Below are 144,179 nucleotides of genomic sequence, written 5' to 3'. Positions count from 1 at the left end.
TTCCTGGAGGAGGTGGGGGGAAAGGATGTCTTCTTCTCATGAACGGGCCCCTTGTATTCACTGGAAACAATGGACCTCTGATTGGAGCTAGAGGTGGAGGCACAAAGCTGGTGCCAGTTGCTTCATTTTCAGCAGGGAGAGATGAATCAGGCATATTTAAATCACCAAGATCATCTTGGGCATCATTTCTACTGGATTCCATTTCTGAAGGCATTGACCCATCCATTTTATCCAAAGAAGGCATATTAAAACTTCTGAGTTCTGCTGGCCGAGACAGTCTATCAGAATTAGAATAAAATCTGTCTTCCCTTTGTGGAGGAAGACCTGAATCAGGATATGATTGTCCTGGTGGAGGAAACATCATCCTTCGTTCCTGATCCCACGGAGATGACAGGGGCCCAGTATCAGAAGGAGCCCTGTGAGGATCAGTTAATGTATCACAGCTTGGTTCTCCTCTTTCATTGGTAATCTGATGGTCCAGAGGATTCCCTGGGCCTCTTGGGCCTCTTCTTCCTCTCCCCGGAAGCACAGGTGAGAGTCTGAGTGGACCCTCCAACAAAGTTTGAAGAGAGAGAAACGCTCTCGTTTCAGATGAAGGCTGACCCAATGGTGAGGGACCATATGGGGAATGCTCTCTGTCAAATGCTGTATTTGAAACATCAGGTGCAGAATGATCTTTTTCTAAAAGTGCACATTTAAACCCTGTTTCAGTTAATTTTTGTCTGTTGTTAGCATTTTCTTTCCTTAAATCATTGAGTTTTCTTTCAGCAGTCCAAGCTGCCAACCAATTATCATGTCCTTTTTTCTCGTAGGAAATAACCTGCCTTTGATAAAAATTAATAGTTCTCTCCAATTCTACTTCATGATCTTTGGCTAGCTTTCTATAGGTCTCCAGCTCTTCAGTGGTATGGCTGATCTTTTTTTCCACTTTAGAAAGTTTCTCTTCTTCCTGTATCTGGTAATTTTCCTCTACCGTCAATTTCCTGTGGAGTTTCATTTCATTTTCTTGATATAATTCAGTCATTATTTTAAGTTTCCGTTGAAGTTTCTGATTCTCACTCTCAAAATACATGTTTTCTGACTGCAAAGATGCTTGTTGAGTCTGAAGATTTTTAATATGCTCTGTAAGCTCGTCCTTTGTTTTGTCAACTTCAGATAACTGAATAATAATGTGGTTTCTTTCTCCTTCTAAGGTTTGTAAAGAAACATTTAACTTAGCAGCATGAATCAGTTTCTTCAAAGCTCCTTTTGGAGGATCATCTGAGTAAGCACCATTTTCCGGTTCACCGTTCACTTCTAATTCCAAGTTATCATCATCCGTTACGTCCTCTCCAAGTACAGCAGCCCAATCTTTCATCTTCAGCAAGCATCCAGTCAGAGTCTTGATGTGATTTTCTTTATCATTTAGAACTTGTTCTGCGTGTACTTTGGAGTCTTCAAATGTTACTTTCTGTTTATTAAGCTCACTCACTTGTTCCTTCCATACTTCAGCTTCTTGCAAAAGCTGCTTCTGGCTTTCCTGAAGTTGAGAATTTTCACTCAAAGCATCTTTTATTGCTATCTCCCATCGTTCTTCATTCATTTGAAAAATCTTGAAAATGATTTTGGCTTCAGCTATTTGTGATTTGAGAGATTTTGACTCATCTTGTACAGACTGTATCGTTTTTGAAATATCCGCCATCAATTCATCTTGTTGAGAATGTTTAGATTTCTCTTCTTTGAACTCTTTTTCTAGACAGAGGATTTCATCCTCAAGTTCAGAATTGAACCTGTTCAGCTTTTCACAGGTTGCCTCCAAACTTCGTGCTTCTGCTGCCGCCTTCTCAAAGCTGACATCCTCTAAAGATGACTCTACTTCATAGTCTTCGTATTCTTTTTGAATAAGGCTAAATTTTTCAAGTAGTTTACATTTTTCTTCAATTAGTCCAGAAAGCATTGCAGCAAGTATTTCTTCTCTTCCCACATAAAGCCGACTCCTAACCGATCTAAAACTTCTCCACAGAAAAAGGAGAACGGCAAAAAATCCAACAACAGCTGCACATACCACCAATTCCCACGGAAAATCATAAGGATCCGAATCTGGTCTCCTACTTTCAGGTAGTGCTGCCACAACCCTGCCTAGCTCCTCCAGGACCAATCCCAAATAGGGCTGAGGGGTAGCGCCGGGCTCCTCCATAGCGCCAAACTGCTCTGGGATCACCGCAGTAACACCGGCCACAACAAACGGTGGAGAACAGGCAGCCTTGGGTCTGGAATCCGAATCCGCAGGCGGCAACCAACTGGAGTGGACCACTGCGGAGCCGGCTGCGGGGGCCGCTGGGGAACGCGGGCACCCCATAGGCCTCACAGACCCATGCTGCGGCCCCCCATTCCTCCCCCCTCCCCCGCGGGCCACCTTGTTACGCTTTACATCCTGAGGCAGTGCAGGTCCGAGCCCGACCCGCCTTAGTTCTGGCAATTTTCACATCACATATTTTGAAGCTCTGTTGTTTGGTGAGTACACTTTTAAAATTGCTGTCTTCTTCACGGATTAAACCTTTGATCATTACATAATCTCTCTGTTTCTGGTAATTTTCTTTGCTTTATCTGATATACATACAAGCACTCTTGCTTTCCTTGCATTAATGTTTGTGTAATATATCTTTTTTCATCCTTTTAATTTGGCCTGCCCTGGATTGGTAAATTTCAAGTGAGTTTCTTGTACACAGCATACAAGAAACATATACGAAAGGGTCATACTTTTAAATACACTCTTCTATTATCTGTCTCTTGATAGACCATTCATAATTAAACTAATTATGGATAATTTAGTGCATAAGCCTGACTTTTTTTTCTGTATCAATTTTTGTTTCTCTGCTTGTTTTTTTCTTTTTCTTTTTTTAAAAAATATACTTTAAGTTCTAGGGTACATGTGCACAACATGCAGATTTGTTACATATGTATACATGTGCCATGTTGGTGTGCTGCACCCATTAACTCATCATTTACATTAGGTGTATCTCCTAATGCTATTCCTCCCCCTCCCCACTCCCCACAATAGGCCCCGATGTGTGATGTTCCCCTTCCTGTGTCCAAGTGATCTCATTGTTCAATTCCCACCTATGAGTGAGAACATGCAGTGTTTGGTTTTTTGTTCTTGTGATAGTTTGCTGAGAATGATGGTTTCCAGCTGCATCTGTGTCCCTACAAAGGACACAAACTCATCCTTTTTTATGGCTACATAGTATTCCATGGTGTGTATGTGCCACATTTTCTTAATCCAGTCTGTCCTTGATGGACACTTCGGTTGATTCCAAGTCTTTGCTATTGAGAATAGTGCCACAATAATTATACGTGTGCATGTGTCTTTATAGCAGTATGATTTATAATCCTTTGGGTATATACCCAGTAATGGGATGGCTGGGTCAAATGGTATTTCTAGTTCTAGATCCTTGAGGGATTGCCACACTGTTTTCTCCACATCATCTCCAGCACCTGTTGTTTCCTGACTTTTTAATAATCGCCATTTTAACTGGTGTGAGATGGTATCTCGTTGTGGTTTTGATTTGCATTTCTCTGATGGTGAGTGATGATGAGCATTTTTTCATGTGTCTGTTGGCTGTATAAATGTCTTCTTTTGAGAGGTGTCTGTTCATATCCTTTGCCCACTTTTTGATGGGGATGTTTGTTTTTTTCTTGTAAATTTGTTTGCATTCTTTGTGGGTTCTGGATATTAGCCCTTTGTCAGATGAGAAGATTGCAAAAATTTTCTCCCATTCTGTAGGTTGCCTGTTCATTCTGATGGTAGTTTCTTTTGCTGTGCAGAAGCTCTTTAGTTTAATTAGATCCCATTTGTCAATTTTGGCTTTTGTTGCCATTGCTTTTGGTGCTTTAGACATGAAGTTCTTGCCCATGCCTGTATCCTGAATGGTATTAGCTAAGTTTTCTTCTAGGGTTTTTCTGGTTTTAGGTCTAACATTTAAGTCTCTAATCCATCTTGAATTAATTTTCATATCAGGAGTAAGAAAAGGACCCAGTTTCAGCTTTCTACTTATGGCTAGTCAATTTTCCCAGCACGGTTTATTAAATAGGGAATCCTTTCCCTATTTCTTGTTTTTGTCAGGTTTGTCAAAGATCAGATGGCTGTAGATGTGTGGTATTATTTCTGAGGTCTCTGTTCTATTCCATTGGTCTACATCTCTGTTTTGGTACCAGTACCATGCTGTTTTGGTTACTGTATCCTTGTAGTATACTTTGAAGTCAGGTAGCATGATGCCTCCAGCTTTGTTGTTTTGGCTTAGGATTGTCTTGGCAATGCGGGGTCTTTTTTGATTCCATATGAACTTTAAAGCAGTGTTTTCCAATTCTGTGAAGAACGTCATTGGTAGCTTAATGGGGATGGCATTGAATCTATAAATTACCTTGTGCAGTATGGTCATTTTCATGATATTGATTCTGCCTATTCATGAGCATGGTATGTTCTTCTATTTGTTTGTGTCCTCTTTTATTTCACTGAGCAGTGGTTTGTAGTTCTCCTTGAAGAGGTCCTTCACATCCCTTGTAAGGTAGATTCCTAGGTATTTTATTCTCTTTGAAGTAATTGTGAATGGGAGTTCATTCATGATTTGGCTCTCTGTTTGTCTGTTATTGGTGTATAAGAATGCATGTGATTTTTGCACATTGATTTTGTATCCTGAGACTTTGCTGAAGTTGCTTATCAGCTTAAGGAGATTTTTGGCTGAGACGATGGGGTTTTCTAAATAGATGATCATAGCATCTGCAAACAGGGACAATTTGACTTCTTCTTTTCCTAATTGAGTACCCTTTCTTTCTTTCTCTTGCCTAATTGCTCTAACCAGAACTTCCAACACTATGTTGAATAGGAGTGGTGAGAGAGGGCATCCCTGTCATGTGCCTGTTTTCAAAGAGAATGCTTCCAGTTTTTGCCCATTCAGTATGATACTGGCTGTGGGTTTGTCATACGTAGCTCTTATTATTTTGAGATACGTTTCATCAATACAGAATTTACTGAGAGTTTTTAGCATGAAGGGCTGTTGAATTTTGTCAAAGGCCTTTGCTGCATCTATTGAGATAATCATGTGGTTTTTGTCTTTGTTTCTGTTTATATGCTGGATTATGTTTATTGATTTGCGTATGTTGAACCAGCCTTGCATCCCAGGGATGAAGCCCACTTGATCATGGTGGATAAGCTTTTTGAAGTACTGCTGGATTTAGTTTGCCAGTATTTTATTGTGGATTTTTGCATCGATGTTCATCAGGGATATTGGTCTGAAATTCTCTTTTTTTGTTGTGTCCCTGCCAGGCTTTGGTATCAGGATGATGTTGGCCTCATAAAATGAGTTAAGGAGGATTCCCTCTTTTTCTATTGATTGGAATAGTTTCAGAAGGAATGGTACCAGCTCCTCCTTGTACCTCTGGTAGAATTTGGCTGTGAATCCGTCTGGTCCTGGACTTTTTTTGGTTGGTAGACCCCTCATTATTGCCTCAATTTCAGAGCCTGCTATTGGTCTTTTCAGGGATTCAACTTCTTCCTGGTTTAGTCTTGGGAGAATATATGTGTCCAGGAATTTATCCATTTCTTCTAGGTTTTCTAGATTATTTGCATAGAGGTGTTTATAGTATTCTCTGATGGTAGTTTGTATTTCTGTGGGGTCAGTGGTGATATCCCTTTTATCATTTTTTATTTGATCTATTTGATTCTTCTTTCTTTCTTTCTTTATTAGTCTTGCTAACTGTCTATCAATTTTGTTGATCTTTTCAAAAAACGAGCTCCTGGATTCATTGATTTTTTGGAGGGTTTTTTGTGTCTCTATCTCCTTCAGTTCTGCTCTGATCGTAGTTATTTCTTGCCTTCTGCTAGCTTTTGAATGTGTTTGCTCTTGCTTCTCTAGTTCTTTTAATTGTGATGTTAGTGTGTCAGGCTTAGATCTTTCTTGCTTTCTCTTGTGGGCATTTAGTGCTATAAATTTCCCTCTACACACTGCTTTGAATGTGTCCCAGATTCTGTTATGTTGTATCTTTGTTCTGTTTGGTTTCAAAAAACATCTTTATTTCTGCCTTCATTTCATTATGTATGACATGAAAGAGATTTCATAAACATAATCCAGCATATAAACAGAACCAAAGACTGAAACCACATGATTATCTCAATAGATGCAGCAAAGGCCTTTGACAAAATTCAACAGCTCTTCATGCTAAAAACTCTCAATATTCTGTATTGATGGAACATCTCTCAAAATAATAATTTTAAGAAAATGAAATACATTGAATAATGTATTCATTCAGGAGCAGGTTGTTCAGTTTCCATGTAGTTGAGTGGTTTTGATTGAGTTTCTTAGTCTTGAGTTCTAGTTTGATTGCACTGTGGTCTGAGAGACAGTTTGTTAAAAGTTCTGTTTTACATTTGCTGAGGAGTGCTTTACTTCCAACTATGTGGTCAATTTTGGAATAAGTGCGATGTGGTGCTGAGAAGAATGTATATTCTGTTGATTTGGGGTTGAGAGTTCTGTAGATGTCTATTAGGTCCACTTGGTGCAGAGTTGAGTTCAATTCCTGGATATCCTTTTTAACTTTCTGTCTCGTTGATCTGTCTAATGTTGACAGTGGGGTGTTGAAGTCTCCCATTATTATTGTGTGGGAGTCTAAGTCTCTTTGTAAGTCTCTAAGGACTTGCTTTATGAATCTGGGTGTTCCTGTATTGGGAGCATATATATTTAAGATAGTTAGCTCTTATTGTTGAACTGATCCCTTTACCATTATGTAATGGCCTTCTTTGTCTCTTTTGTTCTTTGTTGGTTTAAAGTCTGTTTTATCAGAGACTAGGATTGCAACCTCTGCCTTTTTTTGTTTTCCATTTGCTTGGTAGATCTTCCTCCATCCCTTTCTTTTGAGCCTATGTGTGTTTCTGCATGTGAGATGGGTCTCCTGAATACAGCAAACTGATGAGTCTTGACTCTTTATCCGATTTGCCAGTCTGTGTCTTTTTAATTGGTCCATTTAGTCCATTTACATCTAAAGTTAAGATTGTTATGTGTGAACTTGATCCTGTCATTATGATATTAGCTGGTTTTTTTGCTCATCAGTTGATGCAGTTTCTTCCTAGCATCGATGGTCTTTACGTTTTGGAATGTTTTTACAATGGCTGGTACCTATTGTTTCTTTCCATGTTTAATGCTTCTTTCAGGAGCTCTTGTAGAGCAGGCCTGGTGGTCACAAAATCTCTCAGCATTTGCTTGTCTGTAAGGGATTTTATTTCTCCTTCACTTATGAAACTTAGTTTGGCTGGATATGAAATTCTGGGTTGAAAATTCTTTCCTTTAAGAATGTTGAATATTGGCCCCCACTCTCTTCTGGCTTGTAGAATTTCTGCCGAGAAATCTGCTGTTATTCTGATGGGCTTCCCTTTGTGGGTAACCTAAACTTTCTCTCTGGCTGCCCTTAACATTTTTTCCTTCATTTCAACTTTGGTGAATCTGACAATTATGTGTCTTGGAGTTGCTCTTCTCCAGGAGTATCTTTGCAGTGTTCTCTGTATTTCCTGAATTTCAATGTTGGCCTACCTTGCTAGGTTGGGGAAGTTCTCCTGGATGATATCCTGCAGAGTATTTTCCAACTTGGTTCCATTCTCCCCATCACTTTCAGGCAAACCAATCAGACGTAAATTTGGTCTTTTCACATAATCCAATATTTCTTGGAGGCTTTGTTCATTTCTTTTTACTCTTTTTTCCCCTAAACTTCCCTTCTCACTTCATTTCATTTATTTGGTCTTCACCCACTGATACTCTGTCTTCCAGTTGATCAAGTCAGTTACTGAAGCTTGTGCATTTCTCGTGTAGTTCTCGTGTCATGGTTTTTATCTCTATCAGTTCATTTATGGACTTCTCTGCATTGGTTATTCTAGTTATCCATTCTTCCATTCTTTTTTCAAGGTTTTTGTTTCTTTGCACTGAGTGCGTAGTTCCTCCTTTAGCTCTGAGAAGTTTGATCCACTGAAGTCTTCTTCTCTCAACTCATCAAAGGTCATTTTCATTCCAGCTTTGTTCCATTGCTGGTGATAAGCTGCATTCCTTTGGAGGGGGAGATGCGCTCAACTTTTTGAATTTCCAGCTTTTCCTCACTGCTTTTTCCCCATCTTTGTCGTTTTATCTGCCTTTGGTCTTTGATGATGGTTACGTACTGATGGGGTTTTGGTATGGGTGTCCTTTGTATTTGTTAGTTTTCCTTCTAACAGTCATGACCCTTAGCTGCAGGTCTGTTGGAGTTTGCTTGAGGTCCACTCCAGACCCTGTTTGCCTGGGTATCAGCAACGGAGGCTGCAGAAGATAGAATATTGCTGAACAGCAAGTGTTGCTGTCTGATTCTTGCTCTGGAAGCTTCATCTCAGAGGTGTACCCAGCTGTGTGAGGTGTGAGGTATCAGTCTGCACCTAGTCGGGGATGTCTCCCAGTGAGGTTACTCAGGGGTGAGGAACCCACTTGAGCAGGCAGTCTGTCTGTTCTCAGATCTCAACCTCTGTGCTGGGAGATCCACTGCTGTCTTCAAAGCTGTCAGACAGCTGTCAGACTCCACCCAGAGGTGGAGTCTACAGAGACAGACAGACCTCCTTGAGCTGCGGTGGGCTCCACCCAGTTCGAGCTTCCCAGAGGCTTTGTTTACCTACTTAAGCTTCAGCAATGGCGGACACCCCTCCCCCAGCCTCGCTGCAGCCTTGCAATTAGATCTCAGACTGCTATGCTAGCAATGAGGGAGGCTCCGTGGGCGTGGGACCCTCCGGGCCAGGTGTGGGATATAATCTCCTGGTGTGCCATTTGCTAAGACCCTTGGTAAAGCACAGTATTAGGGTGGGAGTTACCCGATTTTCCAGGTGTTGTGTGTCTCAGTTTCCCTTGGCTAGGAAAAGGGATTCCCTTCCCCCTTGGCTTCCCAGGTGAGGCAATGCCTTGCCCTGCTTCAGCTCTCGCTGGTCGGGCTGCACCAGCTGACCAGCACCAATTGTCCAGCACTCCCCAGTGAGATGAACCCAGTATCTCAGTTGAAAATGCAGAAATCACCTGTCTTCTGTGTCACTCGCGCTGGGAGCTGGAGGCTGGAGCTGTTCCTATTCGGCCATCTTGCTCCCACTCCAGAAAATAAGTTTAATATAAAGTCCCTGAGAGGAATAACCATGGAACTTGCTTCTTGTTCAAGATTCACTTTAACTGTTACCTGATCTGTAAAATTGTCTTGACCTCCCTTGCTTTTCACCGTAAGAGAAAAGTAAGTCATTAGCTCTGTTTCCTACAGTGCTTAGTGCCAACTCTGTCCTGGTACCTATTACAGTGGATCATAAATTGTTGACATGCCTGTCTCTCCCCCAAGTATGTGAGAGGTTATGAAGGCAAGCACTGCCACTCACTTGGCTTTCCCTTGTTCCATGAGTACTTACTGAATTAATGAAGCTGTAAATTGCAGATCACTGGGTATTCCTTGGAGGACATACTGAGTGAGAATACTGTGTATCTAAAGGTTAAGTGGGAAAAATTAGGGTTAGAGAACATGAAGGAGCACAGCATAGAAGTGACTGAATATTCAATCCTGTGCTAGAAGTCCCCCCTTTGCTCTCCAGGTCTAGGCTCCACACTTCTTCCTCCCTCCTCTGTGCTCTAGGAGCCTAAACCTAAGCAACTATAGCATAGGCTCCCTAGCCTTCTGGCTTCTAGTTATACTCTGCCAGTGGGGGACACCAGCAGAAGACCAGAGGCAGGAACACAGTGTAGCAAGGTATTCATTTCTCTGGATGGTTACCTGCCAGTTTTCCACACAGCTCCCTTCTGGCCTCTGCCTCTGTACAGCTTCCCTCTTTCTGGCTCCTGGTAACTCTACTCTGCCCCAGTCTCTTTAGGCCAGTGGCAGTCCCAGCACCCCCACTCTCACTGGCCCTTAGGGAAGACACTAGACTTTGCTGTGCTCCCTAAACCTTGCCCACATCTTTCAAAATAGTGCTTTTATTCATTTCTACTTAAAGTGTCCACGTTGAGGAGAGCCACCTGTTTCCTGACTGAACCCTGACTGACAGTTCCTATAGACAGCCAGCCTATTCTGGAATAATAATAGCAAAAATAATGGAGAGAGAAACTGATGTTGCTGCATTCTATGTATTTCAAAATAGTAAACAAAATAAAAATGGTCCCTGGCCTCACGGAGCTTGTGGCCTAATAATCATCTCTTCAATCACATCCAGAGGTTTGTATTTGTTTCTCTGTTTTCAGAATCGGGTTTTTTAATTGTATTTTTAACTGACAAACAGTAATTGTATATATTTATGGGGTACAATGTGATGTTTTGATACATGTGACATTATGAAATGAGCAAATCAGGCTAATTAGCATATTTATCACTTCAAATATGTACCATTTGTGGGGAGAACATTTAAACTTCCAGGCTCAAGGAGACAAATACCTTATGATCTGACTTACATGTGGAATAAAAAAAAATCAAACTCAGGAAGCAGAGGGTATGCCAGAGGCTTTGGAGCTGGGGTGAACAGGGAAGGAGAGATATTGGTCAACAGGCACAGAGTTTCAGTTAGATAGGAGGAATAAGTTCTGGTGCTCTACTGCACAGCAGTGACTATAGTTAATTACAACAATGATTGTCTATTTCAGCATAGCTAAAAGAACCAGTTTTTAAATGCTGTTAGTAAGATCAAATGTGAAAGAAAGATCTGTTTAAACTCCAGACAAATCATCTAAGACTTAGGAGAAGAAAAGGAGAGGGTTAATTATCACCTACAGCTTATGGGATTATATACTACAAGCGGTAATAGTCAACTCACTACTCAATAGGGAGAAAATTTTTTAAAAAAGACTAAAACCAACATAGAAAATTGTGTGTAGGTTCATAATAAGTCAGGCAGGTATAGTTGAACGTAAGAATAATAACTAAAAGTTATTGAGCTCTAAGTCCCAGGCTCTTACCTGTTTGATTATACTTGATCCTCGCAAAACACTCTTAAACCTCACAAAATATTACTTATGTTTTAAACATGGGGAAATTGAGGCACAGAGAAATGGAGACCCCTGCTCAAGCAGTCAGGGGGTGTGGAATCTGCATATAAGCTTGGGACCCATCCTCTTAAACATGACTCTAAATTACGTAAGGATAAAGGAAAACATTGTATTACCTAATTGGTAGCATCAGGCACTAACACATTCTAAAGTACTTGGTCATCTAATCCAAAAACAGTTTAGGGTGCTTAAAAGGGTTTTAACCAAACCAATCATACACCAAAGATCTTTATTCATTGGAGCCAAAGGCAGAAAGTAAGTTCCCATTTTTATTTATTCATCATTTCACTCTGCCCTTGGATTCAAAAAAGTCCATGCCACTTCCTGATGGAAAAGCCCAAGTTACATTTGGGAATTATAATTTCTCTTCTTCTGATTCTACTTACTGGCAGGGTAAAACACAAAGGAAAAAAAAATGTTCCTGCATTTGCCTTCTTAAATACTTTCTCTTGTTTATAAACCTAACAATCATCTATCAGCAATGCTGTTTCTACCCTGCCAGAACAAGGCCTCAGGAAACCATTTCCTCTGGAGCAATTCCAGAAGGACTCAGTGACCATTCAACACCTTTTACACTCATGGACTGTGTGGGTTTCTTACTCTCAGTCCCGGTAGGATTTGCACATTTTGTTTTCACTCCCATCACTGATGGACAGAAGCAAAATTATGCTATTTACCTATTTCTACTTGTGTAGACCTCACATTTTGTTTCACCTTAGTGGCAGTGAGGGGGAAGTTTTGTTAACATTTAGCAAGTCTGGGCTGACTATTGTGCACAACAGCTATTGCCCAATTGCAGTTTATGAAGAGTCTAGAACCTTTTTTTTTTTCTTTTTATGCTACCAAGGGATTAATGACAAAAAAAATTGGCAAAGAAATTGCAGTCTGCAAGTTATAACCAATATGAGTTGATGAAATCCAGATGTGAAAATCTCCCTCCACCATCCCATGCCCTCCACAGTATAGGTGTATGACCTCGGTGAAGGCAGGGCTGGTAATTGCATTTATTTAGAGACATATAGGCTCTGCTTCCCCCACAACCCCCACCTTCTTTTCCCACTTTGAAGGAAAGAGTGATTTGAAATGTATTTTTACACTTACTAAAACGGATGTGGAAATAAAACTTTAATTACTGGAAAAACTATTAAGAAGAAGTATATTTTATTCTTCCAGAGCCACGAGGTTTTCAGGACAAAATTGTCTTAGACCACTTCAGTTGCCACAACCCCAGGAATCAATGGAAACCTCATAGACTGGGCAGTCTCTGCCTTACCCTCACAGTGATCACTGAGATGGAAGGATGGAATGTTCTAAGACATGGCTCATCTGTCTTGCAATTTAAACCTAATTAGACTAACTTTTTTCCCCAATTGCCCTGCTTGTTTCCATGGCAGTGCAACAATCATTCTAAAACTTGGTGGCTTGAAACAATAATAATCATTTTCTGTTTCTCACAATTCTATGGGTCAGGAATCTAAGAGAAGCCAATATGGGCCTTCTGACTTGGGGTCTCTAATGAGGTTGCAAAGAGACAATGGCGAGGACCAGGATCATACTGAAGACTTCCTCCCTCACATGTTCTGATGTCTGATCTGAGAGGACTGTAGGCTGACTCATCTGGGACTCCTTGGGCATCTGTAACTCTATGGGGTGTCTTCACATGTTCTCCCCAGTATGGGGGCTTGCGGGTAGCTGAATTTTTACATGTTGACTTAAAGTTCTGAAGACACATGTCCCAGAAAGGTCAGAGCCAGGCTAGGAAGACATAGCATCACTTCTGGCATCCACTATTAGTTGAGGCAATTATGAAGGTCCATCCAGGTTTGAGGGGAGGAGTGGAGAGAGGGTAAAAATCCTGCCTCATGATGGAGGTCTATCAATATTACATTGTAAGAAGAATGTTTGAGATGGTTATCTTTGAAAAATGCCACAATATGCCACATCCCTTAAGAAACTATATCCCTGAAAAAACAACATGCTACTCATTATGTCAGATTGTTAATATCTAACAGTCCTAGTTATTTGACCACAGCTTGTTAAATCAGTTAAAAGTAGAATTTTAGATATTCAGTTTTTTTATTGCAGAGCCACTCTAATTGGAAGCCTATGCAGAGGCAAGCTCTCACCACTTAATTAGGAATCCATGAACTTGTGTAGCATGGAAGAAGCATGGTTATAATAAAAATGGGAAATAAATTAAGATCTTTGGGCATCTACTATGTGTCAGCCACTGTCACACATTAGTTACCTAAATTATAATCATTAATCAAACAAGCATTTATGAAATGTCTCCCATCTATCAGTACTAGTTGTGGGGAAGATCAATACGATAGACCTCATTCAATTCTCAGGAAGTGGAACAACAGAAGCTCAGATTCTCAATTTCATGTTCTTTCTTCTGATAAGCTTTATTTTTATGGATTTTACACAATAATAGGATGCCAACTTTCAAATTATTGGATGGGCTCTAAGTCTACCTGAGTATGGAAAAGGGATTGGTCAGAAAAGATTGGGTATTCAGAGATGGTCATCATCTTTATCCGTAGGTCTATGGGGTGAAACTTGAAGCAGTAACTAGGCTAAAGGGTGGATAAGTAGAAAGAGGTGACACAAGGAGAATAGTATAACTAAAAGTGCAAAGACCAGCATGTATACAGTCTTTGTTCCAAGAGCAAAGAGTAGATGCCAAGTAATAATTTGAGTGTGATGTCAACATTTCAGTATTTTATTTTCAATGGCATTCTTTTTTTAACTTGTTTGGTAGGAACAAGTACCTAAGTCATTATGAGAAAAGACAGATATAACCCTTCCATTAGAAAATAAAATAAAAAATAAAATAATGATGTTTTGGTACTAACCAACCATTGACAAGTACTTAGCTTTTAATTTTCTATATTCTGTATTTTTCACAGTGATGTCTGTTGCTCTTCATCTATCACTTGTTCAAAGCAAACATTAAAGACATTAATTAAACTAATAGAAGGAACAGGAAGTAGAGAAATAGCAGAGATTTGTTGTTATTCCTTATCTACATGTGAACATTGGGACCTCATTTCTATAAGGACAAGAAAATTCTGTGTAAACCAGTTTGAATGTAATGAATATTCATAATAATAATATCAGTTACTATTTATTTATTCCTTGCATAAAATGCACTTAATTTTATACTATAACTCTATAAAGTAGACATTATCATTTCCTTTCACAGATAAGGAAACTAAAGTACAGAGAAGTCAAACAGGCTACCCAAAGTACGAGTTAAGAAATGCCAAAGGCATTATTTTGAGCCCATGCCACTTGACTCATTCCAGGATGGTGTTTTAGTATGGAGATGTTGATGCTTTGAGTCATTGTCCCAATGGGAAGATAGTTTTCACTATTGCAGCCAACTACTATGATGGTTAACACCAATCCTCAATCCGGTGGTTCTGGCTTCTCCACTTACTAGCTGTTCAGACTTGGGCAAGTTAGTTAACCTCTGTGTAGCAAAGTTTATTAAGCTTAAATAATTCATATGAAACAATTGTAAAAATAGCTACCCTAAAGGAAGTGATCAATAAAGGTGTTATTCCTACTACCACAACGACTATTGCTACATTAACATTGCTTTATCACTATATATTTACAAGACAACTGGTTAGTATTAGAGGTACAGCCTGGTCTAAAAGCAAAACAGAACCTTCCTAAAAAAAAAATGGTTCGGAATCAATAAGTTTATCTAGTTGATGGGCTACATGAGTTGAAGAACCTCTATAGCTAGTCATCAGTATTAACTGTTAAAAGGGTAGATACCATGGAAAATAACTGACGATAAATGTGTAGTTTCTGCTTGCAGTCTCATCATATAATGGTCCCATCACAGAACCAACTGTGATTCTGCATAATGCATTTCTGTTTTTTACCTTTTGAAGCAACTCGAAAGAATGACTATTGTCAGATAATAATTTTTGGTGCAGAACTTGAAAGAAAAAAATGTGACAAGGAAGGGGAAAATTTCTATAATTTTACCAAAAGTACAGAGAATTGCAATTATTACTAAGAGGGCAATTATTTAGATCCTTCTCTTGCTCTTAAAAAAAAAAAACAGAGTTGCCCCAATAACATACAGGGCACCCAGTTGAATTTTAATTTTAGATAAACAACACATATTTAATATATATATGTCCCAAATATCTCATGGGGCTTATTCATACTATAAAAATGGTTTTTGCCCTAAATACAAACTTAACTGATGTCCTATATTTTTATTTGTCGAATCTGACAACTGTGCTTAAAATGATCACTATTAGTCATTATCTAATAAGCTCAGGTACTTTCACATTTGCTAATTTTACACTGAAGTGTGAGGCAGTATGTAAAGTCAAGCTCAGGAAGTATAGAGCCCTAGGCTGTGTATGATGTGAAGTGAACAATTATAATAAGGTGTGCAGACTGAGTTCAGCCTCCCACTCTTATCTCTTATCTTCCCCATCATGTACCCTGCATTTCCATTGAAATGTGAAATGTGTTGATTCTATAATCCTAAACTTCGCTTTGCCCATTATTCACCTTCTTTTCTTTTCCCAGGAGTAGCATTCCCTGTCATCTTCTTTCCATCAAATTCCTAACATTCTTCAAGGGCTATTAGAAACAGATGCTTGCCTACCTATTGCATGGCATAGAGTTGTGTGGCAAAGGTCATGGTTTTTACAGTGGAATGTCAACAGAAGTGAGGTATTTTCTTTCTGGGCCAGTGTGGTCAAGAATAAGTGTGCCTTTCCCACATTTTTTCCTCTGATTATCTACAGACAGACAAGTATGATGGTCTTGGAAACTATATGTTGAAAATGAGGAACCAACAGGATGAGAGGATTCTGAGTTTCTGTATCACATTTTTGAGGCGAGGTACATGATCATCAGAAACACGTGTTAGAAATGTTACAGAGACAAGTAATTAACGTGTATTTTTTTCTCGTTTTGTTACTGTTTGGTGTTAGCCTAACTAATATAGACCATAATTAATTGTTTCCTACTCTGCGAAGCTTTTGTACATTAAATAAATAAGAACATCATTAGGCACTAAATACAAATTTAAGTGCCACAGATTTTGCATTGGAAGAACTCACTGAGTAGTAGACGTGCAATTATAGTAAGGAATCATGTTTTTGAAGGCTGTTTCACATACTGTGATAGCCACTTTATCCATATTATTTCATTTGATTCTTATTTTAAAAATGCCCTTAGAAACATGTGATGATGATTATTATTCTCATTCTACTGACAAACTGAGACACAAAGATGTCAAAAAATTTGCTGAAAGTCAGAAAATGAAGTATAGAAGTCAGGCTTCAATCCGAGACCGTGAAGCCTACATGCTGAATCAATATTGAATTTTACTATGAATAGTGTTATTGAATAGAAGAGTAAGGTCACAAAGAAAGACTGGCTAGTTTTTTATTGGAGCAGGGTTATCCAGAAACTTTGCTTGGAAAAGGTAATTCTTGAGCTGATTATGAAAGTATAAACAGTTATGGGATTATAAAGGTCTCACATGTCATACTCAGGCATTTGTATCTACCCCCCAAAATGGTGAGGAATCCTCAAAGCGCTAAGGGAAAGAGTAACAGAGTCAGCTTCATGTTCGTCCTAGGATTCTCTCCTGATATTTTTGAGAAAATATCCTTACCTGTCCTATATATAGTGCAAACACTTGGTTTTTAAGGCACTCAAGGAAGTCAATTCCTTCATGTAGACTTTACTGGAAGGCACCTACTTGTTCTGAACTCTTTGTGCTTTTTTGTTGTTGTTGCTTCCTTTTTACTGTTGAATCCCTGAGGAAACATTCCAGCATGTCACCATGTCAGTAGCCAAATCAGACCGATGATGAGAACAGCATGCTATATTAGTAACAGAAAAACAAGGCTGTAAACCCTGTTTCAAAGACTTCATGTTGCTCTTGGCTATCACTGGGGAAAGGCTCGAGGCAGGCATATGAAGTACAAAAGCACGAAGGCTGCTTCGAATCTGTGATTGGGTAGCACAAAAGACTTAAAACAAACATTAAGATAAGTTCCCAGAAGAATTTCTGACATGTAGTAGGCATTCAATTAATATATGTGGAATGAATGAAAATGAAGAGAGACTCTTTCTTCTTCCCTGTACTGATACCAGTGGATATAAATTGCTCTGCAGGTTCTCCTTAGTCATGTGTTATAGGTTGGGGAGGGGTATCAGGCAGGTGGGCGGAAGCAAAGGAGAACTTTTACCGATAATCTGTTACCCTAAGATTAGACTTCCAATTGTCTCATCACCAAACATGAAATTGAAAATAAAAGTTGAAAGATCTTTGTTAGGCCAAAAGTTAACAATCTTGCCTTGTAGAAGAGATTGCACCATTCATATTTGGCAAAAGTGTTAAAGATTATATGAGTAAGTTGGATATTAAATATGGTGCTAATTAAGCGAGAGGTCAGGGTTTATTCACTCTATGGGCCATTTGATTTTTCTGTGCCTAGCACATTGTAGGCATTCAGTGAATGCTTATTTATTGAAACAGTAAAGGAAAGAGAACTGTGTGGTACGCAAACAAGACTACCTATTTAATATGCTTGACAGGCAGTTTCTCTACAGCAGACAACTAGGAGCAAGAGGAATGAATGAGGCAGTGTATTGGAGGTGACATTGATTCAAGCAGGTAAGGAATGTCCAAATATTGGTCTTGTGCCTTAGCTGTGGTATGACATTAGGCAAGATGCTTGGTCTTTCTAAGCCTTTTCACCTGTATCATAATGTCATTTGAGGATTAAATTGGTTAGATAAGTAGATATTTGATAAATGTCAGTGAGAAGGGAACATTAAGTTCGAGGGTCACTAATCCCCAAGGACAGAGCTGATCACCTCCAAGGGCTCACTAATTAGACCAAATGGGTTATTCATGGCCATCATCCAATTTGATTGGTTAGTTCTATTACTTGCCATTACTAAATAGTTTGCCTCTCATTTCTGTCTTAGGAAATCATTGTATCACACAGGATAATAAATCAATGTTTTAACTATGACCTCAGGTCATGAAGGAGAGCAATGAATTACATTCCAAATGTTCTAAGAAGAAAGTGGGTAATGCCTTTAAAGGAAGACCTCGGTCTTCTCTGAATGAATATTTTCCCCTACAGATCAAATGGTTAATCGTGATTTATGTGGGCAATTCACTTGCTAGAACGTTGAAATCCCCGATGAGGCTAAATCAACGAATGTTCTGGTGGTGGCTAAGCCTCATTTACTCTTAAAGGAGTATGCTCCAGGAAGGGCATAGGTTCAGATAAAAGCAGTCTTGTAAACAGGAGTGGTTTGTCAAAATGAAGTAAGCATTGAAGCATCAAGGCAATAGCTCCTGAGAGCAGGGCTGGGGTGTGGCCTGAGAGCAATGCCAGCAGGGTCTTATGTAACAGAGGGCCTGTTTAACTCCAGCAGGAAACACTACGTCCAGACGGCACCCTGCTTCCAGACGACTGCCAGGTAGCAGACTGACTGCCTCTTTTCTTCTCTCTTCCCCATGAAAGGGAGACCCAGAATTTTCCCTCACAGCCTGAATTCATTAGATTTTTTTTTCTCCCAACCACGTGGAGGTTGAATTGCCCTCATTCATAAGCTGACTCCAGACCAAAAGAAAGAGACAGCAGGGTCCAGCTATTGCACCTAATAAAATGTGTCCACTGGAAATCATGAGAGAAAATTGGATGAAAGATTCTAAATAATAAGGGTCCTCAGGAACCTGCACTGGAATGCCAACACGTTTTACAGGTTTGGGAGTATAAAGATGCTTTGAGCTCAGCATTAAAAATAAAATACCCCCTCACCCTTGATCACCAGTTCATCTCTGGTTTCCAAATTCTCAAGAGATTTCTTCTCTCCAGACAACTCTTTGCTTGCTTTTTTTTTTTTTTTTTTTTTTTTTGAGGGAGTCTCGCTCTGTCGCCCAGACTGGAGTGCAGTGTTGTGATCTTGGCTCACTATAAGCTCCACCTCCCGAGTTTACACCATTCCCCTGCCTCAGCCTTCTGAGTAACTGGGACCACAGGCGCCCACCACCACGCCTGGCTAATTTTTTTTTGTATGTTTAGTAGAGACGGGGTTTCACCATGTTAGCCAGGATGGTCTCGATCTCCTGACCTCGTGATCCGCCCGCCTCGGCCTCCCAAAGTGCTGGAATTACAGGCGTGAGCCACTGCGCCCCGCCCAAATTCTTGCTCTTTATAAAGAAAAAAGTGGATTGAGCTTCAAGGCAGATCAGTGGCAAGGATTTGAGAGTCTGATTGGTTTCAGCCAGAGCCTCTACTCTCACTCTCTCAGAGCCATCTCCTCCCAGCCCTGTTCACTAGCACTGTTCATAATTATCTGCTGTCATGATACTATTGCTTTTGGCAATAAACACGTAGCACGTTGCTACTGGTTTTTGCCAAGACAGCATGCCCCACTCAGATTTATGATCTTAAAAAAGCAAGACTAATTTTCACACCATAGTTCATTCCATAAAAGAAAGTGGTTGTATAAAAAAAATCCTCCTCTCTCACATGTCCACCTCCTCTCCACCCCATGCTCCGCATTTCCAGGACAAGCTGTAGAATGTATAAGTGGAAATGGGAAAGCTTAATTTGGGAAACGGGCAGAGCCTTAATGAGCTGAGTGTTTGAAATCTGCTTTGAGGTTTCTTTCTTTCTTTCAGAATATACTTTCTTTTGTTCTTCAATAAATAAATAAATAAATAAAACAAACAAAGGTAGAGTCATAAATGAAACAGAATTTCCCACTGACACCTGGTAGTCCTTTCCACCATCCTCTGTTTGTGCGTTTTGAGCACGTCTGCTCTTCCTCTGCCAGGCATCTGTTTTATCCAAGTCAACATGGCAGAGAACAAAGGCTGTAGAAGCAGATGTACCTGGGTTCATAGTCACTAAACCTCTTTGAGTTTCAATCTCTCTATTAATACATAAATATGTAGTTGGCATAAGAATACCTTTTCTTCACGGCAATGTGGGGGTCGAATACAAACCTAGGATAAAGTGTCTGATAAAAGATTGACACTTACAAAAAAAATTGCTAACTTCCTTCTGTCCTTCCCTCCCACACTTCTTTACATAATACTTCCCCTGTAGGCTTCTGTATCTCTTTTTAGGCCCTCTTTTCCTATCCTAAGCCATCCAAAAATGCCACTGACACAAAAACCTTTCCAGCTGTAATTTGCCTGTTTCGTCTTCCAGTCTCTCAGAACATTGTTCTGCCTTTTGTTGTTCTGACAACCTAACCACAGTTAGAGAAAATTGGTAGCACTTGGCGAATATATTGCTTCTTTCAGGTGACATCCTCGCTTTAATATAAACAGAGGCAATGGCTTAATCCAAATCCTAACATCCTGAAGTAAATTAACTTGGCAAATATTTATTGTACACTAATTAATGCAAAGCACTGAAGTGGATGTAGAGAATTACAAAGATAAAAAATAGACTCGGGTCTCAGGTCCTTACAGAATTTGTAGTCTGGTATGAAAGACAGACATATAGAAATAACTATTAAAAGTTTGGATCCCAGCGAATGTTAAAATAGGAGTTGAACTAAGAGTCATGCAAGTATGTGAAAGAAGGAGATGAATTCCAGCTGGAGAAATATAGGAGCTGTTATGCGGGAGGCATGTTTAGGCTAAATCCTTAAGGATGGGGTTTGGGAATGGCATGAGTAACTTGAGTAAAGATCCAACAGCTAAAGAATGCATAATGCTTTTGGAATAGCAAGTTCAATACGGTTTTTGTAATAAAAGTTACAGGTTGAGAATATATGCATAGTGAAAAATAAAATTATAAATAAAATCAATAAAATTAGTTGATGGCTCTGCTTGGCAGATTAAGAAATCTGCTTTTTACTTTCAGTAAAAATCTAGTACGAATTCTAAAGCAGGAAAGGTCATGATTATTTGTTGTTAAGTTAAAAAGACCACTCTGGCAGCAGGTTTGCATTGGAATCAGAAAAGCTGGTAGCAGGATGACTAGTTAGAAAATGGTTACTATAATTTAGAGCCACTGTAACAAGGCAATAGTAATCAGAGGGTAATGAAGTAACAGAAGGCAGGAACAGATGGCAGGGACACTTGGGAGGCATAGACAACAGGGCTTGGCTTCTTCACAAAGTGTAGAGAGTTCCAAAGAAGGAAAAGTTCAAGATTAATCTAAGGTTTTGTTTTTTGTTTTTTGTTTCTTTCCTGGAAGACCAAAAATGTAATAATGCCATCAGTAAAATAAGTAAGTTATGAGATTGGTTTGGGGCTTGCAATAGAACAAATTAAGTGCAGGCAGACCTTTCCTAATCTTGGACAGCTTTAAACTCACTGGGTCACAATTTTCTCATCTACAAAGTAGGAATCATAATTCATGTTGTAGTTTTCTCACAGGGTTGCTGCGAAAATGGGGAAAGGTCATGAGTGTGGTTATATTTTCTAAGCCATCAAATTCATTCACAAGTAAAAAGTCAATAAAACCATTCAAATCTCCTATTTTTTCCATAGAGACAACACTATGTAGGTCAGCGTGGAACTTCCCACACATGGAACAGCCCCTCACCTGTAAGGAGACTGGTTGTTTGGAAAGGAAATCTTTTCTAAATACCATTTTTCTTTACCTGTTCCAGCAGTCTCTGATTTTTCACTGCCAGAGTGTTCTGGATTGAATCAGCTCCATTTAGGATTTTGACCAAAAGATTTCAAAATGGAAAACAAAAGCCATTGTTTTGAAAGCCTGAAATGTCTCCACTTCCTGAAATTGGCTTACATATGAGTACTTTAGTCTTCATGGAATAGCTTAGAAAGGGCCTGAGACATGAAAGGGAATTATATTTAGCAAAACAAATGCCACAAAACCTTCTTTACTCTCAAACTGTGGAGAGGATTTGCTATGTCCACACATCTAAGCGTCACCTGTGTGTGCCTTCTTAGAGTTGGCAACAGTTGGCTGAAATGAGATACTTGATTGGGATGCCGGGAATCTTGGAGTTGCTAAGAGAGTCAGAGAGACAGCCTTCAGAGAAAATGTGATTATGGTACTTGATTCTCTGATGGAAATGTGAGCAGCTGATGGAGAAAGCAGTATGTGGGAAGATGCTACCCCCACAGACATGTGGTTAGGACACGGAGACGTATTCGTCTTGAGTCTGAATTACATGTGTGGCATTTCCTTCATCCAGTTATGTACATGTGTATGTATGTATGTATGTATTTGGTTTATTTATTTGTTTACTTATATCCAATTTTGTTCCAGAGGGAATTGAGGCAGCTCTAAACCAGTATTAAAGGGTAAAGTATTAGATAAAAAAAACTTAACAAAAAGAAAGAGAAAACAAGTTATGGTGATAGCACAAAGAAAAACAAACCATACATCCCTGTCAGACTTGTCACCTAATTCTGGCTTTAATTTCCTTGGTAGCCAAAATAAACATCAAAGCTTCTCAGTGTGCACGGATATTTCTACTGTGGATCCTCATAAAGGCAACACCCTGGAATACGGTGGGCACCATTTTCAACATCTTCATTGTAGACACTACAGAAACTTTCTTATTATCTTTATCATAATATTCCAAATGAATGAGGCTCAGCTTCCTAACAGTGAGATACCACAGTTCAGTGTGTATAAGGATCATCATTGAGCCAATCAACAAAATTTGAATTCAGGCTGTAGATGAAAAGTACTGGATAAAAGTTAAACTAACTAAAGTTAATAACTATTCTGTGGTTATGTAAGATAATATTTTTATCCTGATGAAATATACACTTAAGTATTTAGAAGTAAAGGACATAGTGTATACAGCCTAGTTTCATGTAGTTCAGGGGGAAAGGAGAGGAGGATAGAGAGAAACTTATAAAGCAAATAGGGCTATATGTTATCAACAGGTAAATCTGGGTAAAGGGTATTTTAGTATTCAATATACTATTCTTATTCTTGCGATGTTTCTACAAGTTTGAAATTATTTCCAATTAAAATACCTTTTTAAAAAAGGAATAACTTTTATTAGAATTTAAATGCAAAGTTTATTTGAAAAGAAGTACATGCAATAGTGCATGTTAGAAAGTTACAGGAGTAATAAACACTATTTCGATTTGTGAGTGAACATTTTTTTTCTTTTTTTAATGTGTTCGATTAATTTATTCAAGATTATACTATATGTATTGAAATATAAAATACCTGTAAAAATTCACAAACATTGTAATGATTTTAGTTTTAAGAAGATAATTTTTACTGTTCATTTTTATTACAACACGGATACACTTTTAATACAGAAACTTTAGAATGCAAAATTTTAGAATGGATATTTTGTGCATATATATGGGATGAAATTATTGGTAGTTTTATTTTATGTATTTATGCATATTTTGTATGCATATATATTTTGAAATATGAAATTATTGCATTATACAGTTTTGAAAGTTGCCTTTTATAAACTTGATACAAATAGCTTTCTATAAAATATAATCCTTCAAACACCTAGATACAATTCTTAACTGTTACAGTCTATTACTATTTATTTTCTTCTCTGTAAATTATTACTTGAGCTGTTGTATATGAAGATGAAAACTTAGAAGATAATACAACCACCTGTTAAAATTTATAAACTTCACAAGTCTTGCTGAATTATTTGAATCAACTATGAGGAAAGCCAATACAGTTTAATTGACAAAACTTAACCTCTATGCCTCTATTTAGACAGAATAGCTGATGGGTGATAGAATTTTACATTATTAGCATTTTTTCTCCCCCAATAAAAGTTAATAGTGCTGGAAACACTAAAGGCAATTCATATTTTCTTGCGCAGCCTTTCCTAGTGAATGGAAATTCCAGTTTCCAGTTGACTTTGCAGTTTGATTTTCAGTTGAACTTATTAAAAATTAGACAGAGATTATACATAGAAAATGAAAGCATGAATAGCGAGAATTAATTCCTAAAAGCTTAGTGAGTTTTTTGATTCCAGCATGCCCAGGTAATACTTTCATGTGAATCTGTTGGGAAAAGCAAGAAAAATTTCTAATAATATGTTATTTCTACCAGAGTTCTTAGGAACTTTACCAGTGGATCATCAGAAAAAGAACATAGTAAGACCCCTTTTCAACTGGGAAATAATTGCTACCTTCTCATATTAACAAGCTGTTCTTCATTGCCAACCAGGCATTTACTATTACAGTCATTTAAGGTAAAATGGGCTGTTTGCTTTACAAGGGAGCCAAGTTGGAAGAAAGCAAATTGTGGGAATGTTTCTACAACAAAATTTCATGCAATTTGGAAATAAAATGTATTCAGAAGGATTGAAAGAGATATATTATCTTGGGCTGGGGAAAACAAACAAACAAACAAACAAAGGACAATTACTCTGGCCCATAACAGAATAATGTGTGACTTTATTTTGGAGACAATTTACCTAATTAAGTATATCTTTCTTTCTTTGAAAGTCTGACATTGCTTTAACGTTTACAAAATTTATAATTCACTTCTGTTAATATGATCTGCTCAGAGGCTGTCCCTCAAAACCACTAGGATTCCTTGCTCACTTTTCTCTTAGACCGAAAAGGGCTGGTAGAATGCAATATTTTGAAATAATTGTGTTGTCTTGTTGTTTCTATTTCTTTCCAATCATATTTCCTATTAAATTCCATTTCCCCAAACATACACAGACTGCCATGAGCCTGCCAATGCTATATATTTTGAGACTCTGTTTACCAACCAAATCTATTGGGATCGAAGAGCCCCAGTTCCTACTGAGGAAAAAAGATGAGAGGTTAACCAGGAAACTCATATCTGCTAAAATTTAGCAAATGAATATTCTCAGAAAATAATATACCTTAATTCAGCTGACATCCTTAAGGAACTTTTAGTTTCTAAGACTATAAAGACAGATATTTTTTGGCCCAGAGTCCTTTCTGTGAACTAAGTAGGTCACCATCTACTCCATTTATGTGAAAGAGCAGGTCCAAATATGGCCTTTAGTTTTGAAGTCCTATTGGTGAATATTGTGATCTCAAATCCTAAAAGAGATTATAGCCTATCTCTTTGACTTCACAATTGAAGAACACAAGTTTCAGAGAGATGTAATAAGTTGTCCAAGGTCAATGACAGAGTGTGTGCCCGACTGGGTTTGGAACTCAGGACTTTGGCTGTCTTATCAAGCATCCCTTTTCTACCATCCCTGTCTCCAAATTGGAGATTTCTAATGATATTACAAAAAGTCATAGAGAATTAGAAGATTTTAACATAAGGCATGATACAGATGTTTGGAATCTAGCCTTCAACATATTTTTTTCACAGTTCTTGGATCAAAAACATCCTGCCTGACCTGGAAAATATGTATTGAAGTTAAATATGGTCTCTGAAACCAATTTTTGCTAATTGGATTTACTATATTATCCAGTTTAATTTGGTATTATGTAGTCTTTGAAACAGTTAATTTAGAAAATTTGATCAATTGTTTGTTCTGAATGTTTATACAGTTGCCTGTTTCCTTTATTTTAATCCAAAGATACTGGCATAAAAAATAAAGACAATTATATGAGTAATTAAAACAAAAATATTTGTGTGTTTATCTTAATATTCAATATTTCAGGTAAAAGATTGCCACTATCTGATATTATAAAGCAAATCTATTATGTATCCATATGTAGACAAAACAGAAATTTTTTTGGATAACATATCTTAAAGAGGGAAATATGATATTTCAATTTTCCTCTAATTTATGTATTTTACAAATAATATTTAATAATTCTAGAGATAAAAACAAGAGAAGGAAAGAAGGAAGGGATGGGGAGCAAGAGGGAAAGAGGGAGAAGAGGGACAAAAGAGATAAAAGCTACCTGTCATCCATCTGTAACAGTCTCCGATTTTCATATTCTCTTCCCTATACGAATAGTTTCATAGTTGTGAACAGGAATAAGTTCTGTTTTGATTCTGTATCAAACATTAAGCATTTTATCATAGATATAGGCATTGTATTATAATTTGCATGACTACCATTTTTAATGGCTCTTTAATGTCATCAAATTGAAAAAGCATGGGCCACCAAAACCACTCCACTGTAGGCAATTTTATTGTATACAAGTTTTGCTAGTTTAAATAATACTACAATAAATATGTTTCAGTAGGTATCATTTGCTCTCACATAGGGTATAAATTTCCAGCAGATCAAAAATCTGGCTCACAAAGATGCATAATTGTCTGGTGCCTAACAGATACATCAAATCACTTTTCAAAGAAGTTGTGATTAAGAATGATAATGAGAGACCATTCTTAAAATCCTTTAAAAGCGAGATAGATCATAGTTTTAGGCAAGTTTTATTATAGAGATGGTATTATATTTATGACTTCATGACTGCGCTGATTATTGTCTACTTTCCACAAATGGCATATAAAATCAGAAAAGAGTAGGTCTTATTTTTCAGATTTCATTATACCCTAAGTTTTCTTCATGGTGAATATTAACGTGGTAAAGTAGGGTGAGAAAGGAAATAGGGTAGAAAAGAAAGGAAACCTATACTAGACATCCAGGTTAGGCATTATAGTTTTCACAAAATATAAAGTAAATAATAAGACTAATGAATTTAACATGGCCTAAGTTGGTCTGACATGCCTATGATTGTCACATGAGCAATTTCAGCAAAATTCAGCATTGGATTGTAGTTCTAAGAACAGCAAGCTGGATGATTAAAGCAAATTATCTTTGTTTGCAATTATCTGAATATATTAGGTGAAGGCTCACTCTCAGTATATAATATCCAAGTAATTTTCTCTACTCTTGAAAATACTAGAATATTGAATGCCCACAAAATCATCCTATTTCTAAACTGCAATCTGAAAAAAAATGTTTTAGTGTCTATTCCACTAACTGTAGTCATTATGTAACTAGGGATTCAGAAACTGAGATTATGGGATCATATATCTACAGTGTAAGTTAACCGTGGAAAACTTGAAAATATTATGTTTATATTTATGAAATCTTAGATTTAGTCAAATAGTTGTGGGATTTGAAGAAAGAAACTATATATGAAAATCTCTAAGTTTTATGGAGTTTTTCATTTTCAGATGCAGTAAAGCACAAAAGTTTATAAAAAATGACATTTCTGACACATTAACGGGTATTTTCAATCTAGCAATTAGACTGAAATGTAACTTCAGAATCAGCGTATTTTGGAAGAAATCAACTATATAAAAGAAATAAGAGACTTTTCTGCTTATGTTAGCAAATTTTATAAACCTAAGAAGATAAAATAGTCACTTCATTTCACTTGCTAAAATTCACCAATGCAAAGAATAATTTTCTTAAAACCTTGAAAAATACCAAATAATTTGAAAAAAACACCTTGTACACAAATACAAGAAAAAGAGGTTCTAAGAACATTGCTGAAATCATTTTTAACCTAAAAATGCAAAAAAATGAAAATCTAAATTATCTTTGATATAATTGCTCATGAACTATATCAAGTAGCTGAGTTAGAGAACTATCCTTTGTTCCGAAGTGCTTTTTAATACATATATTAAATATATATACAAGGTTATTTTATATATATATATATTTCCTATAGGAAATATAAAGGAGAGCTAGAGAACTTTTGGGGGAAATATCAGACTTCTCATTATATATTTATTTGAATTTTCTGGAATTTTTTCATCTATTTTCAGAAACTAATTTTTTTTAACAGAAAAGCATTTTATTAAATCCAACACCTCCTCATGATAACACTCAACAACAAACAAAGAAAAGAAGGAACTTCCTCAACCTGGCAAAGGGCATCTTTGAAACAACCACAGTTAATATCATCATTAATGCCAAAAAACTGAAAGCTTTTCAACTAAGATCAGGAATAAGACAAGGATGTTCACTCTCACCACTTCTATTCAACATCTTGCTACAGGTCCTGGCCTGAAGTTTGTGGCTATAAATGCTTACATTATAAAGGAAGATAGATCTCAAATCAGCAACTTAACCTTGTACCTCAAGGAACTGAATTATAAAGGAGGAAGTAAACCATTTCTGTTGCAAACGACATAATTTTGCATATAGAAAAAACTAAGAAATCCACATATGAAAAATCAGAGCTGATAAACAACTTTATCAGGTAGCAGGATATCAGATTAATATACAAAAATTGGTTCTATATGTATTTGCAGTGAAAAATATGAAAAAAATTAAAATTCTATTTACAGTAACATCAAAAAGAATAAAATAGAAATATATTTATTTATTTATTTATTTATTTAGAGACCAAGTCTCTCTCTGTCACCCAGGCTGGAGTGCAGTGGTGCAATTTCGGCACACTGCAACCTCCGCCTCCCGGGTTCAAGTGATTCTCCCGCCTCAGCCTCCCAAGTAGTTGGGACCGCAGGCACCTGTCACCACTTCTAGCTAATTTTTTTATTTTTAGCAGAAATGGGGTTTTACCATGTTGGCCAGGCAGGTCTCAAACCCCCAACCCCAAATGATCCACCCACCTCTGCCTCCCAAAGTGCTGGAATTACAGACATGAGCCAATGTGTCTGGCCTAGGAATACATTCAACAAGAAAATACAAGGGCCAGGGGTAGTGGGTCATATCTGTAATCCCAGCACTTTGGGAGGCCAAGGCAGGTGGATTGCTTAAGCCCAGGAGTTCAAGACCAGCTTGGGCAACATGGTGAAACCCCTTCTCTACAAAAAATACAAGAATCAACTGGGCGTGGTGACACGCCCCTGCAGTACAAGCTACTCAGGAGGCTGAGGCCGGAGGATCACTTGAGCCCAGGAATTCAGGGCTATAGTGAGCTGTGATCACGCCAATGCACTCCAGCCTGGGAGACAGGGCGAGGTCCTGTCTCAAAAAAAAGAAAAAAGAAAGGCCAGGCTTACACATTGAAAGGTATAGAACATCATAAATGATGCCAGACATGGTGGCTCACATCTGTAATCCCAGCACCTTGGGAGGCTAAGAAGGGAGGAACCCCTGAGCCCTGGAGTTTGAGAATAGCGTAGGCAACATAGGAAGATGCTGTCTCTACCAAAAAAAAAAAAAAAAATTAATAATTTGCCGAGCATAACAAGCACTTGTAGTCCCAGCTACTGGGGATGCTGAGGTGGGAGGATCACTTGAGCCCAGGAGGTTGATACCGCAGTGAACTCTGATTGCACTATTGTACTTCAGCCTGGGCAACAGACCAAGACCCTGTCTCAAAAAAAAAAAAAAAAAAAAAGATGAAATTTTTCATGTATTCTGATAATGAAATTATGAAAGAAATTAAAACAGATCTAAATAAATTGAAATATCACAGATACATGTATCAGAAAAATGGATATTGTTACAATGGCAGTACCACCCAGAATCTCACTGTCTTGTTTACAAAAATTTATGTCCTGATCATGAAATCCATATGGAAATACAAGAGATACAGAATAGCTTTTAAAAAATCTTCAGGAAAGTAATACTTAAATACTCTAATTTTAACACTTATTACAAACCAAGACTTAATGGGATGCAGCAAAAGCAATGCTGAGGGAATTTTATAGCTATAAATGCTTACATTATAAAGGAAAATAGATCTCAAACCAACAACTTTGTACCTCAAGGAACTGAATTTAAGAGGGAAATAAATGTTCTTACTTTTCAGGTAGACATTTACCTTTTCTGATGTTTTATTTTCTTGAAGAGAATAACTACCTTCAGTATTTATTTCTGAACAGTTCTGCTGATAACAAATCATCTTACTTTTCCTTTTTCTGAAAATGACTTTATTTCACCTTCATTCCCAAATGACATTTTTGGTGAAGATGAAATTCAAGGTTGACTGTCTTTTTTTTTTTTCTTTTTAGCCCTCTAAATGTCTTGTTCACTTTCTTCTGGCCTCCACAGTTTCTGCTGAGCAATATGTAATCATTTGAATCACTGTTCTTCTGAATATAATATGTCATTTTTCTTTTTCATTTTTCTTTCTTTTAAATTATACTTGAAGTTCTAGGGTACATGTGCACAACGTACAGGTTTGTTACATATGTATACATGTGCCATATTGGTGTGCTGCAACCATTAACTCATCATTTACAATAGGTATATCTCTTAATGCTATCCCTCCCCCCACCCCCTACCCCACAACAAACCCCAGTGTGTGATGTTCCCCTTCCTGTGTCCAAGTGTTCTTCTTGTTCAATTCCCACCTATGAGTGAGAACATGAGGTGTTTGGTTTTCTGTTCTTGTGCCAGTTTGCTGAGAATGATGGTTTCCAGCTTCATACATGTCCCTACAAAGGAAATGAACTCATCCTTTTTTATGGCTGCATAATATTCCATGGTGTATATGTGACACATTTTCTTAATCCAGTCTATCATTGATGGATATTTGGGTTGGTTCCAAGTCTTTACTATTGTGAATAGTGCTGCAAGAAACATATGTGCACATGTGTCTTTATAGCAGCATGGTTTATAATCCTGTGGGTATATTCCCAATAATGTGATGGCTGGGTCAAATGATATTTCTAGTTCTAGATCCTTGAGGAATAGCCACACTGTCTTCCACAATGGTTCAACTAGTTTACAGTCCCACCAACAGTGTAAACATGTTCCTAGTTCTCCACATCCTCTCCAGCACCTGTTGTTTCCTGACTTTTTTATTATTATTATTAAACTTTATATTCTAGGGTACAATGATCGCCATTCAAACTGGTGTGAGATGGTATCTCACTGTGGTTTTGATTTGCATTTCTATGATGGCGAGTGATGAAGAGCATTTTTTCATGTGCCTGTTGGCTGCATAGATGTCTTCTTTTGAGAAGTGTCTGTTTGTATCCTTTGCCCACTTTTCAATGGGGTTGTTTGTTTTTTTCTTGTAAATTTGTTTGAGTTCTTTGTAGATTCTGGATATCAGCCCTTTGTCAGATGAGTAGATTGCAAAAATTTTCTCTCATTCTGTAGGTTGCCTGTTCACTTTGATGGTAGTTTCTTTTGCTGTGAAGAAGCTCTTTCATTTAATTAGATCCCATTTGTCAATTTTGGCTTTTGTTGCCATTGCTTTTGGTGTTTTAGACATGAAATCCTTGCCCACGCCTTTGTCCTGAATGGTATTGCCTAGGTTTTCTTCTAGGGTTTTGATGGTTTTAACTTTAACATTTAAGTCTTTAATCCATCTTGAATTAATTTTTGTATAAGGTGTAAAGAAGGGATCAGGTTTCAGCTTTCTACATATGGCTAGTCAGTTTTGCCAGCACCATTTATTAAATAGGGATTCCCCATTGCTTGTTTTCGTCAGGTTTGTCAAAGATCAGATCATTGTAGATGTGTGGTATTATTTCTGAGGTCTCTGTTCTGTTCCATTGGTCTCTGTTTTGGTACCAGTAGCATGCTGTTTTGGTTACTGTAGCCTTGTAGTATAGTTTGAAGTCAGGTAGCATGATGCCTCCAGCTTTATTCTTTTGGCTTAGGATTGTCTTGGCAATGCGGGCTCTTTTTTGGTTCCATATGAACTTTAAAGTAGTTTTTTCCAATTCTGTGAAGAAAGTCATTAGTAGCTTGATGGGGATGGCATGGAATCTATAAATTACCTTGGGCAGTGTGGCCATTTTCACGATATTGATTCTTCCTATCCATGAGCATGGAATGTTCTTCCATTTGTTTGTGTCCTCTTTTATTTCGCTGAGCAGTGGTTTCTAGTTCTCCTTGAAGAGGTCCTTCACCTCCCTTGTAAGTTGGATTCCTAGGTATTTTATTCTGTTTGAAACAATTGTGAATGGGAGTTCACTAGTGAATTGGCTCTCTGTTTGTCTGTTATTGGTGTATAAGAATGCTTGTGATTTTTGCACATTGATTTTGTTTCCTGAGACTTTGCTGAAGTTGCTTACCAGCTTGAGGAGATTTTGGGCTGAGATAATGGGGTTTTCTAAATGGATGATTATGTCATCTGCAAACAGGGACAATTTGACTTCCTCTTTTCCTAATTGAATACCCTTTATAAAAAACAATTCTTTCTCCTGCCTGATTGCCCTGGCCAGAACTTCCAACACTATGTTGTATAGGAATGGGGAGAGAAGGCATCCCTGTCTTGTGCCAGTTTTCAAAGGGAATGCATCCAGTTTTTGCCCATTCAGTATGATATTGGCTGTGGGTTTGTCATAAACAGCTCTTATTATTTTCAGATACGTCCCATCAATACCTTATTTATTGAGAGTTTTTAGCATGAAGGATGGTTGAATTTTGTCAAAGGCCTTTTCTGCATCTATGAGATAATCATGTGGTTTTTGTCTTTGGTTCTGTTTACATGCTGGATTACGTTTATTGATTTGCATATGTTGAACCAGCCTTGCATCCCAGGGATGAAGTCCACTGGATCATGGTGGATAAGCTTTCCGAAGTGCTGCTGGATTTGGTTTGCCAGTTTTTTATTGAGGATTTTTGCATCGATGTTCATCAAGGATATTGGTCTAAAAGTCTCTTTTTTTGTTGTATCTCTGCCAGGCTTTGGTATGAGGATGATGTTGACTTCATAAAATGAGTTAGGGAGGATTTTTCTCTTTTTTCTATTGATTGGAATAATTTCAGAAGGAATGGTACCAGCTCCTCCTTGTACCTCTGCTAGAATTTGGCTGTGAATCTGTCTGGTCCTGGACTTTTTTTGGTTGGTAGGCTATTAATTATTGCCTCAATTTCAGAGCTTGTTATTGGTCTATTTAGGGATTCAACTTCTTCCTGGTTTATTCTTTGGAGGGTGTATGTGTCCAGGAATTTATCCATTTCTTCTAGATTTTCTAGTTTGTGTAGAAGTGTTTATAGTATTCTCTGATGGTAGTTTGTAGAAACTAAAATTATTTCACTAATTTCTAATCATGCTTGCACCTTCTCCTTTCCCCAACTCAACTTATCCAAAAGCATTTTTATATTTGTCTCCCTATGCCTAATTTTGTTATTAACAAAAATATAATAAGAATTATTATCATAATCATCAGAATAGCTAACAGTAATTGAAGACAGTACAACCAAGGCATTTTGCTTTTCACTAGGAAAGTGACATTCAGAAAAGTAAAGTGTCTTCTTCAATGACATAGAAATAGTAACTAGTAGATCTGCAATTTGAGCTCAGCTCTGTAATACTCCAGAGTACTTGGTTAAGTGTATGACATTGCCTTCTGATTGTTACCTGTGAGGTGCTATTGCCTTCAGTAAACCAGTGGGATAGCATTCCACAAAATATGACCTATACCCAATGGTAGAGTCCTTAATATGTTAGATAACAAAGATTTGGAGGATTTTTTTTTAAATCATGAAAACATATATTAATTAACTTCTGGAGTGGTCCATTTAATGAAAAATATTTAAGCAGACATTGCTTATAGGCAAAATTTAAGAAAGTGGTTCTTATAGATTTGAGAGGGTCAGGAGTCCCTGATCTCGAATAATGAAGAGAAACTTCACGAAGACAGACAATCTTCAAATCATGTGGCTCAGACTTTGGGTCTACTTCTTGAAACTACACTATACAGAAAGACTAGGTACTCAGGACAGACAACAGAGCAGATGTGTAATAGGTTCATCTTGGCTCCCAATCCAGGGAAATGAGCCAGTCTCCTGTTCCAGCTCAATCTCCTGGGTGGTCTCAAAAGGTAGAACAAAACAGTACAGTTTCCTGGTCCAATCTAGAAGTCCCTAACGTGCAAGAGAAGGGAGTGTTTGGCATATTCACAGTAAACACTGCACTCTTATGTTATTTTATTGTTACTCTCAAAGATTTCAAAGGGCTTAATTTCTCATTAAAATTGTGCATGTAAAATGAGTGGTACAATTAATGAGAGTATTGCTACTCTTAGTGAAAGAGCAAGAGTTTCTCTTCCAAACACATCTTCTGAAATGAACATATGGCCTACTATATGCCAGCCACTATTATTGATTTGTTTTCTCATTTAGTGACTCTTTCAACCTCTGAAGTAGATAATATTTTCCCCATATTATAGGATAGAAAACTAGGGTTCAGATACCATGTGGCTTTCCCCAAAGACCATATAGCTTGAAAGTGAGAAAGCTAAAATTCTTATCTAACTCATCCTGAATCTCTTAATGCAGCCTTCTATCCGCCTCTCATAGGCAAGCATTGCCTTTTGTGCCTATTCTCATCTTATTCATTTTAGTCATTGAGCATTTGCAGCCCTTCCACTGCTTTCCTTATGTGCCTTACTTCTCGCTTTCTGGGGATCAGTATATCATCCCTGTAATCGTTTGCCTTGCTGGCTATGATTGTATGTTAAGAAAACCACAGAGACAATTAAAAATCCAAGTCAAGACACCGGTAATGTTTTAGGGAATCTTTCCACCCATCATAACAGTAAAGATTTTTCTGTGATGTGCTGTAAGAAAAATTTCTGTTCTCCTGAAACTGTTCATCTAAAACATGTTTCCACATGTATCTCACAGAACTGAGAAATAATTATTTTGGTCTTATTCAATGATTCTATAAGAACTTCAAAACTATTACATATTGTCTTTTGATAGTAAAAAAAAAAAAAACTCTATAATTGAATATGCATTGGGAGTTAAGTGAAACATGTTATTGTTTTATGAAGACTAGCCAAGAATTACATCATGCTGCCTGTTTCTACATATGAGTCCAATTTTATGTGAAACTATTTAGAGACTATGGCCCATCTGCTTCTGAAGGTTTTCTACCAAGTTGCCAGATTAATAGTGTAGAAACCAGAATCATTTTTATGCAGATACTGATGAATTTACAATCATTATAACCCTTGCCTGACAATTTGTAGCTGTTCTTGTATGTTTTATGAAAAGCAATGTTTTAAAGACTTTTCGTGACCATCACAGGAAATGGTTCAGCAGAAACCACACAATAAACTAGTTTCTAGTATGATTCTGGAAATCATCTATTATTTTCTTTCAGTTCACTAATAAAAGACATACAATTATATACCATTTTGTTTTTCAAAATTACTTTCACATTCGTCTTCCTACTTTCTCTTCTATATTGTATCACTTTGCAATCCCTGTTTAAAGGTTGAGGAATGAGAGTCACAGAAAAGTTAAGCAACTTACCTAATGTCATGTAATTGTGTGGTGGCAGAGAAACGATGAGTGCCCAGGTGTTTTTTATTTCCAGCTCTTACATCATTTCACAAAGTGACTTCTGTGGAATACTAGCATCCTGATAAATGTGAATAGGCATCCTGGTAAAATGTATGTTTCAAAGTCACTGCATAATTACCTCTAGACTTTCACAAGTCATAAGATATTGAAAGGTCACTAAAGTCCTATAATTTAAAAATGTTTTACATAGAGTTTTATCAGTGTATTTGTCCATGAATATCTTGCAAACTCACTAGTATTGCAAAGTAAATAGTTTAGAATATGCTGCACTAAGGTATACATATAAATTTTACTTGGTCTCAGGACTGAATGTAATTCAAGAACATTGACTATGCCCTATAAATTTTATTTCTCACAAGGTCTGGAAAATGCTAGAGCTAAGAGTAGGAACTTAATAAGGATTTATTGTCTGAGTGAAAAATCTATGATATGGGTATTCATAAGTAGAGGTTTAGATGTATAGATGTCAGTCTATTGTAACCACAAACCAGTTTTTTGAATCCAAGAGTGAGGGAAAGAAAGAGACTATCAAAGATCTCTATAAGCTAGAAAAATATATGTTTAATGCATTGCAAATATATATAAATATTAAGAAAGAATGCAGTAACATGGAGAAATCAAATAAATTAATAAATATACATTGAGCATGTATTGAGTACTTACTATCTTCCAGGTACTAAAATGTCCTCTCATTTAATCTACCTTCCCCTTATAATACAGATAACATTGTCATTCAAAATTCAAATCACTCAACAAATATATATCTTAAGTATCTGAAATGTGCTTATTGACTTATCCTTCAAGGTTTAGTTTAAAAGCCAGGTATATGTTGGTGATTAATAAATATGTAGTGAATGAATTAATATATACACAATCACTGTTCTCATTGGCTCATATGTTAGTATTATACTAAGTGGTAGACCTCAGATGCAAACCCTGATCAAACCAAGGCTCTTTCCACTGGACCTCAGCCTTAGTGAGTTATAAGTCTATGCTTCCTATCCTCATTTTCTAACAGCTGGCAATGTGAACTTGGTTATGTATGTAAGTTTTTCTGACTGTAAATGGTTGTAATGATTTTAGATAGAACAGTGGACCAATTTGTTCAGGCACTAAAGTTTCTAAGGTTCTGCTTTGTGGCCACCCTGCCCCTACCTTTGTGCTGCTTTTATTGGTCAATGTACAGTCATCCTAGTTGTTAAATATTTTAACTATCACCCTAGGTGAGGGAAAACGGCACTGGAAAAAAAAAATAGACCTAAAATGTTTTCTCTTAAAATTCTAAATTCAAGAGCCAAGGATCCATATCTCCTTAATTACTAAACAAATTTATTTAGGAAGATGCCTTGAAGACAGACACATATAATAACAATTTGAATCAATCTCTAGAGAGCCCAGTAAAGTAGTTTAAAAGCAAATCACATACCCCTAGTGCCACTCTACTACACAAATTACTCCTCCTCCAGGCCCAAGTCATCCCAAGAAGGTAACAGCACTTGGCAAGATAGTAGAGTTAATATGAACTCAGATAATTTAAGCTTTTACATTTAAAGATCAATGTCAGGCTAAATATCATACTGAGATCATTTGGAGCTCAAAATGAAGTGATGATTTTGGCTCTGAGATTTGAAAAAAAAGTCCCAAAATTTCAACAATGTTTTGAAATGTCACAGTCGTCTTGTTTCAGTTATCCAGTCAATAAATTTAACTAGATGTTCAGGCACCAAAGAATCAGAAACATTTGTTGCTATTCCCAAAATACAGCGCTGTACTCACAGGTGTGCTATGTCAGTTAGGACCTTTTCAACTAAATCAAAGCCCCATGTTCCCTTTGGCCATTCATCATTGACCATTCACAGAGGTAACCCGTGAAGACTGCACAGCTGTTGTGAAGTAACACTTGATTTCTGCCAAGATCTCAGGAGGACTGAATTACTGTGAGTTATGATTTCCCCAGAACTGGTAGAACTATTTCTTCTACAACCAGGCTCATATATCTCAATAACAGCTTTTCTGCCAGGGAAAGTACAGGTAAACTTTGATATCGGAACATTCCTTGTAGTTTGATTTGGCAAAAAGTGACTCATATTCTTCCATCACTTTATTGTATAATTTTAAAATAATTTCCCATTGAAGGAGAGTCATTTGTCCTTTAAATATGCACACACAATAACCTATTGCTATTACTCTTGAAAGTCTAGCCAGTAAAACTTATGACTTCAATCATGACGTTCCATTTCTTTTAAGAGAGAAGCTTGAATAGCATGTTCATGCCTACTTCTAACTTAGGTCAAAATATTTGCTAGGGCAAGGCTTTGTTTCTTTTCATTTCTGAGGTCTGGTCCCACAAGCGATAACAGTGAATTGTGCATGTCTTTCCACTCACATCACATGATTTGCTTGTTTTAATTGCTTATCTAAATTCTGGTTTATCCTGCAGGTTTCAGTTTGAATCATTTCTTTCATGAAGCCTTCTCTGATTTAGGCCAGCCTTGATTGGTCTTTTCTACCTTTGCAGCAATTAAGAGTTATTAGTACCCAAGTGCACTAGGAAAGTTGATATCATGATATGACATCTGGCCCTGCACCATTTAGTCACACTGCTGTGTAACATGGCACAGTGGGAACTATGATTATTTCTGCAAGTTTCTACTGCACTGAGATGGCTAGTAATAACTTAATTATGCATGGAAGTGAACCATATAAATATATTCTGATAAACCATATAAATATATCCTGATAAAAATAAAACAAATGCATCCCCAATCAATTTCCCACTAATTGAATCCCCAAAATACCCATAGCCACTCCAGCATCACCAGACAAAAATGTGAGTGAGAATGGAAAAGACAATAATCTTAAGCAGTGATGCTTAAAAATATTTTACTATGTCAACTTTATTAAGCAAGAAGCCCTGAGGCTTAGGGCCATTAGATTCACAGCCACATCATCTCTGGTCCTACCTATACTCTGTTCTCCCTGCCACATAGATGCTTCATTCTACTCACAAAAGCTTTCATCCCTACGCCTCTTTCCAAGCCCACTTTCCAATCCAACCTTGTCCTCCTCTAAATTTCCTGAACCTTCTCCCTGCATATGACTCTTCTCAACAGATTTTTTTTTTTAATTCAGAATCTCAAGTTGCCACATCAAGTCCACTGAGTTAGTATTTTTTAAACAAGATCTTTAGAAGCATTTCATAAACCTTTGAGTTTAGGAAGCGTGTCCTAGAAGACATCCCTTTCCTACCTGCTTTCCATGGAACTGGAGGGATCACTCCTTTTACTCTAAATGAATTTTTTACCTTTTTCTAACTCAATACTCAACCAAACCTAGGTTCTTCCCTTGCCCCATGACAACATGCAAATTACCACCCTTTCACATAGCCAAGTCTCTAGGACCAAGGAATGAAGGACTGACCTTCTTTCCCATCCCTGTTCCCTCTTTGGGACATCAAATCAGTTATACTATCAGAGACTAAGCAAGCAGTTTGGTTCAGCCTTGGAAGACTGCCATAACTATCAAGTGTTTCCACAGATAAATTTGAACATTTAAGGGTCCAGCACAGATATCATATTTCTTCTCTTACACTGTATCTCACTATTGTCCACACTTTGATGATCTGTAAAATTATCAACCTCCTGTTCTTACTCAACCTATGCCACGTAAGTATTCCTTAATTATTTCAAGCAATGTTCTTGTCTCCCCAATTAATTTTATGTGTCCTGAAGGCAAGGATCACACCAGTGACGTTTCTGTTTCAAGCAACGTTCTTGTCTCCCCAATTAATTTTATGTGTTCTGAAGGCAGGGATCACACCAGTGATGTTTCTGGGTCTCATAGAGGCTAGAACAGTACTTGACACATTGTGGCTTCCACTTAAGTCTTCTGCCTTAATTAGGATATGTTTAAATATTTCTTTGATCACTGAAGAACTTTCAGAGCCTCAGAATGCAGGTATTTTTTGTTTACTCATTTTTGTTTTTGTTTTTGTTTTGAGACAGAGGCATTCTTTGTCACCCAGGCTGGAGTGCAGTGGTGCCATATTGGCTCACTGCAACCTTGACCTCCTGAGCCCAAATGATCCTTCCACCTCAGCCACCGGGCCCATCTAATTAAAAAAAAAAAATTAAGAGACAGGGTCTCGCCATGTTACCCAGGCTGGTCTTGATCTCCTGGGATCCAGGCAATCCTCCCACCTCGGTGTCACAAAGTGCTAGGATTACAGGCATGAGCCACAACACCTAGCCACCACTTTGAACAATTATATTCTTACTGAATATAATAGAGAACCAAATGATTTATTATCATCAGCATCATCAAATATGCATTTCTCGCGATGATGTGTCTCATACATTTTTAGTGGAAAGAAGGGATCTTCCTGTCATTGTAATAACAGTTTTACATTGCATTTTAATACAGAACATTTAGGTAATAAAAACAGCATGGAATCTGATGTACTGTTTTCAAGTCCCTGTACAGTCCTTCCTAGCTCTGTAATTTGAATATAGCTTCCAACTCTCAATCATCCTGTTTCCTTGTGTGAAATAACCTCATGGGGTTATTACAGATTTAATGAGACAAAGCAAAATCTTAATATTATTTTTTTCTCATTCCGTTATTCTACATTATAATCTCTGTTATGAAAATTTAAATTATTCTTATAAATACTAGTTTCAGAATTGACACAAAAAAAGTCTCAAGTTTGAAATTAGGCCATGATTATATAGCGACTTGTACTTTCAATCCTACAAGAAAATCATGGAAATGGGCAAGTTGTGCAATGATTCTGACTCTGAAAAATTAAAATTCTTTTAAAAAATAATCATTGTATGTAAGCCTTTATTCATTCCTTGAAAAAAAGAGGTCTGTTGCTTGAGGTTCAGAATGATGATGAGGCAATGTTTATTTTCAATTAACCTTAGGCTTCTGGACTTAATGAAGAAAGTTTATCGAAAACTGCATGTAAGAGTTTTAGAAGCTGGACAGTGGAAACAAAAACAGAAAAAGGAAGGAAGGGAGGGAAGACAGAAGGAAGAACCAAAGAGACGCAGGTATGAGTGATGAGGCTTGATTTATGTAACTTTTGTTTTATAGTATAAATGAAAATAACCTAGATGGCAAACTATTTAATTATTTGAGCGGAACTTATGAATGAAAGATATGTTTTAGAGCTATGTGACGGAGGGACATTTTAACTTGAACTTTTTAGTGGCAAAAGTAGTGTATAAACTAATGTTAGTATATATGCTACAAACGTGCTTAGTATGGAATATTTTTTAATGTAATTTTAAAAATGAAAGTCTTTTTTTTTATAGTGAAGGCAAATAACATTAATTATTTTTATGGGTACAAGTGAATGATTTATTTATTACATTGACATACTTAACTATTAGCATTTTGGGGAAGCTGGATTTTCTATAAGCTTATTTTGAAAAACATGGTTTATTAAATTTTATAATAAAGTTATTAATAAAGACATAGTTGAGTTTTTATAAACACTAAATGTGTATATTTGTTATGGTTTTAAATGTTAAAGAAAAAACTTTGAAAATTAATATTGTGATAACATACATGCTTTGTGGTTGCTATTAAATTTAAGACCAAGAACAATGCCTAGAATTGTTAAATTCAAGAAAATTGAAATTTCAAGTACCCTCTCAGACTACAGTGGAATAAAACTGGAAATTAACTCCAAAGGAGTCCTCAAAACTACAGAAATAAATGAAAATTAAATAATCTATTCTTAAGTGATCAGTGAGTCTATAATAAAATCAAGATAGAAATTTAAAAATTATTTGTGCTGAACAATAATAGTGGCAAAACTTATCAAAACCTCTGGGATATAGCAAAGGTGGTGCTAAGAGGGAAGTTCACAGTGTTAAATGCCTACAACAAAAAGTCTGAAAGAGTGCAAAGAGACAATCTAAGGTCACGCCTCAAGGAACTGGAGAAACAAGAACAAAACAAACTGAAACACAGCAGAAGACAAAACATAACAAAGATTAAAGTACAACTAAATGAAATTGAAACAAAAAACATAAAAGATAAATGAAACAAAAAGCTGGCTCTTGAAAAGATCAACAAAATTGGTAGACCGTTAGTGTGATGAACCAAGAAAAGAAACAGTTCCAAAAGCAAACAGTTCCAGCTTAATTTTTTATACTTAAAATATTGCACATTTTCTGTATATAAGTCATTCAAATTAGTATCTACATAAATTCAGTCAAATCCAACCATAAATTCAAGTTGTTATAGTATATAATCCTATAAAATAAATAAAAATATTACTTTGCTTTTATAACAAAACCCAAAACTCTGTTTCAATTTGCAAATTCAGCAGTTAAGCAAAAATTCTTAATTCCCAAAGTTAAAAAAAGACAAAATAATTACAAATGCCTTAATGTCACATATTTTTCTCTTAAAGTTATAAAATAAAGTCTCCTTCTTTCCTAAATACTTTATTATATTTCACTTGTAAACCTAATTTTCTGTGTCAAAGTATAATTCTCATGCTAAAGCTCTAGCTGAAAAAGTAAAAAAATAAAAGCTGTCTTTATTTTTCAGACATTCAAAGTGACAAACATTTGTCACTTTAACAAAATAATTAGAAAACAAAATTTAAAATTCAGGCTAAGTAAAATACTGTTTCAATAAGCATGTACCTAAAATAACCCAAAATTAGTAGTCAATGTAGGCATCTAAAAAATCTCAGTTCCCAACAGTGAAAGTATCCGAAGTGGCTAGTGCACCTTAAAAAATATCTAGCATACTAAATAAATAATGTATGTAAAAACCAAAAGCTAAGTAAGCCTTGCCTTTACACTACTCTGTACCTACAAAAATAAGGCCAGCACTTTTAAAACTAATAAGCCTTCATTTATCAGTATCATACAAAGTATTCCCCAACTAAACTTTACTTCCACTGGTTCAGTAGTTACTTATTTCTACCTAAGCACTCACCTTCCAATTTTACCCAAGTATTTATATCATCGATCATAGAGAATGTGCCATGTGCTCCTGAATAGAATGTATACTCTGCAGTTGTTGGGTAGAATGTTCTGTAAATATTTGTTAAGTCCATTTGTTCTAGGATATACTTTAAGTTCATTGTTTCTTTTTTGACTTTCTGTCTTCATGACCTGTCATGTGCTCCCAGTGGAGTATTGACACCCCCACTATTATTGTGTTGCCATCAATCTCATTTCTTAGGTCTAGTAGTAATTATTTTATAAATTTGGGAGTTCCAGTGTTAGGTGCATATATATTTAGAATTGTCATATTTTCCTGTTGGACTAATTTTTTAAATCATTATATTATGCCCCTCTTTGTCTTTTTTAACTGTTGTTGCTTTAAAGTGTTTTGCCTAATATAAGAATAGCTACTTCTGGTTGCTTTTGGTTTCTATTTGTGTGGAATATCTTTTTCCACCCCTTTACCTTAAGTTTGTATGAGTTCTTACGTGTTAGGTGAGTCTCTTGAAGACAGCAGATACTTGGTTGGTGGATTTTTATGCATTCTGCCATTCTGTATCTTTTAAGTGGAGCATTTAGGCTGTAAAATCCCATCTCTACTGAAAATGCAAAAATTAGCTGGGTGAGGTGGCAGGTGCCTGTAATCTCAGCTATTTGGGAGGCTGAGGCAGGAGATTAATTTGAACCCAGGAGGCAGGGGTTGCAGTGAGCCAAGATTGTGCCATTGCACTCCAGCCTGGGTAACAAGAGCAAAACTCTGTCTAAAAAAAAATACATTCAATGTTAGTATTGAGATGCGAGGTACTGTTCTATTCATCATGCTAGATGTAGTGGCAAATTCTCTCAGCATTTGTTTTTTTTCTGAAGAAGGGTTTTTTCTGAAAAAGTGTTATTAGTTTTGCTGGCTACAAAATTCTCAGCTGACAATTTTTGTTGTTGTTTAAGGAGGCCAAAGATGGGACCCCAATCCCTTCTGGCTTGTAGGGTTTTGGCTGAGAAATCTGCTATTAATCTGACAGGTTTTTCACATATAGGTTACCTGATGCTTTTATCTCACAGCTTGTGTGACTCTTTCCTTCATCTTGAATTTAGATGGTCTGATGACTATGGGTCTTCTTAACAATCTTTTTGTGATGAATTTTGTTAGGAGTCATTTGAGCTTCAGAGAGACATAAGCTCAATTAGAAATGAGATGGGAGCTGTTACAATTGATATTACAGAAATACAAAAGGTTATTCCAGGCTACTATGAACATCTACATGCACACAAACTAGAACATCTAGAAGAGATGGATAAATTCCTAGAAATATACAACCCTCTTAGATTAAACCAGGAAGAAATAGAAACTCTGAACATATCAGTAACAAGTAGTAAGATTGAAACAGTAATTTTGAAAATTGCCAACAAAATAAAGTCCAGGACAAGACAGATTCACAGCTGAATTCTCAGACATGCAAAGAAGAGTTGGTACCAATTTCACTGAAACTAGTCCAAAATAAAGAGTGAACCCTTCCCAAATCATTCCATGTCACCAGTCATTAGGGTGGTATAAGTCACCCCAATACCAAAAACAGGAAAGGACATAACAACAACAACAACAACAAAAAACTACAGACCAGTATCTCTCATGAACATAGATGTGGAAATCCTCAACAAAATACTAGCTAACTGAATCCAACAGCATATCAGAAAGATAATCCACCATGATCAAGTGAATTTTATACCAGGGATGCAGGGATGGTATGACATATGCAAGTCAATAAATGTGATACATCGCATAAGCAGAATTTTTTAAAAAATTTACAATCATCTCAATAGAAGTAGAGAAAGCATTTGGCAAAATCCAGTATCCCTTTATGATTAAAACCCTCAGCAAAATTGGCACACAAGGGACTTACCTTAGGATAATAAAAGCTAGCTATTAGAAACCCACAGCCAGCCAGGTGTGGTGGCTCATGCCTGTAATCCCAACACTTTGGGAGGCCGAGGCAGGCAGATCACCTGAGTTCGGAAGTTCCAGACCAGCCTGACCAACATGGAGCAACCCCACCTCTACTAAAAATAAAAATTAGCAGGGCATGGTGGTGCATGCCTGTAATCTCAGCTGCTTGGGAGGCTGAGGGGGCAGAATCACTTAAATCCAAGAGGCAGATGTTGTGGTGAGCCGAGATCGTGCCATTGCACTCCAGCCTAGGCCACAAGAGCAACACTCCATCTGGAAAAAATAAATAAACAAAAAGAAAGAAAGAAACCCACAGCCAACATTATACTAAACAGGGAAAAGTTGAAAACATTCTCCCTGAAAACTGAAACAAGACAAGAATGTCCACTTTCACCATTTCTATTCACCATAGTACTGAGTCCTAGCCACAGCAGTCAGACAATAGAAAGAAATAAGGGGCGTCCACATCAGTAAAGAGGAAGTAAAACTGTCACTGTTTGCCAATGATATAATTATATATCTAGGAAACCCTAAAGACTCATTCAAAAAGCTCCTAGATCTGATAAAAGAATTCAGTAAAGTTTCAGGATACAAAATCAGTGTATACAAATTAGTAGCACTGCTATACACCAATAGCTGAGAAATTAAGCTGAAAAAAAAATACATCAAGCTGAGATACAAATCAATAACTCAATCCCTTTTACAACAGTGGCAAAAAAAATTAAGTAAAATACATACACACATACATACCAAGAATATACCTAACCAAGGAAGTGAAAGATCTCTACAAGAAAAACTAAAAAACACTGCTGAAAGAAATAATTTATGGCCAGGCATGGTGGCTCACACCTGTAATCCCAGCACTTTGGGACACCAAGGTGGGCAGATCATGAGGTAAAGCGATTAAGACCACCCTGGCTAACACAGTGAAACCCTGTCTCTGCTAAAAATACAAAAATTAGCCGGGCGTGATCACACACGCCTGTAGTCCCAATCACTCAGGAGGCTGAAGCAAGAGAATCACTTGAACCAGGAGGCAGAGGATGCAGAGAGCCGAGATCACGCCACTGCACTCCAGCCTGGGCGACAGAGCAAGACTCCATCTCAAAAAAAAGAAAAAGAAAAAGAAAAGAAAAAAGAAATAATTTACAACACAAATAGAAACACATCTCATGCTCATGCATGGGCAGAATCAATACTGTCAAAATGACCTTACTGCCAAAAGCATCTACAGGTTTAATGTAATTCCCATCAAAGTACCATCATCATCTTCAGAGAAGTAGAAAAAAATTCTAAAATTCATATGGAACCAAAAAAAAAAGCACACGTAGCCAAGGCAAGACTAAGCAAAAACAAATCTGGAGGCATCACATTACCCAATTTCAAACGGCACTACAAGGCTATAGTTACCAAAGCAGCATGATATTGGTATAAAAATAGGCACATAGACCAATGGAATAGAGAACCTAGAAATAAAGCCAAATACCTACAGCCAACTGATCTTCAACAAAGCAAACAAAAACATAAATTGGGAAAAGGACACCCTATTCAACAAAAGGTGCTGAGACAATTGGCAAGTCACATGTAGAAGAATGAAATGGAATCCTCATCTCCCACTTTATACAAAAATTAACTCGAAAAGGACCAAAGACTTAAATCTAAGACCTGAAACCATAAAAATTGTAGAACATAGTATTGGAAAAAGTTTTCTAGACATTAGCTTAGGGAAAGAGTTCGTGACCGAGAACCCAAAAGCAAATGTAACAAAAACAAAAATAGATAGGACCTAATTAAACTACAAAGGTCTACACAGCAAAAGAAATAATCAGCAGAGCAAATAGACAACCAACAGAGCAGGAGAAAATATTTGCAAACTCTGCATCAAACAAAGGACTAATATTGAGAAATAATAAGTAACTCAAATCAGCAAGAAAATAAATTCCATCAAAATGTGGGAAAGGTCATAAATAAACAATTCTCAAAGCAGATATACAAATGGTCAATAAGCGTATGAAAAAAAATGCTCAACATCACTAATCAAGAAAATGCAAATTAAAACCACAATGAGATACGACCTTACTCCTGCAAAAATGGCCACAATTTAAAAATCAAGGCCAGGCATAGTGGCTCATGACTGTAATCCGTACACTTTGGGAGACTAAGGTGGGTGGATTACTTGAGCTCAGGAGTTCAAGACAAGCCTGGGAGCATGGAAATACCCCATCTCTACAAAACAATTACCTGGTGTGTTGCCATACACCTATGGTCCCAGGAACTTGGGAGGTTGAGATAGAGGGATCACTTCAGCCCAAAAGGTGGAGGTTGCAGTGATGAAATCAAGACACTGCCCACCAGCCTGGGTAACAGAGTGAGACTGTCTCAAAAAGAAAAAAAGAATAAAACAATATTAAATGTTGGTATGGGTGTGGTGAAAAAGTAAACTTTTACACTGCTGGTGGGAATGTAAATTAGTACAACTTCTATAGAAAATAGTATGAAGACTCCTTAAAGAACTAAAAGTAGAACTACCATTTGATCCAGCAATCCCACTACTGGGTACCTACCCAGAGGAAAACTAAAAATTATTATATGAAAAAGACATTTGCACACACATGTTTATTGCAGCACAATTTGCAATTGCAAATATATGGAACCAGCCTAAATGTCCATCAACCAACAAGTGGATGGAGAAATATATTATATATACACCATGGAATACAACTCAGCCATAAAAAGGAACAAAATAATGGCATTCACAACAACCTGGATGAAGTTAGAGACCATTATTCTAAGTGAAGTAACAGGAAGAGAAAACCAAATTTCGTATGTTCTTACTTATAAGTGGAAGCTAAGCTATGAGGATTCAAAGGCATAAGAATGATACAATTGACTTTGGGACTCAGGGGAAAGGGTGAGTGGGGGGTGAGAAATTAAAGACTACATCTTAGGTACAGTGTACACTGCTCAGATGACAGGTGCACCAAAATCTCAGAAATTATGACTAAATAACTTATTCATGTAACCAAAACCACCTGTTCTCTCAAAACTATTGAAATTTAATAAAAAGAAGTCTGGGCACTGTGGCTCACACCTGTAATCCTGGCACTTTGGGAGGTCAAGGTGGGTGGATCACCTGAGGTCAGGAGTTCAAGACCAGCCTGGCCAACATGGTGAAACCCTGTCTCTACCAAAAATACAAAAATTAGCCAGGCATGGTCCTGGGCACCTGTAATCACAGCTACTCAGGAGGCTGAAGTAGGGGAATTGCTTGAACCTGGGAGGCAGAGGTTTCAGTGAGTGGACATCGTGACATTGCACTCTAGCCTGGGCAACAGAGCAAGAATCCAAGAAGGAGGGAAGGAAGGAAGCAAGGAAGGAAGGAAGGAAGGAAGGAAGGAAGGAAGGAAGGGAGGGAGGGAGGGAAGGAGGGAAGGAAGGAGGGAAGGAAGGAGGGAAGGAAGGAAGGAAGGAAGGGAAAGAAAGGGAAATTTAATAAAAATAATGAAGAAAGAAATTTAAAAAGAAAACAAAACCTCTGAGAAATATGAAATTATATAGGGAAACCAAATCTATGCCTCAATGGCATTCCTGAAAGAGAAGGCAAGAGAGCAAGCAACTTGGAAAACATATTTGACGATATAGTTCATAAAAATTTTCCCAATCTCACTAGTCAGGTTGGCATGCAAATTTAAGAAATTCAAAAAACCCTGTGAGATTATTATAAAAGATAACAGTACATAATCATAATGGGCTCAAACCAACAAGGAGACTTAACTATCCAAAATATATATGCACCCAACATTAGAGCACTCAGTTTTTAGAGATCTTCAAAGAGATTTAGAGAACCACATAATCTCCAAGACACGTAGTCATCAGATTTTGTAAGGTTAATGTGAAAGGAAAAATCTTAAAGGCAGTTACAGAGAAGGGGCAGATCACTTAAAAATAAAACCCAATTAGGCTAAAAGAAGGCCTTTCAGTGAAAACCTGACAAGAAAGAAATTGGAGGCCTATTTTTAATGTCTTTTTTAAAAAAGAAATTCCAGCCAAGAATTTCATATATCACTAAATTGAGCTTCATAAACATAGCAGAAATGAAATCCTTTTCAGACAAGTAAATGCTAAGGAAATTCATTACCACTAGACCTTACTTGCCAGAGGTCTGAAAGGAAGTGCTAAACATGGAAATTAAAGAATACCTGCCACTACAAAAATGCACTTAAGTGCATACCTAACTGACACTATAAAGGCAACTATACCAATCAAGTTTACATAACAACCAGCTAACAGCATGTTGACAAGATTAAATTCTCACAAATCAATATTGACTCTGAATATAAGTGGGCTAAAAAATGTCTCACTTAAAAGGCAGAGATAGAGTGGCAAGATGCATAAAGAAACAAGACCCAACTGTCTGCTGTCTTCAAGAGACCCATTTCACAAGTAATGATACTCATAGGCTCAAAGTAAAAGATAGAGGAAGGCAAATGGAAAACAAAAAAGAGCAGGTGTTGCTATTCTTGTATCAGATAAAACAGGCTGTAAACCAACCTTGATTTAAAAAGGCAAAGAAGGGTATTATGTAATGATAAAGGTCTCCATCCAACAAGAAAACTTCACTATCCTAAATAAATGCCCACTCAACACTGGAGCACCAAGATTCATGAAGCAAATTCTTAGAAATCCATGAAGAGATTTAGACAACCACAATATAATACTGGGGGACTTCAACACCCCACTGACAGCATTACACAGATCATCAAGGCAGAAGACTAACAAGTGTATTCTAAACTTAAACTTTACACTTGACCAATTGGACCTAATAGACATCTAAGGGATATTCAACCAACAATAACATAATAAATACTTTTCTCATGTGGAAGCAGCACATACTCCAAGATCAACCACATGCTCAGCCATGAAGAATGTATCAAAAATTTTTAAAAATCAAAATCATGCCAACCACAGTCTTAGACTGTATTAGTCCATTTTCATCACTATAAAGTATATCTGAGATTGAGTATTTTATTTAAATAAAAGTTTAATTGTCTCATGATTCTGCAGACTGTACTGGAAGCATAGTGGCAGCAATTGCTTCTGGTGAGAGTCCCAGGAAGATTGCAGTCATGGCAGAAAGCAAAGGGGAGCCGTGAATCAAATGGTGAAAGAGAGAGCAAGAGAGGGAAAATGGGGAGGTCACTTTGAAACAACCAGATCTCATGTTAACTAACTGAGAGAAAACTCACTTATCACCAAAAGGCCGGTGCTAAACTATTCATGTGGAATTCAATCCCATGATCCAATTACCTCCCACAAAGTCCCTCCTCCTACACTGAGAATCACATTTCACCATGACATTTGGAGGGTACAAACATCCAAACTATATCATTCCACCTCTGGCCTTCTCATGCCCTTCTCAAATTTCAAAATAGAATTATGTCTTTGCAATAGTTTCTCAAAGTCAATAGCTCCTCAGCATTAACTCAAAAGTCTGAAGTCTCAAGTATCATCTGGAAATGAGTTTCTTTCTTTATTATTATTATTATTATTATACTTTAAGTTCTAGGGTACATGTGCATAATGTGCAGGTTTATTACATATGTATACTTGTGCCATGTTGGCGTGCTGCACCCATGAACTCGTCAGCACCCATCAACTCATCATTTACATCAGATGTAACTCCCAATGCAATCCTTCCCCCCTCCCCACTCCCCATCATAGGCCCCGGTGTGTGATGTTCCCCTTCCCGAGTCCAAGTGATGTCATTGTTCACTTCCCACCTATGAGTGAGAACATGCGGTGTTTGGAGTTTCTTTCTTCCACCCATGAGCCTGTGTAACCCAAAAAAGGTATTTACTTTCAAGCTGAAATGGTGGTACAGGCATTGAGTAAACATTCCCATTCCAAAAAGGAGAAATTGACCTAAAGGAAGGGCCAATAGGCCCCACACAAGTTTGAAATCCAAAAGGGTCATCATTAAATCTTAGATCTCCAAACTAATCTGTCTTGACACAATTTTCCACATCCCAGTATGAGGAGTAGGCTCCAAAAGCCTCGTGGCTTTGCAGTGTGGTACAGGCTACTGTCACTGGTTGGAGTTAAATGCTTATGGCTTTTCTAGGGAGAGAATACAAGCTGCCAGTGAATCTACCCTTTTATATTCTGAAGGATGGTGGCCTCCTTCCCACAGCTTCCCTAGGCAGTGTCCTGACAGGGAATCTGTATGGGGGTTCCAATCCCACATTACCCTGAGCCTTTGCCCTGGTAGAGCTTCTCTGTTGGGACTCTACCCCTGTGGCAGGCTTCTACCTAGGCTTTTCCATTCCACTTCTGAAATCCAGATGGAAGCTGCTAAGCCTTCTTCACACTCATATTGTGAGCATCTACAGACTCAACACTACATGGAAACCACCAAGGCTTATGGGCTGCACCCTCCAGAGTTGTGGCCCAAGTTGGACCTGGGACTATTTGAGCTGAGGCTGAAGCCCGAGTGGCTGGAATACAGGGAGTACTGTCCTGGGCACGTGGCTTGGCCAACAAATCATTTTTCTCTTCCTCTTAGGCCTCTGGGCAAGAAATGGAAGGGGCTGCCATGAAGTCTCTGAAATGCCTTTGAGTACTTTTCCCTCATTGTCTTGGATTTTAGCACTTGACTCCCTTTTAGTCATGCTATACTCATTAGCAAGTGGTTGCTCCACAGCCCATTTGAATTTCTCTCTTGCTTTTTGTTATTGTGGCATGGAAAGGTTGCAAATTTTCCAAACTTTTACACTCTGCTTCCCTTTAAGTATAAGTTTTAAGTCATTCATTCGCTCCTGCATCTGAGCATAGACTGGTAGAAGCAGGCAGATCATATTTTGAATACTTTGGAAATTCCTTCCACAAGTCATTCTAAATAATTACTCTTAATTTCAAACTTCCACAGATCTCTAGGATATGGACACAATGCAGCCAAGCTCTTTGCAAAGGCATAACACACATGACCTTTTATCTAGCTTCTAATAAGTTTCTTATTTCCATCTAAGACCTCATCAGCCTAGACTTCACTGAACTTATCACTATCAACATTTTGGTCACAATTTTTTAACCAGTCTCTAAGAAATTCCAAACTTCCCTCATCTTCCTGTCTTCCTTTAAGCCCTTCAGACTCTTCCAATGTCTTCTTATTACTTGTATCAAAGCCACTTCCACATCTTCGAGTATCTTTATAGCAATGCCCCCTCCTCAGTACCAATTTTCTGTATTCATCTATTTTGTGTCACTGTAAAGAAATCGTTGAGAATAAGTAATTTATTTTTTAAAAAGTTTAATTGGCTTATGGTACTGTAGACTGTACAGAAAGCATAGTGCGGGCATCTGCTTCTGGTGAGTGTCTCAGGAAATTTACAATCATGATGGAAGGCAAATGAGAGCCAGCATATCACAAGGCAAGTGAAGGAGTAAGAGGGAGAAGAGGAAGGTCCCAGACTCTCTTAAACAACTAGATCTCACATAAACTAACTGAGCTAGAACTCACCTATCACCAAGGGGATAGTGCTAGACCTCTATGTGGGATCTGACCCCATGATCCAATTACTTCCCACCAGGCTCCTGTTCCAACATTGATAATCACATTTCAACAGGATATTTAGAAAGAACGAACATCCAACCATATCATGGACAACAGTGCAACAAAAATACAAACCAATATCAAGAAGATCAATTAAAACCATACAGTAACATGGAAGTTAAACAACCTGGTCCTGAATGCCTTTTCAGTAAAAAAGAAAAAAATAAATTAAGACAGAAATTTAAAGGGTTCTGGAAAACTAATGAAAACAGAGATACAACCTAGTAAAATTTTGTGACACAGCTAAATCAGTGTTAAGAATAATTTTAGCACTAAATGCCTACATCAAAAAATTAGAAAGATCATGCATTAACAACCTATGTTGCTCCTCAAGGAACTAGAAAAAAAGCAAACCAACCCCAAAGCTAACAGAAGAAAAGGAATATCTAAAATCAAACCTGACATAAACAAAATTGAGACACTAAAATCCATATAATAATTAATGCAACCAAAAGACAATTTTGATTATTCAAAAGATTAAACAAGATTGACAGACTGCTAGCTAGATTAATAAAGAAAAAAAGAAAGAAGATCCAAATAATTACAATCAGAAATGACAAAAGCAGCCTTAAAACTAACCCAACAGAAATACAAAAAATCATCAGACACTATTACAAACACCTATTGCACACAAACTAGAAAACTAGAAGAAATGGGTAAACTCCTGGAAATACAAAGCCTCTGAAGAATGAACTAGGAAGAAATTAAAAGCCCAAACAGACTAATAATGAGTTCCAATAATAAAAGGCCTACAACACAAATAAGATCTTAGGCCAGATGGATTCACAGCTGAATTCTACCAGATGAACAAAGAAGAGCTAATACCAATCCTACTGAAATTATTCTAAGAAATCCAGGAGTAGGGACTTCTCCCTAACTCGATCTATGAAGCTAGCACCATTGTGATGCCAAATCCTGGCAGAGACACCATGACAAAAGAAAACTTTAGGCCACTATTCCTGATCAACATAGACACAAACATCCTAGTGGGACTCTGTGTGGCATTTGGCCCCTGCCCTGAGATCTGTGGAGCTTTGAACTTGAGAGAGGTGATTTAGCATATCTGGTGGAAGAAATTTCCAAGCAGCAAAGCATTCAAGAGGTGACTTGGGTGCTCCTAAAACCATTCAGTTTTATACATTCACAAAGGTATGGTTTGGAATTGGAACTTATATTTAAAAGAGAAACAGAGCATAAATTTTCTGAGGTTCAATTCAAGCTTGTGCAGAAATTTGCATAAGTAATGAGGAGCCAAATGTTAATCACCAAGACAATGGGGAAAATGTCTCTGGGGCATTTCTGAGGTCTTCATGGTAGCCCCTCCCATCATAGCCCTGAAGGCCTGGAAGGAAGGAATGGTTTCGTGGGCCAGACCCAGGTCCTTGCTGCTTTGCACAGTCTCAGGACTTGGTGCCCTGCATCCCAGCCATGGTTGAAATGGGCCATCATGCAGCTCAGGCCATTGTTTCAGAAGGCACCTCATCAAGCTGTGATAAGAGGACCACCATCCTCCAGACCCTAGAATGGCAGATCCACCAAGAGCTTGCATCGTGCACCTGGAAATGCTGTAGGCACTCAACACTAGCCCATTAAAATATCTGAGAGTCGGGGTCATACCCAGCAAAGCCACAGGGGTGGAGCTACCCAAGGCCATGGGAACCCACCTTTTGCATCAGTGTGACCCAGATGTGAGACATGGAGTCGAAGGAGATCATTTCAGAGCTTTAAGATATGACTGCTCTGCTGGATTTTTGATTTGCATAGGGCCTATAGACCCTTTGTTTGGCCAAGTTTGCCCATTTGAAATGAATGTATTTGGGGGGTGTTCCAAGATGGCAAAATTGGAACAGCTCTAGTCTGCAGCTCCCAGTGTGATCGATGCAGAAGATGGGTGATTTCTGCATTTCCAACTAGGGTACCTGGTTCATCTTGTTGGGACTGGTTGGACATTGGGTGCAGCCCATGGAGGGCAAGCTGAAGCAGGGCAGGATGCCGCCTCACCCAGGAAGTGCAAGGGGTTGGGGGATTTCCCTTTCCTAGCCAAGGGAAGCCATGACAGAGTACCTGGAAAAACAGGTGCTCCCACACAAATATTGCACTTTTCCCAAGGTCTTAGCAACTGGCAGACAAGATGATTCTCCCATGCCCACAGAGCCTTGCTCACTGCTAGCACAGCAGTCTAAGATCGATCCACAAGGTGGCAGACTGACTGGGGAAGGGTCATCCGCCATTGCTGAGGCTTGAGTAGGTAAACAAAGCAGCCAGCACGCTCAAAGTGGATGGTGCTCACTGCAACTCAACAAAGCCTACTGCCTCTAGACTGTGGGCAGGGCATAGCTATACAAAAGGCAGCAGACAACTTCTGCAGACCTAAACGTCCCTGTCTGACAGCTCTGAAGAGAGCAGTGGTTCTCCCAGCATGGCGTTTGAGCTCTGAGAATGGACAGACTGACTCCTCAAGTAGGTCCCTGACCCCTGTGTAGCCTAACTGGGAGACACTTCTCAGTAGGGGCTGACAGACACCACATATGGGCAGCTGCCCCTCTGGGATGAAGCTTCCAGAGGAAGGATCAGGCAGCAATATTTACTGTTCAGCAATAGTTGCTGTTCTGCAGCCTCCACTGGTGATACCCAGCCAAACAGGGTCTGGAGTGGAACTCCAGCAAACTCCAACAGACCTGCAGCTGAGGGACCTGACTGTTAGAAGGAAAACTAACAAACAGAAAGGAATAGCATGAACATCAACAAAAAAAAACATCTACACCAAACCCCATCTGCAGGTCACCAACATCAAAGACCAAAGGTAGATAAAACCACAAAGATGGGGAGAAACCAGAGGAGAAAAGCTGAAAAATCTAAAAATCAAAGCACCTCTTCTCCTCCAAAGGATTGCAGCTCCTTGCCAGCAATGGAACAAAGCTGGACAGAGAATGACTTTGATGAGTTGACAGAAGTAGGCTTCAGAAGGACGATAATAACAAACTTCTCCAAGCTAAAGGAGGATGTTTGAACCCATCACAAGGAAGCTAAACACCTTGAAAAAAGATAAGATGAATGGCTAACTAGAGTAAACAGTGTAGAGAAGACCTTATGACCTGATGGAGCTGAAAACTATGGCATGACAACTTGGTGATGCATGTACTAGCTTCAATAGCCAATTCCATCAAGTGGAAGAAAGGGTATCAGAGATTGAATATCAAATTAATGAAATAAAGGGAGAAGACAAAGTTACAAAAAAAAAAAAAGAGTAAAAGAAATGAACAAAGCCTCCAAGAAATATGTGACTACGTGAAAAGACCAATTCTACATTTGATTGGAGTATCTGAAAGTGATGGGGAGAATGGAACCAAGTCGGAAAACACTCTTCAGGATATTATCCAGGAGAACTTCTCCAACCTAGCAAGGAAGGCCAACATTCAAATTCAGGAAATACAGAGAACACCACAAAGATACTCCTTGAGAAGAGCAACCCCAAGACACATAATTGTCAGATCCACCAAGGTTGAAACAAAGGAAAAAGTGTTAACAGCAGCCAGAGAGAAAGATCGAGTTACCCACAAAGGGAAGCCCATCAGACTAACAGCAGACCTCTCAGCAGAAACCTTGCAAGCCAGAAGAGAGAGAGGACCGATATTCAACACCCTTAAAGAAAAGAATTTTCAACCCAGAATTTCATATCCAGCCAAACTAGGCTTCATAAGTGAAGGAGAAATAAAATCCTTTACAGACAAGCAAATGCTGGGAGATTTTCTCATCACCAGGCCTGCCTTACAAGAGCTCCTGAAGGAAGCACTAAACATGGAAAGAAACAACTGATACCAGCCCCTGCAAAAGCATGCCAAATTGTAAATACCATCGATACTATGAAGCAGCTACATCAATTAATGGGCAAAATAACCAGTGAACATCATAATGACAGGATTAGATTCACACATAAAAATATTAACATTAAATGTAATTGGGCTTAATGCCCCAATTAAAAGACAAAGACTGGCAAATTGGATGAAGAGTCAAGAACCACCAGTGTGCTGTATTCAGATCAATCTCATGTGCAAAGACGCACATAGGCTCAAAATAAAGGGAGGGAGGAAGATCTACAAAGAAAATGGAAAGCAAAAAAAAAAGCAGGGGTTGCAATCCTAGTCTCTGATTAAACAAACTTTAAAACAACAAAGATCAAAAGAGACAAAGAAAGCCACTACATAATGGTAAAGGAATCAATTCAACAAGAAGAGCTAACTATCCTAAATATATATACACCCAATACAGGAGCACCCAGATTCATAAAGCAAGTCCTTAGAGACCTACAAAGTGACTTAGACTCCCACACAATAATAATGGGAGACTTTAACACCCCACTGTCAATATTAAACAGATCAACAAGACAGACGGTTAACTAGGATATCCAGGACCTGAACTTGGCTCTGCAACAAGCAGACCTAATATACATCCACAGAACTCTACACCCCAAATCCACAGAATATACATTCTTCTCAGCACCACATTGCACTTATTCTAAAATTGACCACATAATTGGAAGTAAAGCACTCCTTAGCAAGTATAAAAGAACAGAAATCACAACTAACTGTCTCTCAGACCACAGTGCAATCAAATTAGAACTCAAGATTTAGAAACTCAAAACCACACAACTACATGGAAACTGAACAACTTGCTCCTGAATGACAACTGGGTAAATAACGAAATGAAGGCAGAAATAAAGATGTTCTTTGAAACCAATGAGAACAAAGACACTATATATCAGAATCTCTGGGACGCATTTAAAGCAGTGTGTACAGGGAAATTTATAGCACTAAATATCCACAAGAGAAAGGAGGAAAGATCTAAAATTGACACCCTAATGTCACAATTAAAAGAACCAGAGAGGCAAGAGCAAAGAAATTCAAAATCTAGCAGAAGGTAAGAACTAACTAAGATCAGAGGAGAACTGAAAGACATAGAGAGACAAAAAACCTTTCAAAAAATCAATGGATCCAGGAGCTGGTTTTTAAAAAGATTAACAAAGTTGATAGAATGCTAGCAAGGCTAATAAAGAAGAAAAGGGCGAAGAATCTAATAGATGCAATAAAAAATGATAAAGGGGATAACACCACCAATCCCACAGAAATACAAACTACCGTCAGAGAATACTATACACACCTCTACGTAAATAAACTAGAAAATCTAGAAGAATGGATAAGTTCCTGGACACACACACCCTCCCAAGACTAAACCAGGAAGAAGTTGAATCTCTGAATAGACCAATAATGGGCTCTGAAATTGAGGCAATAATTAATAGCCTACCAACCAAAGAAAGTCCAGGACCAGACAGAGTCACAGCCAAATTCTACCAGACGTACAAGGAGGAGCTGGTACCATTCTTTCTGAAAATATTCCAATCACTAGAAAAAGAGGGAATCCTCCCTAACTCATTTTATGAGGCCAACATCATCCTGATACCAAAGCCTGGCAGAGACACACACAAAAAAATAGAGAATTTTAGACCAATATCCCTGATGAACATTGATGTAAAAATCCTCAAGAAAATAGTGGCAAACTGAATCCAGCAGCACATCGAAAAGCTTATCCACCAATATCAAGTCAGCTTCATCCCTGGGATGCAAGGCTGGTTCAGCATGCACAAATCCATCACATAATAAATGTAATCCATCACATAAACAGAACCAATGACCAAAACCACATGATTATCTCAATAAATGCAGAAAAGGCCTTCCGCAAAATTCAACAGCCCTTCATGCTAAAAACTCTCAATAAAATAGATATTGATGGAAAGTATCTCAAAATAATAAGAGCTATTTATGACACACCCACAGTCAATATCATACTGAATGGGCAAAAACTGGAAACATTCCCTTTGAAAACTGGCACAAGACAAGGATGCCCTCTATCACCACTCCTATTCAACATAGTTTTGGAAGTACTGGCCAGGGCAATCAGTCAAGAGAAAGAAATAAAGGGTATTCAATTAGGAAATGAAGAAGTCAAATTTCCCTGTTTGCAGATGACATGATTGTATATTTAGAAAATCCCGTTGTCTCTGCCCCAAAATCTCCTTAAACTGAAAAGCAACTTCAGCAAAGTCTCAGGATATAAAATCAATGTGCAAAAATCACAAGCATTCCTATCAATCATTAACAGACAAACAGCCAAATCATCAGTGAACTCCCATTCACAACTGCTACAAAGAGAATAAAATACCTAGGAATCCAACTTACAAGGGATGTGAAGGACCTCTTCAAGGAGAATGACAAACCACTACTCAACAAAATAAAACAGGACACAAATAAATGGAAGAATATTCCATGCTGATGGATAGGAAGAATCAATATTGTGAAAATGGACATATTGCCCAAAGTAATTTATAGATTCAATGCTGTCCCCATCAAGCTACCAACGACTTTCTTCACAGAATTGGAAAAAAACTACTTTAAAGTTCATATGGAACCAAAAAAGAGCCCACACAGCCAAGACAATCCTAAGCCAAAAGAGCAAAGCTGGAGGCATCACGCTACCTGACTTCAAACTATACTACAAGGCTACAGTAACCAAAACAGCATGGTACTGGTACCAAAACAGAGATCTAGACCAACGGAACAGAACAGAGGTCTCAGAAATAGCACCAAACATCTATAACCATCTGATCTTTGACAAACCTGACAACAACAAGAAATGGGGAAAGGATCCCCTATTTAATAAATGGTGCTGGCAAAACTGACTAGCCATATGTAGAAAGCTTAAACTGGATCCCTTTCTTACACCTTATACAAAAATTAATTCAAGATGGATTAAAGACTTAAATGTTACAACTAAAACCATAAAAACCCTAGAAGAAAACCTAGGCAATACCATTCAGGACATAGCCATGAGCAAGGACTTCATGACTACAACACAAAAAGCAATGGCAACAGAAGCCAAAATAGACAAAAGGGATCTAATTAACCTAAAGAGCTTCTGCATGGAGAAAGAAACTATCATCAGAGTGAATAGGCAACCTACAGAATGAGAGAAAATTTTTGCAATATACCCGTCTGACAAAGAACTAATATCCAGAATCTACAAAGGACTCAAACAAATTTACAAGGAAAAAACAAACAACCCCATCAAAAAGTGGTCAAAGGATATGAACAGACACCCCTGAAAAGAAGACATCTATGCGGCCAACAGACACAGGAAAAAATGTTCATCATCACTGGTCATCAGAGAAATGCAAATCAAAACCACAATGAGATACCATCTCACACCAGTTAGAATGGCAGTCATTAAAAAGTCAGGAAACAACAGTTGCTGGAGAGGATGTGGAGAAATAGGAACGCTTTTGCGCTGTTGGTGGGAGTGTAAATTAGTTCAACCATTGTGGAACGTAGTGTAGTGATTCCTCAAGGATCTAGAACTAGAATTACCATTTGACCCAGCAATCCCATTACTGGGTATATACCCAAAGGATTATAAATCATGCTACTATAAAGACACATGCACACGTATGTTTATTGCAACATTATTCACAATAGCAAAGACTTGGAACCAACCCAAATGTCCATCAATGACAGACTGGATTAAGAAAATGTGGCACATATACACTAGGCAGCCATAAAAAAAGATGAGTTCATGTCCTTTGCAGGGACATGGATGAAGCTGGAAACCATCATTCTCAGCAAACTATCACAAGGATAGAAAACCAAACACCGCATATTCTCACTCGTAAGTGGGAACTGAACAATGAGATCACTTGGACACAGGGCGGGGAACATCACACACCAGGGCCTGTTGTGGGGTAGGGGGCTGGGGGAGGGTTAACACTAGGAGAAATATCTAATGTTAATGACAAGTTGATGGGTGCAGCAAACCAACATGACATATGAATACCTATGTGTCAAACCTGCACATTGTGCACATGTACCCTAGAGCTTAAAATATAATAATAATTAACAAAACAAATTGGTACATTTATCCAATATCTGTACTCTCATTGTATCTAGGAAGTAACTAACTTGTTTTTTATTTTACAGGCTCATAGGTGGAAGGGACTTCCCTTGTCTCAGATGAGACTTTGGACTGTGGAATTTTGAGTTAATGGTGAAATGAGTTAAGATATTGGGGGACTATTGGAAAGGGATGATTGGTTTTGAAATGTGAGGATGTGAGTTTGGGAGGATCCAGGGGTAGAATAATATGGTTTGGCTGTGTCCCCACCCAAATCTCACCTTGAATCATAGTTCTCATAATGCCCACATGTCGTGGGAGGGACCCAGTGGGAAGTAATTGAATCATATGGGCAAGTTTTTCCCATACTGTTCTTATGGTAGTGAATAAGCGTCACGAGATCTGATGGTTTTATAAAGGACAGTTCTCCTGCACATGCTGTCTTGCCTGCTGCCCTGTGAGATGTGCCTTTGCTCCTCATTCACCTTCTACCATGATTGTGAGGCCTCCCCAGCCACGTGGAAATGTGAGTTCATTAAACCTAATTTTCTTTATAAATTATCCAGTCTCAGGTATGTCTTTTTTTTTCTTTTAAGTTCTAGGGTACATGTGCACAATGTGCAGGTTTGACACATAGGTATACATATGTCATGTTGGTTTGCTGCACCCATTAACTCGTCATTTACATTAGGTATATCTCCTAATGCTATACCTCCTCCCTCCTCCCACCCCACGACAGGCCCTGGTGTGTGATGTTCCCCTTCCTGTGTCCAAGTGTTCTCATTGTTCAATTCCCAGCTATGAGTGAGAAGATGTGGTGTTTGGTTTTTTGTCCTTGCAATAGTTTGCAACTATGCAGTCAGGTGTGTCTTTATTAGCAGCATGAGAATGGACAAAAACACCCTGTTTGTGGATGACATGATACTATATCCAGAAAACCCCATAGTCTCTGCCCCAAAGCTTTTTGATTTTGCAAACAACTTCAGCAAAGTTTCAAGATACAAAATAAATGTACAAAATTCAGAAGCATTTCTATACACCGATAACATCCAAGCTCAGGGCCAAATCAAGAATGCAATCCTATTTATAATAGCCACAAAAACATTAAAATACCTGGGAATACAAGGAGGTAAAAAATCTCTACAACAAGAGTTACAAAACACTGCTCAAAGAAACAAGAGACAACACAAACAACAGGAAAAACATCCATGCTCATAGATAGGAGGAATCAATATTGTTAAAATGGCCATGTTGCCCAAAGTAATATACAGATTCAATGCTGTTTCTATCAAACTACCAATGATAGTCTTCACAGAGTTAGAAATAACTATTCTAAAATTTATTTGGAATCAAAAATGGATCTGAATCACCAAACCAATCCTAAGCAGAAAGAACAAAGCTGGAGTCGTCACACTACCAATAGGCAAATCACAAAATCACAAAAATGAATAATAAACATATTAAAATTTTCAATCTCATTAAACAAGCAAATGCAAAGTACATTATAAGATGTCACTTTCTTCCATAAAATTGGCAAAGATGTTTTTGTTTTTTAAGTTAAATTTATTGAGATATAATTTATATATTCATCTTTTCACCAAAGCATCTAGTCATATGATCACATCACAATTAAGATGTGTAGAATATTGTGATTACCATGAAAATTTCCCTTGTACCACTCTGTAGTCTACCCCCTCCTCCCATGACTTCCAGCCCCTTGCAATCACCAATCTTTATTCTCTCGATATGTAGTTTTGTGTTTTACAAAATGTTATATCAAAAGAATAATACAGTATGTAGCCTTTTCAGTCTGGCTTTTATCCTTAGCATAATGCTTTTTCTTTGTAATTTCAACCTCTATTTTAGATGTGGGTGGTACATGTTCATGTTTGTTACATGGGAATATTGCATGATGCTAAGGTTTGGGGTACAGATCTCTTTACCCTGAGCACAGTACCCAACATGTAGTTTTACAACCCTTGCTCCCTCCCTGCCTCCTCCTTCTAGTCATCTGCAGGGCCTGTTGTTCCCATGTCTATATCCATATGTGCTCCGTATTCAACTTCCACTTATAGTAAGTGAGAAACCACAATATTCAGTTTCCTGTTCCTACATTAATTAACTGAGTAATATGGCCTCCTACTGTATCCATGTTCCTGCAAAGGACATGATTTCATTCTTTCTTATGGTTGCATAGTATTCTCTGGTGTATATATGTACTACATTTTCTTTATTCAATATACCATTGATTCTATGTGACAAAGATTTTTTAAAATCTTACTATCTTTAAAGATTAGATACAGTGTAAATTTCTTGGGTGACAAGTCCACTAAAGTCTCAGAATTTGCCACTATATAATTCATTTATGTAACAAAGAAACACTTGTACCCAAAAAGCTATTGAAATAAAAATTTAAAAAACTAAACTAAAATAAAATCTCAATATCTGCTCTTATTAAGGAGTTAAGGGACTATAAATTCTTGTTCTTCTAGTGGAAGAAGAAATTAATATTTTTCTAAGATCAATTTTGAAATATGTATACAAGTTTTGATTATTTGAGAGATTTATCTGAAGGCAATAATTGTCAATGAACACAAAGTTTTGCCACAATAAAGCAACATTGATTTTTTAAAATGCAAAAATTGGATACAGCTTCAAAATTGCTTCTAACATGAGACTAATCAAATAAATCTGGGTTCTAAAATGGAAAACTAGGTGTATTAGCCCATTTTCACACTGCTGATAAAGACATACCCAAGACGAGGCAACTTACAAAAGAAAGAGGTTTATTGGACTTACAGTAGGTTGGGGAGGCCTCACAATCATGGTGGAAGGTGAAAGCCATGTCTCACATGGCAGCAGACAAGGGAAGGGAGCTTGTGCAGGGAAACTCCTGTTTTTAAAACCATCAGATCTTGTGAGACTTATTCACTATCACAAAAACAGCATGGGAAAGACCCACCCCCATGATTCAATTACCTCCCACCAGGTCCCTCTCACAACACGTGGGAATTCCAGATGAGATCTGGGTGAGGACACAGCCAACCCATGCTACTAGACAATCATTTAAAAATGACATTGTGTAAATAGGCATAGAATGGTATATTTTTTAGGGCAGTAAATCTACTCCATATGAAACTACATTGGTGGTACATGTCACAAAGATTTTTCCAAACCCAAAGAATATACAGTACAAAGAGTGAACCCTAATGTAAGCTATGGACTTTGAGTGTAGGTTCATCAATTTTAACAAATTACAACCTCTACCCTACTGGTGGGGGATGTTGATAATGGAGGAAGATACCTGATATAGTCTGGATATTTTTTCTTGCCCAAACCTCTTGTTGAAATGTAATCCCAGTGCTGAAGGTGGGGCCTGATGGGACATATTTGGATCATGGGGACAGATCCCTCATGGCTTGTTTCTGTCTTCACAGTAGTGAGTTCTCATGAGATCTGGTCATTTAAAAGTGTGTGGCATCTTCCCACTTTTCTCCTGCTCTAGCCATGTGACACTCCTCCTCCTTCACCTTCTTTTATAACTGTAAGCTTCCTGAGGCCTCCTCAGAAGCCAAGCAGCTGTCAGCACCATGTTTTCTGTATAAAATGCAGAGCTGTGAGCCTACTAAACCTCTCTTCTTTGTAAATTACCCAGTATGAGGTATTTCTTTATAGCAATGCAAGAACAGCCTAACACAGAAAATTGGTACCACAAGTGAGGTATTGCTATAAAGATACCTAAAAATGTGGAAGCAACTTTGGAACTGGGTAACAGGCAGAGATTGTAAGAGTTTGAAGGGTTCAGAAGAAGATAGGAAGATGAAAGAAAGTTTGGAACTTCTTAGAGACGGGTTAATGGTTGTTACCAAAACACCAATAGTAGTGATTTGGACAGTGAAGTCCAGGCTGATGAGGTCTCAGATGGAAATGAGGAACTTATGGGGGAGCAAAGGTCATGTGTGTTATACCTTAGCAAAGTGCTTGGCTGCATTTGTTCATTCCCTAGAGATCTGTAGAAGTTTTAACTTCCATGATGATTTAGGGCATCTGGCAGAATAAACTTCTAAACAGCAAAGTGTTGAAGATGTGGCCTGGCTGATTACAACAGCCAATGCTCAGATGCAGGAGCAAGAAACTGACTTAAAGTTGGAAGCTGTATTTAAAAGAAAAGCAGAATTTACACGTTTGGAAAATTTGTGGCCTGGCCATGTGAAAGAGAAAGAAAAAGCTTTTTTGGAAGAGGAATTTTTTGGAAGTGGGCTGTGGAGCAACCACTTGTAAGAGATATTTGCATAACTAAAAGGGAGCAAAGTGAAGACACTGGGTAAAAGACCTCAAAGGCATTTCAGAGTACTTTACAGCAACCCCTCCCATCATAGACCCAGAAGCCTGTGGGGAATGATTTCAGGTCCAGGCCCAATGCTCTGATGTCCTGCACAGCCTTGGGACACTGCTCCCCACATCCCAACCATTCTGGCTTCACCTTTGGCTCAAGGTGGCCAGATACAGCTTGCACCACTGCTCCAGAGGGTACAAGTTGTAAGCCTTAGTGGCTTCCCTGTGGTGTTAAGTCTGTGGCCATGCAGAGTGCAAGAGTGGAGATTGCTCTAGTCTCCAACTAGATTTCAGACACTGTATGAGAAAGCCTGAGTGCCACTGCAGAATCCTGCCACAGGGGCAGAGACCCCACAGAGAACCTCTACTAGGTCAGTGCCAAAAATGAAAGTGTGGGGTTGGAACCCTCACAGAGTCCCCACTCGGGCACTGCCTGGTTGAGCTGTGAAAAGGGTGTCACCTTCCTTTAGACCTGAGAATGATAGAGCTACTGGCAGGGTGTACCTTGTGTCTCAAAAAGTCATAGGCATTAAAAAACCTGACAGCATCCTAAGGACCTGAACCTTGCAAAGCCACAGAGGTAGAGCTACCCAAGGCCTTAGGAGCCCAGTCCTTACACCAGTGTGCCCTGGATGTGGGACATGCAATCAAAACAGATTTAGGGGCTTTAAGATTTAATGATGGTCCTACCAAGTTTCAAACTTGCATGGGGCCTGTAGCCACTTTCTACTAGCCAATTTCTCCCTTTTGGAATGGGAATGCTTACCCAGTGCCTACATCCCCATTGTATCTTGGAAGTTAATTACTTGTTTTTAATTTTAGAGGCTCATAGGTAGAAGGGATTTGGCTTGTATGAAATGAGACTTTGCACTTTTGAATTAATGCTAGAATGAGTTAAGACTTTGGGGGACTCTAAGGAAGGCATGATTGTAGTTTGCAATGTGAGAAGGACATCAGATTTTGGAGGGGTAAGTGGTAGAATATAGTTTGGAGATTTGTCTCACCCAAATATCATGTTGAAATGTAATCTCCAATGCTGGAGATAGGGGCTGGTGACAGGTGTTTGGATCATGGAGGCAGACTCCTTATGACTTGGTGCTGTCTTTGAGATAGTGAGTGAATTCTCATTAGATCTGGTCATTTAAAAGTGTGTGGCAGCTGGGCATGGTGGCACACACCTGTAGTTCCAGCTACTCAGGTTGCTGGTTGAGGTGGGAGGATCACTTGAGCTGGGAGGTCAAGGCCATAGTGAGTCATGATGATGCCACTGCACTCCAGCCTTGGTGACAGAGTGAGACACTGTCTCAAAAAAAAAAAAAAAAAAAAGTGGGATTTCACAACTTCTCTCTTTTTCCTGCTCTGGCCCTGTGACATGCGTGCTCCCCCGTCACTTTCTGTCATGATTGTAAGCATCCTGGGGACTCCCCAGAAGCCAAGTGGATACCAGCACCATGCTTCCTTTAAAGCCTAGAGGATCATGAGCTAATTAAACCTCTTTTATTTATAAGTTACCCAGTCTAAGATATTTCTTTGTAGCAATGCAAAAACAGCCTAACACATCATGCATGAGGAATTACAGGGGGGTGCATAGAGAAAATCTCTATACCCTCTGTTCAATTTTGCTTTGAAACTAAAGCTGCTCTAAACCTGCATGTTGTGCACATGTACCCTAGAACTTAAAGTATAATAAAATAAATAAATAAATAAATAAATAAATAAATAAATAAAATGACAAAAAACAGAATGAAGTCAACTTTTTAAATGACATTTCAAAACAAAAACTAATGATGTGGAAAATATTTATATTTTAAAAGGTGAAATGCTTAATGTTAAAATAGTTTTTTCCTTTATTTCTTACATTTTGTTTTTCTGTAAAAAATTAACGGTTATTTTTTTAATTTAAAAGTAATAGAATGTTGCAGGAAGAAAGAAAAGAGAACACAGAAATTTTAGGGCAAACCCGGTTGGAAAATGGAGAATAAAGAGCAAAATTTATGCCGGGTGATTTAAGAAAGGACATAATGAGGGCATGAGGTAGGTGGATTAGAGTCATTCAGAACTGGTCCATGACTGGAGAGTATCCAACAGGATATCCCCTTACTTGGTAACTGATGTGTATGATGAGAAAGCACAACTAATAGGAAGGATATACACAGAAGAAAGTAAGTGGGGCTTCTGTGTTAATTGCAGGTTTTCCCAAAAATTCTTAAGTCAATTGGCTGTAATCCCTTGGAAACCTTAGGATGACATTTACTATTTCAGAATGTACAGTGAGTCTTATAATATGATTATAATATTCACATTTACAGACTTATTAGAGAATTAAATGAGATGTCATATACAAAATACTTAGCACTGTGCTTGCCACAAAGTGACCAATAACTGATAGACATTTTTAAATTATCATCACCTTATCATCATTAATTATTATCATCAAATTGAAGCTCAAAGAGATTAAATGACTTGCTCAAGGCCACCCAACTAGAAAATAATTCTTGCTTATCTTTGGATTCCAATCTATTTAACTCCCAAGGCTTTTTCTCTTCTGCCTATTTAGAAAGTTTGGGGTGATGGAATGCCACCATCAGAATGCAAAAAATGAAGTGTTGCAACTCCACCCAGTTTGGGAATCTGGAATTGCTGTTCCAATACATTTTTATAGCAATTCCACAGATGTTGTTTAGTGCTGAGCATGAAAACTGAGGGACAGGGTGGCCAATGGAAATATCTTCTGCTGAATAATCATAATTTTCACTTAGGATTTTTTATTTAAAATGCTGTTAACCTGGAATGTAACTAATCTGGCCAAGAAGGTGAAACTCACATTTATGATTTTTTCACTCAACCAATCAATATTTCATGAAAGTATACCATGTAATGGACTCTAGTATTATGAAAATAAATTAGACTGTGATCCCTGCTTCCACGTAAATTAATCTATTACTATTTATTTTTCACCTTTTTCGTCTTGTTCCTCTTTCCTATTTCCGCTAGTTTGGTGAAGCAGCTATTCATTTCCCCTTGTAATTTGAGATTTCCACTGTACTTTTACACCCTATTTAGAGTTACCTTTTCTTTCTAAACACAGTAACAAGACACATTTTAAATTATTTTTTAAATGCTGGAGGCTTGTCCAAGAACGCCCCTTGTCCAAGGCGTTCTATTGATTTGCCTTTCTCCAGTGCAGCTAGCCCACTAAAGAGGTTGCCTTTCCCAAATTCCCTCACTCTGGGACGTCTGCAAAAGGCATTTATTTTATCCCTCTTTCTCATGAAACTCTTCAGTTTGCTATTCCTTTGGTACTTTTGGTTTGAGTTTATTATTAGATTTTCACTTACAATTTGTCTTTTCTAGTTTAACAATTCCTGTTTGGGGCTTAAATTCCACATTCCCAGTTACACTCCAATTATCCACTTAGATTTTGACTATAACTATTGCAACATTTATCACCCTTCTTTTCTCTCTGACTCTTATTCTACTATATGGAAGTCTCAATTCTGATCTATTTGCTTTTTGTTTAGTTTATAGAGAAATATTCCCTCAGATGGGGTAACTGAGTGGTAGGTACTCTTTAGTATCTTGAATATCTGGACATATCTTTCTCTCATCATGAAGAACAAATGTGATACTTGGGTTGCAGTCCTTCTGCTAATATTCTGTACAAGTTACTCTACCATTTTTTAGTTTCCAGTGTTGCATATGAAAATCAAATGCTTATTTGATTTTCATTTGTGTAGATATATATTTTTTGCATCAAAAGTTCATGAGTTTTTCTCTTTATTCTTGGAGCTGTGGAATTTTACCAGAATATACCTAGATATGTTTCTTCTCTTATCATCACAATCTAACATTCAGTTGGTACTTTTTAATATTCATGATAAATCACTAATTTATTTGTTGTTTCTCTTCAACTATTCTCTTTCCCTGCTTTGGAAATTTTATTATTTTAACATGGTAAGTATCCTGGATCTCTTCTCCAGGAAACGTTTCCATAATCGTTTCTATTTCTTGGTATTTTTATTTGTTTTGAGATATTTATTCCAGGTCCTAACAGGTCTTAACCATTACCCTTGCCTTCTTCTACTTGTCTACATGCTTTTTAAGGTCCCAAGTCATGTTTATCAACAGAAAAAGGTTGCTTTAAAAAAATTGATTCATTATAGGTAATCTTTTACATTTTAAAAATACGTTATCTCCTCTAGCACTACCATTCCTCTTGAACATGTCTTTTCTCTGTCTTCTAGTTTTTTCCCCTGTTTGTTGGGTTCATTTGTCTGATCAGTAGATTTTAGGTACAATTGTTGGGGTACCTTAAGTGACAGCAGTCTTTGATTGTCAGGAAGCACAGATGTCCACACATGTGATCCAGGCCAAGCAGCTATCATGAGAATAAACTCTGTTTGATCATCTCCTAAAATAATAATACTGGCAATAGCTGGCAAAGGCTGACACTCTTCCATTATTAGGAGGAGAGGAAATGAAAGATACCTATTTAACTGACCAGCTCTTGCTACTAAAAGTGTGATCTTTGGACCAGCAGCAGCAGTCAAAAGTAAAAACTTTATAAAGACCGTGAGCTGATCAGTGGAAGCCCTTGATCCCCACCTTGTTTGACTATTAGTCATACCAATTAGATTGGATAGATGCATGATTTTAGTATTGTGTTGTGCCTCAGGACATGCACATAGACTTAACATGATGTATTATTTCTTGTTGAGCCCAACCTACCTAAAATGATGACTATTAAATAGCATGCAATGAGTATAGCACATAGTACACTCAGAGAGCCCCAAGATTATGGAATTGTAACATTCCACAGAAAATTTGAGATTCAGAACTTGCAATGATGCTTTCCAAGATCTGTAGGATTCTAAGATTTATGAGATCTGATAGATTTTTGGGGGGGATGAACAGATTCCTGAATAGAACCAGTTTATATAGCTTTGTCATTATTCATGAAACACATTTCAACTCAAGGTCCCAAGTCAAATTTCATCAGTCATTGCTTTCAAGCATAAGTAAAACTTTATTATTAATAGACTTACAGCATCTTGAGGAGTTGCAATTTGACTGACAATTACCCAATGAAGGCTCAATATTCAGAAATCCATGGAGTTACCCCAAGTAAGTTCCCTTTTCCTTCAATTTTATAATCAGGCATCACATGGCTATATTTTTCATTGTTCTATGATTTCCTTTCTTTTGAAAAGGCCATATAATTTTATATGTAACTTCATTTTGTTTGTTTTAAGGTGTTTTGGAAAATCAAACTGGGATCCTTTTTGATATGAAAAAGTTAAATAGTCTAATATCTTTCATCCAGTGAGGAGCATAATGGAAGAAACTTATTTAAGTAAATTTAAATATAAGTAATATGTTTGACAACATAATGTCGGCTGTGCTAGAATTCATCTGGAGATATTTATAGTCTTTATGAATAAGTGCATTATGTCAAAAAATGTGGAGAGCCCATAAAAAAGTGACAAGAGTACCAGAGAGGGCCTAAAAAGAGACACTTTTGAGTTTTCATTGTTCTTATTTCTCCTGAGCATGCCCTATCACTATTTGTTGTGGGATTTGGATCACTGTGGCAATTGAAAAGAAAAGGTTATAAGTTAGTATATAATTTAACCATAAATGTTAACTACATAAAACTAAATAAAGCTTTACCCCCCCCCAAAAAAAAAAACCCTTCACACTAAATTTGCTACATTTCTTTGCCTTCTCCAATGAAACTGTCATGTAAAAACATCCTAAGATTTTCTTAACCCACCTTGGTCCATCTTTTCTTTGATATCATGGGATCACAAAAAAGATGGAGTGTAGCAGAGCTCCTGTTGGCAGTAAAAACATGATGTCTCTGAGTCAATCATCCAGTTCCCATTAAATCATGGGGCAAAAAGTATCAGCACATTCCATGCTCTTTGCTGCTCTTAAAATCAAGTACACCACAGAACCCTCACTAGGCCTACAACATTACACCAAATTTTGGTCTCTGATTCTTAGTTATGTTTTATTATTAAGGTACAGAAATCATAGCTTCCATGGGTGGGAAATGAGGAAAGATAGAAAGGCCACATTTTGGTGATACATACTTCCCCCATGTCTCTAATCATGAAAGGTCTTCTTACTCTTCTGTTGTGTAGAAGTAGGTGCTACAAGCAAAGCTGATCTTATATGACCTACCTCATTCTTCTACTTCTTCATTCCTGATCCTCAGGATCTGACACATTTCCCTGACCCCAAATTCCCTCTTTTTTCCTTTCTCACTCTCTACACTCCCTGCACTGTATTTGTTCAAGGTGGAGCCTCAGGCTATATCTTCTAAAATATTGGAGCTGAGAAGAGCTATAGTGCTTACTCAAGTCCAGATTCCTCTTTTTACCTATAAGTAAATTGTAGACCAGACAGAAAAAGTCATTAGACCAAGTTAACACAACCATACTTTGGCCACAATAGCACTACATTCTAGATCTTCTCATTTTCAGCCAAATCTTCTTTCTATTCCCCTCGTGCCTTGTTGTACAGAAACAACAACAACAAAAAGACTTAACATATGACCTATCATATAAAAGTAATTTTTAATTATGACTTTATAATTTTATAAATTGGAATTTGAGGATCTCATTTCCTGTCTCTCAGCTCTGCCCCCTACAAAGCTAATATAGAAGTTATTAGAAAAGACATTCCCATTATTCATTGATATTTAGAAAGATCTCACCCATAAAGATGCCATTTTACCAGAAATACAGTCGTATCCATTTAGTTATTTAAGTCCAACAAATATGTTTGAAGGCATACTTCAGAATCAAGTCGTGAACATTAGATACATAAACAGTCAACTTCCTGGAAAAGTTAACAACTTGAAAAGAGATGATTTCCTCTAAGGACCCAACTTCTCCTAGTGGAAAATACATTATCTCACAAATAGGAACTTGTTTCCTGCTTTTTGTTAATAAGGGGAGCCAATGTTAGAATGAAGGCCTCAGGGATAAAAATAAAATGAGTGGAACAGTTCTTGGCAAGGCTGCCTCAGGGATTTGGATTCTTGACAGTGAAAATAGGCCTCAACTATATAAATTATGCAGGTTGGGACAGCCTAAGTCTCAGCCTTCCTTGATGGAGTCATGTGGGAAAGAACGTCTAGACATCAGAAATCAAGTTATTGCTTTTATAACTCCCATTTTAAAAACTGCTAAGAGCAGTACCTGCAATGGACTGTAATGTAGAACTATGTAATGTCTATCAAATTTACTGCAGCAGTCATACGAAGCAGAAATTTGGACCAGTTGGAAATTATCAATTACTCCAAACAGTGTCATCATTTGAAAACATCCTGCTTCTTGCTTTTGGAAAGAACAATTACTTACACTCTTAAAAAACAGTTTGTAAGAGGAGAAATTCAGCAGACAATAGATCTGCATATGCTATTTATGAGCCCCACAATGGTAAACCTCCTTATTGCCTCCAAGGAAAACAGAGACCCTCTTGTAGAGGTTTCTTGCATCTCAATTTGCAGGTTAGAAACACTGTATACAAGAGCAAAGACTTGGAATCAACCAAAATGCCCATCAATAATAGACTGGATACAGAAAATGTGGCACATATACACCATAGAATACTAAGCAGCCATAATAAAGGATGAGTTCATGTCCTTTGCAGGAACATGGATGAAACTGGAAACCATCATTCTCAGCAAAGTAACACAAGAACAGAAAACCAAACACTGCATGTTCTTACTCATAAGTGGGAGTTGAACAATGAGAACACATGGACACAGCAGGGGGCAGGGAGCATCACACACCAGGGCCTGCCAGGGAGTTGGGGGCTTGAGGAGGGATATAGCATTAGGAGAAATACCAATGTAGATGACGGGTTGATGAGTGCAGCAAACCACCATGGCACATGTATACCTATGTAACAAACCTGCACATTCTGCACATGTACCCCAGAACTTAAAGTACGATGATAACAATAATAATAATAAAAGAAACACTAAGGAAAACAGTAAACCAAACTGTGGCCTGCTATTAGTTTAAAGTGACTAGCCATAATTAAGAAAGGTAGTACGTATTTTGGATAGTTATAAAAAAAAATCAAAGAAAATTCAAAATTCTGTAACAAAAGACCAAAAAATGTTAACTGTAGTAAGAATCAGTGGAAAGTTATGTATTTGGGTCTTAAAAGACAATTGCCCAACCACAGCTTGAGGAAGCCTTGGGTCAACAAGAGCTTGGATTTTCAGTTTACTACAAAAGCAGTAACCTAATAATGTAGTGAAACACCTAAAATAACTAATGAAATCTTTACTTCTTGAGTATAAATACGATACTACATCAGAAATAATTCCACTCTTATTCCTGAACTTGTCTAAACCTATACCTTGTGCATTGAGTTAATTTTTTAATCAAACATTTTACATACATCCTCAATCCCCATAAAAACTATTAGGTAAATGTTATTTTTTACTCCCATTTTACATATAAAGAAATAGACACTAGAACATTAAACACCTTTCATGAGATTATACAGATACTAATGGCAGACCTGGGATTGGACCTAGGTAGACCAATTCTAGAGCCTATAATTGGAAGGCAATAATTTTGATAACAAGTATGAAGACTGAATTATATGAAAAACAGCAGAAAGAACTAAAACATTTTATTTTGATTAAAATAAGTGAAGGACTATAATTTTCTTCAACCTTCTGAAGTAATATTATTTGAAGTAATAGCATGTGGGAGACGAAATTGCTTTCAAATACAGACCTAGGGTCAGTGTGTAAAAGTGATGAAAGTTTAGGTTCTGAGTCAAGGTAATTTTTATAGCAATTTGATTTTAAAATACAGTGACCCAAAGAATTGTTTAATTTAACAGTGTCCTGTCTTGAATTCAGCTTTTTAACTAGACATTAAATTATAACCCTTCATTGCTTCCTTATAATAAGTGCCAAAAGATGATACAAAGTAGTACAGATATTCTGGAAGTACAATAACCAGAAAACACTTCATGAAGAAGATAATAGTTAATACTTTAGCCTTGACTCTGTGATATAGTCTTAATTGTTGATATGAGAAATGACAGCCCTGGTAATAGGCGTTGAGATGTGGAAGGAAGGCACTGAGATTTTAAAGGAAGGTAAGATGCAACCATATGATGTAGGAGCTCAAATACAACTGAAACATTTGGGTCGCAGCATAGACATTATCAGACATGAATGCACGAAAGCAAACTCTGACACTGCTCTGCAATAGATTAAGTGACAATGACAAATATTTATAATACCATTAAGGTCGTAAAAGGTTGTCACATACATGTGGCATACTAGTTATGGCTATGGCAAGCATATTAAATCTGCTTAGATCCTAGTAAGAATTAATGCAGATGTGAAGAAGGAGATTCGAGTGGAAAAGCAGCAAAGTATACTGGTTAGGAACAACATCTGTAGCCAGTCAGACTTGGGTGTACATCCCCACGTCGTTACTTACTAGTTATGTGAATTGGCAAGTGGTGCTCTCAGCCTCAGTTTCCTCACGGGTTTAAAAATAACTAACTCATACATACTTTAAGGTTTAAATTACACAATGCATATAAAGCCCACCATATTGGAAGTTCTCAGTAATCACTGGTGATGATGATTAATGATGGGGTGAGGGGAGAAAAGAGAAGCAGCAGGCACAGGGCTTGGTTAGCCGTACAACTTGCCAGATGATTGAATGTAGGGAATAGGGAAAAAATGGCTGCAGGAGCAGTCAAAAATAACTTAGAATATTCAAGTATTTATAGTTGGGAGAATGGTTGTGCCATTAATAGATCAAGGTTGTCAGCTAGTGTTGAATTCAGGTTTGAAAGAGAAAAGAAAACAACTGTGGAAACTTCAAGAGGACATGATCTCACCTCTCCTACACAGAAATTTAGTGCCACTTAATCTATCCAGCCAAACCCAGAGCCCCAGTAAAAATGTAGCACCCCGGTTGTTTGTGGCCTTCTGGTCTCGGCACTCTCCAGCTCCTTGCTTCTCAAAATTGGGATCACAGACTAGAAGCATTGGGCTCCCCTAGGAGCCCCCAAGGAGCTTGTGAGAAATGCAGAATCTCAGGCTTCTCTAAAAACCAACTGAATCAGAATTTGCATTTTAACAGGAATCCAAGGTGATTAGTATGCACAAAAGTTGCTAGAGGACAGTGGGGGCTGGCAAAGGGGATGTCAGTTAATTAGATGACTGAATCTCAATTGTTTACTCTTTAGACTGTAATCTGATTAAAGGAATTTTATTGTGTGTGTTGACTACATGAATACATTAAAGAATTGTATACCATAGCCTCACTCTGCCTCATTTTGTTCCATTTTAACTTTGTGGGCTCTTTATATGTCTGGAAAAGAAAACACACACAGAAATGTTATATTGTTTGAAGTAAAACAACTGTCGAACTAAAATATTGACTTGTTTGAATTCCATAAAATGATAAAAATTATCACAAAGTGATGGCATTTGCCCTCATAAAAAGAAGTTAGCTTGGTTCTTAGTATTATATTCAGGTTTTGAAACAAAAACTCTTCTATTCAATTACTCAAACCATATCTTATATTTTATTTAGCAAACTTGCCCTCGTAAACCCATGCAGTTTTCTTTTGTATCTTCAGGTGTAATATATCTTAGTGCTTTATATAAAACAAATTATTTTTGACAGTGGTTATTTAGAAGAAGCTTTCATAAATATGCCACACAAAAACATCTGGTATTACTCAAAGTCTATTTATTTTTATTATCACAGTAGATTGTCTCCATTACATATTTTGGAATGCATTCAATTCTGATTTGTAAAAATTACTTCAGAAACAGTTTAATATATTTCCTTCAGCATAAGGAGAATATACATTTTTGAAATGTGGATACTGAAAGTGGGGATTGGATTTTGGGGGGACATACCTGATTAACCATATTTATCATTTCAAATTTTTGTTTTAAATAAAAATCATTACCCACATTCATTTCATATGTAACTGAACTCCTTATTAATTCATTCAACAGGTATTTATTAAACACATACTATATGGGAGGGTGTTAGAACCCGTGTGCTGGGCACTAAAAAGACAATGGTAGCAGGAAAATACACGGTAATTTCCCTAAACGATCTTACAGTAATCAAACAAATAACGTACAATTAAAACAGTGAAACAGATACATGATGCAGTAAGACTGTGAGTCATAGGCTCGTGAGATTTTATGGAAGTGTTGCCCTGAGGAAGTGACAGTACCATTAAGAGACAGAAAGAGGGCAGCTGCAAATTTAGATGCAAAAGGTATTAGAGAGCTCAGGGAGTAGGAAGCAGCCAAATACAGTGAGTTCCAGGCACAAGAAACAACAGAGGCCCTGTGGAATGGCACACTAAGGGAGATAAAAGAAGGCCAGCATGTGGCGGGAGTACAGAAATTGAGAGCAGCTGCTGGGCACAGTGGCTCATGCCTGTAATCTCAGCACTTTGGGAGGCGAAGGCGGGTAGATCACCTGAGGTCAGGAGTTCAAGACCAGCCTGGCTAACATGGCGAAACCCTGTCTCTACTAAAAATACAAAAAATTAGCCGGGCGTTGTGGCGCACGCCTGTAGTTCCAGCTACTCGGGAAGCTGAGGCAGGAGAATTGCTTAAACCCAGGAGGCAGAGGTTGCAGTGAGCCGAGATTGCACCACTGCACTTCAGCCTGGGTGACAAGAGTGAAACTCCATCTCAAAACAAAAAATAAAAACAAACAAAAAAATGAAATAGAGAGCAGCCTGGAATACCCAAGGTTGGCACATCAAATGGAGGTGAGACCAGGCAGGATGTGGTGAGCCATGGTAAGATTTTACTATTCCATCCGCATCATTACAGCAAGCTTGACTTCAGAAAAAAAAAAAAAGTCATATTTGCACTGACAGATTAGAAAAAAGATTAGAAGTAAATGAGAGAAGAGTCCTTAAGAAGCTAATGTACAATAGTACCAGTGAACACTCTAGAATTTAACTACCAGAAAAATTCAGTGTATCAGATGTTCATCTGTGACCCTTTCTAGACAACCTCTTTTTTTTTTTTTTTTTTTTTTGAGACAGTGTCTTACTCTGTTATCCAGTGGAGTGTAGTGGCACAATCACAGCTCACTGCAGTCTCTACCTCCTGCTCTCAATCAATCCTCCAGCCTCAGCCTCTCGAGTAGCTAGAATTGTAGGTGTGTGCCACCACCACACCTGGCAAATTTTTGTATATTTTTGTAGAGATGGAGTCTCCCTGTGTTGCCCAGGCTGATCTTGTACTCCTGGGCTTAAGCAATCCTCCCTCTTAGGTCTCCCAAAGTCCTGGGATTACAGGCATGAGCCATCATGCCAAGCCCCTTCTTTTTATTAATCTCATCTCTAACCACAATCTCAACTCCACAACCATACACTGTATACTTATTCTTCAATGAATTTCACATCTTTTCTTCCTCTGAGTTTTTACATAATGTTTATTCTTCTCAGAATGACACTGTCTTTTCTCTGCTTCTTTCTTTAAAACCTGCCTGAAAGCTTACCTCCTTAAGAAGACCTTGACAGTTTTCCCCAGGAAGAGTTCATTTTCCACCTCTCTGCTGGCACCAACACCTTATAACAACTAGATATATAACATTTATCATATTGTACAGTGATTATTTGGGGGGAGGATTTTTTGCCAACATATCAGATGACTTCAAGCTATTGTTTTAAGCCATTCAAAATTATTCAGTGAACATTTGTGGAAGCCCCAAATATGAAATATAAGTAAATGGTTTTTTCAGCTGAGGCAGTGATAGGGGTTTTATTATCCCTCTAGAATTTCCTCAGAGAAGAATCCGGAATGATCCCAAGTTGGCATCATCTACAGTCTAAAATGATACATTAATAAAATATACATCATGAATTCAGTATCAGTAGAAGTCAAATTACCTCTCAACACAGCCATTCTTTTCCTATTTTTTTAAACTTTTATTTTAAGTAAAAAATAAAAGTAAAAAGTTTTTTTTTTTTCTTTTTACTTTTACTCAGGGGAACATGTGCGGGTTTGTTATATAGGTAAATTGCACGTCACAAGGGTTTGATATATATATTATTTCATCACCCAGGTAATAAGCATGGCACTTGATTGGTAGCTTTTTGAACATCACCATCCTTCCCCCCCTCCAACCTCAAGTAGGCCCTGGTGTCTATTGTTTCCTTCTTTGGGTCCATATGTACTCAATGTTTAGCTCCCACTTATAAGTGGGCACATGTGGTATTTGGTTTTCTGTTTCCGCACTAGTTTGCTGAAGATAATGGCCTCCAGTTGCATCCATGTTGCTGCAAAAGACACAATCTTGTTCTTTTTTATGACTGCATAGTATTTTGTGGTGTATATGTATCACATTTTCACCATTGCTGGGCATTTAGGTTGATTCCATGTCTTTGCTATTGGCAACACAGCCATTCTAAGATGCTAGAAAGCCATCATCTATTAACTTTGGAGTTTTATAAATATGGGTCTAGCAACATCTCTGTACCCCACAAATTTCAGCATACAGGTAGAAGTCCCTGAATGATTTTTTGGAGCCATTGCTACTTGGCTTAAGAGATAAGATAAGTTTACCTGATCCAACCAGTTCAGAAGGCACTGGAACAGATAGAGCGACGTAGAACATTGCTAATGTCCAAAAGCTCTCTTCACAGGAATTACCTCAAAAAGTTTTCTCCTCCCTCTTGGTCTCTCCAACATCTGAGGTACCATTGAGGAACCTGTTGAACTGAGAATTACAAAACTTATTTTCAATTATTTCCTATGTAAATCTTCATAGGCAATCAACGTCTCACACATGTAGAGGCACTTAGAACTTCTTGTGTCATTATCAGCCTTTGGAGTATCAGCCAACATGAAAACAGAAAGAATCTCATATTATTCTGCTAAACATATCTAGCTTATCCCCTGGTATAGATTAAAGGAGAAACACATGCTGTTCATTTTCAGCAGGGTACACTTAAATAGCTTATTTTATGTAGAGTAGTAACATTGTTGGTGCCTTTTAGGTCCTCACAATAAATATAGGTGCTGATCATATGTGCCAGGCAAAGACTAAAACTAAGATGGAGCTAACATTGTATCGTATCTGATTGACAATAATTTGAAAAATAAATACATAATATATTACGGGTGATAAGTGGTCCAAGAAGAAAAAAAAAAATAAAGCACAAGAAGAGTGTAAGGAATAATACAGGGAGAGGTTTACTCTTTAAATTGAGTGATCAGGTAAAACCACTCTGAAAATATATTTGAGCAAAAGCTTGAATAAAACAAGCGAGAAAATCAGGAAGAAAACTTGAGAAGAAACCTTCCCAGCAGGAAAAAAAAAAAAGAACACCTATCAAGTTGATCCCCTTCATTTTTCTTCTCGCCATCTTCACTGTCACTCTTATTTCATGCCATCATCGTTTCTTGCCGCCTTGCTGCAATTGCCTCCAACGTCTTCTCCTTGCCTCTGGTCTTTTATTCTCCAATACAATCTCCACAGTGATATCCATGTGATTCTAAATTGAAAATATATAGTATCACATAACCCCCAACTTAAAATTTTCAGAATCTTTCAATAATCTGCTGATAGAGTCCAAATTCATGACACAATATGCATAGCCTTTCATTATCAGACTACGGTCCATCTAATTAGCTTCTCCTTTTTACTCTAGTGTGCACTAAACTACTTGCTCTCCTTAAAATGCTCCATGTACATGCTCTCCTCTCTGCTTGAAATATCCTTCACCCTAATTAGCCTTTAAGACTCACCCCTCACTTCCCCTTCTGAGTCTTTATTAGTTCCTCTTACCTACCCGACCAAGCTAGTCACACTCTACTGTGTGCACTGATAGTACCCTGAATACAGCAACTTTTTTAACGTACTACTGGGTTTGTAGTTGTTGCTTTTCTCTCATTACATTATTTACCTCCTTGGATATAGAAACTTTCATATGTATATCTTTATATCTCCAGGATCTACCTCAGTGCTTGCCACATTATATGTCCTAAACAATTAACTGATAAGAAATGGTGGAAAATGATATATTAATGTGATAGAATGCCTGAGGGACTGAAACTCAGAAGAATCAGATCAACCTAACTTACAGCATAAATTTGGATACGTTTCTTTCACTTCTAGGCTTTCGTTTTCTTGTTTTTAAAATCATGCCTCTTAACTATATACTCTCAAAGGCCCATTCAGCTCTGAAAGGTTCCAAACATTTCTGTCTGAAATTGAACAGTGTTAATGTTGTTCTACTTTTTCAGCAAAGCCCCAAAGCAGACAAAGTCCTCTAGCCACCTGAGAAAGTCAATTATCTTCCAAACAGTAAGCAATATATTTCTTAATCACTGGCAGAAGCACTTCCAATTTTTTATAAATAGAAATCATTTGGTAACATAAACAACATTGATTGAACCTGGAGATTGAGCTTTCGGAAAATATGAGCAAATCTCTCATCTCCTTTGGAAGATGAGGATGATTTTGAAACGTTTCATCTGAAGTCAGCTTGTACATGAAAATCCCACTTTAGATGTTAATGGCACTCTTGCTTGGAGTCTTTCTGCTTAATCACTGAAGTCATCTACTAAGGTCAAAAGTATTTAGCAAAATAAGTATTTTTTAAACAGAATTTGTACTTTTCTAATGATATTTGGAAAAAAAGTTTTCTTATGGAATATTCATTATTGGCAATTTGGGGTGCATTCGCAAGCCACAAAAATCCTCCACTGATTATAGGCTTTCTCCAATTTTTTATACTGTGTTCTGGAAGCAACTCAATTTGGTCAAACTGGAGCCAAAGTGTAGACGTCTTATACTGGAAACACACATGGCAGCCAAGTATCATGTTATGCTGCAACATGGCTGAGTAGGAGAGATCATGTGAGACATCTGCAATACAGGAAGATATTTTTTCAACTGCTGTTCAGTCAAAGTCAATATAAAAGAAAAGCTGACATTAAGAGACTATGAATATGATAGCCCTGTGAATTCTACAACTATAATTACATGTGTTTGTGGGACAGAATCAACTGAGTCTCAGGGTAAAGTCATTGATGACGAGTGGCAGAAATTCAGCTTGCAGTGAATGTAATTTCAATCTCTTCTTGCTAAACATAAGCCTTTGTCATCAGAATGTCTGAAACCGACATATAGAAAGAGTTCATGTTATATCTAATACAAAAGCAAAATTGGTGATATACCAGTTTATTTCTAAATGGTGGCTTTAAAAAATAAGCTTAAGTCACAAAGATCCCAATGATTTCAATTTACTTCTGCAAAATTTGTGTTAAAAATAGAATAGATTTAGAGACAAGCACCACTGTCTTTCTCTCCTCTCTCTCTCTCTCTCTGTCTCACACACACACACACACACACACACACAGAGAGAGAGAGAGAGAGAGAGAGAGTAGCTCAGTACTTGACAAGTTTGTTTTTCTGGAATGTACAGTTTGTATTGGCACAAGGTAGTAATTTGACAGAGAGTTAAAGAAGTCGTTTGGTGAGCAGTTTAAACTATAAAAATCCTGTGTAATTAAAAGCAATAAATGACTATTAGGAGAGTTTCTTGCAGTGGTTAATAATCAATGTATGAATTGAGAGAAAGCAATGCTTTATTTTCCTCACTTCATAGTTCTAATAAACTCTGTCCTCCAAATATGCCTTCGATTTAAGAAAAAAAAAATGTTTCTTAACTCATGAAATAGCCATCACATTCCAAAAATCTACCACCAGAAACTTGTACTTTGACACTTAGGTGAAAGAGAAAGAGAAAATTTGAAAATCTCAATTTATTGTTTAACATAAGAGAAGACAGAAACTGCAATGCCACACAAACTTTTATTGCTATCAAATCAAATCACAGAAGTCTATAAGATTGATTCAGTTTCATCAGAAAAAATTATATTTTCCTGCTCAACAAAGCAAAGATGCAGAGAATACATTTTTGGACACTAATATCTGTTTTCATTTTTCAGTCTGGGACTTGAAATGAGCAGTTTCAGTTATGAGAATAATTCATTTATACAGAATAATGGCTTTCATAAAGGTATCTAACCTTACAAAGACTGCTGCACATTTCTAAAGAAGCTTAATGCACTGACATACTGGATCTGTAAAGTGATACACATTTCATTTCCAAGAGACTATTAGGCACCTCTACCCAAATAAATACCTATAATTTCCCCCTTTTCTTTCCATAGTGACTTTGCCAAGGCCATGTGAGCCAATTCCTGACTATGTTTACATGTATTATCATGGAAGTAGCCACTGTAACAGCACAAACTTCCTAATGAATCCAATTTGTTAAGATTTCCTGTTAATGTAGATGATGAGCATAAAAAGAGAAATGTAAACAAGATAAAATTGTTTGGGTTTATGCTTGAAAAACAGAGGAGAATCAATAATGTGGTTAGAGAAAAGGCAATTTTCCCAGGAAGCAAAAGCAAAGACTTACTTTTATTTTTATTTTTATTTTTATTTCATTTTTTTTTTCCTTGAGACCAAGTCTCGCTCTGTCACCAGGCTGGAGTGCAGTGGTTCGATCTCAGCTCACTGCAACCTCCGCATCCCAGGTTCAAGCAATTCCCCTGCCTCAGCCTCCTGAGTAGCTAGAAGTACAAGCACATGCTACCACGCCCAGCTAATTTTTTTTTTTTTTTTTTGTATTTCAGTAGAGACGGGGTTTCACCATGTTGGCAGGATGGTCTTGAACTCCTGACCTTGTGATCTGCCTGCTTCAGCTTCCCAAAGTGCTGGGATTACAGGCGTGAGTCACCACGCCTGGCCTACTTTCATATTTCTAGGATGGGAAAACATGTCATATCTTTAATGTTTCCATTCAATTTTGGTGACAGTGATATGAATAGAAGATCCTTCTGTTGAACACCTAGAATTCACCTCTATGCTTTGGCTCTTAAGGAGTGTGTGAGTTTTACCCTATCTCCCTTTCTGAATACAATATGACTTTGCCCAAAATCACAACATTCACATAGGAAGTGAGAATCTTCTGAATCTTGTGTACTCTACAGGAGCGGTTTCAAACCTGTCAGTAAAGAGCTACCAGTGGCTCTCGGAGCTTTATGGAATTGCTCATTGCATAGTTTGGCTCTCCAAAAGAAGCAGAAGAGACCTTGTGTATAGGTTGAAGGTTCCTGGGAGCCACAACCTGCTCTGCTGTGATGGAGAAATGGGAGAAATTAGTTAACCCCTCTGGCCTGTTTCTACTTTTTCCTCCTTAGCAAGTGCTCACTCTTCCTTTGTAACCTTCCTGTCCTTTTCTTATTTCTTGCCTTCTCCCTCTACTTTTTTTTTTCTTGTTCTTTCTCTACCATCTTCTTCCTTTACCTATATCTCTTTCATCTACCTCTTTCTTCTCTACTCTTTTGATATTTATTGTTCTTCCACTCTTTTTTCAGTTTTGTCAGTAGCCCACTAATGTCAGGCACTGTTCTATGCAATGCAAAAATATTAAATTAAATTTTAAAACTTTGCAGATTTGCACTCAAGGAGGTCACAATCTCTTGCCAAAAATGAGAAAGCATGAAACATGTTTTCACCAGTTACAGCACACCAGTGTATTACATTCAAGTTTAAGACTGGACTTATTAATAAATATCACTTAAATAAAATACTGACAGATAATGTCTTTCTCATAATATTTAAAATTCTAAGTGACATTTCATAGGTCACTTATTCCTGGTCTGTACTACTATTAACAAATTAGTTTGCCTGACATCATGGACTATTTTACAGGCATATGGACAAGCAAAATAGCATTGTGTATGAGTGTCTCTGGGGCATTTTCCCAGGAAGTCTTTGCTACCAACCAACCTGACTCTGAGTGTGAAGATTCTCACAGCCCCCTGTGTATTTCCATCTTACAGTATGTACAGACTTGGGAGTGCAATAAACACTTTATTTCCAATAAATGAATTTAATCTGCTCTGGTTTAAACATCTGTCCCCTCCAAAACTCACAGGGAAATTTAATCTCCAATGTGCCAGTATTGAGAGGTGGAGTCTTTAAGAGGTGATGAGGTGATGAGGGCTTTGTACCCACGAATAGATTAACTGATTCATGGTTTAAGAGATTAATGGTTTATCATGGGAATGGGACTGTTCGCTTCATAAGAAGAGGAAGAGAGAGTTGAGCTAGCACACTCATCCCTTTCCATGTGATTCCCTGTGCCACTACAGGGCTCTGCACAGAGTCCCCATCAGCACGAAGGCTCCCAGCAGATGTATCCTGTCTACCTTGAACTGCCCAGACTCCTGAACTCCAAGAAATAAATTTTGTTACTTAGAAATTACCCAGTTTTAGATTCTTTTATAAGCCACAGAAAACAGACTAAGACATAATTTAATTTACCCATGATCACCCCCACATCCTGTTATCAATATCCATTATCAATATGTTGCAACTATATCCCACAAGGTTGTGAAATTCTTTCTCTATTCTTTGGGGCATCCTTCTCCTCCCAGGGTATCTAGGGTCCTGGATATTTACATGTCTTAGGAGTTGAATTTTCTTTCTACCCAAATTCACATGTTGAAACCCTAACCCCTAGTATCTCAGAAAATGTCTGTGTGGAGATAAGACTTTTAAAGAGGTAATTAAGTTTAAATGAGGCTGTTAGGATGGAATTCAATCCAGCCTCACTGGTGTTCTTGTAATAAGTGGAGATTAAAACACTGACATGCACATGCACAAAGGAAAAGCCAAGTGAAGGTACAGGGAGACGATGGCCATTTGAAGGCCAAGGAGAGAGGCCTCAGAGGAAAGCAGCCCTACCATAACCTTGATCTTGGATTTCCAGTCTCCATAATTGTGAGAAAATACATTTATGATGTTTAATCCATCTAGTTTGTGATATTTTGTATGGCAGCAGCACTGGCAAACTAATATAACATGGATCTCAATGTCACTTCTTAATAAATATCCCATACACTAACTCTACACTCATACATTAACTAACTCATCTCATACACTAACTACCCATCCCATACACTAACATCTCAGGATCTACTTCATGGGGAATCCAAGTTGAGACAAGATTATTTGACTTTTCCTCAGGCCCAGACCTCTAGATGTATGCCTGATTCCTGAACAGAGAGAAGACTGTAAGTTGAGATTGAGAACCAGACCCAATACATATTAGAGCTCAAGCATTATCACTTTTGAAACTAAAAGTCTAACCTAATGGAAAGAATACCCTGCAACTGTAGAATCTTGGGGTCTTTGGGTGCCTGCTAGCAAAGCAGTGGCAGTGTCCACTATTTCATCAACCAGGAAATGGTGGGCATCAACCAGGAACTCTTGTGCTTAGTTAAGTAACTTAATGTAACAATACTAATGACCATCCAGGTTCCAAACCTAGATGGTCATCACATCACCTGAGTTTTCTTAAAAATACAGGCTCCTGCGCTCTATTCTAGATGAATTGAATCAAAATTCTCTAAAGGTAGGGCCCAGAAATGTAATTTTTAAATCTTCCCAGATCATTCTAATCATGATGGGTTTAGGAACCAGTGGCATAGAATATACATAAGATATCCATGTGGACTCCCAGAGGTAATGGGAGGACACCTGGCCGGTGATAAGGCAAGAGGATTCAATTGTCAACAGAATGGTGGTCATATTTGCATTTAGAGACTAGTGAGGCCTCAGGAGAAGGCTCAGTATGTTATAAGTAAAACCTGTTTGGATGTGGGATTCAGACAAACCCAGATTCAGTTTCAGCTTATCTACTTACTGGCCATGTGTCCCTGGGAAACACATGACAATTCTTATTGTTTCAGTTTCTGCACCTGTGAAATAAGGATACAAGCACCTTACTTTAGAAGGTCGCTGTGGAAATTACATTGAATTTCCCATCCCTCATCCCTCCCATTCCTTTCACAATGTCTGGCACCCCAGTAGAAACTCCATGAACATTTAGAAAAGGAGATGTAGAAAGTAAGGATCAGTAACAAATACATTATCTCTTTTCCAATTTCTATAAGAATTCTTTTCTAATTTCTGTAAGATGAATATTTGGAAGGCAGTGGCCCACTTAGAACAATGTAAATGCTTTCTTTTTTCAGAGTTTTTATTTAGGCTGAAATTGGTTTAAGGACAGAAGATGATTCTCTAGTGACATGAAATTTTTTTAATAATGAGAGTAGTTCACTATCATTGGCTCTGCTTACAACAAAATAGTTTTTAACGACTTGGATGAAAATATGTAAGGGAGGCTGATCAAATCTGCAAATGACAGGATCAGGAAGGGAGAGCTACTGCATGACTTATCACACGAGCCTCCTAAAGACCTTGACTAATTATCCTGGTGGGCCAAAATGAATAAGATGCAATGAAACTGGCATAAGAGTAAAGCCCAGTGCTGGGATCCTGGATAGTATTTTAGCAAATAAAAAATAGAAGGGACTTAATAAATAGTTCCTGTAAAAGTCTCCTAAGAGTTTTAACTCACTAGGAAGAACAGAATTTTCTCACATCTATTTTGTGCTTCCATAGAATATTATACCTATCAGAGACTACAATAGCATGTAGAATATTTTGCTGCATCATTCTCTGAGAATCTGTCTCCATTTTAGTCTATGTGTAGTATAAAAATGAGATTATGTCTTGTTTTTCTTTAAATATCCAATATTAATAACAAATCTGGCATAGAGTATATTCTCAGTAAAGATTTGTTCTATGAGTTGAAATATGTGTGAATATAAGAATAACGGTATACATCAATGGGATAAGGTCCTCAAAATCAAGATATGAAAGAAATGGTTGCCTAAGTAGAGATGGAGAGAAGGACTATGTATTTATTAACCAATATTGATGATGTTAACTTCCAGAGATTGACTTTGTCTGCATAACAATTCTGCAAGTGCAGTGTGATAATGTAGCATTTTCTGAGGTATGATCCTCACTTACAAGGGACTCTGAGGAAAAGAAATACTCAGGGTAAGAGGATGGTTTCTGTCTTCAAAATTGGTCACTAATTTCTTAATATTCTAGCACTCTGAGATTCACAGTATACTGTATTATGTTAAAGGCTCTGGGAAGTTCTACTACAAATAAACTTTCTTTGTCCTAATTTTCAACCCTGTTGCTGATGAATTAATTTAGTCACAGAATCAATTTTGTGTGTGAGAGATACCTATTAGCCTCCCAGGGAAAGCACTGGGGGAATGCTATGGGGTAGAAGCTCTGAACTAGAAATCGAGAACTTTAGGTTCTTGTGGTGACTCATCATTACTGACCTCATGTCCTTGGACATAAAGCCATAGTTTCCCTATCTCTGAAATGAGTTGTTAATGCTGGATTTCCTTTCATCTTTGTCACTGTCATGCCTTATGATCCGTAGAACTGGGAGCATGCTCTAACAGTATTTGTAAGTATGGTAGTATGGTAAACATTGCTGCATCTCGCCAATACCCAGATCTTTCCTTCCTCTGTATACAGGAGACTATGCTTCCCAGCATTTTGGGGACTAGGGGAGTCATGTGTCTAGTTCTGACTAATAAAAATACTACTAATAATAATGGAATGGGATGTGGCACTTCCAGGCTGAGTCAGTGAAAAGTTCTGCATGATTTTCCAGTCTTTCTCCCCAATGTTCCAGCAATCATGGAGAAAGTCTCACATTGAGATGGTGGCGCCACAAGACCGAGGTGGCATGGATTGCTGAATCACTGCCCTGGCAGCTGCCCTGGAGAGTTGTCTGGACTTCCAGCAGATTTTGTGTTAGTGAGAAATAACTTGAGGTGTTAAATCATTGGGATTTGGGGGTTGTTTGTTACCACAGCATTAGCCTAGCCTCTCCTGACTAATAAAGTAAGGCAACTACTTTAATTCAAAAAACATTGAATCCCATTCTTAACATGAAGCTGTTTTATATGCCTTTGAACCAATGTTTTACATGCCTTTTGGGTCTTGCAATTAAAAGATTACCATAAATAAAGTATATTAATCCTTTTAACTTCAAATAATGTTATTTAGGCCACTATTTTAAATGCCAAATTTCAGTAAGAAAAGCATAATACCATGCTTTGGGTCTGTCACTCCTGACTTCCAAGGAGTTCAGATTGTTTTCACACATGTTATCCAATTTATGCTCCTGCAGTCCAGGGACATAGAGAAAGAAAAAAATATGCCTATTTTACGAAGAGCAGAGTGCAATGCTCAGACAGGGTGCATCATTTTTTTGGTCCACAGAGAAAACAGATTTTATAATCATGCTTCTAACCTCACCCAATACGAGGTTCTACCTGCTCATTTTTTTATTTTGCACCAGTTTGTGCAGTTTTGTGAAATTTCCTCTTTAAATAGCCATAATAATTCATCTGCCCCTCTCTGGTGGCATGCTTTGTTTATTTAAACTTTATATTTTAACAATATTTATGGTGTTCCTGCAATGTGAAGAATAAGATTTCTGGCAATGAGAGGGGTCAGAAGCTGAGAAACAGAAGCTAGGGGAAAGATACAAATGGAAGTTAGTCTCTTAATTTGTCAGAAATTTATAGCTAAGTAGAGTTTGAGGAGGTCAATGGAGAGGAAGCACACAAGACATAATAATACAAGGACTTGCATGAAAAACCTAGCAGGCTAAACGTGGAAGTCATCAACCTGCAGGTCCTCATGAAGAACTCTCTTCCAGATTGTGAGAGATACTGCTTTTAAATTTAGTCTATAAAGCCTGATTAGTGGCTTTAGGTCTAAAGCTAATAGGACAGAGGCTTCATCTTCCTTATTATGTCTTACCTAATAGTTGGAACATAGTGGGCACTCAATTAATTAATGAAGAGTGATAGACGAGAAGAGACTGGAGGAAAGAAGGAAGAAAGAAAAGAATAAGGGAAGGAGGAAAAGGAGGGAGGGATCACTGAATAAAAAAGAAAGAAAAGAAGGAGGGAAGGAAGGAAGGAAGGAAGGAAGGAAGGAAGGAAGGAAGGAAGGAAGGAAGGAAAGGGAAGGGAAGGAAAGGAGGGAGAGAGGGAGGGAGGGAGGGAGAGAAGAGAAGGAATAGAGCTTTATAGTGTGTTTACAGTCTAGGTTCAGTGTTTGCCTACAACTTTAACTCTACCCTCACACCTGGAGTGATCAACTAGAGTAAATTCATGGAGATAAGAGAAGATTTTGTATTCATGATATAAAAAGGTGCCAGGTAGAAGACACAGAGAGACAGTGAGAGAGGAGAAAAGGGCAGTGAGAAGAGAAAGAAAACAATCAATAATAAAGATCATTTGGGAATTTGTATGTAATACCAAATAAAAATTAATTAAAATATTCAAAGGTAAGTCAAAGAAATCATTAAGACAGTAGAATTAAAAGATCAAAAAATATTTTTAAAATAAGGGAAAAAAGATAAGACAGTAAAAGGATCAATCAAGGATGTCCAAATTCTACTAAAGGTATCCAGAAAGAGGAAAAAAAAAAAATACTGAGAAGGAAATTACCAAATAAATTAAGAAAATATCCTCAAATGGAAGGACATTTAACACCAGGTTGATACAATCTAGCACCCACTGCCTGCCCACTCATAGTTGATACTAAAACTATTCAACATCTTGGAGCATGGGCACTGTTTCAAGTTGTTACAGGAAAGCTATTGTCAGACAGATTAACATGCAGGATGTTTTTTATGGGGTGCTCCTGGATTCAGTAGTTGTAAAAAAGAAATGAAGGAGGCAGGACTGGGGAGAAAGGCAAATTGTGCTGTGTCCCAGTGAAGTCCTACATGACTGGAAATCTGGGAATTGAAATGGCCCTTCAGAAGTCTCCCTAACTGCAAGAAGAACAGGACTTTGTACTCAACATTGATCATTCATTGAATACACATTATTCCTGGAAGGGGACATGACTACAAATGTGGCAGTTTTCATTAGCTCAGGCAAGAAAGATCTCAGCTTAGGGCTGTCATCTAGTAGTACTCCCAGAGCCGGAGGAATAAATATTTCATTCCTGAAGGGAAACCTTGGTTGCACTCTACAGCAGTGTTATAGGCACCACGCAATTGTAATAATGAACTTTGATTTACATACTGCATTTTTGTGCGTTGGCTGGATGTTGTCTTTGCCTGCCATATTGAATTGACAAATAATAATTTAAAAGCCATACTAAGGCACAGTATTGGCAATTTTAGAACATCAGGATTTCCACATGCTCCAAGAAAAGAAAAAATAATATATCACATAGACTTCAACAGGAAACAGAGTGGCATGAGACTTTTCAACAACAACACTGGAAACTAAAAGACAGTAGGTCAATGCCTTCAAATTCTATGGGCAGAATTATTTTCAACCTAGACTTTACGCAAAGTCAAATTATCAAGCAAGTGTGTGGATTATGTAAAGATATATTCAGACATGCAAAAACTAAAAAATGTTACTTCTCTTCCCTCTTATTTTAGGAAAATAGTAAAGAATGTTCTTTAGCCATTGAAAAAGCATATCAAGACAAGGAAGATGGTATTCAGGAACATGAACTCTCCCTTGCTGTGATTTGAATGTGTCTCCCAATTTTATGTGTTGGAAATGTAATCCTTAATACAGCAGTACTGAGAGGTGGGACCTTTAAGAGATGATTAGGTCATGAGGGTTCTCGCCTCATGAATTGATTAATGCTGTTATTGCTATGGTGGGTTAGTGATCACAGAAGTGGGTTCCTGTGATCACTAAGGATGATCACAAAAGGATGAGTTAAGTCCCCTTATCTCCACTTTCTCTTGCCCATCCACCATGGAATGACACAATAAGAAGACCCTTGCCAGATGCAGGCTTCTCAACCTTGGAATTCTCATCTTCCAGAACTATAAGAAGTAAATCTCTGTTTTTTATAAATTACCCAATCTCAGGTATTCTGTTATAGCAACACAAAACAGACTAAGGGACCCCCACCACACCCTCCATCAAAAGAAGAAAAGGTAAGTATACTAACACTGAAAAGAGCAGTACTCCATCACTCCAAACACTGCAGTCAGGGCTGCAGTCTTATCTGAAGATTCAACTGAGGCGAGCAAGGGGGAATCTGCTTCCAAATTCACTCATGTTGGCTAGTCTTTACTACCTGAGCCTGTTCGCAGGATGACCTCACAATATAGCATCTGATTTCCTTAGAAGTGGGCAACTGTGGCCAGGCGTGGTGGCTCATGCCTGTCATCCCGGCACTTTGGAAGGCCAAGGTGGGTGGATCACCTGAGGTCAGCAGTTTGAGACCAGTCTGGCCAATGTGATGAAACCTCGTCTCTACTAAAAATGCAAAAATTAGCCGGGCATAGTTGTGGGTGCCTGTAATCTCAGCTACTTGGGAGGCTGAGGCAAGAGAATCGCTTGAACTCTGAAGGTGGGGGGTGCAGTGAGCCAAGATCCCGCCATTGCACTCCAGCCTGGGCAACAAGAGCCAAAGTTTGTCTCAAAAAAAGATAAGGAGGAAAGAAAGGAAGGAAGGAAGGAAGGAAGGAAGGAAGGAAGGAAGGAAGGAAGGAAGGAAGGAAGGAAGGAAGGAGGGAAGGAAGGAAGGAAGGGAGGGAGGGAGGGAGGGAGGGAGGGAGGGAGGGAGGGAGGGAGGAAGGAAGGAAGGGCAAGAGAAATAGACCAAGTGCCTACATTAGAGTTTTCAGTGTAGAAGCCATAGGCTTTCTATTGAAAAAGTCACTTTCTATCACTTCTGTTGCATATTTTTTGTTAGAAGAAATAAAGAATTTCAATCCACACTTGAGGAAAGAGGATTATACAAGGGCATAAATAACAAGAGGAGATCTTTAGGAACTACCTCAGAGGTTGCTTATTACAGATAGAATGACAGTTGCTCAGTATTTACATAGAACAGCCCATCAAGATTTGATTGAAAACAGGAAATGAAGTCTTTAAGAGAAAAATATCAAAATGGAATTGATAATTTGATACACGTACACATGTATCAATTTACATAAAAATAGTATCAAGAAGCCTGTTAAAATTGTGTTGCATTTAAAAGCAATTAAAAAATTATAGACAATTTTAGCAAATAAAAAGAAATAAATATAAAATCAAGCAATTAACTTGAGAAGGAAAACAAAGCATACAAGAAAGTAAATAGAATCATAATATACTACTGGTCTCAGCAGTATTTACATGGACAATATTTACATGGAGAAAGAAATGTACTTTCCCTTATCTGCAGGGGAAACATTCCAAGACCCCCAGTGGATCCCTAAAACCTAAAATGGATACCTAAAATCAAAAATAATAATAAACCCTGTATATACAGTACTATGTCTTTTTCTAGTCATACATACCAATGATAAAGTTTAATTTATAAATTAGGCACAGTAAGAGATTAACTACAATAACTAATAATAAAGTCCAACAATTATAACAATACACTGTCATAAAAGTTATCTAGTCTCTCTTTCTCTCTCACTCTCTCTCAAAATATTATATTTTCAGTTACCTCATTGACCTGAGGTAACTGAAACTATGCGAAGTAAAACCTCAGATAAGAAAGGACTAGTGACATTTTACTTAACAAAACTGTGATGTAACTATGTTCAAAGGGAGAGTGGAGATTTTAAAAAGTCAGGGGAAATGAAGGTTACACATAAACTAAATTCTTCTCTACCATAAAAGGTTAATAAATCATTTCTAAAGTTGACATCAGGTTAACAGTTTCTAAAATCTATAAATCAAGAAAAATCAGCATTAATGTATTATTTACAAATAAGAACTAAAATGTCAGAAAAAATAGTCAAAGTATTTGAAAGTTACTAGAGAATGGAGTTAGAATATGATGGGAGAGAACAGAAAGCTGCTGTTTTTCATTATAAGGCTTGAAAATATCATTTGCTTTATTTTATAAAAATTTAAACCATGAACATGTTAATTTGATAAAAATAAAAATGAGTCTAAAAACAAATATATCAAGTAAAAATATTCCTTAGGCAGTGCCTTAGGTGAGAAGAATACAAAGATGAATAAAGACCATCTCTGACTTAAAAATATTACATTCTAATACAACATAGGACATAGCCAGGAAGATTTTTTTAATTGCTTTTTAATTGCTTGTTAGTGTTTATCACTTTCCAGGAAAATAGAAAGGAGTTCTGACTAACTGAATTTTCTTTTATTCCAAAGTATTTTTATTTTAATTTGTGTGGGTACATAGTAGGTGTATATATTTATAGGGGTACATTAGATGTTTTGATACAGGCATGCAATGTGTAATAATCACATCATGTAAAATTGGATATTCATCGTCTCAAGTATTTATCTTTTGCATTACAAACAATCCAATTATACTCTTTTATATATTTAAAATATACAATTAAATTATTATCAGTTATAATCACCCTGTTGTGCTATCAAATACTAGGTCTTATTCATTTTTTTCTAACTGTATTTTTGGATGCATTAACCAACCTCATGTTCCCCCCAGCCCCCATCTACCCTTCTGTGATAACCATCCTTCTACTGTCTATCTCCATGAGTTCAACTGTTTTGATTTTTAGATCCCACATATAAACGACAATATGCAATGTTTGTCTTTCTGTGCCTGACTTATTTCACTTAACATGATAATCTTTAGTTCCATTCATGTTGTTGCAAATGACAGAATCTCATTATTTTTACAGTGAATAGTATTCTGTGGTATGTAAGTGCCACATTTTATTTGTTCATTCATCCATTGATGAACACTTACATGGCTTCCAGATTTTGACCACTGTGAACAGTGCTGCAACAAATATAAGAGTGCAGATATCTCTTCGATATACTAATTTCCTTGCTTTGGGGTATATACCCAGAAGTGGGATTGCTGGATCAGATAGTAACTTAATTTTCAGTTTTTTGAGGAATCTCCAACATATTCTCCATAGTGATTGTACTAATTTATGTTCCCACCAACAGTACAAGGGCTCCCTTTTCTCTACACTCTCGTCAGCATTTGTTATTGCCTGTCTTTTGAATATAAGCCATTTTACCTGGGGTAAAATTATATCTCACTGTAGGTTTGATTTGCATTTGTCTGATGATTGGTGATGTTCAGCACCTTTTCATTCATACATATGCCTGAATGCCATTTGTATGTCTTCTTTTGAGAAATGTCTGTTCAAATCTTTTGCCTTTTTTACAACTGGATAATTAGAGATATTTTTCCTGTAGAGCTGTTTGAGGTCCTTATATATTCTGATTATTAATCTCTTGTCAGTTTGTAAATATTAATCTGGTTATTAATCTCTTGTCAGGGTAGTGTGTAAATATTTTTTTTCCATTCTGTGTGTTGTCTCTTGACTTTGTTGATTGTTTCCTTTGCTATACAGAAGCTTTCTAACTTTATATGATCCCATTTATTCATTTTTGTTTCAGTTGCCTGTGCTTGTGGGATATTGCTTAAGAAATATTTTTTGAGACCAATGTCCTTGAACGTTTCCCCAAAGTTTTCTTACAGCAATTTCATACTTTGAGGTCTTAGATTTGAGTCTTTAATCCATTTTAATTTGACTTTTGTATATGGTGAAAGGTAGGGTTCTAGTTTCATTCTTCTGTATGTGGATATCCAGTTTTCTCAACACCATTTATTGAAGAGATTGTCTTTTCCACACTGTATGTTCTTGGCAACTTTGTCAAAAATAAGTTCACTGTAGGTGTGTGGATTTGTTTCAGGTTCTCTGATCTGTTTCATTGGTCTACGTATCTGTTTATATGCCAGTACCATGCTTTTGTGGTTACTATAGCTCTTTCGTATAATTTGAAGTTAGGTAATGTGGTTCTTCCTGTTTTGTTCTTTCTTCTCAGGATAACTTATCAATTCTGGTCTTTTGTGGTTTTATATACATTTTAGGATTGCTCTTCCTATTCCTGTGAAGAATGTCATTGGCATTTTAATAGGGATTGCATTGAATCTGTAGGTTACTTTGGGTAATATGGACGTTCTAACAATATTGATTCTTTCAATCCATGAACATGGAATATCTTTCCATTTTTGGGGTCCTCTTCAATTACTTCCATCAGTGTTTTATAATTTCCATTGTAGAGATCTTTCACTTTGTTGCTTAAGTTAATTTCTAAGTATTTGGTTCTTTGCGTGGCTATTGTAAATGGGATTACTTTTTCATTTGTTTTCCATATTGTTCTATGTTGGCATATAAACATGCTAGCAATTTTTGCATGTTGATTTTGTATCTTGCAACTTTACTGAATTTGTTTTTCAGTTCTAATCATTTTCTGGTGGAGTCTTTAGGTTTCTCCAAATATAACATCATATCATCTGCAAATGAGGATAATTTGACTTCTTTCCTTACAATTTGGATGCCCTTTTTATCTTTTTCTTGTCTGATTGCTCTAGCTAGGACTTCCAGTATTGTGTTGAATAATAGTGATGAAAATGGGCATCCTTGTCATGTTCCAGATTTTAGAGGAAAGACTTTTGGTTTTTCCCTGTTCAGTAGGATACAACCTGTGGGTCTATTGTACATAGCTTTTGTTATGTTAAGGTATATTCAATCTGCACCCAGTTTCTTGAAGGTGTTTTTATCATGAAGGGATGTTGAACTTTATCCAAAGCTTTTTCAGCACCAATTGAAATAATCATATGGCTTTTGTACTTCATTCTGTTGATATGACCTATCACATTGATTGATTTACATATGTTGAACCATCCTTGCATCCCTAGGATAAATCCCAGTGGGTCATGATGAATTATCTTTTTAACATATTGTTAAATTTAGTTTGCTAGTATTTTGTTGAGGAACTTTGCATCAATATTCATCAGAGATATTGGCCTGCTGTTTTCTTTTTTTGACATATCTTTTTCTGGTTTGGGTATCAAGGCAATACTGGCCTTGTAGAATGAGTTTGGAAGTATTCCTTCCTCCTTTCTTTTTCGGAATAGTTTGATTAGGCTTAGTACTAGTTATTCTTAAATGTTTGGTAGAATTCAGTGAAGCCATTGGGTCCAGGGTTTTTCTTTACTAGGAGACTTTTTATTACCATTTTGATCTTGTTACTTGTTATTAGTCTGTTTAGGTTTTGGATTTCTTCAATTTTTTTTTTTTCTTTTTTGAGATGGAGTCTCACTGTATCACCCAGGCTGGTGTTCAGTGCCATGATCTCAGCTCACTGCAACCTCTGCCTCCTGGGTTCAGGCAATTCTCCCACCTTAGCCTCCCAAGTAGCTGGGACTACAGGTGCACACCACCATGTCCAGCTAATTTTTTGTACTTTAGTAGAGATGGAGTTTCACCATGTTGTCCAAGCTGTTTTCAAACTCCTGAGCTCAGGCGATCTGCCCACCTTGGCCTCCCAAAGTGCTAGGATTACAGATGTGAGCCACTGTGCCTGGCCAGATTTCTTCAATTCTTTAATGGTGCAATATTGGTAGATCATATGGGTCTAAAAATTTGTCCATGTCTTCTAAATCTTCCAATTTATTGGCATATAGTTGCTCATATTAGTCACTATTATTCTTTGGAGTCTTACAATATCAGTCGTAATGTCTCCTGTTTCCTTTGTAATTTTATTTATTTGCATCTTTTCTCTCTTTTTTTTTTTTTTTTTAGTCTGTCTAAAGGTTTCTCAATTTTGTTTAACTTTTTAAAAAAACTATTATTTTGTTTCATTGATCTTTTGTATTGCTTTCTTCAACTTTATCTACTTCTGCTATGATATTTATCATACCTTATCTTCCACTAATTTGGGTTTGTTTGTTCTTGCTTTTCTAGTTCCTTAAAATGCATTATTAAATTGTTCATTTGAAGTTTTTCTTATTTTCTGATGTAGACACTTATAGCTAAAACTTCCTTCTTAAGTACCATTTTGCTGTATTCCATAGGTTTCAGTATGTTGTGTTTCCATTATCATCTATTTAAATAAATTTTTCTATTTTCTTCTCAATTTGTTCATTGACCCACTGGTCCTTCAAGAGCGTATTAATTTCTATATATTTGTAAAGTTTCCAAAATTCCTCTTGTTATTGGTTTCTAGTTTTATTCCATTGTGGTCAGATAATATGCTTGATATTATTTCAACTTTCTGAATGTTTTAAGATTTGTTTTGTGATCTAATATATGGTTTATCCTTAAAAATGATTCATTTGCTGAGGAAAGGAATGTGTATCCTGAAGCCATTTGGGTTAAATATTCTGTAAGTATCTATTAGGTTCATATAGTGCAGATTACGTCTGATGTTTCTTTGTAGATTTTCTGTTTGGAACGTCTATCCAATGCTGCAAGTGGGGTGTCAAAGTCTCCAGCTATTATTGTATTGGGACCTAGCTCTCTCTTTAGCTCTAATATTTGCTTTATATATCTGGGTGCTCCAGTATTCAGTACATATATATTTAAAATTGTTATATCATCTTGCTGAATTGTCCCCTTTATCATTATATAGTGACCTTCTTTGTCTGTCCTTATAGTTTTTGTCCTGAAATCTATTTTTCTGATATAGTATAGCAACTCTTGTTCTTTTTTTGCTTCTATTGGCATGGGAAATCTTTTTCCATTCCTTTATTTTCAGTCTATGTGTGTGTTGATAGGTGAAGTGTGCTTTTTGTAGGCAACAGATATTTCCAGATTGATTTTTTATCCATTCAGCCACTCTGTGTCTTTTGAATGAAGAATTTAGTCCATTTACATTCAATGTTGTTATTGATAAGTAAGGACTTATTCTTCCCATTTTGTTATTTATTATCTGATTGTTTTGTGGTCTTCTCTTCCCTCTTTCATTTCTCCATGTCTCCTTTTAGTGAGGGTGATTTTCTCCGGTGATATGATTTAGATTTTTGCTTTTTATTATTTGTGTATTCGTGGTGTATTGTTTTTTGGTTGGAGGTTACCATGGGGCTTGCAAATAATATCTTAACCTATTATTTTAAATTGATTAACAGCTTAACAGCATTCACATAAATAAACAAACAAAAAGAAAACTAATAGACTCTATAACTTAACTTTATCCCCCTCTGCTTTTTAACATTTTGTTATTTCTTTTCATATCTTATTGTATTGTCTATGTCTTGAAAAGTTGTTGTAGTTGTTCTTTTTGATTGGTTCATCACTTAGTCTTTCTACTTAAGATAAGTGCAGTTTACACACCACAGCTACAGTGTTATAATATCTGTGATTTTCTATGTGCTTACTATTCTCAGTGATTTTTGAATCTTCATTATATCTTATTGCTAATTAATGTCTCTTTCTTTCTGATTGAAATATTTCCTTTATCATTTCTTATAGGACAGGTCTGGTGTTGAAATCCCTCAGTTTTTGTTAGTCGAGGAAAGTCTTTATGTCTCCTTCATGTTTGAAGAATGCTTTTACTGAATATACTATTCCAGGGTAAAAGGTGTTGGGGTTTTTTTTGTTTTGTTTTGTTTTTTCCCTTTAGCACTTTAAATATGTCATGCCACTTTCTCCTGGTCTGTAAGGTTTCCACTGAAAAGTCTGCTTCCAGATGTACTGGCGCTTCATTGCATTTTATTTGTTTCTTTTCTCTTTCTACTTTTAGGATGCTCTCTTCATCCTTGACCTGTGGGGGTTGATTATTAAATGCTTTGAAGTAATTTTCTTTGGGTTAAATCTACTTAGTGTTCTATAACCTTCTTGTACTTGGATATTGATATCTCCCTCTAGATTTGGGAAGTTCTCTGTTATTATTCTTTTGAATAAACTTTCTACGCCTATCTCTTTCTGTACTTCCTCTATAAAAGCAATAATTCCTAGATTTGCCCTTTTGAAGCTATTTTCTATATTCCATAGATATGCTTCATTGTTTTTTATTCTGTTTTTTTTTTTTTTTCTCCTCTGACCATGTATTTTCAAATAGCCTGTCTTCAAGCTCACTAATTCTTTCATCTGGTTGATCAATTCTGCTATTAGAAAACTTTGATGCATTCTTCAGCATGCTAATTGCATTTTTCAGCTCCAGAATTTCTGCTTGATTCTTTTTAATTATTGCAAGCTCTCTATTAAATTCATCTGATAGGATTCTGAATTTTTTCTCTGTGTTACCTTGAATTTCTTTGTTTCCTCAAAATGCTATTTTGAATTCTCTGTCTGAAAAGTCACCTCCTATTTCTCCAGGTTTGGTCCCTCGTGCCTTATTTAGCTCATTTGGTGAGGTTATGCTTCCCTGAATGATGTTGATGTCTGTCGCTAGTAGATGTCCTTTGGTGTCTGGGCATTGAAGAGTTAGGTATTTATTGTAGTCTTCTCAGTCTGGGCTTGTTTGTACCAGTCCTCCTTGGGAAGGCTTTCCAGATTGTCAAAAGGACTTGGGCATTGTGATTTAAGCTATATCTGCTTTAGGGGCACCCTAAGCCCTGTAATGCTGTGGTTCTTACAGACTCTAGAGGTACTGCCTTGATGGTCTTGGACAAGATGCGAAGAATTCTCTGATTACCAGGCAGAGACACTTGTGTTCTTCCCTTACTTTCTCCCAAATAAATGGATTCTCTCTCTCCGTTCTGAGTCACCTGGAGCTGGTGGTGGTGTGACACGAAGCATGATTAGGACTGGGCTGGTTCACACCTGAAGCCTGTGGAGCACTGGGTCTTGCTCAAGGCTTGTTTTAATCATTGCCTGGCTACAGCCTATGTTTGCTCAAGGCCTTGGGGCTCTACAATCAGCAGGTGGCAAAGTCAGTTATGCCTGTGTTCTTCCCTTCAAGGCGGCATGTTCCCCAGGCACTGAGTTCAAAGCCTCACAAATGCTATAATCTCCCTCTCCCCAGCACACTAAAATGCTCTCCATACTATGTCAGGGCTGCTGGAGGATGGGGAAAAGGTGGCGTCAGTGATTTAAGAGTGTTTTTCCTACCTCTTCAGTGTCTCTTTCAGCAATACAAGGTTAACACCATCTACAGTGTGCTCATCTTTTTTTAGTTCTTATGAAGGTGATTTTTTTCGGTGTAGTTATTAAATGGGCATCCTTGCAGGCAAGATGGTTGGTGTCGCCTTCTATTCTGCCATCTTGTTCCACTCCAAAGTCTAACTGAATTTTCTCATTAGCTAGGATTTATTTACTAAAGAGAAATTCTGCCTTCACTTTTGCCTACCTTCACTTTTCTGTGTAACTTTTCCAGCACTTCAGACTCACCTTCTACTAGAGGCAGAGAAGGGAGAACTGACCCTGTCCTTTTACTAAAAATGATGATCCCCCGAGAAAGCAGTGGAATTCAACTCCAGGTGAGCCTGGAGGAATCAGCCTGAAGGTGACTCTGCAGTTGCCGGCTGTTGTTCAGCAAAATGGTCTCACTGGCCAGGAGTGAGCAGACTGTGCTTCTGGGTCCAAGCCACTGATCACATCTAAAGTGTTATGCTTGAAACCCAGAAAAACAGAGGAATGTACTCGTTGGAAAATATGTTTTCACCATAAAATTTCTGAGAAAGTATAAGCTATAAACTAGTTAACATTTTTTTAAGGCAGCTGGTCAGATATAAAAGTAAGCTGGTGATTGTAAATACTATGTCTGTGTCAGAGAAATCGCAGAAGCACAAACAACTTTAAAAATACTAACAGCTAGCCAGTTAAAGGAGATAACCTTCGCCTGTTATTTTGCTTGGGGCAGCATACAGCCTGGAGTGGAAAACTGTCTGGCAGAAGACAGAAGACCTGGATTTTGAAGCTTGTATATCCACAGAAAATTTATTTATCCAGAAATTTAATGGTTTAACAGCCTGACTTTCGCAACTGCTATAAAGAAGACACCACTAATATTTATATTGCTTTCAGTTTGCAGAGTCCTTTGTAGTTCACCAAGTGTGGTGGAAATGAAGACTACAGATCAGTGGTTCTCACATTAGAAATAGGGAACATAAAAAATACTGATGCCCAGGCCCTACCCATGCTGAAACTAGAATCAGTAGGGATAAGGCTTTGACATTGGTATTTTTAAAACAAGTATCCCAGATAGTTCTAATATGGTTAGCACTGTGTGAAACCATGTTAAAAATGGGAAATACTGTATGATGGAAAAACAACTGAGGAATATGAACACATTAGCCCTCCATTTACAGGCTGAATAGACTTTGGTGAGAAATTTTATCTTTAATTCTCAATTTCTTCATTTGCAAAACAAGGATAAAAATCTTGTTATCTCTTATATGGAGTTTTAAAGCTCAGGAGAGTTTCTCTGAAAACACTTCATAAATTATGATGTTCTGATCAAATGTCAGCTGTGACATTGTTCTGACTCTAGTTCTAAAACACAGAAGGGTCAATCAAAAGAGCTAAGCAAAATTCACAGCCAGCCTGACAGCTAGAGTCACTGGATGGCCAACTTTCCCGGAAGAAAAAAATCTTTAAGACATAATACTATGGTCATCAAATTCTAAATGCCTGCCTCTGTATTGGACTAGCTATAAGAACATAAAATTCCAAGAGTAGAACTTTAGCAAGCAGTAAAAAATAAGAAGATTCAGGAAAAAGGAATCCACAGGACCTCCACGGTACACCTAAAATCCTCACTCAGGAAACATATATTTCATTTCAGTTTAGGCTAGCCCTGTTCTTTGACTACTAAAGTCATGCTATGATGTAAGTAAACTAACTGGAACACAGTAAATGCTTTAAATGCCCATTAGAATACTGTCTAATGTCTCAATATGAAGAAATAGTCTCATAAGGCTGTGTGTCTATGTTCATAGGCACAGTTAAAGAAAAAAGCAGCTAAAGAAGGGTGGGTTAGCCATTAAGAATATAAGACCAAAGCTCTGGCCACAAATACTGGATCATTGAGTCATTATTAACCACTCTCTTAGAGACTGTCCATGTGTCAAGACTGTGTCTGCCTAAAGCTCTTTTTACCCAGTGAACCTAATCCCTCAGCCTCTATACACAGTCTATTGGGTTCCTAGCAATCATTACATTGTAACTGGCATTCATGAAACTATAATCACTGTAGGAGCAAAAAGAGATCAGGGAACGCAGGTGGATGCTTTCTGAAGGAGATGAGGTCTCGGCTGAACCTTGAAGGTAGACAGGATTGAACAGGCAAAACAAGAGGACATTTTAATGAAACAAATAGCATGACTCATGGGAAAACTGAAGACAGAAATAAGACAACATTAACTGTAATCTATTTTCAGGTAACAAGGGTCAGATTATATAGGGGTAAAAGTAGTTCCCAGAGAGGTCAATGTAACAGTAGCATTTTTCTCTATCACATTCCTGAGTGTAGATGACTTTCAATAAAGTTGGTTGGAGAGATTCATGGTTTTTAGAAGAGAAAACAAATAGCCTTCTACTGTAAATGCACAAACTTGTTATCCATTCAGTCAAAATCTAGTCATTCTGGAAGTTTTTGTTTTTGTTTTGTTTTGCTTTTAGGATCTTCTGCTGAGTGAGGCTCTGTGCTAAGTATTGAGGACTCATTGCTGGACAAATCACAATTCCTGTCCTCCAGCAGTTTACAACAGTCTTGCCATTTTAAAAACCCAGAAAAGTAAGTCAGACAAGCTTTGTGACCTTGGACAAGTGACTCACCTTGGAGCCACAGATTTCAAAATTTTCAAGTGGGGTAATATTTATAACCACTTCACAGCGTGGTTAAGAGTATTTAATAAAATAATGTTTATAAAGCACTCAGCACGGTGCCAGTCACATAATAAGCACTCTATAAATATTAACTATTATTACTGTATTCTTCTTTGCATCAACAGGCTTGGTCAGTGTAAAGAAAAGGAAGGGATAGGTTATTTTCTAGGGCTGAGACCACTCTCAATACTCAACCAGAAGGCAAATGAACATGCATCTGGCTGGGTGCATGCAGCAGCAAACGAACTTGCATCTGACTGAATTCCACAATTCTAACATTGCCACTTTAGCTTCTAAGTTTCTCTCTGAGAGCTTACTCTCAGAGTCGATAAAATGCAACTGGTCACGCTTACAGTTTAAGCCTACTAGCTCCTTGCAACAAACACTTTGCAACATATGTGTTTCCACTGTAAACAAGTGTGCATGAAAAGAGAAAGAAAGAAAATGACAGTTATTGTCTTCCACTGGAAAGGATGGGGTAACCTACAACAAAGACATTGTCATTTACAAGAAGTTGAAAAGAGCTCTTGGACTACTCGTGCTAAAGCATTTCCACTTGGAAATGGCAGCTGTAGGCCAGATGGTCATTTGTGGGCAGATATAGCTGGGAATCTAAGCATGGCTTGTGATGAGAAGGAGAAGCAAATACAAAAACAAAACTTGCTTTCCTTTGGAAAATATTGCCTCAGCCTGCTGAGGGAATTTACCTCATCAGTAACCGCAGTCAAAGTGATTTTGAATATGAAGATGAGCCTCCTATTTCTTATCCTCAAACAACAACAACAAAAAAAACCTGTGGATTCCCTGTAGTCCTCCTATTTCTGGCACTAAACCAGGTGATGAGTTGTCTTCAATGACAAGATAACTCAAAGACAAAATGATATTAGGATTCAAAAGTTTTGGTGTATGAAGATTTGGTTGACATAAAGGAAACATTTTTTAAGAGACTTAGACTTTTTTTCAAGGCTGCAATTGTTGGGCTTACCTTCATGATGCAGACTCCCTTATTAGAGAGTTCCTTAAGGCCAAGCACCCTGTCTTAGTCACTTTTGTAGGGCTGACACTTGCTATGTGTTCAATAGATGGTGTGTGTGTGTGTGTGTGTGTGTGTGTGTGTGTGTGTGTGTGTATTGATGAGAGAGAGAAACAACAAAACAAATGAAGAAGGGAAAGTGGAGAAGAGGGCAAGAAGGGTATGGGGACATAGAAGAAGGAGGGAGCAAAGGAATGAAGAAGGCAGAACAGAGCATGAAAGCAGAAGCCAGGTAGGAGCACAGACTTCTCAATAGATGGCAACAGGGGAAAGTTTCAGCCTCCTCAGCAGATGATTAAAGAGCAAATGAACAGCTGCAGCTCTCAGAAGATATCAAGACAGATGACCATTGTATACACATGAGTCCCAGGAACTGTGGAGCACAGGGATGTAGAACAAGAAGAAAGTCCTGAATGGGCCTGAGCTTTATACCTGAATTGACTAAAATTACCTGGAAGTGGCTGGATCAAGTGATCTGTGGCTAGAAGAATGGAGAGTCAGGATAGAAAGTCAGTTATAGGAAAAGGAAAGCAAGTTTTCACATATTTGAAGTTTTAACATGAGCTACATGCTCCACAAAGTGCTTTCAATTTAATTCATTTGGACAAGTATTTGTTCAGAGCCCAATATGATATCTGAAAAGCCATATTCCTATCATGTGTAAAATTTTCTTGCTTTGACTTTGAAATTAAATTGACCAGGGACTCTCTCAATGGTGATTAAGATATCGCTTTTCTAAAGATAGGATCTTCGAGAGAAAACTCTCAAATATTTTCCAGCTATAGGGATAAATATTTCAGGGTTTCTGTGTCATAGTGGTAACATATATCAATACAGTAGGTTGCAACTACAAAGTGTGAAATTGACATTATTATCCCCTTACTAAAGAAAGGAGAAAATGGAGAATAGAAAGTTTAGTAAGTGACTTTCTAAAGACAGTTGCTCTGGGACCCAAACTGTCATTTTTTCTTTAATGTCAAAAGCACTGCCTTTCTGCTCCATCATATCTTTCACTCATGGGTAGTTTATGGACTTAGTTTCACAGGCTCAGAAACTAGATTTTAACAGTTCACTCAGAGACAACTGGGTTCTGGAAAATGGATTTGCTAACCCCACTCACAGAAAACTAACTTCCATTGGGAGGTGGAGAAGAAATCCTTGGTTCCAGAATGACGGACATGTATCTGCTCAGGAAATGCTAGTCATCTGAAAAAAAATGAACTCCTCAGACTATGTTTAGGTTTCTGGACAAAAAAAAATCAGAGGCAGTGTGGCAATCTGTGTGAATGTGGCCAATAAGTTTGGAAAATTCTGGTTTTAATTTAAATGAGACTCTTTAACCATAAGATTATTCAGAACTTTTAATATGCTAATGTTACTTCTATAGGAATAAAGCATTTGTAACTAATATGGTTTGACTGTGTCCCCACCCAAATCTCATCTTGAACTGTAGTTACCATAATCCCCACATGTTGTAGGAGGGACCCAGTGGGAGGTAATTGAATCATGTGGGTAACTGCCTCCATGCTATTCTTATGATAGTGAGCTCTCAAAAAATCTGACGGGTTTATAAGTGTGAAATTGACATCATCATTCCCGCCTTTCCTCTGCACTTCTTGTTGCTGCCATGTGAAGAAGGACATGTTTACTTCCCCTTCTGCCATGATTGTAAGTTTCCTGAGGCTTCCTCAGCCATGCTGAACTGTGAGTCAATTAAACCTCTTTCCTTTATAAATTATGCAATCTCAGGTATGTCCTTATAGCAGCGTGAGAATGGACTAATACATACATTTCAAAATGCACTCAGCCATAAAAACACCATTTCCATGAACATCTACAAATTCTCATTTTTAAGAAAGAAAAACTTAGAAAAGGAAGTGTTGACTATTTTTAAAGCAGTTATTCCATTAAACTATAGAATCCTGATAAGTTGCTGTTCTCAAAAGCCAAAGGTAAGTGCCTAGAAATTACTGTGACACTCTCTTGAAGAAAGTGGTATGTATTTGTATATTTTTATACCTTGATTCTATTTTATATACCATATCAGCTGTTCTTTTAATTCAATGATCTTTTGTGGACAATATGACCCAGCTAAATGGCTTACCATTTTGTTTACATCAATTGCAATCTCTTCATGCTGATGTTAATAATTGTAACATTAAAAATGGTAAAAAAATATATATATATATTGAGAGATTCTATTTCTTGAGTGTTTGTTATTTGCTAAACACCATATCAGGTGTACTTTTTAATGCATTCTTGAGTAGTTACCACTCTTTTCCATTTTACAGAGAGAAACTAAGGCTCAAAGAGGTTAGGTGACTCTCCCAAGATCTCACACAGCTAGGAAGATATAAATTTGAAATTATAATCAAATATATTTGATTTACATACTCTTTTGTTAACTAGGATGATATTCAATCTCTATTTCTCTTGATTACCTTAATTGGACCTGGGAGATGGCCAAATGTTATTGTAAAAGTGGTGGACATACCTATAATTCAAATCTGTCCCTCAAGTTTGGGATAGAGAAGTTTATGAAAATGAAGGTTAAAAGTGTCCATCATGCTGCACAGTGATAGCCAGAATCATTCCCTATAATCATGGAGATAAGGAGCAGAAAAGCGAATGCAGAGGTAATGAGTGAATGGCCAAAAGCATGCCTCTATAATTAACCAAGCCTTTTCAACACTTAAGGGACAAGGCAAAAACATAATCAGAGACTGGATGCCCCACAAGAAGAGGCCTTCCTTTGATGGGTCTCATCATCTTCATTAGCTTTCTCATTCTCAAACATTGGAGTGGACCCAAATTTTACAGTGACTATATTTTTTAAACCAAAGTTTGGTACAAGTATTTTGACAAACATTTTTGCTCTTCTTGGTGAATTAATATTTTTGAAGTCTACAAATTTATAAACATTTGGTCACACTAAGCATTGTATTTTATGTATATGTATATATGCATGTATGGACGTATTTTTCACACCACCTTTATAAAAGAATTTAAAGCACCTATTTATTTTTTAATTGCAAGTATTGAAAACAATAAAATTGAATGAAATTGAAATCATCATGTTTCTATACTATTTGTAGTTTCCTATAGCATAATGAACATTATAATGCTCTCTTGTTTCCCAAGCATGTAAAGTTTATCAACTGACTCTTTTCTTTGACATAGTTTGTTGCTTAAAAACAAACCAAAAAATAAGCAAAATACTCAGCCAACCACTTCATTCATTCTTTCAACATTTGTTGACGGTTAACTATGTAATAGTTACTAAGTGGAAGAAAAAGATAAATTTAAAAAAACAGTGCCTTCTCTCAAGTAGCTCATCATTAACTTGCAAAAAAAATAAAAAATAAAAACACAAATAAATAGGTAATTACTTCATAGTAGTGAGTACAGTAATAAAGACTGAACACAAAGAATTGTTAGAGCACATGGGAAAAACAAAACAAAACAGTAAACCTAACCTCAGAAAAAAACTAAGAAGGCTTCTCAGAGAATGTTATATCTGTGGGGGGTAATGAGGGTCTAGCATGCCGTTAAGATCAGAAACGGAAGTTCAGTTCCCTGGGTTTAAATAATTTGTGTTGTACGTACAAGAAAGAGGTGGACCAGTTACTAAAACCCTACCTCTGTAATCAACACTGTGAAAATAAGAGTATTATGAGGGTTAAGTGAATCAAAATCTATGAAGCACTGAGAACATCATCTGTCCAATTGTAAGCTCTCACCAAGTGTTAATTAATAGATAAGATCATAATGGATAAATAGGATCATCCCAATGGGAAAGCACTTTCCAGGGAGAGATTAGCAGGTACAAAGGCCAGGGACATGAACAAATCTGAGACCTTCAGGGACATGCAGGTGATGCAGTTTGTTTAGGACAATAGACATGTGAATGGAAGAAAGACTGGAGAGGAGGGGAAGTGGGGTAGGTGGAGAGCCCAGGATGAATGCTATGTCCCGCCAGAAATGTGGACCCACTAGAGCTAGGTCATAAATTCCTTGAGAGAGAGGATCTGTTGAAGGGTCCTAGTGCTTAATGTCTTAAAAAAAATTCCTCTGAAAATCTAAACCAACCAATTTGACCAAATAGGACATACTTAGCAAATATCACAATCATATGACTATCAGAACTTCTGTAAATGAATAACTTCAATCACATAAGCTGAAGAAAATTGAATATTCCCTTCTCATAGAGTTTTCTTTTTGTCTCTGATAACAATCATTGAGTGCAAGGCCTCTACTATCCCTAAGAAAAAGAAACAACATAGTATTTGGAATATTTCATCTTACACATTTAGATATGATTGCAGCATCAGTAGATTAGTGTCAAAATGTTCTGGGAATATTTACTTAATCCCAGATATTTTAAAAGGATGAATGTATTAGGTTCAGAAATAAGAAGATATCACTGACTTTACAGTTAAGGAAATATGATTAACTATTTTCTTGGTGATGTCTCAATAGTATCTCCATCACCTTTTCTCCTTGCAAAAGTAAAAAATACATGCCCTCATAATCCCCTTTTGAGTGTCTCAAAATGCTAGTATTTCTAGTTAATATGACTCTAGTATAATCACAATTAAATCAAACATTGCCTATGGCTGGTTTTAACTTTATTTCACAAATAATGAAGCCGTGACAAATATGAATAAGCAGACCAGTGTCTCCCTGTACCATGGTAAACAGTATGATAGAACACCATGATAAACACTATGATAGAAATGTTGACAGTATGATAGAAATTCTGACCCTTTCAGTGAGCTATACATGTGACCTATCAATTTGCCTCAATATAAAACAGATAGCTTATCAGTGTCTTGAAAAAATATAGCAGTTGGGCAGAAATGGCTATGGAGATTTTTCCAGATAAATAGCATATATAGTCTATTTGCAAGGATTCAAGAGAATTTGCATGATTCATGAATTATCTTGAGAGCTGGACATTAAACTTTGATAGAAAAGTCCGGCCGGGCGCGGTGGCTCACGCCTGTAATCCCAGCACTTTGGGAGGCCGAGGCGGGCGGATCACAAGGTCAGGAGATCGAGACCACAGTGAAACCCCGTCTCTACTAAAAATACAAAAAATTAGCCGGGCGCGGTTGTGGGCGCCTGTAGTCCCAGCTACTCGGGAGGCTGAGGCAGGAGAATGGCGTGAACCCGAGAGGCGGAGCTTGCAGTGAGCCGAGATCGCGCCACTGCACTCCAGCCTGGGCGACAGAGCGAGACTCCGTCTCAAAAAAAAAAAAAAAAAAAAAAAAAAAGAAAAGTCCAACATTCTTTCCCTTTGCAGAGTCTCCATTTCCGGCCAAGGCCTTCTTTATTTTGCCTTGAAGAGGCTTCTAGAGTTCACTTAATGAGGACCACTTCCAATGGAGTGATACAGAATCCCTGTCATGATGTGTGAGATCACATTGGAATAGGATCAGGAAAGACATAAACAATCTGGCCTCCAGGCAGCAATGTAAAACTCCTATACCCTTGGCAGTGTCTACTTGTGAATCAAGCCCTCCCGTGTATGGCTAACAAAAGGCCAGAACCTTTCATTTCTTGTGGAAATGGAAAACCAGTGCTTCCAGTGTTTGCCTTCAAATGCAGTCTGGAACTGGGAGAGGATCTCATGCATAAGGCAGTCTTTTCAGCAGTAAAACATTTGGAGAAATGTCAGGGTGGAAACTGTTTCCAGCTCAAACTACACTTAAATGCTTGTGGTTAAATCATAGATTCAGAAAATTTTGCTTCAAAATGTATAGGCTTGGCTGAAATGGTATGAGCTAAGTTTCTCTCTTTTCTTCCTTTCAAGTTTTTCTATGCTCCTATTGTTCCATTATTTTAAAATTTCTTTTTATCTTCTCCCTCCTTTTTTTTGTCTTCGTTTTTCTCTTTATTTTTTATCTTGTATTCCTTCAATCACTTTTCTCTTCCTTCCTTCATTCTTTTCTTCTCATTATTTTTTCTTTTCTTCATTTATTTCTTCCCTACTTTCCTTCCCTCATATTTAGCAAGTTTAATTGTTGGTAAAATGAAGTTAAAGTCACCAACAGAAAATTTTTATTTAATTGTAATTACACTAGATCTTCATTATCTAGAAAATCTTAAAATTTCAGAATAATCAAAAAAATTTTGGAGAGTATATATTCTTCACTTGCAAGTGGTAAATGGGATGAATATGCCACTGAGACATGAGAAATAGAGAACGAAGTTGTGCATGCTTCCTTAAATATAGTCAGCAATTTTTTCTTCCTCTCTTCCTTTCTGCCTTTCTGACCTCCTGTATTCCTGCCTTCCTTTTTCTTTCCTTTCTTCCTTCCTTCCTCCTTTAGTTTTTTCCTACTATTATTCTCACATTTTTCTCACTATACTTATTCCTCAAGATGAGTATATCAGTTACTGCCACCACATGCTATAGATTAGAAAATTAAAATGCTGAGGGATTATTTATCAAGAATTACTAACAAAGTGGCATAAATTTTTAGCTCTACTTACCTCTTTCATGTGAAAATGGATTAACAAACATTTATATCCCTTCAACACCACCCAGGTGATAGTTACCCAAATTATTCCAACACCTAAGACAAGCAATAGCCTACTATTTGAACAAAAATAATAGTGGAATAATTCCAAAATAACCCCATCATGAAACATAGTTATGCATTCACGAAGTAATTTAAATGTTTACCGGGAGCTTGCTTATATGTGTGCTAGGCATTATGGATACAACACTGGACCAAATGAATTCACATCTAGTTAGGGAATTACAGTTCCAAAGTAAGATTTTTAAATGGAGAAAAATTATGTCATATTGCCAAAAAACATAATCTTTGCAATCAGGCATACCTAGACTCCAATCCTGATTTGGCCTCAAAACGGTTATGTGATTTCAGACAATTACTTAATATCTCTATGTCTTAAGTTCTTAATTCATAAAATAGCAATAATTACTACCATCACAATGGTTATAATTGTGAAAGTAATGTGTTAATCACAGTGCCTGGCAGTGCTGATTCTATTAGGTGAAAAATATATGCAGAACTGAATTGTGGGAATGGTTCCACAATTCTGTAAATCTATTTTACATCACACACTTAAACAATGGATAAATTTTATAATATATAAATTATACCTCAAAAAGGTTTGAAAAGAGATTTATGTATAATGATATGGAAGTTCAAAAGAAAAAAATACTTCTCCAAAAGGAAAAAGGATAGAGGAAAGAAAGGCAAGTAGAGGAAGTATCAAGAGATTCTTAAGAAAGGGTAAGAGCTCTGCAAGCAGCCATGAAGTCACCAGGTGGAGGGAAGGATTTTGGTCAAAACCTAGGAATTAAAGTTTCTGGTGGTGAGTCTTGAATATTTTCCAAAATTTCAGATATAATCCATGAGATAGTGAAAAATTTAAATGTTTCCAAGCCAAATGTGAAAAAAATAGACCTGTGTTTTATTAATATGGACAAGAAGACCAGTTAGAAACAGTTAGAAATCTACAGCTAAGTCACATCAGAAGAAATAAGGACCACAGGAACAGAGGGAGCAGCAAACGGATTAGATATAAGAGATCACAATGTGTAGGGAGGACGAAATTGTTGGAATGTGTTGACTAACTAGAGGAATGCAGAAGAAAGAAAACTCAAAATGACTCAGGTTTTGAGCTTGGATGTTAAATTTTAAGTAGACTGAATTTGAATTAATGATGGCACATATGGATGGGTATTCAGTAGGGATGTTTAGTACGTTGATAAATTATGAGTCTAAACCTCTGGAGCCAGGGATGATAACTCACTTGAAAAATAGTGTTAGTTGAGCTCTGAGCTGCAAATTAGACCTTAAGTTTGTATTGTGTGTGTATTAGTCCGTTTTCACGCGGCTGTTATATAAAGACATACCTGAGACTGGGCAATTTACAAATGAAAGAGATTTAATGGAGAACTCACAGTTCCACGTGGCTGGGGAAGCCTCACAATCATGGTGGAAGGCAAGGAGGAACAAGTCACATCTTATGTAGATGGTGGCAGGTAAAGAGAGAGCTTGTATAGGGAAACTCCCATTTTTAAAACCATCAGATCTCATGAGACAGCACGGGAAAGACCCACCCCATGATTCAATTACCTCCCACCAGGTCCCTCCCATAACATGTGGGAATTCAAGATGAGATTTGGGTGGGAGCATAGGCAAACCATGTCATTCCACCCCTGACTCCTCCCAAATCTCAAGTCCTCATATTTCAAAACCAGTCATGTCTTCCCAACATTTCAACATTTACTCAAAAGTAGAATGCAAAGTCTCATCTGAGACAAGACAAGTACCTTCTGCCTATGAGGCTGTAAAATCAAAAGCAAGTTAGTTACTTCCTAGATACAGTGGGGTTACAGGCATTGGGTAAATACAGCCATTACAAATGGGAGAAATTGGCCAAAACAAAGAAGCTACAGGCCCCATGCAAGTCTGAAATCCAGTGGGACAGTTAAATCTTAAAGCTCCAAATCTCTTTTGACTCCATGTCTCACATCCAGGTCATGCTGGTGTAAGAAGTGGGTTCCCATGGTCTTAGACAGCTCTGCCCCTGTGACTTTCCAGGGTACAGCCTCACTGCCCCCTGTTTTCATGGGCTGGTGTTGAGTGTCTGTGGCTTTTCCAGGCACCCAGTGCAAGCTGTCAGTGCATCTACCATTCTGAGGTCTGGAGGATGGTGGCCCTCTTCTCACAGGTCCATTAGGTGGTGCCCCAGTAGGGAGTCTATGTGGGTGCTCAGACCCCACATTTCCCTTCCTCACTGCCCTAGCAGAGGTTTTTCATGAGAGCCCTGCCCATGCAGCAAATTTCTGCTTGTACATCCAGGTGTTTCCATACATCCTCTGAAATCTAGACAGAGGTTCCCAAACCCCAATTCTTGACTTCTGTGCACTCACAGACTCAACACTACATGGAAACTGCTGAGGCTTTAGGCCTGCACCCTCTGAAGCCACGGCCCAAGCTCTATGTCGGTACCTTTCAGCCATGGCTAGAGCAGCTGGGATGCAAGTCATCAGGTGCATAGGCTGCACACAGCACGAGGACCCTTGGCCCAGCCCACAAAACCACTTTTTCCTCCTAGGCCTCGGGGCCTGTGATGGGAGAGCTTGCTGTGACAACCTCTGACATGCCCTTGAGACACTTACCCCATTGTCTTGGGGATTAACATTTGGCTTCTCATTACTTATGCAAATTTCTGCAGTCAGCTTGGATTTGTCCTCAGAAAATGGGATTTTCTTTTCTATCACATTGTCAGGCTGCAACTTTTCTGAACTTTTATGCTCTGTTATCTTTTTAAAACTGAATGCCTTTAACAGCACCTGAGTCACCTATTGAATGCTTTGCTGCTTAGAAATTTCTTCTGCCAGATACCCTAAATCATCTCTCTCAAGTTCAAAGTCCCACAAATCTCTAGAGGAGAGTCAAAATGCCACCAGTCTTTTTACTAAAACATAGCAAGAGTCACCTTTGCTCCAGTTCCCAAAAAGTTCTTCATCTCCATCTGAGACCACCTAAGCCTGGATTTAATTGTCCATATCACTATCAGCATTTTGTTCAAAACCATTCAACAAGTCTCTAGGAAGTTCCAGACTTTCCCACATTTTCCTGTCTTCTTCTGAGTCCTCCAAACTGTTCCAACCTCTGCTTGTTTCCCAGCTTCAAAGTCACTTCTACATTTTCTGGTATATTTTCAGCAATACTCCACTCTACTGGTACCAATTTACTGTATTAGTCTGTTTTCATATTGCTGATAAAAACATAACTTACACTGAGCAATTTACAAAGAAAAGAGGTTTAATGGAGAACTCACAGTTCCATGTGGGTGGGGAAGCCTCACAATCATGGCAGAAGGTAAGGAGGAGCTAGTTACATCTTATGTGGATGGCAGCAGGCAAAGAGAGAGCTTGTGTAGGGAAACTCCCACTTTTTAAAACCATCAGATCTCATAAGACTTATTTACTATCATGAGAACATCACAGGAAAGACCCACCCAATGATTCAATTACCTCCCAACAGGTCCCCTCCACAACACGTGGAAATTCAATATGAGATTTGGGTGGGGACACAGCTAAACCACATCAGTGTGTCTAACCTGTTAATCCCCTCGCCTGAGGTTCTTGTGTGATCTCTCTGTAACTCAAACTGCTCATGTGAGAATTAATCTTTTTCTGAGGTGGACATCTGAGGTTTACATCAAATTCTCAAAGAAGGCCAGGACCCCCAAAAGGCTAAGAATCATTAGTGTAACCAATCAATGCCAGTCAAATGAGAAAAATACAGGGATTGTTTTAACTTTTCATTGTCTTCTTCTATCCAAAGGTCTGGCTCAGATGAATTCATAGAGACACACCCTTTGGTCTCCATTTTTGGTTCATGACACCATTTTCTATTTCCATTTTTACATTTTGGCTTCACTCTCATGTTCCAGGTTCCAGATAATTTGGTCATGGTCTGGCTCCTCTCCAAAGAGAAATACATTTTTTAAATGCTCTGCTTGTTCATGTTTGATTATAAAGAATTGTTCTTGAAAACATTTCTGAGCTGGAACATTTCTGTTGATTGCACCGGCACATCGAAGACCAGTTTTCTAGGGTAAAGTATGCATGAGAAATACAAGATGTCATATGAAGAAGACAGATGGAAAGTTTTTTAAAAAAAATTATATCCAGACAGTCATTATTCTGTGTCATTAACATAGTCTTGGAAGGCAAGTTAGTGAAGAAAATTTGAGAACACATTGTTTTACCAACAAGGAAGTCTAAATAGAATAGTTGCAAAATAGCTCATATGCTTTTGTTGACACGGCTCATTTTTCTTTATTGCTTAGTTTTGCTTTTTCTTTGAGAAGATATAAAACCTAGTATGTTGCTGTGTGTAAAAGTCTTTTAACTAGGCTGCATGGTACAAAGCATGGTTCAGTGAAGGCAGCACAGATGTTGGGGTAGAGAAGCACATCCAGTTTTATTGCTTTTTTTAGCAACTTCTCTGTTCTGTGCCTGGAAACCCTAAGATTAATGCCAGCTGTAAGAACTCAGCCTCCCAAGTGGTTGGGTGAAAGAAGATATCTCCTTCCTGAACAGACCTGAAAAAATCAGGGAGACATCTCTCCTGGAAAACCAGGAAGGCTCAGACTTATTCCATGAGCTTAAGAGCCCACTGTCACTGTCTCTATTAGGAATAAGTAAAGGTGATAAAAATCAGTCAAATGGCTTCAGATGCTTCATAAGATGGTACCATAGATCTGCTGGATTTGAGCCCCCAATTCCTGAAGTTTAGATTTTAGGTAATTACTGATGCTTATCTGCTGTGTGAAGTGCTTGTTTTCTCAAATTCATTTTGATGGCTGAATATTTCCAAGCAGAAAATAGGCACCAAATGTTCCCATGTGGCAATAAGGCCCTGTGTATTTTATCCAAAAAGTAATGTTGAGTCATGTGTAACAAATACTCATACTTGAACCTGGTAAGTATCCTGCAGTTTGAGAATTTTGTAATTTTAGACATCCACCCTTCATGAAGCATATTCAGGAGGGACCTCACCTTCACATTCCAATATTTTCTATCCACCAATCTTAGTTCTGCCCTATGAAAGCACACACAATAAACTTAATCCTGTGGCTACAAGGCAGGCCTTCCGATAAATTTAGACAGCTATCATGCCAGCACTAAGCCCTTTCTTCCCTGAGTAAATGCCTCCAGAGTGCTGAACCAGTCCTTGCATAGCCTGCTTTCCAAGTCACTCACTGCTATGGACTAAATGTCTGTGTCTCCCCCAAATCTCTTTGTTGAAGTCCTAATCCTCAATGTGATGGCATTTAGAGATGGGGCCTTATGAGATAATTAAGTTTAGGTGGACTCAGGGAGGCATAGCCCTGTGATGAGATTAGTGCCCTTAGAAGATGAAGAGATCAGAACTCGCTCTCTGTGTGCAGGCACCATGGAAAGGCCATGTGAGAACGGGACCGTCACCAAAAACCCAACCATGTTGGCACCCTGATCTCAGACTTTCAGCTTCCTAAACTATGAGAAATAAGTCTTTTGGTTTAAGCCATCCAGTCTAAAATATTTGTTATTATAGCCTAAGCTGACCAAGATACCAACCTTGTCCCTCTTCTCTGAATGTCCTCCAGGTTATTCCTATTTCTCCGAAGCTAGTATCAGCTAGAACTAAATATAACATGTTATCAATCCAGGGGACTGCCTCACCCCATATCTTCGAGGTTATGATTCCGCTTATGTGGCTTAAGCCTATATTCTGCCATACTTGAATAAACCTTCTTCTCTTTCCTTGGTTCTCTCATTTTAAAAGATTATCTTTCCATGAATGTGGATGAGAGTTGACTGCTATGTAGTTACTAAATGCTGAGTATAAAGTATACCCTATGATAACACATATATAATATATAATTTATTATATAAATATATGAGAGCTATGTAACATAAATATTATAACATATATAATATAATGAAAAGAAGTAAGGTGCTTCCCTGCCTGAGAGACTTAGAGGCTAGTCTGAGACACAAAGTTGGCTATTTCCAAAGTCAGAGGAATAAGGCAGCTCATAGAGGGGAGATTCTGTAATATACTAAGGTAAGGAGGCATCATTCTAGAGAGAAAATGGCACTTGGCAATAGAATTTCTAGCTAAAAAGAAGTCTAACAATTCATTCATTCCACAAATGTTTATTTTTACACTTATTACATTCCAGGAACTAAAAGGAACATTAATTTAATTAGGACTCAGAGAATGTCCTCATGTAATCTATTTTCTAGAAGCATCAAGGAATCCCCAAGTGCTCATATGCTTTTCTAAACAGGCCTTCTGGAAAGCAGATGAGAGTGCCAAAATCAGTTAACACTTCCTTTGCAGTAGTCCACTGAGAAGAAAAAAGACACATGAGAACTTTGCATCCACATCTGTGCCCAATTATGACTGATTTTCACTCTGCTCAGATGCATTTAATATGGATACCCTGTTGGCTTATGTGACTGAGTCATTGGCATTAGACCTGAAGAAAATAAAAGACACTGGTCACTCACAGGATGGTGATTATGCCTGGGCTCATCATGAAAGAACCCACCCATTGCAGGGATCTGTGCATGGTCTGCTCCTCATGGTCACCCTCAGAGACAAGAAACTAAGTCCAAATATAGAAAAAGTCCACCATGGATCTATTAGAATATAACAGAACTGAGAAAGGTTTCAGAAAATATCTAGTGCCAAAAAGATCAATAGCTTTCTTTTGTTTTAATCTCATGTACATTCTTGGCATTGAAAGTACTCCAAAGAACAGAAGTGGCTTCTTGTAGCATCGTGTTGAGATGAAGTCTGACCCTGCAGACAGATTAAATGAAATGTTTTGTAATTGATTAATTATGACTGCCTTTGGCATAGAAGGAATAAGTTGGGAAAGTAGTGTCACATATTTGCAATTTAGTTTAATGCCTTCATTATACAAATGGAAAAACTAGGACCAGAGAGACAATATCTTCCCCAAGGTCACACAGCTGGTGCAACCTATTACCAACACTGGGATCAATAGGTCCTTTTGTCTTCCTACATATCTTCCTTTTTAATTTCAACCTTTGCTTCAGAAAAGTTAATCCTAGACCCCAAGTCAGATGATCTTGAATTTGGTCCTGGCTTTGTTAACTAAAAAGATGAGCAACCTATTAGAATTTCTTACAGTAGTAAATCCTAGAAGAGACCATAAAGATAGCCCAATCAATGCACTCATTCTGTAGGTGAGAAAATGGGTCCAGAGAGGTTTCCACGAATTAGTAGAACAGCTAGGATTAGAACATATTTCCAAAGTCTTGTCCCTGATACTCCTTCACAGTGTTCTTTCTTATTTGTAAAATCTATTTATTAAATAAGCATTCACTGGGTACCTGGTATGTGACATGCATTGGGCCATTGTCAGGGGTGGGGGAGATATAAAGGTAAATTCATGGTTTAATAGGGGAACTGGTTGTTCAAATACTTTTCTTACAGTTTGATGAGTACCAGAAAAAGGTTTGTGTAAAGGTGTAAAGTGTCACATAAAGAGAGGGAAGAAGCACTCAACTCTTCCTGAGTCATGACAACATTCACAAATAAGGTGAATGTTTTGATGAGTCTTAAAGTATAAATAGGAGTTTCATAAGAATACAGAGTGGGCCAGGGCATTCCAGATGAATGATACCATATGAGAAAAGGCACAGAAATTTGAAGAGGCATGACATAGCTTAACAACCACAAGTCATCTGGAAACTAAAGAAAGGTAGACAAGATCTTGTGCATGACACTAAAGGATTCAGACTTGACCTAGGAAGGCAGTGATGAGTGATTAGCATATCAGATAAAGGAGAGGGGAAGGATCAATTCCTTGTTTTGGAAAGATAATAATATTGTGAACAGAAGAATCAGAAGTTTAGGAGAACAGCTAGGAAAAAATTGCTGGGGACTATATGAGAGAAAATGGCAGCCTCGGTAAAATAGTAATGCTGTAGGAGTGTGTAGAGAACTGACTCCGAGACCATTGCAGAGTTATAATCAATGACCTTGATTTATGTTGGATATAAGAGTTAAGGGAGAGAAAATAACCAAGAAATGAAAATAATGCATTCTGCTTATCTTATAGCATAATAGAAATGAAATAAGGTTGTGGATAAGAAAGTACTTGGAGACAAAAACAACACACAAACTCTTTAATATGTAAGGCATTTTATTATCACAAGATCGTATTACCAAATACTATGTTGCTTTGCTCTCTGGCACGAAGACATGGGTCAAATGTATTTTGAACAAAGAAACATGACAAAAGGAAAAGTGCAATGTATGGCGTTGGATTTATCCATTTGCACCTCCAATAGGCATTGGCAACATTTTGGATTAGGCTTTGCAAAGTGGGAGAAACAGAGAGATGAACCAACCACACTCTCTGTGGAAGCATCAAAGGTTATTGTTTATATTTGCTTTAATAAACTTACCTATTTCAGTAAAGAAGCACCCTCTCAGAGTTTCTCCAACCAAATTGTATAATAGACTTTTAACGAGAACTATCTTAGGTGAATGGCAGAAGATGTTTAAATGTGTGAATCTGGTTTAGCTACTCTACCAATAAGCTGCCAAATTGAGCTTTTTGGTAATTATCAGAACATCTGTAATAGGATTAGTGTGTCAGAAACAGCTGCTGCTTTCTTGGTAGGAGAGGGAGGTGGGGAATTGGACATGGACTTCACTTTAGCCCAGATGTTTCCCATTTGGAGAAAGGATAAAGGATAGACACTGAGTCAGTGAGAAAGCATCAAGACAAAAGTGAAAAAGGACATGATTTCAAATCACACTGGCCCTAAGTTGACTCAAGTGCATACCATGGGCATGTGGTGAGCAAAGCTTCCCTGCTCTCCACAGTCCTGGGAGCCAGCCTTGTTTGCCAAAAAATGTCCTAGTAAAAATATTTATATGAAAACAACACAAAGGCAGTGTTAAGAGCACTGCTGACCCCTTACAGTTTGACCTCATCTTTCCACCGCAATAAGAACTTGGAAAATCTCCCTCTCTGTGTGAATGATGCAAGACTCTTGGTTACACTAGGTGGTTGAGCACTTCCTTCTGGCTATGAGCCTTCAAAGACTGGGAGGAGAATGTGGGAAGCTCCAGTGAATTACAGGAATACTTCCATGAAACAGGCTGCTTCTGCTGAGAAAGGTTGTACAAGTTACTACAAAATTCAAACTCTAGCTCTCTACTTGTAGGGTAATCTGGCTGAATCCAGCCATGTATTCAAGTAATCAATGGACAAATATTTATTGAGCACATACAATATACAAGGCAATGTGTCAAATGCAAGGACAGCATGGAACAGGACAGACAAATTTCCTGCCCTTATTTGTCCTCACGGTCCAGGGAAAATATGATTGCTCAAGTAAGAATTTAAATTGCAGTTGTCATAAATATTGCAAAAGACAGCTGACCAATGGATTTAGTCGTGTCGTAGTTGTTACAGCTTTAGGCTGTTCTGCATGTGTGCAAAGTGTTGGTCATTATGTTGCAGAATCCAGTAAAACCAGCATGTAATAAAAATGAGCCTTCAACTCCCATTTTTTAAATTAGAACATTATCTTAGGCCCTACGGCTTTGGTACTACCTGTGACAATTTTCTGCCTTCCCTTCTTCCAAAATCTACTCAGCTTCTGACTCATTAGTTCCCATTCTGTGTGCTTTTGTTTTTACTGATGAGAATTCTGTTTTTGCATCCATCATGCACAATGAAACACCCTTCTAGGAGAAGATTAGACAAGGACGACTTCGCTTAACTAATGGTCAGTCAAAGGACAGAGATAGACTCAGAGGGGGCCTTTAGGGATAGGGCTGAGCAAAGCCTTTGGCCAATTACGAAGGCAAGCCTTCTCTTTGATGGCCTGCACCTCCTCGGTAGGCAGTGATTCTTCCTGTTCCTTTTCTTTCTTTCTTTCTTTGCTTAGAACAACCTTTTTCCTTATCTCTAGCTTTCAAAATCATATTAGTTCTTCAAATATCACCTTAATTGTCACCCTTTCTGTGGGATTTTCCTGCCTCCCACCTGCCTGATAGGCAGCTCCTTTAAACTCCCTTAGTACCTTGTAGTTCTCTTGGGATATCAGAGCCTGTCTTATTTTATTTTGCTGATATTTTATTTTGCTTCTAACTAAAAGGAAACTATGTCTTATTCATCTCTGTATTCTATGCAGCCAGTGGTACAAAACTTTACATACAGTATGTACTTAATTAGAATACTTTAATATAGATCTTCAAGTTAAAGTAAGCTTATTTTTGAATCTTGACACTGCCTTTTACAAAGAGACAATTCACTTATCTCTGGACCTGCTTATTCATCTCATTAAAAAGTAGAATAACAACAGTGACTTCACAGGGTTGCTAGGAGCAGCAAATGATGTGTCATATGGAAATCCCTAGCCTAGAATATGGCTCACTGGGGAATTCAATAAGAATTTGTTACCTTTTCTTCTCAATATCATTTACTGAATTAAAAATGAATTGAAACTAAGAAAACTGAGTTTGAAAGATATTGAATAACCCACATTTTCCAAAATTTTATAATTCCATTGTTTAGAGCAAGTGTCTGTAGCCAAAACCTATAGACCAAATCTGGTCAAACACTTGTTTTTGCAAATTTAGTTTATTGAAACACACCGTGCATATTAATTTACATATTTGCTATGACTTCTTTCACATTACACCTATAAAGTTCAATAGCTGCAACAGAGATCATATGGCTATGGCTGGCAATGCCTAAAATACTTAATCCCTTAATCCCTAGCCTTTTGCAAGAAAAATTTGCCAATCCATGGTTTCTAGTTAAGTTGGGGCTCTTTTTCCAGAAAACTTCTATGAATATTCAAACATACTATCTCCCATAGGAGATGTGTCAAGTCTCTTGCACTTGTTGGCATATTATTTAGATCAGATTGCCAGATGAGATTTGAAAGCGAAGAGTAAGAATTAAGGGAGAAACTCTGGCGGCGGCAATAAAAGAAGGGAAGTACTGGGCCAAAGACGATGACTCATAAAATAGAGAAATAAGCTTTGCTTTGTGAGTAGGAGAGTGAAGAGCTGATAATCCGCCATGAAAGCAATGGTTGGTGAACCCAAAGAAATGAAATCTGAGTAAGAGGAAGAGCATTGGCAATAGTAATACCAGTTACCCATCTTTACCAGAGTTCCCAAGAACACAGAGATTGAGACAAATGTTATATGCTAACTCCCCCCAAATTATTGAGACTGAAATCCCTGAAAACAGAAGTAAAATAAAGGGAGGAATGAGTCATGGAAAGGAGAGTCATTTCAATAGCATGTTCATAGCAAACACTGCTGAATGCTGAGTCCCATGGGGCATCTTGAGAGAACTGCCTGAAACTACTGCACTCTAGAGCTGTCAGGGAGCAAAAAGAAAGCCCAGCTCTGAGCTCCTGTTAGTCAAAGTGTTCACAGTATATTGAGTTCACCTTATCTCAGAATTGCAGCTTCTCACCTGGGGAAGCCAGAACCTGAGGCAGTGGCAGTGACACCCACAGCACAAGTCACGGCATGAGGGGTGAGCCCATAGGTGCCCGTGAGCCTCATCTGCAGCCTGCAACTGCCAGTCTTGCTGACCTGGCTGAGTAAACCAAGGCACCAATGTGGGCACCTCTCAAGGTCTGTTGACCCAGGGGCAACAGGGAAGCACTGACATGGGAAGTCCAAAGTGAGGCAAGCCACTGCCATGTCATGAAAGCCAGCACCACAAGGCAGTGAGAAACTTCCTCACAGTGTGGCTGTTTGGCCAAGTAATAGAGTACCAAAAAGACACAGCCCCCATCATGGAGAGCTGCCATGTGCATTAACCAAAATCCAAACATCCCTTCTGTGGCCTGCAGGAAAACATTTGACATTGGGCAATCTTCATAGAGAGTCATCAGCCACATGGACAAATACTCACAGAATCTGCAGAGGCTCTTAAACTAAGTCCAGCACACTACAGCTTATTAAGCACCTGCTATAGCTAGGCTATCTTCAGACATATATCTATTTTTAATTTTCAGGAGACCACCATGAGGGCGAAACACTAGTCTGCACTTTACATATGAGTAAACCCAGGCCCGGAGTGGTTATGTAACTTGTTCAGATATTTTCACATATTTGGGGCATATGGAAAAGAGACCAAATCCATCTTAGGTGGCCCCAAGGAACGGAACTGAGGCCAATGGGTAGAAATTACTAGAAACCAGTACTTAGAATAGGTACTTTCTAAGAGTCTGAGCCAGTTTTCCAACAATGCTACATACAATCATGAAAGAAAGTAAGGTGCCCACGGATGGCACTAATGAGTACATTGTGGATGTCTCTGGGAGAAAGGCAGGATTCTTTGGTCTGGTGAAGATTGAACTAGATGAAGCCAGAATTCTTCCAGGATCAATACCAACACACTTTTACTGATGTCATTTTAACATCAATGCAGGAAAGAAAAGATACTTATAAAATAATGATAATATCCATCAGTATTCAGCTTTTAATATTACCAAACACTCAGCAAATAGCTATGTATATATATATAAAATTTAGTCTTCATAACAACTATGAGTTAATTAATATCATTGTCATCAATTCACAAAAGAGAAAACTGAGACTGGCAGAGGTAAATCACAGAAACTTGCCCAATGTTCCCAGCTAGTAAATGTCAATAATTGACTTCCTGCTAAAGCCAATGCTTCGCTCTGCTGCTTCAAATATTCTGCATTTGCTTGTTGTTGTGAACTCAAAATGTTGGAGCCTGAACACCTCTGAAAGAAAAGTCTTGTGTAAAGACACTAGATGGGTCATTTTGGTAGATAAAGCTGCGTTTCAAACAGCTTTAACATTTTTTTCTGTCCACGTTCTCTGAAAATCTTTTCCCCATGAATCCTTTATTTTTCCATTGCATTAAAACACCTCCCAGACTGTTTGCTGCCATTCAAAATGTTTTGAAAAGCATTTTTGCAGATTTATTCCAATGAAAAACCAACAAAATCATCAAAAGACAGATTGTTCCCCCCCTCTCCCGTCCACCAGAGTAAAAATCACATTGAAGAACAACAAGGCAATTGAAATAAGAAAAAATAGCACTGGGAGTAAGACGTTAGTTCAACAAAGGGCTCATGACTGGTAATAATTTTAGGTGATTCAGGCATAGTCAAGTCTGCAGAAAATAAAAATAAAAAAGGAGAAAAACTTCAGCATTCTGCAGCCTCTGGCACCAAAAAGCCAGTGACAAGATAGCCTAAAACTGCATCCATGGAAAATCACAGCTGCAGCAAACCACAGGCTGACGGCTAAAAGCTACCGCTGCGTTGTTTCCAATCTCCGCCTGAGACAGCACACATTTATCAGTGGTCTGTAATGCCTCGCAGCAAAAAATCTTTAACTGCTTAAACTATATTTTAATTTTGAAAAGACACATCTTGCTGGAATTTATTTTTCTTATTTTTCCACCATAACAGAAATGTTTCGCCTTGAGTTATAATCTAACACTTTCCTCTCTTTGGGGTTGAGAGTGTAGGCTCTGGAATCAGACTGCTATGGTTTCTAATGTTGGTTCAAATACCTGATTTAGAGATGTGACCCTTAGACAAGTTACTTCACCATCCTAAATCTCCATTTTCTCATCTGTAAGTAGGGATGACAGTAGCTCATTCCTTATACAGCTGTTACTTGGAGTAAATGAAATGATGTATGCTAAGTGTTTGAAACAGATCCCAGCACATAGTAAATTTTCTTTAAAAAATTAGCAGTGACTATCATTTTTCATCCCTTTCTGTCCGTGTGAAAGAAAGAGGTTATTTTTCTAAGGAAGTCAAAATCTGACGATAGACCACGTATCAAACTGTTGAGGGCCAAACTTGTAAATAAAGTTATATAAGTTTCAGAAAAAGTTAGTTTTCCACCCCACCTTCCTGTGCCCATCATCTCTTCCAACTTGTCCTTTTAAGATACTCAAAATTTCCACGTGCCTCAGATTCCAGTCCAAGATACATGCCCTCTGGGTGGGATACTCCCATGAATGTTTTCTCCAGAGATAGCTCAACTTCTACTTCTTGCTCTGCCTTCCAGGATAAAGCACCCTTCCTTGACCTGCAACTGTAATTCCTCTTTCTATACAAGGTTCTCATTCTCAAGATAATACCTAGCTAACAGGAATATGAGAAGATTCAATGTGATCAATGAGATGATACATGTAAATTTCTTAGAGTAGTTGCTGGCACATAGTAAGACTAAGTGTCAGTTATTAATGTCTAATATTAATACTCCTCCTTTCCCGTTGACAAAAACAAAACTCCTTTATCTGTGTGGCCTCATGGCCCTTCTACTTACTCTCTGGTATATCAGTAGGTTATCCTGCTCATGCAGCACATGACTTTTTTTTTTTTTTTTTTGAGATGGAGTCTTGCTCTGTCGCCCAGGCTGGAGTACAGTGGCACGATCTCGGCTCACTGCAAGCTCTGCCTCCCAGGTTCATGCCATTCTCCTGCCTCAGCCTCCCGAGTAGCTGGGACTACAGGCACCCACCACCACATCCCGCTAATTTTTTGTATTTTTTAGTAGAGACAAGGTTTCACCGTGTTAGCCAGGATGGTCTGGATCTCCTGACCTCGTGATCCACCTGCCTTGGCCTCCCAAAGTGCTGGGATTACAGGCGTGAGCCACCGCGCCTGGCCAGTATGTGACATTTTAAACAACTCCAATTCTTGGACCACAAAAGGATGAATGACTAATGGTGAGCACTGGGAATCTGACCATTACAGCCTCCTCCTGAAGTCAGGTGTGACTCTTGCCCCAATTTATTCGATATCTTGTCTGTATCTGTATATCCCCCATCACAGCTCTTCTTATACCTAATTGCTTTTGTACGTTCCATGTCTCTCTCTCTCCCAATGGATTATATGCTTCTTAAGGGAAAAACACTAATCTTATTTATCTCCTTTTTTCCAGAACCTCAAAAAGTAGGTATAATATGCTTATTTTTAGATAGAAGAACTCCTTGGGACCAAGTTTAAATCCTGGTACAAAGACAGTTATGTCTGGAGTCTATAATGGAACCAAGTCATACCCCTTACAAGTTCCAAATTCAGGTATGTTATATATATGGGCACAATTTAAGCAGTTGAACCTGCTTTGCTTTAAAACCTGACACGCTACTGGTATACTACTTTGCTTCTAACCAAATAACTACTGCAGTTCTATCTTAATGGGGCCATTTAACAGAAAATGCAGAGACTATCATAGAAGTCTGTGATTGCCTGTGGCATTTGCCTTTCTCACCCTTGGCTAGGCCTCTAGTCAAGCTGTTCACCATGATGCAGGATCTACTGGCAGCCCTTGAGCCTGGTTGCTTAGTATATTAAGCAATATACTAATGATTATATATGACATTATCTATACTTTGTTTCTGGCATAAAAACTTTTGCTTTTTGATTTTTAATAGAAACCAGACATCACGTCATTGATGTGTCATCAAAAGCAGTGCCAGACTTCCTGTTCTCCCTGGGAAGGATTCAATGGCTAGTGAAAATACATAGAGGAGGTCACCCTGGGGATTCAGCCCAAATATATACATGCCAAGAAAATGCCAATCCAGGGCCTCAAGATGTGAAATCAGTTTTGCGCAGATGCAACGGGGCAGCTTCTGAACTGAACTGCCAGCAAGCCTTAGATTTTCATCATTGATTCATTCTTTAGTCAAATAGGGATGTTCCAATATTTTATCAATGTCTGTGCTCTAAGCAAGACTCTCAGAGGTGAAATATGTGTACATTTACCCACACACATAGATATGGTACCTTCAAAGAACAAATATATAAATGGTTCAATCTTCCAGAAAAGATTAAAATTGTATAATAATAGAAGTAACAGATGTGTCCTGACATACTGGCGGAGTAAATAAATAGTAGAAAACTGTGTGTGCATTATAGTCTGAGGAAAAATAACTTTATGAAATTCTGGTACAAATCATGTGTATAATTTCTCCTTTTTGTAATATTATGAAATATTAATATTATTGACTATTGTTAATCAAGTTGTACCAAAGCGAGTTACACATTTTTAAGGAGGTTATCTGCATTTTTGCACTGAGGAAAAAATATATAACATTTGAAAACTGCATAACTTAAATGGTCTTGCATGCTCACCCTATCAAATGCATTTGGGAAGAGGTTCATTCCTTTGTTAGGGTCTAACATAATTGCCTATGGGATGTCCATTGTACGGTAGCCTTGAGGAGCCACAAATCCCATACTTCAAAATATTATAAAGAAGCTGGTGCTAGGAAGGAGGTCAGAAGCCTGCAGAAACTCCAGTATAAAGCTCAGAAAAAAATATCTGTGTTTGTTCACCCTCAGGGCATTCCTACTCTGGGACAAGGTGCACTTGGAGAGAGTAAAGTCTCCCACCTTCCAAAGGCTACAAGTAATAAGGATAGTATCTAATCATGTTTGATTGTTGTATTTTTGGGGGCAATAATGAGGGTGTGAAACCCTTTGTTTAATTTTTGTGACCTGAATTTTTATTGTCATTGTAAATAAAATAATCAAAGTTCTATTTAACACAGAAAAGAAGTCACCCAGATTGGGGACAGATTCTAAAAAAGAATGGAATGAAGACACTTTCAGGTTAAAAGGAACAGCATTTGAACATGCAGAAAGCGGTAGTAATACTACTGCTAATAATAATGTGCATTTACTATGTGATTACGCTAAGTATCATGCTTAATAATTTACATGCATTCCCTCAAGGTATGTCCCAAAAGTCTTTCAGTTAGATGTTCCATCAACATTTTGCAAATGATGCAATGAATTGCAAACTCTCAATGAAGCAATATAGCATAGTTGAGGAGCTACAAGTAGTCTGTTAGTTCTGGAGTACAAGCTCCTCTAGGAAAGCAGGAAAAGTAGACTTGTATTTTGTATTCAAGTCTAATATTAATAGTACAATTAGCGTGAACAGTTATGGGACAGAAAAGCTTCTCAATGTTTTTTTCTCCTCCATTTAATACTAAGATGTTTCTCAAGGCGAGACTATTTTGAATGACTATACAGCTACCTACTGGATTTCCTTTGTCCTTTTAGTTCTCCAGACTTTAATCCAGGTTGCAGTCCTCTGAAATTAAAGAGTAAATGGAAAAGATATGAAACATCTAGGGAGTTTTTCACCATCTAAGTATATAAAGTTCTGTAATGTCAGTTACTAAGATGGCTTAGTTCTTTTGGGCTACTATAACAAAATACCAGAAACTGAGTAGCTATAAACGGCAGTCATTTATTTCTCACAGTCTTGACAGCTGCAAGCCTGAGTTCAAATTGCCTGCAGATTTTTTGTTTGTTGAGGGCCTGCTCACTTTCTGATTCATAAATGGCCCCTCATATGATATTTCTTCACATGGTAGAAGAGACAAGGCAGCTCTCTGGGGCCTCTTTTATGAAGACTTTGCCCTAATGATCTACTCACCTCCCAAAGTCCTCACCTCCTAAAATGATCACACTGGTGATTAAGTTACTTATGAAGTTTGAGGGGACACAAACATCAGACCATAGCATAGGGTTTGCCATGGTACCTATATAGATCCCTCATGATGGAATTAGGCCCCTTATATAAGGGGTTGAGGGCCTGGGTCTGTCTAGGCCCTCCTCTGATGCTTAACCTGCCAGTGCCTTCATCTTGGACTTCTTAGCCTCCAGAACTATAAGACATAAATTTCCATTGTGTACAAATTACCCAGTCTTGAGTATTTTCTGACAGTAGCACTAACAGATAAGAACAAATGTCAAGCTGCCTTGTGAACTTTCTGTGCTGCCAAAAATTAAAACAAAAATGAAGATGTCTCTTCCCTTACAAATTTGCAATGAATAGATTTCTGAGTTTAAACCAGAGTTCCAGAAGATTGTATTACCTTCAATGTAAGTGCAAAGGAGATGTTTATATTTCAAAATGTATGTAACTTTATTATTAGAGTCCATCTAACCTTCAATTTAAAGTAATTAATCTGCAATGTAATGACCTGCTAAAAAGCAACTATCAAGAGAAGAATCTAACAGAATTCCATAAATGATCAACTAACATGGATTAATATCAATATTTGGCAGTATCTTTGTGGAAAAGTGTTTTAAAGATCAAATATGTTTTACATATAATATTACAGATAAGCATTAACAGAAGCAAATTTGCAGTTGATTTTGTTAAGAGAGAACACCACCTCTGAATTTCAATTAAGAAAAACATTATCCTCCCCAAAAAATTCAGTTTTCTCATTAGTGGATCTGTATCACAAACAACATATTATTATACATAATGTGACTTAGAGTATTACATATAACATTATATTGCTATTACTTTTAAAAAAGTAATTTGAAATTTGGAAATTTGGCTTCTTTCTTGTTATAAGTATGAAATTCCCATTTTTGCCTCTTGACTGTTTGCTGCAACAAAGTCTAAAATATTTACTATATGTTCCTTTACAGAAAAAGTTTACCAATCCCAGGTCAAGAAAAACTATGCTGCAGTAACAATGAACCCTGAAATGTCAGTGGTTTAATACAAGAGGGGTTTATTTACTGTTCATGACTCAGCCTAATGTGGGTCCTGCAATTCTTCATGCCCTCCTCCAGTGGTGACACAGGGATCCAGGCATCTTTCATCTTGCAATTCTGTCATTTTGGAGTTCTTTATTTCCACACTTTTATTTGAAAGGGAGAGAATAAGAAAAATTCACAACTGTGTATCTAGGTTGGAATGGAAGTGATGTATCACTTATGATCATATTTGAGAGTCATCAGATTAGGATAATATTTAATGACCTGGTAATGAATGAGATCATATACAAAGAAAATAGACTGAGAAGAGAAAAATCACTCAAGGAACATAACCCAACACACCTTGATATATAGCTGCACAGAAGCAAAGAGGAAAATAAATAGAGAAAGCTGTTGAGAATGACAGTCAGAAGAGAAGGAAAACCAGACTTTGATATCACAAAAGTCCAACAAAGTCTCAAAATGAAAAGAGAGAGTTATAGTCTGTAATATCAATTACTTAGTGTTAAGTGTGACTAAGACAAGTCAAAATTCCCATGAACTGAATTTCCCACACCTGTATAATAATATATTGATAATATCTACTTCAAAAGATCTAATATGAAGATGAAAGGCAACTATATATTTGAAAGTACTATAATTCCTACACAAATTATGATGATAATTATCATTGCAGTCGCATGACAGAGGCACCTCTACTCTGTGCCAAACTTCCTTGAAGAGTTAGAATTCTCCCATAACCTACCTTAACCATTGCCTCCAACTTAACATATCAGATTTTACCAAACTAGTTTGGGTGTGGAAAACCACAGTCTAATTGAAATGCAGTGATTCCCAGCCTGAAGCATTTCAGAGGCAGACCTACCTGAGTATATGAATCTCTCTTTCAGTAGAATGGGAGTGGTGTGTTAAATCTTTACAATTTTTCTGGGACAAAGAACCAACTCAAACTGGCAGCTACTGAGCCACCACAAGGCCATAGGCAAACACAGTAAGCTATAGATTGAAATTCTAGTAAGTAGTGCCTCAAACTGCAGGAAATCATAAAAGCAACTGAATGAAAGCTGTGTCTGAAGCTCTCTGGCCATTAGGCATGACCAACAGTGAAGGTAAAAATAAACAAATATAAAAATATGTCTCTACTTAACTCTAAACTTTCACTTCACAAATTTTTATTCAAAGACATTTGCAAAAGTACAGAGGTTGGTTATGTTTTTCTTTCTTTCTTCTTTTTTATGATACATTGAAATTATCCAATTGAAACCATATGTTGGCTCAATAATTCTCAATTGCAAAATGCTCACTATTTCAAGAGCCAATAAAAAGGGGAGGGACTAATGTAGCAAGATAAATACTCTTGGATATGTGGAACCCTGTGTTTCCAATTTATCGGAACAGAGGAAAAGTTGCCTTTTTGATTAATTATGTACAGAGCAGAAATGCAATGCTACTGAGGTAATGATGCACTGATGTATTGGAAAACACATATAATTTGGAGAGAAACAAACCTAGGTTCAAAACCAGCTTTTCTACATTTTCACTCTGTGTTCTTTTAAAGCATTTGTAATCTCACTGAGGCTCAGTTTCATTTCTTGTAATATGAAGCTAATAATGCCTACCTTGCAAAACTGTCATGTGGAACAAATAAGCTTAAGAAGATAAAGAATATATATGTCTGTCATATAGTTGGGCCTTGACAATAAATAAAATGGATGATAACCTGATATGGTTTGGTTGTGTTCCCATCCAAATCTCATCTTAAATTGTAGTTCCCATAATCCCCACATGTTGTGGGAAGGACTTGGTGGGAGGTAATTGAATAATGGGGGAAGTTACCTCCATGCTATTCTCATGATACTGAGTGAGTACTCACAAAATCTGAGGGCTTCATAAGGGGCATTTCCCCCTTTGCTCAGCTCTTCTGCTTCCTGCTGCCATTTGAAGAAGGATGTGGTTGCTTCCCCTTCCACCATGATTGTAAGTTTCCTGAGGCCTCCCCAGCCCTACAGAACTGTGAGTCAATTAAGCCTCATTCCCTTACAAATTACCCAGTCTCTGGTATTTCTTCATAGCATTTCCACATTAAGGAACCAGAGAACAAAAGAAGTTAAATAACTTGGCTGAGGTCTTGTAAATATAAAGCCAGATTTTAAAAACATACTGGAGTCTATAGTTTGTACAACTTTCTGCCTCTGGTTTACTGAAAAATACAATATCCATGAGAAATTAGGCATCATACTTTTACCAAAATAATATTACTGAGAGGAAAAATTGGAAATTGAAGAACATGAAAACCACTTCTTAATTTGTATCCCTATTTGAATACAGCTGTAGAGTTCAAAAAAGGTGGTTATATGCCTTGTCTCATTTCATCTTTAAAACTCAAGCATGGCATTATTTTAATTTCCAGTTAAAATCAATGCTCAGAATAATGCCTGACACATAACAGGTGTTCAATAAATCCTTGCTGAAGTAATGAACATATGTGCAAATGAATGAATTTATTGCCTAGAGCCCTTAGAGCCCTTGCTGAGAAAGATGCACAGCTAAGATAGAAAGCATGTTGTGGCCGGGCACAGTGGCTTATGCCTGTAATCCCGCGCTTTGGAAGGCCAAGGCGGGTAGATCATGAGGTCAGGAGTTCAAGACCAGCCTGGCCAACATGGTGAAACCCCATTTCTACTAAGAAAAAAAAAAAAGTGGCTGGGTGTGTTGGTGCACACCTGTAGTCCCAGCTACTTCGGAGGCTGAGGTGGGAGAATCGCTTAAACCTGGGACGCAGAGGTTGCAGTGAGCCTAATGGCACCACTGCACTCCAGCCTGGGTGACAAAAGGAGATCCTGTCTCAAAAAATAAAAAGAGAAAGCATGTTGTGATTGATTTGTAATCTATGCCATGGCTGTGGTGTGGTCTATGTCACATAATTGCCTTACTTGCACTAGGACATAAGCCTGGAGGGTAAGATTGATTTAGCCTTAAATCTCGTAGCTTCGTACTGTAGACAATATAAGGGAGAAAATGCAGTAATAAAATGGGAAAATTGTGTGAATTCATTGGTTTCTGAGAGTCAGATTTTAAAATAAAGACACAAGAGAAAAATTGAGATTAAAATAGGCAAGCACTGGCTTGCATAAAAATTAGATGTGATGGTAACTTACTCATAGTCTCAATCTGAATATTTCAATCAGAGAGGAGGTAGAAGATTGAAGGCTGGTGCACAAAGAACTTAGAAAAACTGTGAGTCAGAATGGCTGTTCTTAAAAGTGCAAGCAAAGCACAGTTCAAGATTGTGCCATGGTTAAGGGTGTGGCCTCTTCAATCCTCTTGTGGCAGGCAAATGCCTATGTGGAGATGATGTCTCAGCTTAATTAATGTTGGTACAGTTACATATTTAAAATATTTTTAGTTAACTCATCTTGCATTTGGGGTGTGCTAACTAAAGTAAATAAGTATGAAGACTTCTCAGAGTAAATACACGAATAATTTGACATTCATATATACAGCCTTGTATAAAGACAAGGAAAAATAAACTCTACCTTTTGATCATGATAATTCAAGATACAGCCAGTCTTTCCATTTTGTCTCTCTGCTTTCACCATAGCAGGCCCCAATGGCATTCAGACTCTAAATTTTGGGGGATCTACCCTGAAGGGTTCTATGATCAGTCACAGCCTCAGCATCCCTAGGTTCAAATTTTCAAGGGAGAGCAATTCGTAGGCCAGGTGTTTGCTCTTGGCTCATTCCTCTTTTGCCAGTGGGGCAGTGGACAGGACAGGTTAAACTAAAAGGAAAAGTTGACTGAAATGTCCAGCATGAATATGTCATAGCAAGAAGAAGACGTAATACAATCTCACATCTTTAGAGGGTAGCACCAATACCAATAGATACATGAAGCCAGGATATAAAGCTCAGCGCAGAATAAGCAAATGATTTCCAATAACTGAGTGAACTGTTTTTTTCTCCATCATTGGAGGAGCTCAAACAGACCTCAGTGACCACTTGCTAGTGATGTGATTGAGAATATGCCTGTATTGCTGGGTGAGAATATGCCTGTATCGCTGGGAGTTAGGTTAGACAATATCTAAGAAACCTCCTTGCCAATAGACTCCATGATTCATTGACTCTACAGCAAAACATAAGAAAAATCAAGTTGGTTAGTATTATATCACATCTAAAATCCAAGTATTTCACTATGTTTTTCATAGGGAAGCAAGTCACTCCATGCCTCACAATGTATCTTCCAATGCAATCTGTGCTGTGTATATCCAGAATAGATACTATATACGAGATTCCCCAGAAAAAAAAAAAAAAAAAAAAAAGCAGACAAATGATAACTGAGCATTAATTTGCAGTCACATCCCTGGGCTCTATCAATGGATGGTGACTTGGCTGGGAGAAAGGAAAGAGTATTATCGTATGTGATTCTCAATACAAAGATGTGCATTGAAAAGCAGCTGACACTTCACTTCTTTAACACTGACTCAAAGAAGTGAAAGAGGTGCAGAACCCTCAGGTCTTTAACAAACATCAGCTTCTTGTATCATATCTGGGCCTGGCCTCCCAGAAATGGATGTGGTGTGGTTGGATAGGGATGTAAGTATGAATAACAGTATGGATAACATTGTTGGACACCAGGGGTATTAGAACTTTCTGAACTTTTTCATGCATTCTTAGGAAACTAAGTTCCCATTACAAGATTTTCTGAAAAAAAATATGTTTTTCTAAAACATAATTTTGGTGTATTATGACATTTCAAAAACAGAACACATTAAAGCAGCTTTTTTTTTATTCTACAAATGTATATTGAACATCTATTCTCAATCATACAATGAAGTTTCCTTAGAGAGAAAACAGAAAATTTAGAACAAAGATAATGTCAGAGTGGTTACAGAGCTCCAACCTAACTTTGAGAAACTTTAGATTCCTTCATTCCATCAGGCCTTAGGGAAAGGTTAGCACAGTGGTAAAGAGCTTGGGTGCTTATATTAGGCACAATTGCATTAAAAGAGCTCCTCAATTTACCACTTGCATGACCTTAGGCAAGTTTATTTACCTCTATGAGGCTCAATTACTTCATCTGCAAAATAGGAATAAAAAATGATAATTCTGATTTCCTATGACTGTCACAAGAATTAAAGTATGAAAAGCACTCGCCCAATGCAAAATGTTCAATGTTGCATTTCTTTGGCTCTAAGACACACCTTGTATGACATTTTAATACTTCTGTACGTAGGATGTGTTTTATAATAATAACAACTTATACTCTTTGTTGATCATGTAACAGTTGTGAGATGGATGTCATTTTCTGTGCTTGTGGATGGTTATATTATTTTCATTTAAATTGGTACGTGTACATAGTTGTTTCTATATCGGCTATAATTTAAGTGTATTAAAGAAGGTTACACTATGATTCCACATTAAAATAAAAGTTATTGTATATTCTAGATGTCACAGAAAAAGAGTACTGAAGCATTTAATATTAGGCACACAAATATCATCGTTGCAAAAATCACCAAAATTCCATATTTTCTGGCAAAGCAACAATCAAGTGCTTAACAGGACCTAAGAAAGAAAGGTACCCACAAGTAAATGATGCTATTACCTTTTGTAACCTAAATAGTTACAAAAATTACCTATTACGCACCTAGCTTTGGCACTAAAGAGAGCAGTAACTAGTACTTGGAAGCAGTAAAGCAATGAGAGGCTAATGCTAATGTGACCAATTCATATTTTACAGAGAACAACTGATAAAGTATTAAATAGAAATTTGTGAAAAATCTACATCTGACTTTGAGCTTAAATTCCAAAGATATATAATCAATGAAGAAAAAAAGAAAAAGAAACAAAGGAAGAAAGAAAGGGAGGGAGGAAGGAAGAGAAGGAGACAAGGAGAGAGAGGGAGAGAAAAGAGAGGAAAGGAGAAAAAGAGGAAGAAAAAAAGGGAGAGAGGGAGAAAAAAAAGAGGAAGGGAGGAAGAGAAGAAGGAAGAAAGGAAGGAAAGGAGGAAAGGAGGGCAGGAGGAAGAGAGAGGAAGGAAAAGTACCATCATTAAAACTTGTAGAATAAGTATAATTGGCTTAGAAGAAAATCCTAGAGACAATAGTGGAACATTGTGTTATGAATTTTTTATCATTTGTGGGTATTAATGATGAGTTCAGAAGTGATTTCGAAGTGGTAGCGTATGAATGGAAAATTTTAGGAAGTGTACAACAAAATTAACTTATTTTATATTTTTCTCGCAATACATTCCCCCAAAATGACAAATGATAAAAACCTGAATTTAAGTCTAAAAGATTTTTTTAATAAGAATAAAGATTTGAGTAAGATAACCTTCTGTTCTAATCTAATAACTTTTATGTTGTTATGACCAACAAAATAATGGTGCATCTTAAAATTGATAAGATAAAATATCTAAGCGTTACCTATTGCAATATAGCTATATCTCCATAGTATTAGCAAGATTTCTCTCAAAAAATATTTATTGATGAAAAATAGAGTCACTTTTCACTTTCAAAGTTGCACTATAGCTGCCAGGGTCTCATTTACAGTATGTCCAACAATAACCAAGCTATTAGACTAAAAAATTTAGCCATTTACCTACTTTCTTCATCTCAAGTACAGCTGTATAATATCCTGGAAACTTTCTCCTGGGTAGCTTTTGGTGACACTTTTGCGAGGTTCAGACACACGGAGTTAACACGTCAGCTAACCATTATGATTGACTCAATCTGTCTGTTTAGTCCAAGAAGTGATTCAATCAATTTTTTCTTCAGTGAACTTTCAGCCAGGGCTGTAAGAACCCAACCTTATTAATAGTCCATAAACAAGAAATATGCTGGAGACAGTTCTGAAGGTCATAACCAAGACAGCCCTTGAGAAATGTTGCCTAACATCTAAATTTGTCTTGAGTGTTACCCTCCTCCCCTATCAGTAACTCATTGTAGGCTTGAGTTACACATGTGCATGTACACACACACATACACACAACACAAACATACACACACAGTACTTTCTAGACTTTCGGCTGGCTGTCCAATACCAGAATACAGAAAGTTAAATACAAGCAATATTCTAGGAGAAAATATTTGCACTTCTAGTGGGATGATAACCTGAGTATGGGTGATGCTGTTTGTCCCCTGAAATCTATTAGTGAAAGGATACAATGGAAGAAATGAAGATAAAAAATAATGTAATTTGTGGCTTTAAAGCTCTCAGCAACTCAGATCCTAGCACAAACAATAGGTTTGCAGGAATATTTAGCTAGTCAGCGTTTCCTGCTACAGCGAGAACACATAGAACTTCTATGAGCTACAAGAAACAGGAAGAAAACTTTTGAAGTAACACAATTGGGCAGAATGTGGTAAGCCTACATCTTTTTCACTCCAACTCCTGGAGTGGGAGTAGGAGAAAGTAATAGAACTCCTAATATAAACTCAAATTCAAAAGTAGAAAATTCATAGGCCTTTTTCCTGGGGAAGCTCTGCAAAATGATAGGCAACTAAAAGAAATGTCCCATGCTTCCAAGATCTAGCAGTAGCAGACAGGGCATAGGGACCTGTTGCATCTGAAGGTGTTGGAGGTCAGCAAGACTCTCAGAATGTTTTATGTTACCATAACATATGAAGAAAGAGTAAAGATTACTACATAAATTATCAATCTTTCGCTGGCTGTAACTTGTGGTGTCCTCATCATATCTGGTTTCTGCTCTAGTGGCATCCTATTGCTGGATTTATCATGTTGTATATTTTGAATTGAGCCATTTACACCATCATGGCAAGAGTGATCTTACTGAATCAGAGCCACTACCATCTCATTTTCTGGCTGCCTCTTTCATGGCTTATTTTGAACCCCTGAGAAAGTAAAAGTTGCTTTGCCAAGGCAAAGAGTGGAAAACTAAGTCTTTCAAGTCTGGATTTTCCAACTACACTACAAAAAGAAAGATTGCTTAACAAATATTTACAATATTGCTCTAGGTGAAATAACATTTTAATAGCTTTATTCAGGTTTAATTGACATGTGATAAGCTATAGTTCAAGTACAAAATACCGTTATCTGACAGACATATGGGTTCACTTTTATATATCTGTGCAACCATCACCACACACAATCAAGATAATGAACATGTTCATAATCCCCAGAAGTTAAATTAAGTTGAATTTCCTAGAATTAAATATAAATGAAATCATACAATATGTACTCTTGTTTATCTGGCTTCTTTCATTCAGCGTAATTATTTTAAAATTATTCCATGTTGTTGCCACTCTCAATAGTTCATTTATTTTTGTTGCTGAATAGTATTACATATTTTAAATATACTGCAATTGTTTTTTCACTTCTTGATGAACATTTCGGATATTTCTTGTTTATAGCATCCCTTGGTGAAGGAGCTAAGCATGCTAGCTCAGATTTATCTTCTTCTATTTTTTTCTTACATTTACCTCAAGTAGGCATTGATCTCATCCTCTTCTTATAAAGCCACCAGTATTGCTGCTATGTAAGCATATTAATTCATTAACCCATAATTCCATTAATTCATGAACAGATTAATCTATTTATGAGGGCAGAGGCCTCATGACCCAACCACCTCCTAAATGTACCATCCCTTGATATTGGCACATTGGGGAATGAATTTCCACATTAGTTTTGGAGGGGGCAAATCTATAACACTAATATTGTAGATCAATTTTTCATATGCATATTTCCCAATATATGCATATAGTTTCTTAGATTACAGGTCTGTTGAAGTCTTTTGCTCATTTTTATTGGATTATTTGCTATCTTATTATCAAATTTGGGGTGTTCTTTATATATTCAGATAGCAAATTCTTTGTCAGATATGTGATATGCTAATAATTTTTACTAGGCCATAACTTTTTGTTTTCTTAACAAAGTCTTTCAAAGAAAGGTTCTTAAATTTGATGAAGTCACCTTTATCAATTTTGTCTTTTGTATGATTTTATACAATATTTTAAAAAGTTTTGTGCATGAAACATTTGTGTTAAGTACTTATGTGTGGAATTTTCCACCTGTGGCATCATGTGAGAGCTAAAAAACTTTCTGATTTTGGAGCATTTCAGATTTTGGATTTTATGATTAAGGATGCTCAACTTGCATTCCAATTCCACTTGTTGAAAAACTTATTTTTCCATTGAATTACTTTTGCAACTTTGTCAAAAATCAATTAATGATGAATGTGCAGGTCTACTTCTGGATTCTCTGTTCTTTTTCATTGATCTTTTTTCCTATTTTGATGCCAGTATAGCACTATTTAGATAATTGAACCTTTTAATATATCTTCAAGTGACATAGTATAAGTTATCCAAATGTATTCATCTTTTCCAAAGTTATTTTAACTATACTAGATCTTTTGCATTTCCACATGAATTTTAGAAACAGCTTGCCAATTCACAAAAATGTTTGCTGGTATTTTGATTTTCAACGCCATTTTCTCAATTCAAGGAGGCCACTGGGCTCCACCTGGGCTCCACCTGGGCTCCCCTTCGCTACACGGGGCTGGTTTCCTATCTCCCAGAAGTCACTGTCCTCTATTGTCTAAAGCCAATGACTTGAAAACTGTCATTTAATATATTGTGTCTGGTATTTTCGTTATTTCAGGTTGGAAGGTATATTCGATCTCTGTTATTCCATCTTTTTCAGAAGTGCATCAATATGATTTTTTGTCTTAACTATAATATTTGGGTTAATATATTCTCATGGTATTTTGGTTTTGCTTATTTGAGATGACATTTCTCAATCAACAGGTCTTCTTCCCCAAATTAAAATACCTAGAAACCTCCTCTTATTTAGGAATCTAAGGCCAGAATTTTAACATATTAAAATATCTGAAGAGCAAAACACAGAAATATTAACCTAAACATTGCAAAGCAGTTACAATCCCAACGAATCCAAAAAGCCTGATGTTTGGTTTCATATACATGTAACACCAGAATGCTTACTTTTTGTTTTTCTTGACAGCTGTTAAAGTTTATATCCATGAGTGGAAACTACAGTGAATTCACCATTCCACAGCTAATCCCTTTCTTCCCTTCAAGCAGCTTTGGAATGTAGCCATACCTGAGTCAAGGAGAGCTCACAAGGTTAAAAATAAGAAATATTTTCCTCTAATTGGGGATCATTAAAAAATCATTCTACAAGTGGAAAGCAAATTTTTTAATGACAAGTCATATATGGTTGTTTTTAAACTTGCTTATATTATTCTTGACAGAGTTCTTTTTTCTCTTGGGATCATTTTGTCCTTTTGCATTTGGCTTCCATTTTGGAGATAAAACTATTATCAATAAACCATTTGAGGAAGAGACGAAAGGAAGATGATATCCTGGGCAGAAAGCCCCATTTCATCTTAGCCGAACATGTGTATGGACTTCTACCACATACCCAACAGTGAAGTGACTGCTAGTCCTTATACTAATACAATCTAAGAAAAACTGAGAACTCTTATCTTGTGTTCTCTCTATACCAAATATTTGGAGACCTATTATATTACTGTGCTGCCACAACAGTGTTATTATAAATTACCAGTCTTTCCACCGTTTATAAATTATAATTTGTTGTCAGTTTGTACAAGACACTGATCTACTTTGGGGAAAAACTAAAAACAGTGTTCTCTATCTTAGAGATTATTGAGTCTTTCTAAACACCATCAGTTACTTGGCTACTAGGCAGACCTCCCCAGTAGTACATGCTCTGTTTTTAAACATTTTAAAAATCCAAACTTCATTTTTATTTATTTTTTCCACAACTTTGAAAAAAAATTTCAGAAGTTATATTCCACGATTAATGTTAGGACCAAGGAACATTCTGTCATTAAATTCTATTAAAACCTGTCCTCTTTATTTTTCATTTTTGAGAAAGGGAAATTATACCTTTTCCTCTATTTTCTTTACAATAACATTAGCATGTGGACAATCTTACGTCTTCAAACTTGGTTTAAACAGCCCTGAGGGAAAACTTTATTTATATTAAAAGAAATGAAGGGAAAAAATGTGGTATCTATAGATGTGGATCTTAAATTTTTTTGTCATGTACATTGCCAGATACAAATTAGGCTATGAAGCTACTGTAAACCAAAAAATGTCTGAGACAGGTCTCAATCAAAGATTTATTTTACATATATGTATTTATAATAAATTAGAGGTTTATTTTGCCAGGGTTGAGGACATGCCTAAGAAAAAGACACATAAGTTACAGTGGGATCTGTGGCTTGTGATTTTTCAAAAGAGGGTTTTGAAGACTTCAATATTTAAAGGGGAAAAAGTGTCCAGAAAGGGAAAGAGGAAGAGTCAATCATGCATTTGTCTCATGCTCAGCAAATCTGCATTTAACATAAGACAAAGCAAACACACGGTAGAAGTCTAATGTGCATCCATCTTCGGGTGGCTGGAGGGATGATTTCTAGTCTTGTCTTTGTCCCTCACCTGTGAACATAAGCTATTAACTAACATTGTCAGGGTGAAAGAGGCCAACTGGGGAGCTCTGTAACCTTCTATTAATAGTTTGCAGCTATCTGTTTAGGAACAAAAGGAAGGTAGTTTTTCTTCCATGACTCTGTCCCCAAGCTTAACTTTTCCCCTCACATAGTGAGTTTAGGGTCCCAAGATTTTATCTCCCTTTCACACTACCTAATATAAATCCCCTCCATTTATGTGATGGTGTGAGGCAAAATCTGGGGAAGCAGTAATTGTCTTAATAAACATACAAGGGACTTGAAAATGAGAAAGAAAAATAAATTTAAATCCAATTGTTCTGGATCATTTCAGTTGACTATACTTTCTGAATTTTAGAGTTTCTGGTTAGCTCTCTGTTACCAGAAAGGGGCACCCAATCCAGGCCCCAAGAAAGGGTTCTTGGATCTCACACAAAAAATAATTCAAGGTTAAGTCCAGAGAGTAAAGTGAAAGCAAGTTTATTAAAGAAGTAAAGAAACAAAAGAATGGCTACTCCATAAACACAGCAGGGTGTTCCTGACAGTAAGGGGAGGAATGAGCCCACCTTAGCTACAATGCTTGTTTATGTATAAGATAACAAAGCAAAAAAAAAAAAAAAAGGGGGAAGATGTCATCTAGTACAAGGCCTCCAGACATAGAATTGTTAATCTTTGTGTAACTGCCGACTTTTGCAAAAATCTATAATATCTTTAAAGGAAAACTAATTTTTAAACTAAAAATGCTTTTGTTCTTGAGCTATCAGGACATCAGGATATTTCCTGGGTCTATGAAGTCCTGGGTCTCTTTAGTAAACATTATTAATCTGCTTCCTTAACCATAAACATCTTATGGCTAAGAATGCCTAGCCTCCTGGGAATGCAGCCAGCAGGTCATTTTACCCAGTCCCTATTCAACATGGAGTCACTCTAGTTCAAACGCCTCTGACACACTAGTTTCATATAGAGAGGCTTTATCACAAAATAACATGCTACAACACATAAGGATTACATCTTTCCTCACCTGGCCTTCCAACCAAACCCCATTTCCAGTAATAAAAATCCCAGCTCATGAAAAACCAGAAACTTAACTTCGAAGTCCACAGTAACGGAACATGCTAATTGTATTTCGACCATAGAATGAATTTATGAGTCTCCTGAATCCAAAGAGCTTGTGTATTGTCTACAGAGCGAAATGGTTTAGAAGACTAACACAAATGAGAACCTGCAGTTTGCAGTCCCAGGACCAGGATGTCAGCGAAGTTTCTGCCTAAAGAATATGAAGTCAGAAGCCAGAGGAGGAGAATGCTTTTAGAATGTGGCCCAAGTTTTTCTGCCCCTCTGTACTATTTCCCTTCTTTTTTTTTTTTTTTTTTTTTTTTGAGACGGAGTCTCGCTCTGTTGCCCAGGCTGGAGTGCGGTGGCGCAATCTCCGCTCACTGCAAGCTCCGCCTCCCGGGTTCACTCCATTCTCCTGCTTCAGCCTCCCGAGTAGCTGGGACTACAGGCGCCCGGCTAATTTTTTTTTTCTTTTTTTTTTTTTAGTGTTTCACTTGTTAGCCAGGATGGTCTCAATCTCCTGACCTCGTGATCCGCCTGCCTCGGCCTCCCAAAGTGCTGGGACTACAGACGTGAGCCACCGCGCACAGCCCTAATTCCTTTTGTGGTGGTGTTTCTTTTTCTTCCTAAAATTTATAATATATCCCGTTGTGGAAAATATGGGCAATGCACACCAAATTAAAGACCAGATCAAAGAAAAATATCCGCATTGCCTATAATCTCTCCATAGAAGTAAGCATGCTACATTTTGTCATACTGCTGTCTTGGCTTTGTATTCTTGATTTTGTTGTCGTTTCCTGTATTAAGCATATTTCATACAGTAGTGTATCATAATCATTTCTTACCTTGCTAGAAACATTTTTAAATTTAATTTTCAAAATTTGCAAAATATTTCTAACACATGGAGCCCTGCAATTAAGTTTTGTTTTGTTTTTTTGTTTACTACTTGAGGCACCTTCCTTGTTTCCAGGTTTCTATTCTTAGAAACAGTGCAGCAATGAACATCTTTGCTCACAATATTTTTCATGCATTTCTGTTTATTTCTCTGGCATATATTCTAGAAGCAACATTACTGGGCCAAAGGAAAAGAACTTTTTAAAAAATTTTATTTCAAGTTCTGGGATACATGTGCTGAACGTGCAGGTTTGTTACATAGGTAAACATGTGTCATGGTGCTTTGCTGCACCTATCAACCTGTTGTCTAGGTTTTAAGCTCCACATGCATTAGGTATTTGTCCTAATGCTCTTCCTCCCCTTTCCCCTCACCCCCCGACAGGCCCCAGTGTGTGATGTTCCCCCTTCCTGTGTCCATGTGTTCTTATTGTTCAACTCCCTCTTAATAAGTGAGAACATGCGGTGCTTGGTTCTCTGTTCTTGTGTTAGTTTGCTGATGATGATGGTTTCCAGCTTTATCCATGTCCCTGCAAAGGACATGAGCTCATTCTTTTTATGGCTGCATAGTATTCCATGAAATGAACATTTTTAAATCTCCTGACACAAATAACCATATTGCTTTGCAGAAAGATCAAACAGATTTATAGCCTCACCTCCAATACATAAGAATGTTTGTTTCTCTGTGTCCATATGGTGTTAGGATATATATTTCTTGTCACTAAAATATAAGAAAAAAATTCTTATTCTTTTTTATTTTTGGCTTTTTATTAGTCTTAAAGCTATGTGTTAAATAGGTACGTAATTTTCTCTACTGAAATCTGCTTATTTATGTTTCTTGCTCATTTATCTTTTGGGGTGCTATGCTTTTCTTACTGGTTTCAGTGAGCACAATTTACTCTAAGCGGATTAACCATTTCTGGGTTTTCTTGGATTTTTTTTTTCCTTTATTTCTTTCAAAAGAAAGAAAAACAGGATATATGTGCAGAACATGCAGGTTTGTTGCACAGGTATATGTGGGCCATGGTGGTTTGCTGCACCTATTAACCCATCCTTTAAGTTCTCTCCCCTCACCCCAACCCCCAAAGAGGCCTTGGTATGTGTTGTTGCCCTCTCTTGTGTCCATGTGTTCTTCCTGTTAAACTCCCACTTATGAGTGAGAGCATGCGGTGTTTGGTTTTCTGTTCCTGTGTTAGTTTGCTGAGGATGACGGCTTCCAGTTTTATCCATGTCCCTGCAAAGGACAAAATCTCATTCCTTTTTATGGCTGCATAGCATTCCATGGTGTATATGAACCACATTTTCTTTATCCAATTTATCATTAAGGGCATTTGGGTTGGTTCCATGTATTTGCTGTTGTGAATAGTGCTGCAGTAAACATACATGTGGATATGTCTTTATAGAAGAATGACTTATATTCCTTTAGGTATATACCTAGTAATGAGGTTGCTAGGTCAGATGGTATTTCTGGTTCTAGATCTTTGAGGAATTGCCATACTGTCTTCCACAATGGTTGAACTAATTTATATTCCCATCAACAGTGTTAAAGCATTCCTATTTCTCCATATCCTCATCAGCATCTGTTGTTTCCTGACTTTTTAATACTCACCATTCTGAGTGGCATGAGATGGTATCTTATTGTGGTTTTGATTTGCATTTCTCTGATGATCAGCAGTGTTGAGACTTTTTTCATGTTTTTGGCCACATAGATGTCTTCTTTTGAGAAGTGTCTGTTCATATCCTTTGCCCACTTTTTGATAGGGTTTTTTTTCTTGTAAATATGCTTAAGTTCCTTGTAAATTCTGGATATTAGACCTTTGTCACATGGGTTGATTGCAAAAATTTTCTCCCATTCTGTAGGTTGTCTGTTTACTGTGACAATAGTTTATTTTGCTGTGAAGAAGCTCTTTAGCTTAATTAGATCCCATTTGTCAATTTTGTCTTTTGTTGCAATTGCTTTTGGCATTTTTGTCATGAAGACTTTGCCCATGCCTATGTCCTGGATGGTATTGCCTAGGTTTTCTTCTAGGGTTTTTATGGTTTTGGTTTTACATTTAAGTCTTTAATCCACCTTGAGTTAATTTTTGTATAAGATGTAAGGAAGGGGTTTAGATTCAGTTTTCTGCATATGACTAGCCAGTTTTCCCAGTACCATTTACTGAATAGGAGATCTTTTCCCCATTGCTTGTTTTTGTCAGGTTTGTCAAAAATCAGATGGTTGTAGATATGTGGTGTTATTTCTGAGCTCTCTGTTCTTTTCCATTGGTCTCTATGTGTGCTTTGGTACCAGTACCATGCTGTTTTGGTTACTGTAGCCTTGTAGTATAGTTTAAAGTCAGGTAGCATGATGCATCCAGCTTTTCTTTTTTATTGGGATTGTCTTGGATATATGGGGTCTTCTTTGATTCCATATGAAATTTAAAATAGTTTATTTTTCTAATTCTGTGAAGAAAGTTCAATGGTAGTTTGATGGGAATAGCACTGGATCCATAAATTACTTTGGGCAGTATGGCCATTTTCACAATATTGATTCTTCTTACCCATGAGGATGGAGTGTTTTTCCATTTGTTTGTGTCCTCTCTTATTTCCTTGAGCAGTAGTTTATAGATCTCCTTGAAGAAATCCTTCACATCCCTTGTTAGCTGTATTCCTAGGTATTTTATTCTTTTTGTAGCAATTATGAATGGGAGTTCATTCATGATTGGTTCTGTGCTTGCCTATTGTTGATGTAAAGGAATGCTTGTGATTTCTGCACATTGATTTTTGTATCCTGAGACTTTGCTGAAGTTGTTTATCAGCTCAAGAAGTTTTTGGGCTGAGATGATGGGGTTTTCTGAATATAAAATCATGTCATCTGTGAACAGAGAAAATTTTACTTCCTCTCTTCCTATTTGAATATCCTTTATTTCTTTCTCTTGCCTGATTGCCCCGGCCACAACATCCAATACTGTGTTGAATAGCAATGGTGAGAGAGGGCATCCTTGTCTTGTACCAGTTTTCAAAGGGAATGTGCCCAGCTTTTGCCTATTCAGTGTGATATTGGCTATGGGTTTGTCATAAATAGCTCTTGTTATTTTGAGATACATTCCATCAATACCTAGTATATGGATAGTTTTTAACATGAAGGGATGTTGAATTTTATCAAAGGTCTTTTCTGCGTCTGTTGAGATAATCGTGTTGTTTCT

The 144,179-nt window shown here is 37.5% G+C and overlaps 1 pseudogene; it reads right to left on the bottom strand.

Moving 5' to 3' along the window:
• The window catches only part of LOC102129738 (cTAGE family member 9-like), a 4,534-nt pseudogene extending 2,109 nt beyond the window's left edge, over positions 1-2,425 (bottom strand).
• Between the last annotated feature and the right edge of the window lie 141,754 nt (positions 2,426-144,179).

The sequence above is a fragment of the Macaca fascicularis genome, chromosome 14 (genome assembly GCF_037993035.2).
Source record: "Macaca fascicularis isolate 582-1 chromosome 14, T2T-MFA8v1.1".
In the NCBI taxonomy this organism is placed as follows: Eukaryota; Metazoa; Chordata; class Mammalia; order Primates; family Cercopithecidae; genus Macaca; species Macaca fascicularis.
Note: the sequence above shows the minus strand (reverse complement) of the source record. Positions and strands in the feature narration are given on the sequence as shown.